General features: G+C 35.4%; 4 protein-coding genes across 4 annotated transcripts in view; 2 read left to right on the top strand and 2 right to left on the bottom strand.

The window, feature by feature from the left end:
- LOC128983958 (uncharacterized) overlaps positions 1–9086 on the top strand; it is a 44207-nt gene extending 35121 nt beyond the window's left edge. Inside the window, exon 11 of the mRNA XM_054403237.1 lies at positions 8130–9086. Coding sequence (XP_054259212.1) covers positions 8130–8495 — 366 coding nt within the window. The 3' untranslated portion in view covers positions 8496–9086. The remainder of the gene's footprint in view (positions 1–8129) is intronic.
- A 4588-nt stretch (positions 9087–13674) lies between these two features.
- On the bottom strand, positions 13675–42246 carry LOC128985534 (uncharacterized). The gene is made up of 3 exons (XM_054405122.1): positions 42099–42246; positions 37816–37908; positions 13675–20628 (listed from the first exon to the last, which is right to left on the bottom strand). The coding sequence occupies exons 2-3, from the start codon at positions 37891–37893 to the stop codon at positions 19117–19119; spliced, it is 1590 nt and encodes a 529-aa protein (XP_054261097.1). The 5' UTR covers positions 37894–37908; positions 42099–42246; the 3' UTR covers positions 13675–19116.
- A 6487-nt stretch (positions 42247–48733) lies between these two features.
- LOC128983957 (transmembrane emp24 domain-containing protein eca-like) lies at positions 48734–80648 on the bottom strand. Its single transcript, XM_054403236.1, has 6 exons — positions 80561–80648; positions 75787–76068; positions 55196–55311; positions 51709–51813; positions 49640–49786; positions 48734–49077 (listed from the first exon to the last, which is right to left on the bottom strand). Exons 1-6 carry the CDS (start codon positions 80646–80648, stop codon positions 48928–48930), a joined length of 888 nt encoding a protein of 295 aa, XP_054259211.1. The 3' UTR covers positions 48734–48927.
- A 6175-nt stretch (positions 80649–86823) lies between these two features.
- LOC128985535 (V-type proton ATPase subunit e 2-like) lies at positions 86824–136844 on the top strand. The gene is made up of 4 exons (XM_054405123.1): positions 86824–87137; positions 97801–97848; positions 123502–123589; positions 136449–136844. Exons 1-4 carry the CDS (start codon positions 87040–87042, stop codon positions 136464–136466), a joined length of 252 nt encoding a protein of 83 aa, XP_054261098.1. The 5' UTR covers positions 86824–87039; the 3' UTR covers positions 136467–136844.
- The last annotated feature ends 7335 nt before the right edge of the window (positions 136845–144179 follow it).

The following is a 144179-nucleotide window of genomic DNA, read 5'->3' as shown; positions in this document are numbered from 1 at the left end:
TTTTTGGAGGTAGATTTTTGGCTATATTTTCACGTATATTCGTTCCAGGTCCACAGTACCGATATGATGGTATGTGAAGTGGGAATGGAAGGTTATTTATAAGAGTATTCAATAACCCTCGACCCCTGTAAGGCTTTAGGAATAAACCTTTGCCCTTTTTACATGTTTTCTTATTATCATTTTTTACCATTTTTATTATATAAAAAATGTCTTTTATTCAACAAAAACATAAATTTAAAATAGTACATACTAAGGAAAATATACCAAAGAAGTTGGGTCTATTTCCTACCAATATTCGATGTGTTATTTGTGGTCCAAGTGGAAGTGGGAAGACGGTTGTAATTTATAACTTAATTGTAAGAAAGGAAGGATTAAAATTTACAAACTTATATTTAATATCTAAATCTTTAGAACAAGAAAAATATAAAAAAATAATTGAAATATTTAGTTTGTGTGATGAAGTGAAATTACACACGTTTACTGACTGTGAAATCACACCAAATGATGTAAAATCACAGTCAGTTGTTGTATTTGATGACATAAATAGTCAAAATATTACAAAATTTTTCTCAATGGGTCGACATAAAAATATTAACTGTTTTTACTTGTGTCAATCTTACAGCAAAGTACACAAACATTTACGTGATAATGTAAATTTCCTTATATTATTTAAACAAGATGATTTAAATTTAAAACATGTATATAACAATCATGTTGGTAATGACTTTTCATTTAACCAATTTAAAAATCTCTGTCATCAATGTTGGGATAAAACTAAATATGGCTTTTTCGTAATAGACAAAGAAAGATCAAAGAATAATGGCAAATATAGATTTATGTTTGACCAATTCTATCAAGAGGGTGGTAAGGGTAAATAAATGAAAGACTTTTATCTATGAAAGTTTTTTAACATTTGCATTTATTTTATATCTACACATACAATTTATGTTTGATCAATTTTATAATGACCAAGAGCAAGAGTATTGATGCCATCTTCCAGAATAAACCTCTTGTCATCGTCAAATGATAGTACTTTCTTGTTCATGGTCAAGGTTTGAAGATGATGATTTGTAGATTTAATTCTCGTCACATTCTCGTAGTAATCTTGCCCAGTTGCAAGACAGTTCAAATAATGTTGATGTCTGAGGAGATGTTTTACTGTAGCACCATCAGCTCCCTTAGCTTTCTTCACCTCTAAAGCTTGCTTGTCTTCTTCATATAACCATTTTAGAGGAATGTAAGAGTATAACTTTGGTCTTAAACCACAATATTCATACATAATATGACCATCCAATTCGTCTTTAAACTTTCCAGTGACTTTTTTATTTTTATCAGAGTATAAGAAATGGTCTTTACTATATCCAGAGGTATCAAAATAGTGCAAGTCACATTCTATTTCCTTGTAAAAGTCCTCTGTAACTATAGCATACATTAAAGAATCTGTATCTGTCATTAGAAATCTTTTATTCTTAAATTTTGACATATAATTATAGTGGAAATCATACATTATTACTTTACTAATATCCAAAATGGTCATTCCCAAATATATTGGTTTATTAAACTTTACAACTAATTTATTTAAATGTATAGCATGTAAATTGTTATCAAACTTTTTGCTACAATCAAACCTTGGATTAGTGACATATTTTGTTAATAGTGACTCATCCTTGAGATATATATCACGAAACTTTCGTTGATTCATAATTGTTCGACCAAAGAGACTATTATTTAACAATTTGTAAAAGTCTTTTTCAAAATCATTTTTAGCACTTTTTCGTTTTTCAATATTAAAATTAATATAGGGTGCAAGCCATTTAGATTGTCTAAATTTTAAAATTCTATGGTAATTTGTAACAGTCAAACCCAATTCCTCATATTTTTGTAATGCTTTATAATGTAAAATATATTTAGTTTTGTCATTTAAATTAGGTATTAATTTGCCATTCATTTTCTCTGGTGCTAATGGATAGTCATTATGTAAATCATGTAAGCTTTTATCATATTTTAAATCAACTTCTAAAATGTATCCAAACTCATCATTTTGATTATATTTGTAGTCTATCTCATTAGTCCAACGGAATTCATCCACAGGCAGTGGCTCGCACATAGCTGTGGAGTATAGCGAGTTACAATCTAAATATATTAAATACACACTCTCTTGATTGGGATCATAATGTTCGCCCATATATCTATTATTGGCTTTAGCGTAACGTGTAGAAATCATACTGACTCCTCCTCTGATTGCACTTTCTATGAACAAATGCATGTCAATATCTTGAAATAATTGTAATTTTATACCAGTCATTCTAAGACAGGCCTCCCATGTTAGTCCTGGAAGTGAATACATGTGTACGGGGTCAAGTTTATAATCCTTTAAACACAGGTCTCTAAATGTCTCAAACACATCGGCCAACAGCAATACATCTGTTTTAAGATATAAATCATGATATTCTTGTAAATTGTTTATATTAAAATGGGTCCAGACATGTTTTGCATGTTCATATTCGATGGGGGAGATATGTTCTTTAGTTAGAGTACTATAGAATGCTTCAATGGGGGGTAGAGACTCTGCAAACTTATCTGGTCCCGTCATATATTCATAGGGAAATACGCCTTTACGTTGTAATAGTGGATTGTCTATGAATCTAAATGTATTTAAATTGGAAGCTAATTTGTATAATGGAAGGGACAGAAAGTTATAGGAATCAAAAAATACTAAATCATCAACTGAAAATGAAATGTACTTTTCCATATCCTTGGCTATGCAATTTAATGTACGATTATATTTTCCCAAGTGTTGCATTATTAAATGACCATCATAATTTTTTAAGTTATGGAAGAATACTGGGATTTTCTTTGTTACTTTATAGTTTAAATTACAATCATTGTGCGCAGCTCCACGATATTGGCCATTTGAATGACAATGATCTCTCACCCTATCAAAATATAGGGGCTTTTCACAAATGTGACAATGCATTGAGTTTTGGAAAGATACCTCTTGCTCAGGAGTCATTACAAGAGGAATATATATCGCCATTTGACTTTTAATAAAATCATAGGTCTCAAACAACCTTTTGAAAAACACATCCATAACATTTGCACCACTATATAACTCTTCAGAAATAATCTTAGAATCTCTCACTACAACAAATGCAAATCCAGATGGAGTATGGTTGTTTGAGTTTATAAAGCACTCAAAATCTGCATAAATTACAAAAGGGGCTTTAAGTTGATATTTATAATTTTTAAATTGTAATGTATCTTGTTTAGACATTTCCACTCGTTGGGCATCAAAGTTTTTACAATATGTTATATGACGCTCCAATTTATCATTAGTATAAAAATGTTGCAAACACAACTTGCAAAAATGCTTCTTACAATTGTATTTTGTAGAGTGGAACATTAACTTATTAAAATCACGAATTAAACAATAATGTGATTTACGACCTTCTTGTAATAATAATAAATCTACGTGAGTATTGCTATTCAGTTTAGTTGTTCTTAATGGATATATACATTTATCATCTTCAACCCCAAATACATTAACACTTATATTATTTTGTCTTTCAAATTTATCTATATCAGATATTTTCACAGGATACTTTATGTTTGTCATATTCAGCTGACCTATGTAGGGTGCATAGCTGGAGACTCTATTAGCATTTTCATTAGAGTTCCTTGGATATAAAGCTGCTAATACCGACCAAAGAAAGCATCTATTGTCAGGATTCTTTATATTTAAAACAGCATGTTTTGATTTAATACTCTCTGGTGTGGGAATATATGACTTTGGAGTTAAGGGCTTATACTTGTAAACGTGCAACTGCCAATACTTAGTATGGTCATATATCCATCCACTACCTTGGGCTTGGTATTTGTGCATAGATGCATCAATCTTTAAAAGTGCATTTTCAATTTGAGGCTTTAAATCTCTCTTCTCAATAGTTAAGGTGGTAAGGCTTCTAAAATCTGCAATACATTCTTTTTCATTAACTAATTGCCCATTTTGATCCATTGAATATTTTATAAATTTAATTCTCCTTACTAAAGTCCATTTTATTGGCAGAGGACAAGACTGAAGAGTATTTTTAAGTTCAGTTCTAATCGATTCACCAACAAATTCAATCATTGTATATGGACAATTATTACAAGAATTGACATGTCTTTTAAAATGACCAACCACATTTTTCTTACAAAAATTACAATGCTTATGACTTTGTAATATATGCGATTTTAGAACCACATTATCATCACAGATTAAATCACATACCTTGCACAGTTTCACCTTCATTTGATGTACTAGCTTGTAGTGGCGGACCAAATTGCTCTTCTTGGACAGCGAGGCGGAGCAGTGTTGACAGGTCGGCATCACGCTCGAGAATGAAATATCACCCGGATGCCACTTCTATATATAGGCTCGTCCCCGGTGACGTCACCACCTGAGGATTCCCCAGTCTCGTGACCGCTTCACTTGGCCCTTGTGACAGTGCCCGTAAAACTATCTAAAAACGCTTATATCTCGAAAACGGCTTGAGATACGGCAAAACGGTTGAAATTCTGGCAAACGTAGTGGGTGTCAACTTTTGATTATAAACAATATTACAACATAAAAAAATCAAAAAGTAAGAAAAAAATTTAACATTATTTTATATGGGTACAAATAAAATTTACCATGAAAAATCGTCTAAGTCCGTAAAACTATCTAAAAACGCTTATATCTCGAAAACGGCTTGAGATACGGCAAAACGGTTGAAATTCTGGTAAACGTAGTGGGTGTCAACTTTTGATTATAAACAATATTACAACATAAAAAAATCAAAAAGTAAGAAAAAAATTTAACATTATTTTATATGGGTACAAATAAAATTTACCATGAAAAATCGTCTAAGTCCATAAAACTATCTAAAAACGCTTATATCTCGAAAACGGCTTGAGATACGGCAAAACGGTTGAAATTCTGGTAAACGTAGTGGGTGTCAACTTTTGATTATAAACAATATTACAACATAAAAAAATCAAAAAGTAAGAAAAAAATTTAACATTATTTTATATGGGTAGCATGCATTTTATATGGGGGAGCGCGTCCAAGTTCGCGTACAAAGCTTGCACTGTCAAGTTAATGATTTTGAGAATGGATGTGGATTTGAAATAGTAATGGAGTTGTACATTGGTATTGAACATTTATATAGGCTTGTATAGGCCGAGAGCTGGATTTTTAAAAAAGTGGTCAAAAAAAGCTCACCATGTTATTCTTATGGGGAAAACGTGCCTAAAGTGATGTTAAACCCCTATATTGCCTCTACTCACGTCGTTTGTAAAAATCTGTCCATTATTAACGGAGGAGTAGTGTTTCGTAGAAATCGCCTTTGTCATCAATATATCTATAAGTATAAAAGAGGATGTTTGTATATATATTTGTTTGTTTGTTTGTTTGGCAGGGCTAAACTCGGTCACCGCTCGACAGATTGTAATGAAACTTTCAGGCATTATTAAGCATTATTCAAGGAAGGTTTGTGTGAAGTTTGGTGCTGATTCGTCAAAAGGGCTCCGCCCCAGTGGCTCTGGAGTTTCCCATGTTAACCTTATGAGAAATGGAATTAAAGAATCTTAACAGCTGTTTCAATTAAACAAGTTGGTTCTGTTCTATGATGTTCGATAGCATTAAAGTTACAAGGATTACCAAGAGGGTGCAGCACTATTATTTCTTTTACATTTATGACAACAGCTAATTTGCAACCAAAAGGTGAGTGAGCGTAGCGAACGAACTTCAACCTGGAGGCGAGTTAGCGTAGCGAACGAGCTAACCTGAAGGCAAGTGAGCGTAGCGAACGAGCTAACCTGAAGGCAAGTGAGCGCAGCGAACGAGCTCCAACCTAAAGGTGAGTGAGCGTAGCGAACGAGCTCCAACCTAAAGGTGAGTGAGCGTAGCGAACGAACGTCAACCAGGACGTGATTGAGCCATGCGAACGAGATCATCTTGAAAATTAAACGTAACGGTACTTAAATTATAAATAGTCAAAGGCAAGACAACGTCTGCCGGGTTCAGCTAGTTGTATATACAATATATTGTGTTGTATAATATATTGATATTATCATCAAAATCTGACCATAGATTTAGTTTGTAGCTCTGTACACATGCACACACACATAGACATCCCTTGAAAACCCACTTTTTCGAGATCAGGGACCCAAAATGGATATATCCACCCAAAACTCAAACTCATAATAATGTTTCCCCAATCAAAATATTGCCAACACAAAACTCCCCCCCACCTTTCTGCTGGATGTAGTGTATCGTGTTATTTAGTCCAGGCGCTGAGGGGATTTGAGCATGCATAAAAGTGTAACGAAATTTAACTCTTGATTGCTGCTATGGGTACCTAGTAGATGAAGAAAACCGATGTTGTCACATTCCTAGATGGTTAATAACATAGGGGGGGGAGGGGGTGAAGTTAAAGGGGCCGCCACGCACAAAATAGCTTATATTCCGAGAACCAAAAATCATATGAATACGTTAGACATGTCAAACTGTGCAGAAAAATGCATTCTAAAAAGGTTATGAAGTATAGGAACTTGGGGCAAGAGTGCACACTTACAGTTTAACCCCCCAAAAAATAGGTCAAACTATTAACAATTGAAACAAAACTAATAGTAAGCAATCGTATGTTAGTTGATAACCAAACTACATTTTACTTTTACAATTATCATTAATCATTTATAAAATAATAATATTATAAAAAGTTACATTTGTGAACTCTTGCCCCGTGGGTGGGGCAAGAGTTCCTACGTAAAGGAGCAAATGGACGCACATTGTTTAAAAAAGCACGCAAGATATACTGAAACAGATTTTATTAGTACAAACACTCATTCACTTAAATACTACAAACAATTTAAGTTTAGCACGTTATTGGAGACAATTAGTTCTTTTTAGCAGTAATCACAAGTGAATTTGTTCCCATCCTCATAATTTGAACAAGAGTCATGAATTCTTTGCATGGAGTGCATTGAATCCAGTCCGTCTTTGGCGGTTCCTCAGGACAGATAATTTTGGTACTTGATGTCCTAGGTTGTTGAATTGTTCTTGTACCTTTGGATTTCTTCAACGAGGTGTGAACACTGAAATAACATGTTTGGGGCATGCGAGCTCTTGCCCCAATGGCAATGTGAGCTCTTACCCCACATTCAAAGTTTTTACATGTAAAACTTTTGTAAAAGTTGAGCTGCTGCTTGCTGTGGCCATTAATGGAGCTTAACTAACATGGATATAAACGATATAGAATTGAAACGGTTGAATTAATTATTGGAATATCATATACTAATTCCCAAATTCTTGAATATTAAATCAGAAATAACGGTAAAATGTTCTTATCTCATTGTGAGACGAATAAGCGGAGAGGAACCATCAAACTACAGAGGAATGACGAGGGTACTTTTTTGCACCGGATGAGACTTAGTAAAACCAACTAGCTCAAGCGCAAAGTAAAAATTCCCGCTCTGCGTACTCTTACCCCGTGCACACTCTTACCCCGAGTTACTCTATAGTTTGATGAAAAAGGATAAAAAGTTAGTGAAAATTAAATATTTTGAATTTACGATAAGTTTAATCAGGAATATTATGATTTTTGTTGCTGTTTAGAACCACCGATTATTTAAATAACAACTTTGAAGAGTAGTGTACAATATGGAACTATTATTCCGTAGAATTAATCTTTTTTAATTTAAAAAAGAATCTTTTTTAGAATTAATTTTTCTGCACAGTTTGAAACGTCTAACGTATTCATATGACTTTGGGTTCTCGAGATATAAGCTATTTTATGCGCGGCGCCCCCCCCCCAATTTAACCCCCTCCCCCATGCTATTAACCACCTAGGAATGCGACAACATTGATTTTCTTCATCTACTAGGTACCCATAGCAACAACCAAAAGTCAAATTCTGTTACACTTTATGCATGCTCAAACCCCCTCAGCGCCTCGACTAATTGGCATGTGGAGGAAAAAGTAAAAATGTTTGACAATATTTTTCTTTATTTTGTAAAAATGGTTTTAAAACTTTGGCCCCTCAGTGGTTACCATTGTATTGTTTAACATCATCAATGTCTGTTAATACCAAGGACTTGTTTATCTATAGGTAAAAGAAGATTATGTAGTAACTACTGGAACTTTTGGAGTAATGGAGGAAGATGACAGCAGGGGCTCATCCAAGAAAATATATCTGGATCCGTCTCAGGAATTGATTCCTGTCCCAAAGTTGTTTTGGAAAATATTAGCAAATCCTAATAAAAACTCGTGTATCGTTTTCCTTGTTCATAATAATCCCTTTCTGAACAAGAAACCATCTACAATTTGTAATAATATTTGTCAACAGTATGGGTGGCCGACTGACATGGAAAGTGTAGCAAAAGGTTTTACCTACTGTTGCACTTTTGCAGATTTTAAGAAAGTTGTTAACTATGCTCCTGAGTTGAGCTGTAAGAATGTCCTTGATAGTTTTTAACAAATTTTGTATTGTTTAGTGATACAATGTTAGTAACACAGTGACAGATTTACTTATAGCTGTGCCGATGTCAATATGTAATAGGTAGGTATTGTCCGTTGCTCTTTTGTGATTAAAAAAAGGGAATAGATATACAATAGACAATATTCTTTATTCATCCAAGTACATTGTACAATTGAATAGGGTCAGCAATCAATTATTATTCTAATGATACATGTTTTAATATTGGTTTGTTTAAGAGGTAGGTTAACAAAGTCATCCAGCGAGTAAATAACTTTGTTAATTAAATGTATTCTTTTTTAATATTTTCTGGGATTTTTTAAAAAGCTTTTTCACCAGCATATGTTGGTTTTTTTAGTCTGTATTGATTTCTCCTTATAGAGTTCTATTTTATAGTGTTATAATAATGATATATAGGCTCGTGGGGGACATCATTAGGAATTTTGTTTTTTGCACATAAAATGACGTCAGGAACATATTAACCATAATCCGTTAGTATTTTTAACTGTCTGAAATGATCTCTGGCCGAATAATCTATATTCAATTTCAGCATTAATCTTATATACCCCTTTTGGGGTCTTAACATACAATCCAAAAATTTGTTTTTTTTTTTTTTTTTTTTTTTTTTTTTTTTTTTTGCTCCAAATACAGTAGAACCCCTCATATCCGGCCTTGGTTTTACCGGTCCTCTGTTTATCCGGCCCCTTCCAGGAAGCCAATAAGAAAATGTTTTTCTCGCATCTTACAGACATTTAGATGCAAGCACTAGTCTTTGCGTTTACTCAAGTCATAAAATGAATTGTTCTCACTATTTATCTGTTTGTTTATAATTTATTTACTGTGTCACTATACTCAGTTGAGCTAGTAGGCCTAACCTCTGAACAGTTGGTTGATTATTTTCCAAAGTGGGGTTAGTACAGTACAGTACCGTACCGGTACATTAATTTTTGTATTTCACTAAGTGGATAAGAAAGTTGAGTAACTTATAAATGCATGTACCATTTAAGTCCTAATGATCTTCAAGTCCAATTCATTGTCATTTAACCTCCATTATTGTTTAATATTTTTTGTAGGCCTACCTGGAATCATAGTATTTGTACTATCATTACTTAACGACTTTAGCTTACAAATAATTTTTTTTCAGTTATAAACATGTTTATTCTTCTAAAAATAATCCCAGAACAGACTTGAATGATACTTTTGACTGCATATATTGATTAGATAATATTATTAGATCAATGGTCATTTTCATAGTAGGTTGGTTTATCCGGCCAAATCGTTAACCGGCCAGGGGCTTGGTCCCGTGGTGGTTGGATATGAGGGGTTCTACTGTAAACAAATGACAAAATAAATATTAGAATGTAAGTAAGCAAAATAATATTTTTAATGTTGTTAAATTACAAAAAAAAAGACATTTTTGAAAGTGAATGAATTCCAGAGTTAATTTTTATTAAGATCTTCTTTACATGTTCTTCAATAAAGGTGTGTTTATTGATAGTCAGGCCAAGAAAATTTGTACTTGACTTTGGATCAATTATGTGGGAATCAAACACTATCATTACCTAGTTCTGTTTGACCCCTATTTTGTGGAGTTTTAAATGTTATAAAATTGGGGTTTTTCATGATTTATTGTTAAATTTTGATACATTAAGTAATATCCAAGGTTTCCAAGTTCTATGAAAGCAGCCATTTCCGTTTGTTCAATTTTAGGTGTTTAAATGAGTAAGTTTATATCTTCAGCATACAGACATAGTTCACTGATAAAGGTTTACAGGAAAGTGCTTTGTCCATGTCCTTCACATAGCACAGGAATAGTTATTGTAAAGTCAAAAAGGTAAGTTTTTATTTTGCAAATCTTAAAAATCTGTTCCAACAAAAGACACAATTAAATCAATGCTTTTGCCTTTTAGGTAGAAACCTACAGACTTCAAAATCTAACTTACTTACTTACTTACTTACTTTTTTAGTATATGAGTTTAAATTTGGAAGAATAAGAAACCACCATTGAAAAATATAGTTACAGGCAAAATGATTCCCAACAAAACTTTCCAATACAGAAGAAGATCTTGTCTGAGTCACCCATTTTTTATAGATCCATGGACCTTTTCTATATACTTACCTTCACAGCATTTGAAAAGTACATTTCATTTCATGACAATCTTATTAGTTCTTTTGCATACAGCACTAAAATTAAGATAACAACCTTTCAACTAATTATGTTTTTTTTATGAATAAGACTATAAAGAAACTTTTAATGTCCCAAATTTTAAAAAGTTTTTAGTATTACGGTATACTCAAAGCTCATGATTTATAAAAAGTCACATGTAAATAAAAACAGTACCTTCTACAAATTCAGCCAGGCAGAAGATATATATATATATATATATTTTAATTGCTATATTGGGGGGAAAAATTTGCTATACTACTGTAAATCACCTTTTCATTATATGTTTATCACCTCCAAAAATTTTACATTACATTTTTTACTACAAAAAAAAATGTCTACTATGCAATTGGTAGTATATTTCATAACAAGAGTAGAAAGTGAGTCATTACATATTTGAGACCATGTTTAAAGTGCAAGATTTATCGAGCACTTTAAATGGTCGAAAATTTGTATAGACTCACTTTCACTCGTGTTTTGAACGTTACTTTTCGCTACACTACAAAGAATAACTATTTTCTTCATTACAAAATTCATAGACATTTTTAGGTTATGCTTTCAATTTAAAATTAATGTTCCCCTTAGTTGTTGAAAATTGAAACAGTTGATAAAACAATAACAAATATTTGTTTGTTTACGTCGGCAAAATCCAAAAGATAGTAAACATTACTTTCGCATAGTAAACATTCTTTTGCTGTAGTAAACCATGTTATGATAGATTTTCGTAGGTGATAAACATGCAACAAAAACATGTCATTTCACAGTAGTGTAGCAAAAAAGTTTTTTTTAACATGTATTTTATTTACAATCTGTTCTATAATAGAACAATAAGTAAAATGTCATAACAATTTAACATGAGTTAATTTCACTCCAACGAGTGCACTAACATGCAAAACCAAACATTTTATAAACAAATTAAACTAGAACCATGCAAAAGTAATGTTGACTATCTGTTTTGAGCATACCGACATAAACAATCAACATTTGTTATTGTTTCATCAACTTTTTAAATTTACAACTCCAACTGTACACTCGATGTAAATTTGAACTTTAAATAATATTCTATTAGTTTTGAAATGTTCCTAACTGTAATAAAGAAATATTCCAATATCTAGTTTTAGGTTAAGAATAATTAGTCTTTGTTGTGTGTAGCGAAATTAACGTTCAAAACACGAGTGAAAGAGGTCATTACATATTCTCAACCATAATTAAAGTGCTCGATAAATCTAAAACTTCAAACATAGTGGACTCACTTTCAACCCTTTTTATGAATTATACTATTCAGATATGCAACAAGATTGATCATTAAATTTGAAACTAAGGGTTTGTACAGTTATTACTACTTATTACTCAAATGATATGGTTCAAATTGCATAGTTTTAGCTACTTGTTCAATGTACAAATACAGTTATGTATAACAAAAAGTTATTATTATATTATGTATGTGTGGAAAGGCACTAATAAATATATTAAGTTACTGAGAAAATGTATTATAGTTGTTATCATGAGTCACTTTCCTTCCTGAAATATCTTTCTTTTTTTTTGTCTTAGGACACTAGGCACGAGCCCGAGATTGTTTTCACATTACTTCAGGCTAGACCTAGGGGTTGTGGCATTATCACTTAGATCAAATCCATTGGTGATTTTGCGGGATTTGAACCCAGGACCTCTTGGACCGAAGTCCCGCGCTCTAACCACTAGACAAGCTCGCTAACCCATTTAAAGATAGTATAAACAGCCCAACCACCATGGGGGAGTAACTGTGATGTTTTCTGGTAACTTTAGAGGATACTCTGCCTGTTGTGGTGCGGGTAGGAGGGCCGACGAGATCCATGCATCTCTGAAGCGGTCCACTTTGAGGCCAACCATAGAACGCCTCTCACTCACATTAAATATGAGTGCTGTTTGCATTGATTGACAAGGAACTGAGGAATTCCCAGAGATTCTAATGAAGGATGGAGACGAAACATTAGAAAATATAAATAGGATAATAACCAGTCCTCCTTCACTTGGTGTTGGTGTTGTCAGATCACAAGAAAAACTGATAACCAGTGTCTTTCTAGAAGTTCATGAACTACTTAACATGGATAGTGCCTGGCTCTGTGATTGTGCAATTCTGACATTTAAAATTATCAAGCAACCCAGATAAACATTTAGGCGATGGCTCTCTTCCATGTTAAAGAACGTACGTACAAATCAGTGAACACTGTCCGGTGAGAAGACGATTAAACTACCCGGCAGAGTTTTTTTTTAACTCAGTATCAGCAACCGATCATTGAAGCAAAGATTCTCATGGGTTTTGGTGCTGGGGAGTTGGTATTTATTCCAATAATTCCATTAATTCCTATCAACTACCCGTTTGAGTTTAAGCGGCTACAGTTCCCCGTCACAGTTTGCTTCGCTATGACAATTAATAAATCACAAGACCAGACGTTGTCCACAGCCGTGGTGGAACTGAGCAGATCAGCATGTTTCCCACACGGGCAGTTGTAAGTTGCGTGTTCTAGAGTGAGATCCAGCAAAAGCCTCTCCACTCATGCTCCGGGCGGCCAAACTGCAAACGTAGTGTATGAGGAGGCACTCAGATAAACCACACACATCCTCATTGTCAATGAAAGAAACCTTGGGTGAACGAAGGGGAAGATCTTCTAAATATCATATTTTAAACCACTTCTCATTTAAATGTTTTATTGTAATCTTTTGTAAAAAAATCCATATTATTATCCTTATGTTTAATAGTTTAACTGTCATTATTTACATACTTCTTTTTGATACACCATACTTACTATTGTGTTAGTTAACTCCTTTTTTTATTATTACTGTAAATTAAATTCTTGAATTTATACTTGACATAACAAGATTCCTCATTGTATTTTTTGTACCTACTGTATATTTTATTCAACCCTTACGTACACACACACACACACACACAGCTAGTAACATAATAAAATGAGACCCTGGCATACAGCATCAAATGCACAATATTCATTCACAAGTATTCACAATTCAATTCAATTCAATTCAAAGATACTTTATTCACATATATACAAAAGTATACATGAATGGCGTTCAGAACAATACATCATACATTATATCGCCTAATAACTAGATAGAAAATAGATACATTATACATATATTTAAAATAAATATTCATTTAAATAACCTTAAACCATAGACTAACCAACACAAGTAGACTTCTCATCCCATTGTAAATTTTGAAGCACGTTTTTCGTGTCTAGTTCATGTACGGTGACACTGGGCGCTAGTGTCGCCGAAATTTTGTTTCTATTATTTTAGGGTTAATTTCTTGATTTGTGCTTTACTGTTTGGTTATATAACTAGGGGACAAGTTATTGTTTATGATTAGATCTTATTATGTGGTTAAGAGTGAAAATTTAAAAACGTACGTTTTCATGTCCCTGGCCTTTTACTTCGTAGATACTGGATTTGTAGTTTATTATTGTGTTTTTATATTTTTTGGGACGGGGCAACATGTTACACACATTTATTTAGTTTTAAATAGGTTCTAGGTATTTTTTTTGTATTTTTTAAGTCTCGAAATTCACGACCATGTCCCTAGGGTACATTTTCCAACTTTCACGCTGTTTTTAGACTAATTATTCATGCCGAAATATATAAAGCCATATATATTTTTATGTCATCAATGGTTATTAAAAGGAGCATATTATAATTTTATTGTCATTGCAAACTGACTACCATGACAAAATAAGTCTGTCCCTCAATTTGGCGTCACGACCATTTGGGAATAATTTTCAACTTTGGAGCACGACAGTGGCAAGCCAGTCGATGTAGTCAGTTGGTTTTAGAGACTAGTTCGGGGTGTACGTCAGGATTGTAGTGCCGGTCGTTTCAAGTTGAAAGGAGGAATTGCAAGATTAATAAAGGAAAGATAGTGTTTTTTGTAATTTTGGTGTGTCCATGACCGTACGTAGTCATTCGATGAAGTAGACATGGTGTTAATTTTTGTTTATAAGATATTTCAATTGCTATATTAACCTAGAAGTCCACTTTGTATCCTCGAACATGAGGTGCAGGGCTACCGCCAGAACAGAGCCAAATAACACGTAATTTCACGACCATCGCGGGTTTTTTCACGACTAATCCAGCCTTATGGATTAAAGTGTGTTTGGTCGTGACAATAACTTTAATATAATTGTAAATTGAACAGTTTAGTTCAATTGAAACACATATTTTTATTATAACTAACAGTATAATTGAAGGATTGTTTAGAAAGATTTAGATTACCTATTTCAGACAATTCACGACCGTACCGCTTGTCCCTGACCATCACGTTTATGATTTCTATCATAAAAATTTCAAAAATTAAAATATCGTCATATTTCAATGTTTTATACACAAAAGAAGCACACCTCTTTACAAACATAACGATTTTTTGGATCTCAGGTAAGTTTTTTCGGAGTTATACAAACTTAAAAAGATTTTATTGGCTTTTTTTCAATTTTTTGAGTTTTTTTATAGAAAGACCAAATACACCAAAAGCTCAGTGACCTTTTTATTGTCTAATGGTCAAAAAAGTAAGTTAGTTTGTCTGTGAGAACGAGGTAGAAACCTCAGAACACTTATGGCTGGACTGTCCAGCGTTGGCCCATAGAAGGCTTACATCTCTGGGGAGGTTATTCCTGGAACCAACAGAGATAAGGAAGCTGGGTGTCTTTCAGCTCCTGGGCTACTTGAGAAGCCTAGGGCTGTCAGAATGAATTAAAGGGTGCTACAAAAGGTCTCCAGGCCGAAGTAGCTAGGGGTATGCCATTACCCCAGCCCCCACAAAAAAAAAATAAAGTTAGTTTATAGCAAAACATAGTTATAAAAATAATATTGACTATTTTTAATATTCATTTAAACGTCCGTTATGGTCGTGACACGATTTTGTGTTTTTCCACTAAAGATGCTCTTTAAAAAAAAAAACTACCAAAGATATTGTGTTACCATGGACATTTTATGAAACTTCAAATGTTAATGAAATAAAAAAACTGATAAAAGTTTTGAAAAAAGGGGAAAAAGTTTTGCAAAGTGCTTTTCCTGAAAACGTACGTTTTAAATTTTCACTCTTAAATGAGGTTTTAAATTACTGTAAACAAATTGTAAACAAAACACGACCTCCTACATAAACCGTACAGAACTAACAATAAAATTGTCTTCAGCTGATCCATAAGGATGAGAAATCTACTGAGGGAGAATGTTTTATCTATGCTTAAACACAAAAAAATTCCTTAAAACTGACACCACTGATTTCTTGCGCTTTGGCCGCAAGAAATCTTTTTAATTTTTTTTCAAAGCATTTCAAACTCTTTTCAGATTTTATGATTTCAGGAAGGTAGTTATAGTATTTTATCCCAGAAACAGTTGGATTTTTGTTTGAAATTGCTTTTTTAGAAATATTAATTTGAAAATTTTCCCGATTTCTTGTATTATATGTGTGAACTATTCGTTGTCTTGGCAAAGTCTCTTCATTATTTTTTACATGTAATACTGTTCTATAATTATAAAGACTAAAGACAGTCATAATTTTCAGATTACGAAATTGATCTCTACAACGATCCTCATCAGGAAGCTTAAGCGTAGTCCTAATTACAATTTTTTGAAAATGTAAGATTCTTTGTAGATTGCATAATAATTGATGTTGCACCATAAAGCTCTATACCATAAAGAATGTGTGAGTGAATTAACGAATAATAAACTGATTTCAATGAGTCCAAATTACAAAAAGGGGCCAGTCTTCTCAATGCAAAATTGCCTGAATTAATTTAAAAACATACTTTCTCAACATGTTTTGTCCAGTTAAGAGTGTGATCTAATTGTAGGCCCAAAAAAGTAGTATTATCAGAAAGTTGAAGCTGCGCACTATCCAAATGATTTAATTTAGAAATATCTTTACACTTAAAATTAATTATCGTGGTTTTATTTTTATTCAATAGTAAGTTAAGATTACATAGTTCATCATTAACTTGATCAATTTCTTGTTGAGACTCTGCCAAGACACTATACCAACTTTTTCCACTGATAGTAAAGATTAATATCATCTGCAAATAAACAAAAATGATTATGATTATTTAAACTCAAAGTAGAAAGAGATTTTGGCAAACCACTCAAATAGCATAAAAATAGTACAGGGCCCAAAACAGACCAGACAACAGTCTGTATATGTACTAAATGAACCTCAGAATCTAAAATATGTTCTATATAATGCGGCAAATTCATATACAGCAACCATAATATACGTAAATTGTTTTCATTGTTGCGGCCCGTAAAAAAGCCAGAGTCCTGTGAAATTTTACTGTATACAGTACTGAAATTTTACAACTTACTGTACTGTCTATATTAAGCACTATACGGGAACAAACTGTTACTAACTATATATCATTTTTAAGCTTAGATTGTGTACTACAACTTTTTACCTGAAACATTTTGTTGTGCGACCTCATTTAAAAAATCTAAGGAAAGGTTTCATCAAATTTTACTAATATTATAAATCTGAAAGTTTGTGAGTTTGTGTGTGTGTTTGTGTGTGTGTTGCTCAATCACGCATAAACTACTGGACGGATTGGGCTGAAATTTGGCATGATGATAGCTCACATTCCTGATTAACATTAAAGCATATTCTTATCTCAAAAATCCTTTTGGGCTCCACCCCAGTGGCTCTGGGGTTTCCCATGTTAACCTTATGAGTACTCATATTTAAATGGAATTAATGACCTTAACAGCTGTTTCAATTAAACAAGTTGGTTCTGTTCTATGATGTTCAATAGCATCAAAGTTACAAGGATTACCAATAGGGTGCAGCACTATTATTTTTTTTATTTATGACAACAGCTAATTTCCAACCAAAAGGTGAGTGAGCGTAGCGAACGAACTTCAACCTGGAGGCGAGTTAGCGTAGCGAACGAGCTAACCTGAAGTCAAGTGAGCGCAGCAAACGAGCTCCAACCTAAAGGTGAGTGAGCGTAGCGAACAAACTTCAACCAGGACGTGAATGAGCCATGCGAATACTTATGAAGTTAAACGGGGCAAAGCCCGCGGGTACAGCTAGTTAAACAATAAAAATAAAATGTTTATGTTTATGTTATTTTTTTGCGATATATGAATATTTAGGCTAACATGGTAAATACACTTTTTGTAGAAAATCTTATCGCAAAAAGGATTAACAATAGATTGCATTGCTATCCTTACCTGTCTTGAAGTTATAGCTCATTTTCTAAGAGACTGTAAATGTATCTAAAAAGTGGGGTTGAGAAGAAAGCACAAGGGGGAGAAGCGGGGACTTTTGGGAAAATGAAAATACACATCTCAACAAGGTCTAAACAGCATAGAAAAATCCAGCTTTCCCAGAATTACTTCCGGCATCTGCCTTATTTATACCATTGACTGGGCTATTGTTTTGAACTGCTCTCCTAAGGTTGCCAGTTTCACAGTACCGATCAGAGTTTATTGTTGCACCACGTCCAAGAAAGCACCTTGCCTGTTCCTAAAAACCGTCGCCGTAATCTTCCTTTCTGACAATATTTGCAAACATTTTCTTGTTTTTTTTTGGGGGGGGGTGCATGTGTGCCCCCACTCCATGGACTGTAATTTTGTTTCGCAATTAACCTTTTTACCCATGTCTCATCACGATGCGATCTAGTAGTGAATCACCATGTCTGTCGTAGGAATCCAGAAATGTCAAAGCTGCCCCGAGTCGCTGACCTTTATGGTGGTCAGTGAGCATTTTTGGCACTCATATTGCACAAAATTTGTGTTAGCTTAACCTTTGTGTGACAATTTCAAATAACAAGTCCGTGAAACTTGTGGGAAACAAAGCAAAAGCTCCGTTATTGTGAAACGCCGGTTTTTGCAAACCTTTTCATCAACTTTAGCAATAGTTCATCAGTCACAATGCTCGGGCGTCCGCTCTTCGCTTTGTCATGAACGAACGTCATGAAACTGAATGCACCATTTTCGCACAAAACTTTCATTCATTACATTGATTCCGTAAACTTCCCACACTTGGTGATACATGTCTATCATCGGCACTGACCGCACCGCACAACTGGCGGGATTTTCAATCACAGCGCACATCTTCAGTTGAAATTGCAAAAAAAACTGGCAGTGCGGAGATGTTCCCGTTGTCACGGCTGGACACCAACTGAGTTGCCGAGTGTTTGGTGCGCACCACCAAAATGTACAAGCAGCGTTAGAAGAAACTTTCCTTGCTTTCCGAATAGCCCTCGCAATAAAATAATTTTACTATTTTATATACACATAAATAAATGAATGAAAAATAGATGAAGCTTATTGTCAACTCCTCAATATAAAAACTCTGAAAATTTAAACAGTATGATTGTTTTTTAATAATATTTGTTGCCATAGTTAGCATCATATTCTAGTTTTGAATAACAAAATTTTGTAAATTTAAAAAGGAAAACTTAAAGGTTTGACCTTTTACCAAAAGTTAAGAACAGCCAAGGTTCCCTTTCCGACAACTATTAGCTTGGTGAATGACTGATTAACAAAAACTGAGTCTTTTGTATATGGGCTTGTGAAAACATAAGTCAATTGTAAACATTTTCGTCTGTTCTTGATGTCCCATACTTCCTTCCTTTTAGTTTTTGACACAGATATCAAAGACTTTGGAGTAGTTATTATTAAGCTACCGTCAAACACATTAAGTAACTCTATTTTACCACAGTCAAATTTGAATGAAAGAACAGTGTCGAGTGTTAGAAGGTCAACAAGGTACACACAAAAAGCAGTAGCCAATAAGAGTTGATTGTTCACAACTTTAGATTGTTTGTGGCAGACTAACTCTGGAAAAGTTTTCTCTCCAATTATTACACCCCACTTATAGTCATACAGAACTATTACAGTCTTAGGTAATGATGGATCTTCTATGAAATAGTTGTGCAAACGACAAAATAATATAATGAGGTCTCTATGTAGAACAGCATGAAAAGGGACATATGTAGTAGAAGAACCTTTTGTATTGGTCCAAAAAGTTCTGAAAAAATCTCTTGAAAAACTATAAGTCAAAACCTCATAAACTGTACCTAAAGCATTGTATTGCCTTTGTGGATCATTAATTTCCAAACAGAGTGTCAAATCATTTCCGTTCCTTGCAGCACATAGGACATCAAAATCATTCCCAGCTTTTGGAGGTTCTAAAGCAACTATCTTTTTCCCCGTTTGTGTATCCCAAATGTGAATTACAGGCTTGCCGACCTTGTGGCTGTAAATTTTTGTTTCTATGATTTTGTGGTAGCAAACAGTATACATTTCTTCGGGAGTGGTGAATTCTGGAATCTTGTGCATCGGTTCACACTGGTCAAACAAAATGATATAGACCAAAGGTAAATTCTTATCGGGGAGATTAATGCCATACATCTGAATAAGCTTCCCTACTTCTACAATGACAAGCTTGTCTCCAGCTACTTGATAGTGTAATCCCTCATAGAAGTAGTTATGGTAAAGTAATCGAACACTAGTGTGTCGAAATGGAATGTCTTCAATATTCCAAACAACTATCCTATGTCCATAAAAATCGTATAGAAATAAATACACATTTTCATAAATAATAGGGGTCCCACTTTTCAAACACATGTAGTAAAGCCCTGTCGATGAATTAACTTTATGTTCCACAAACCTTCCATTCTTCCAGTTATTTAACAGTTGGTTTTGGTGCATATAGTTGGTTCGCTCATTACACATTGGGTCCAAGTCATGTCTTATATAAGATATTCCATAAGATGTATCAACTTTTGGCTTTGATTTTGTTATGCACTTTGTTATATTATTTTTACAAAACCTCCGCCAGATGAGATCATCGTTCAGTACTGTTCTGAGTCTAGAACAGGCTGCTGAGCATGCCAACAAATCTTTTGCTGTTAAGAATTGAGCAATTAAGTGTAGAATTTCTGCAGGTAAGCACTCTAATGCAGACATTTCTCTTTTGTTTTCCTGAAAAAAAAAACAAACAGGTTTATAGCTAAACAGAAATTCTTGAACTAAATAGTTACTACAGTACACCATAGTCGTTCTGAACTTCTTGATCAGCAAAATACGTACCATATTGTTAATTTTACCGAATGAAAATAAAAATATGTCTTATACTCTGTTGACTCACAGGAGGGTAAAGAGGGCAGGTGGTGAAAAATTTGGATTGGACACTCCTAATCATCATCAGAGACCAAATAGGCAAATGGAATTGATTGACCTTTCTGTACTCCATCAATATAAAACTAATTACGGTACGGTACCTATAGCCTGGATAAATTAATTTTTACATGAGAGAATACCGTCCAGTGGTGTAGTGGGACAGGAAAACGTGGGTACAGCATTTTTTAGTAAGGGCCAGTTGTGCGTATAGCTTCTTAGTTTGTATGTTTGCCGCAATGAGGCTCCTCGTGGCTTATTGGCTTTAATTGGTGAACAAAACGGCACCATTTGTAGCTCTTTAGCTGACGATTACATTTTGACGTGTGTCTAGAAAATTTTAAATGGTTGAATCCCCACCATATGTGAGAAAAGGTCAGTGATATGTTTTTGAACTGTAAGAAACGTATAGGCTTTTATTGCAGCTGACTAAAGTGTATGGCCTTAATACATTGAGTGAGGGTAAAGTGTAGAAACGAGTTAGGGAATTTTAAAATAGCCGTGAAAATATCCATTTTGGAAGGAATTTTTTGTGAGTACCCATATTTTTTATAGAAGACCACAAAGGAAAATTATTTTACGGCCATTTTTACGCCCCCTAACCCATTTCCGCACCTTAGCCTCTTTCTCTGCATTAGGGCCATATCATTCAGTCATACAGGGTGAGTTTCTACTAAGTGCGTTAATTTTTACCAGTTATTCTACTCACTAAAAGGAACACAAATTTTCCAACCCTACCCGTTAGGCTGTAAGGGCCGATTATATGAATTTTTTAAATTACCTGGAGTAGCTTTAATAAAACGAGCATAGAAATCAAACCATTACATGTACATCATTATAACTTATACCAATGAAAAGAACGTTAAATTTCCTACAAAACCATTGCAACATCTTTAACAAACGACCATATTTTCATCGTTGTATGTCTCACATAAGATAAATAAAGAAGTTTGTAAATTACTTCTTTACAAATTCAAAGTGGTGTTACAACCATTAACACTAATGTGATGTTTTGTCAAATTACGTAAAAAACTTTCGCATTTCATGCCCTTTAAAATGATGTAACCCATAAGGTGATTGCTGTATTTAAAAATCGAAAAATTAGATCAAAACTGCGTCAAGGTCAGTGTTTTCGGAATCAAAACATTGAACCCAATGTAATACAGTATCTGTTAATGTCTTTACCATCTTTTAATCAGCTGAGATCTGATGAGCTGGGTGTTAAAACTTTGTTTACAAAACCATCTGATTTCAATTGTTGGCTTGTAAACATTCAAATTATTAACTATTTCATTATTTTATAATTCTATGACAAAAATTCAGAATAAATTTGATAAAAATCGAGGTATAATACATTTTTACATATAAACAAAATAAATCCTGTAGAGTCTGGTTTTTGGGTTTTTAATCAAAGTAAATTTTCAAAATGCCCATCATTTTTGCTCTAATACATGTGCACATTCTTTTCCAAAAGTTTCTTACTGTTGCCTTTAATTTTAGCTCCTCTTGAAGAAGGTTGTAAGCTTCAGTCCGATTTCTTAGCTCATCCGCTGTTTGAACTGGTGTTCGGTAATTTCCATGTTTGAGGTAACCTCAAGCGTAGAAGTCCATTGGAGTCTGGTGACTGTGGTGGCCAAGCAATTGATCCACCCCTTCTAATCCACATGTAACGAAACTATTTCCAATGTAAATTGGCACACCATTATCGGAGTGGGAGGTGCACCGGTGCACCATATGCTTGTTATAAACTATTTGCTGACGCACATCCAACGGGACGTTTTCAATGAGCCTTGGTAGAGTATCAGCATAGATTAAAGGAGTATACTCCTTTAATCTATGGTATCAGTAAAGACGTTGAGATACTGACAGCAGTTAAATGAATATGGAAGATCAATGAAAGGGCCAAATAAATGGTTTTAGAGTAATCTATCCCATACATTCAGTTTAAACCTTGTTTGGTTTTTACACTGGTGTATAACATGTGGGTTTTCTGTGGCATAATTATGTCCATTATGGATGTTGTAAATACCATCCCATATCTTAGACTCGTCCGTCCAGAAAATCTTCTTGAAGAAGTCACGATGATAAAGTCAACTAACAGAGCGACATAACTGAAGTCTCTGTAGACAACCTATTGGTTCAATGATCTGTTGTACTCGTGTGAAATGGTAGGAATGCAATTTTCCTTTCTCAATAGCTGAGAAATACCTAGGTCACGAGAAACTGTCCTTGTTCTTGTCCGTGGATCGTCCTCAAACCACCCCAACACATCAGACACAGCTTCTTAAACAAACACACACACATCTTGTATCACGTTCCCAACAGAACGATGTTTAGTGTTCATGGAAACTTGTATGGACACTGGTGAATCTTCATTCATTTGAAAGTCACCTATCAGCAAACTGACGACTGTATTCAGGACAAATTATAGCCGCATTTGAGAGCAGAACCCATAAAATAAAACCATATCGAGATACATACTTCTTGATAATTTGAATGTTTACAAGCCAACAATTGAAATCAGATGGTTTTATAAACAAAGTGTAACACCCAGCTGATCAGATCTCAGCTGATTAAAAGATGGTAAAGACATTAACTGATACTGTATTACATTGGGTTCAATGTTTTGATTCCGAAAACACTGACCTTGACGCAGTTTTGATCTAATTTTTCGATTTTTAAATACAGCAATCACCTTATGGGTTACATCATTTTAAAGGGCATGAAATGCGAAAGTTTTTTACGTCATTTGACAAAACATCACATTAGTGTTAATAGTTGTAACACCACTTTGAAGTTGTAAAGAAGTAATTTACAAACTTCTTTATTTATGTTATGTGAGACATACAACGGTAAAAATATTGTTGTATGTTAAAGATGTTGCAATGGTTTTATAGGAAATTTAATGCTCTTTTAATTGGTTTATGTTATAATGATGTACGTGTATTGGTTTGATTTCTATGCTGGTTTTAGTGAAGCTACTACAGGTAATTTTAAAAATTCACATATTCGGCCATTACAGTCTAACGGGTGAGGTTGGAAAATTTTTGTTTGGCATTTTTTGTTCCTTTTAGTGAGTAGAATAACTGGTAAAAATTAACGCACTTAGTAGAAACTCACCCTGTATACAGTAGCGATGGATGTCGGCATCAGATATCTATATAATTAATACGCTACATGAAACTTTGTCGGTTGAACTCCTCCGCCATTTCTTAACCGATTTTATCCATTGACGTCTCATTGGAAAGAGCGTGTCGCGTAGATTTGCAAACTGGCCTTACATTTTTGAAAAAATCCCTTGGGCTCTGCCCCAGTGGCTTTGAAAGTTCCCATGTTATCCTTATGAAGAACATAATTGTTTACATTTTGATCAGCTGTATAATTTAATTGCTGTTATTTTTTTTAATTCAATGAAATGCGTTGAGTACATTTATTTACTATTTGAGTTTGTGTAAACATAACCCCCAAGACGGATCGTGTTAGTATGGTTGTATCTTAAATTTGTGTATTTATCGTTGTTTTGTGTCGCTATGACGGATCGTGTTAGCATGATTGTAATTAAAATTTGTGCATTCATCGTTGTTTTGTGTAGCTATAATTTGTTTATTTGTTGTTTTTTTATGCCTCCGACGCGACGACAACGAAACATAAACAGGAGGCGTAATCGTGATAACGACCGCAGCTACAGAAACATAACAGTGTGGTGCGTAATAGGCTTAACTCATCACAGTCAGCACCTGACCCTGGACAAACTCAACTATTAGGTTAAGGTTACAAATGCGCCCTTTAACACTACCCCAAAACGACTTTTCGTTCTCAATTAGTTCTCTATCATGACCTGTGTTGCCTGTACAGCGAGGCATTTTAAGAATGAGAAAACTGGCCGGAATGCTTTAGGTTTATCAATAACGAAGATAAACATGGTTTGAGTTACAGTACACACCGGTAATCTTATTGAGTTGAGTTTTTTAAACACATTGTAAATATGACTGTTATTCGTTTTGAAATAATTCCTGTAATACTTTGCAATTGCTCGAATTCGAGCAACATGTACACTAGTACCTATTTATTTTGGTACACGCGGACAACGGAGCTATACGCAAAAACAGCCCTTGTACATAATAAGAATCCCTTGTGGAATAAAACAACATCTTCAGAACAGTCTAATTTAAAATACCCCCGCCGCAGCAAACCTGCAGACTAAGCGAATTTCCATATGTCTGATTGGATTTACACTAAAATGTCTACTTAAAAATTTAACATTTATTTCCTATTTAAATAGAATTATTTTAACAGGTTCTTAGGTTTGCTGCATCAGGGAGGGTAAAACTTTTTTTTGTAAAATGTTAATAGTTAGTAAGAAATAAAAACATTTTCCAAATTTGATCAAAATATGTTCATAAACAAGCAAACTACAACAGTTTACTCATTCTCCATAAGAATAACATGGGAATTTAAAATTTACATTTTTTTGGAATTTTCTTCGTAACCATTAGGCGCATACTAACACTTCAATATACTAAATTATTTGTTTTTTTAAGCTCTACAAAATGGTTTGAAAAGATTTTGCAAAATTTTATTTTTTTTGGGTCAAAAATGGGAAAAACCTATTTTTACCCCATAAAACCCCCCGTAAACCCCCGTTCCCATAGTCCGATCATGCTGGTTCGCGAACTCGTTCGAGTTTATCCCGCCTTACACCTTCAAACCAAATTTTATCAAAATCGGACAAAAATTACTCAAGTTATCGTGCGGATGGACACATATATATATATATATATATATATATATATATATATATCTCTATATATAGATATATAAAAATTTGAACGAATGGTGTTTTTGGCCTCTGGGGACATCAAAATGAAAAAGTAAATCGGTCCCGGGCCTAGGTCTTACCATGAGACCTACGGTAATAGCTACTTCCCTATAGGGAAATTCGCTAAAATATATATTTATTTGAGAAAAATGAAAGGATGTTGTTTCTAGGTTTTTTACCTTTAAGTTGGTACGTTATTGTAGTATTGCTTGGTATTGCATTCAGTTTAAAGATATTGATCTGAAATTATATCAATTATATTAAGAGATGATATTAAGAGTTTATGTGATATTCCTATATTCAAGAACAAATTATTAATTATGTTGTAATTAACATACCTTTTGATTGCCAGGTTCTTGATGAATTAAGAAGTTTACACTCTATGTACATTTTGCCACAAGTGTGGCATCATCAGGAGCTGTTTCTTGTTTCTTGTCACATCACTTAGTCACTAAAAAAACACACTGTCCTATTTTTATTTACACTTATTTACATTCGCGGACGATTCATGGCGCGAGTGTGGAATTCCAAGCGTGACCGGGGGGCTACATATGTCACTGTCCGAATGCCCAGCTATTGTCCTTGTACTGGCTTCTTGAGGTGTTGGTAGGTCAGGGGATGGGGGTGAGTTTATGATACTGGAGCTTTCTCTTCTAAGACTACGATGTAGCCAAGTCTCTGCGGCGTTGTCATATTGTTCTTCTAGCTGGTTTATGAGTTTGAAAATTATTGAATTGTTGTAATCTTCTTTTTTGTTTAGAAGGGTATCTAGGTTTGAACTATGGAAATGTTTTCTGTACATCATCTTCTTTAATATGACAACGCCGCAGAGAGACTTGGCAACATCAAAGTCTTAGAAGAGAAAGCTCTAGTATCATAAACTCACCCCCATCCCCTGACCTACCAACACCTCAAGAAGCCAGTACAAGGACAATAGCTGGGCATTCGGACAGTGACATATGTAGCCCCCCCGGTCACGCTTGGAATTCCACACACTCGCGCCATGAATCGTCCGCGAATGTAAATAAGTGTAAATAAAAATAGGACAGTGTGTTTTTTTAGTGACTAAGTGATGTGACAAGAAACAAGAAACAGCTCCTGATGATGCCACACTTGTGGCAAAATGTACATAGAGCGTAAACTTCTTAATTCATCAAGAACCTGGCAATCAAAAGGTAAACGATATTAAGCGGTTATCTATTGTAAAGTAAGGCCTCTATTGACCTCCTGTTCTGTTGTCCAAGATATTTCCATAATTTTGACGATGTTTTACACAATGTAGCCGGTCGTGGTAGTCGAAAAAATACTTCATTACCCTCCCTGTTGCAGCAAACCTAAGTACTTGTTAAACTAATGCTATTTAAATAGGGAATAAATGTGATATTTTTATGGAGACATTTTAATGTAAATCCAATCAGGCAAATGGAAATTCGCTTAGTCTGCAAGTTTGCTGTGGCAAGGGTATTTTATAAAGCTATAGAACTTTGAAATTTTGTTATGAAAAAGGGTAATTTTGAGAAAAACTATTTTAAAAATTTCAAATACGCATAAAAAGAGTTTTTTTCTGTATTTAAGAAACGATTTTGGTATCAAAAGAAAGCTTATAATGTCCTCTTTGGAGGCAATACCCATTTTTGTCTTAACTCACAATAGTTTTCATTTGAATAATTGTTTTATCGAAGCATGTTGTAAAAATCGCATTTCAGAAAAGGGACCTCTTGTCGGCCCTATGTTATTTCTCCATAAAACAAAACATTAGCGTTCTCAGCCGAATTAGATTAACCAGGAGTTTTCATTCTGAATTTTTTTGACATTTTTATCATACATTTTTTTACTGTTTGTAGAAGAATAATATCACCGCCGCAGCAAACCTGCAGACTAAGCGAATTTCTATTTGCCTGATTGGATTTGTACTAAAATGCCTCCTGAAAAATATCACATTTATTCCCTATTTAAATAGAATTAGTTTAACGAGTACTTAGGTTTGCTGCGACAGGGAGGGTAAAAAGGTGTTTTTGTTGTAAAATGTTAATATTTTAGTAAGAAATGAATGTATTTTACATATTCTATCGAAATATGTTCATAAACAAGCAAACTACAACAGTTGATTTATTCTCTATAAGAATAACATGGGAATTTTAAATTTACAATTTTTTGGAATTTTCTCCGTAACCATTAGGCGCACAATAACGCTTCAATATACTAAATTATTTGTTTTTTTAAGCTCTACAAAATGATTTGGAAAGAAATTGTGAAATTTTGTGTTTTTAGGGTCAAAAATGGGAAAAAACCTATTTTTACCCCATAAAACCCCCCATAAACCCCCGTTCCCATAGTCCGATCATGCTGGTTAGCGAACTCGTTCGAATAAATGTAGGTTTACTTGTTTATACAAAATTTCATCAAAATCGGATCATTTTTGCTCGAGTTATCGTGCTAACGGACACACACATATATATATATATATATATAGAATGAGGTTATGGTAAAAATGACTTGACAATGGACTTAGTTCCGAAACATGTCGTCATGAAAAATAAAATAATTACTAAAAGGGTACTTTGTTATATATGTTTTAATTTTATTATATTAGTAGCCCTAAAAATGCAAGAAAATAATATATATATATATATATATGAATTTGAACGGATGGTGTTTTTGGCCTCTAGGGACCTCAAAACGAAAAAAGTAAATCGGTCCCGGGTCCAGATCTTACCATGAGTACTACGGTAATAGCTTATTCCCTATATGGGAAATTCGCTAAAAAGGTACCTCTTGTCGGGACCGCAAAATTTGTGAGATATTTTGTTCTCCGTAAACTGAACTTTGTTGTAGTTCTCTACGTGTCCCCTAGAATGCTGGAAAATTCTTTTTTTGCACTAAAGTCTGTTTATAAAGTGAATATTACTCTTGTCATTATGGCGAAATAACATTGAGCGACAAGAGATGCCTTTTCTCAGACCGTGCAGAGGCTAACAAAATGATTTATTTCGACCTTTTACATCTTCCTTTTGATATTTTAACCGATGCTGTCCTGTTCTATGTAAAATGAGGTATAACAGTCGATAAAAAACCGAATTTAGATATTTTTGACCCTAATTACTTATATCGGCCGTACCTACTTAAAATTTTGCGTCGTCGACAAGAGGCCCTTTTTGCTTTCCACATCACATATATTTATATTTTAGCGAAATACCCATATTTCCCATGTTTAAGGGAATAAGCTATTACCATAGGAGGTACCCATAAAAACCCCATAAAATAACAAAAAATAGGATTTTAGACAAAAATCCGGTATTGATTGATGTGTTATAATGTTATATTCACATATTATCATATGTTAAATGTATCATATGGTAGTTGGAGGTAAACAATATCAGTCATGTTTATGTTTCAGTCTTGAGTTGAATTGTAAATAAACTTCTGAACTTTAAATGTTAAAGCTTCTAATTTTATTTATATTTTCTGATGTTATGGTCCTTACAATTTTGATAGTTTTTAGCGAATTTCCCTATAGGGAAGTAGCTATTACCGTAGGTGGCATGGTAAGACCTAAGCCCGGGAGCGATTTACTTTTTCATTTTGATGTCCCCAGAGGCCAAAAACACCATTCGTTCAAATTTTTATATATGTATATGTATATATATATATATGTGTGTGTGTCCGTGAACGCGATAACTTGAGTAATTTTTGTCCGATTTTGATGCAATTTGGTTTAAAGGTGTAAAGCGGGATAAACTTGAATGAGTTCGCGAACCAGCATGATCGGACCATGGGAACAGGGCTTTACGGGGGGTTTTATAGGGTAAAAATTGGTTTTTCTCACTTTTGACCCTCAAAACACAAGGTTTCCCAATTAATCTTTATACCTTTTTAAAGAGCTTAAAAAAACAAATAATTTAGTATATAAAAGTATTTTTGTACGGTTATTGGTAACAGAGAAAATTTAAAAAATTGTAAATTTAAAATTCCCATGTTATTAGCGAATTTCCCTATAGGGAAGTAGCTATTACCGTAGGTGGCATGGTAAGATCTAAGCCCGGGAGCGATTTACTTTTTCATTTTGATGTCCCCAGAGGCCAAAAACACCATTCGTTAAAATTTTTATATATGTATATATATATATATATATGTGTCCGTGAACGCGATAACTTGAGTAATTTTTGTCCGATTTTGATGCAATTTGGTTTAAAGGTGTAAAGCGGGATAAACTTGAATGAGTTCGCGAACCAGCATGATCGGACCATGGGAACAGGGCTTTACGGGGGGTTTTATGGGGTAAAAATTGGTTTTTCTCACTTTTGACCCTCAAAACACAAGGTTTCCCAATTTATCTTTATACCTTTTTAAAGAGCTTAAAAAAACAAATAATTTAGTATATAAAAGTATTTTTGTACGGTTATTGGTAACAGAGAAAATTTAAAAAATTGTAAATTTAAAATTCCCATGTTATTCTTATGGAGAATATTGTAAAATGTTGTAGTTTGGTTGTTTATGGATATACAGGGTGAATTTTAAATGAGTTCCCCCCCTACTTTTTTCTACATTTCTTAAGATATCATCTCCGGACCACGTCAGATCATTGTTGAGTAGTAAGTACTTCATTTTGACTAGGTATACATTTCTGGCCGCCATCTTGGATCCGCCATATTGGATACAAAGTTTTTTTTTTCAAACGTAAAGGTAGGGTTGTGACCCATTATTTCAAACTAGAATTTTACGCTGATTACAATGCCGCAATTAGTTTTTAAAAATCTTGATTCGTTCTAAAGTTATGAGGACTTTTTATAACTTTATTTTTAGCCCATTTTAACATTGTGTATTAACAAACTAAGACCATAATCTCAAAATAGTGCTAGATAAAGATAAGTATACACCACCATTCATTGTCGACATATTTTCATTTGGTTATGACGGATGTAGTTTTTTCAGCCGCCATCTTGGAGCCGCCATTTTGAAATGTGATCAATTAATTTAAATATGAAGGTGGTGTTGTGACCCATCATTTTGAACTACTTTTTTATACTGGACTCAATGCTGCAATCCGTTTTTGGTTATCAAGCTTTCTTGATGAAATATTAAAATGCTCTTATTTAAAATTTCAATATTTCAAAATCCAAAGATGCAAATGAAAAACAGATTGCGGCATTGAGTTCAGCATAAAAAAGTAACTCAAAATGATGGGTCACAACACCACCTTCATATTTAAATTAATTGATCACATTTCAAAATGGCGGATCCAAGATGGCGGCTGAAAAAACTACATCCGTCATAACCAAGTGAAAATATGTCAACAATGAATGGTGGTGTATACTTATCTTTATCTAGCACTATTTTGAGATTATGGTCTTAGTTTGTAAATGCACAATGTTAAAATGCGCTAAAAATAAAGTTATAAAAAGTCCTCATAACTTTAGAACAAATCAAGATTTTTAAAAACTAATTGCGGCATTGTAATTAGCGTAAAATTTTAGTTTGAAATAATGGGTCACAACCCTACCTTTACATTTGAAAAAAAAACTTTGTATCCAATATGGCGGATCCAAGATGGCGGCCAAAAATGTATACCCAGTCAAAATGAAGTACTTACTACTAAACAATGATCTGACGTGGTCCGGAGATGATATCTTAAGAAATGTAGAAAAAAGTAGGGGGGGAACTCATTTAAAATTCACCCTGTATTTTGATCAAACTTGGCAAACTTATTTATTTTGTACTAAGCTATTAATATTTTACTAAAAAACACACTTTATTAGTTTCCTTGTAGCAGCAAACCTAGGTACTCGACCTATAATGTTATTTAAATATATTTAATTAAAAATCAATTCAGACAAATGGAAATTCGCTTAGTTGTCAGGTTTGCTGCAAAATTTTTAATATTTTTGAAATTTTGATTTTTAATGGGGATTTTCCTATAAAACCCCATAAAATAGCGGAAAAATATTACTTTCCCAAAAATGACCCAAATGATTTTGATAAAAATGTAGTATGTTATAGTCATTTATATTATGAACAAAATGGTACAAATCCCATTTCTTTTTAAAATTACGGTTCAAAAGTTATGGTAAATTATGTTATTTTCCCATAAAAACCCCATAAAATAACAAAAAATAGGATTTTACACAAAAATCCGGTTTTGATTTAACATAGTACGAGGTGTTAGCCCGTCCTACGTACGGGAGTAGTCAGTTAAAACTGTATAAATCAGAACAGCTAGCATACACGTATAAAGACAAATTTTATAGCAGCCTACAGTAGAAAGAGTAATTATCAATTTAGAAATTGTATAGGCCTAGTCAACGATATCACCTTTCAATTCCATCGCATACCTGCCTCTTTCATAATCAATATCAACACAATACAATTACTCATACTATACACAATTTCCAGTACCATAGAAACTCCCTCAAATAAAACAAAAACATCCAATAAAATGCACAGTACACATAATTATAACGTTGGTGAACCGACATCATTAAACGAATCGTCCACACATCCTTTATATCAATTTCACTGCATCAATTGCTAATAAAAGTGTAAACAAAGAAAAGTAAAAACAACAACATATAGTCTGTTTTGGTAAACAGCTGACTCAAAAATAAAATAATATTCATTTGAACAAAAGAACTGGTCACATGTTGAAGGAATTTAAAACGTAAAACACGCTAGTAAAGCTAGTGACGTAATTAATTGTCTATGTTTATTATCCATTCCGTTATCAGTTCTAATATCCTTAATAATAAAAAAACCACCCTCATTGAATCAATGTACACCGTAATTCCCCATATTCATTTATTTAAACTATAAAATATTCAGCGCCCCCAAACCTAACCACAACTAAACACACGCCAAACAACTTTTTAGATTTCATAAAAGGATGGTTAGTCTAATTGCAGTGTCCTAGGTCAATGATGACGTTGTGCTCAATCTATGTCATATCTGTATATCTGTCATTCATATCTGTATATCTTTGGATAAAACCATTGATAAAACCATCAATGATAAAACCCGCCTGGGTTGTGGTGGTAATTTAAAATTGTATTCCTGAGGATTCTTGATCTCCTTCTTTATGACATCAATATTTCCGGGCCTAATCCCAACAAAGTTTAATCATTCAAAAACATTGATTGTAAACAAACCAAGATGAATTAAAACGTGTAAAAAATGGATTTTCCTACCCTTTCCTAAAAAAGTTGAGCAGTATAATAGTTTGCATATCCTTTTTTTAAGACTCGTGTACAGAGCCTCGACATGTACATCGATGGTGTTACTTTTCTCGGTGGTCTACTAATCTTACTTATTTCCTAAAAATCAATGACAAATCAGAGTAAATAAAATAACCTCATAGTTCTACAAAGCATTTTTATATTTAACCAGCTGTTAGTTAAAAGAAAATTATATTGCACTAAAACAAACCGAAGATTACAAAGATTTATTTAAAAAATCCTTTGAACATCCTAGTATTTTACCTATGTATATTTAAATAATCTGTCATCCTCTTATCGAAGGATTGAACGTATCAATGATTAGCATAACACATAGTATAAATAAGTCAACCCTTAGTATGTCTTTTAATTTTATCCAAATGCTGAATTTGTGTTACAAACGCTGAATGTTTACAGTTGTTATGTTAAACAAATTATATAACACCATAAGCTAGTTTAGAATCTTAACGTCGGCTGCTAGACTTTTCAAAAATTAAAACTTAATTTCTAAATAACTGGGACCCTAAACTAAAATTATGGCTTCGACATTCCCTAGTTCTCAAAATTATCCTTCTTTCAACACAAAAATCATGAAAATCCGTTGAGTGGTTGATTTAGAATCGTGAAATAAAAAAACCCTGTTTCGTTTTAATATTATAGATGTTATGGTACTTACAATTTTGATAGTTTTTTTCATTTTTTAGAAATGTTTATTTTTAATGGGGATTTTTCCATAAAACCCCATAAAATAACAGAAAAATAGGATTTTCCCAAAAATGGCCCGAACGATTTTGATAAATTTTAGTATGTTATAGTCCTTTTTATTCTAAACAAAATGGTACAAATCCCATTTCTGTAAAAATTACGGTTTAAAAGTTATTGTAAATTATGTTATTTTCCCATAAAAACCCTATAAAATAACGGAAAATCAGATTTTCCAAAATTAGCTCGAACGATTTTGATAAAAATTTAGTATGTTATAGTCCTTTATATTCTGAACAAAATGGTACAAATCCCATTTCTGTAAAAATTACGGTTCAAAAGTTATTGTAAATTATGTTATTTTCCCATAAAAACCCTATAAAATAACGGAAAATCAGATTTTCCAAAATTAGCTCGAACGATTTTGATAAAAATTTAGTATGTTATAGTCCTTTATATTCTGAACAAAATGGTACAAATCCCATTTCTGTAAAAATTACGGTTCAAAAATTATTGTAAATTATGTTATTTTCCCATAAAAACCCCATAAAATAACAAAAAATAGGATTTTACACAAAAATCCGGTTTTGATTTAACATAGTATGTTATGGTACTTACAATTTTGATAGTTTTTTTTTCATTTTTTAGAAATTTTTATTTTTAATGGGGATTTTTCCATAAAACCCCATAAAATACGGTAACGGAAAAATAGGATTTTCCCAAAAATGGCCCGAACGATTTTGATACAAATTTAGTATGTTATAGTCCTTTATATTCTAAACAAAATGGTACAAATCCCATTTCTGTAAAAATTACGGTTCAAAAGTTACTGTATATTATGTTATTTTCCCATAAAAACCCCATAAAATAATGGAAAATCAGATTTTCCCAAAATTGGCTCGAACGATTTTGATAAAAATTTAGTATGTTATAGTCATTTATATTCTGAACAAAATGGTACAAATCCCATTTCTGTAAAAATTACGGTTCAAAAGTTATTGTAAATTATGTTATTTTCCCATAAAACCCCATAAAATAACGGAAAATCAGATTTTCCCAAAATTGGCACAAACAATTTTGAAAAAAATTTTGTATTTTATAGTCCTTTATATTCTGAACAAAATGGTACAAATCCCATTTCTGTAAAAATTACGGTTCAAAAGTTATGGTAAATTATGTTATTTTCCCATAAAAACCCCAAAAATAACAAAAAATAGGATTTTACACAAAAATCCGGTTTTGATTTAACATACAGTAGTATGTTATGGTACTTACAATTTTGATAGTTTTTTTTCCTTTTTTTGGAAATTTTTATTTTTAATGGGGATTTTTCCATAAAACCCCATAAAATAACGGAAAAATAGGATTTTCCCAAAAATGGCCTGAACGATTTTGATACAAATTTAGTATGTTATAGTCCTTTATATTCTGAACAAAATGGTACAAATCCCATTTCTGTAAAAATTACGGTTCAAAAGTTATTGTACATTATGTTATTTTCCCATAAAAAACCCATAAAATAACGGAAAATCAGATTTTCCCAAAATTGGCTCGAACGATTTTGATAAAAATTTAGTATGTTATAGTCCTTTAAATTCTGAAGAAAATTGTACAAATCCCATTTCAGTATAGTCACTCTGACCTCTTACACATGATAAAGGTTGTTGACAAACTTATGGGAGAAAGTATGTGACAGAATGCTGATACCATTTATTTACTTTCTCCCCCTATAACATAGTATAGGCCTATGGGGAAAGTATTGTTTTCGTCAAAATTTTTGAGTTTGAGTTTTGAGTGGATATATTTGTTTTGGGTCCCTCTGGACCCAAAAAAGTGGATTGCGAAGTGATGTCTGTGTGTGTGCGTGTGTGTGTGTGTCTGTGTGTCTATATGTCTGGATGTGTACAGAGCTAGGGACTACACTTGTGGTCTGATTTCGATGAAATTTGGTACGGTATGTAGGTTCTAATCCATGGTATCTCCAGGCGTTTTTTTCATTTTTAAAAATTTTGATTTTTAATGGGTATTTTCCCATAAAAACCCATAAAATAACGGAAAAAAGGATTTTCCCTAAAATGACCCAAACGATTTTGATAAAAATTTAGTATGTTATTGTCCTTTATATTCTGAACAAAATGGTACAAATCCTATTTTTGAAAAAATTACCGGTCAAAAGTTATTGTAAATTATGTTATTTTCCCATAAAACCCCCATAAAATAACGGAAAATTCGGATTTTCCCAAAGATGGCCCAAACGATTTTGATAAAAATTTAGTATGTTATAGTCCTTTAAATTCTAAACAAAATTGTACAAATCCCATTTCCGTATATTTACTCTCACCGCTTACACATGATAAAGGTTGTTGACAAACTAATGGGAGAAAGTATGTGTCAGAATGCTGATACCGTTTATTTTGCATTTATGAAAACAGCTAATTTGAACTAAGCAGCAACAAAAAACTGTGATTCGCAATGAGAACTGTCAAAGTAGGATTGTTTACAGTTATGTTTATGTTTTTCATTTCATGAATAATTTGTGATATTTTGCGAATTGTTGATAATTTTTTTTCTCTATTGTTTAGGTGAAGTGGTAGAACATTATGGCTATGGTAGATGTGTAATACTATAAAATACTGTAAATTTAAAAAAGCAAATTTGATTAAACTGTGTCCTCCCTTATTGCAAACGCAAAGCTTGAGTATAACTGCAATAAGAATTTTATCTTATATTCCAACCCCGTACAAAGGACAGGTACTCTACTAGTAGGGAATGAATGTGATATTTTTAAGGAGGCATTTTAGTGAGAATCCAATCAGGCAAATGGAAATTTGCTTAGTCTGCAGGTTTGCTGTGGCAGGGGTATTTATATTAACCCTTTGAGTGCCAACGTCCGGGGAACCGGACGTTTTTAAAACGAGCCAAAAGTGCCGACGTCCGGCCGACCGGACGTTTTTAGAACGAACCAAAAGTGCCAACGTCCGGCTGACCGGACGTTTCGTAATGATCGAACAGTTGTCATAACAACCGAATGGATACTCGGATTCTTTTAACCCATATATTAACATTGAGTCGAAAGTTACTAGATGCAATACATCGATTTTCGTTGGTCGAAATATCGAAAATTCGATTTTTACGAAATTTTAACCTAAAAATCACTAGATCGCGCTCGGCATTTTTAGCGCGACCTTCGGGAAAAATCATCGGCATTTTTTGAGCGTTACTTTTATTTCTCGCCTGGCACTCTAAGGGTTAAGCTGTGTTTATGTTTATTTTTGTGTGATCTAAATAAAAGGTGTGGATTCCTTTGCCAATTTATGACTAACAAAAGCTGTAAAAATAAACAAATAATTTAGTATGTGTGTTTTATGGTTATTAGTTACAGAGAAAATTCAAAAATTGTAAATTTAAAATTCCCATGTTATTTTTATAGAGAGTAATCTGTTGTAGTTTGCTTGTTTATGGATACATTTTCATCAAACTTGGCAATTTCTTTTTTATTTTAAACTAAGCTATTAATATTTTAAAAGAAAACTTATTACCCTTTTATCCTCTCTGTAGCAGTAAACCTAGGTACTCATTAATCCTAATGGTATTGAAATAGATTTAATTCAAAATCAAATCAGGCAAATGGAAATTCGCTTAGTCTGCAGGTTTGCTGTGGCGGGCGTATATTTATGTGTCCGTAAGCACGATAACCCGAGCAAAAATGATCCGATTTTGATGAAATTTTGTATAGACGTGTATACCTACATTTATTTGAACCAGTTTGCAAATCAGCATGATCGGACTATAGAAACGGGAGTTTTATGGGGTATTTGTCGAGTAAAAATGGGTTTTTCCCATTTTTGACCCTAAAAACATAAAAACTTACAATTTCTTTCCAAACCGTTTTGTAGAGCTCAAAATAGGAAAATTGAAGCGTTGTCATGCAATGAGAAGAAAAAAAACTGTTCATTTAAAATTCCCATGTTGTTCATGGAGATTTAGTATACTGTTGTAGTTTGCTTATAAAAATATATTTTGATCAATTTAAAAAATGTATTTATTTCATATTATGCTACATTTAACTACAAAAACAATTTATTTAGTTACTATAACAAGACCTCTAACTAGCAAAGGACAAGGCTTTTGGTATGGTTTAATTGGGCTATCGCGCTAGGTCAGGAAAGGAGCTCAATGGAGATTTTAATTTACGGTTAATTCTTGTATAATGTACTTTCATACGCTAACTTAAAGTATATCTAAGAGTTCATAATTTGTACTGACCAGGATATGGTCTTCCTCCCATTTGTTGAAGAGCTGACTTTGTGCCTGTACATTACTATATAACTTGGATGGCCACATCGCTGTACAGACCTCCTGAAACCCAGAACCCATACTTTATTCAATAAAGTCTTGATCAATCTTAAGTCTTTAATCAATCAAACTTGTCTTTACTACAAAAAAAACAAAAACAAAAAAAACATGGAACTGGATACCTAGGAAGACAAGACATCAAATTAAAAATGTTCTTCTATAAACTCCCAGCTAGAATAAAATGCAGATTGGATTATTTCCTCTATATTGTTAATATGGCTAATACGAGGGCTATCCAGAATATAGAAAGTTTCCATCTGAAGGCGCTGATTGTGCACCTTCAAGTAGAAACGTGTTCGCCTCTTCCAGCTGTCGCAGTAGAAGTGTTGTAATATTCAAGAATAATGTGTTCTTTAATTGCAAATCCAGCTGTGAAGTGCGGTCTGTAATATGGTTTTTGGTGAGCAAAAACTAAAAACGTATTAGGAATCAAAATGTATTTTCAGGCGTGTAAAGTATACAGAAACAATGTAATAAATTGATGTTCTGTTTAGAAATGGTACATTAAGTTTAAAAATTACCAATCTAAAATTTGACTATGCTTAGTGGCCCAGGATCACTTATTGAATAAAAGGGTTTATATTACCTGTCCGTCAGTGATCCTATTGTTGTCGTCTTATGCGACCGGTTTCAGGATTAAAATCCCATCACTTTTTTACATTTTTAACAGCCTGATGATGGGATTTTAATCCTGAAACCGGTCGCATAAGACGACAACAATAGGATCACTGACGGACAGGCAATATAAACAATTTGATAAAATTTGACGCCCAAAATTTGGTTTTTATAGCATGACAATGTCTGATCTCACACAACAAATCGCACACAAGATCTCCTTCGTTCATTCAAATGGGAGATTTTCCCTCGACCACCCTACAGTTTTGCTCCGAGTGACTTTCACTTGTTTTTGAGAAATGAAAACTTGGTTAGCAGCACAGCACTTTGATGACAACAAGAAACTACGTTTGACCAAGTGGCTGAGGTCGTACTCGTAGGTGGCAGAATTCTACAAGAAAATTACAATGTTGTGTACTTATACTGTAAATGAAACACTTATAGTCAAACCTTGGTACATAGAACAAAGCTAAAACATTACATGTTAATACTGATAAATTTAAACCTGCTTAAACTGGTGCACGAGTAAATAATACCAATACCTTTATTTTACGGATCACTTTATATAACTTCTAATACTCTAATTCTGTGGTAAAAAATAATTATTAGGCAAAAATTAGAGGGTTTTCAGTGGACTGGACATAAGTTTGGTTGACTGTTAATGTTGATGTAGTTAATCCTAACTTTACAGCTTGAATTAATTATTAATGATTTTAGAAGAGCCAGCTTCTTCCTTTTTAAACACAATTTTTTATATTGACCTAACCTGCAATAATCTATATACAGGGTGAGTTTTAATTGTCCCCCCCCCAACTTTTTTCTACATCTTTTCAAATATCAATCCCAGACCACTTTCAAACATTGTTGGGTAGTAAGTACTTCATTTTGACAAGGTGGTCATTTCCGGCCGCCATCTTGGATCCGCCATATTGGATGCACATTTTTTTTTCAAATGTAAAGGTGGGGTTGTGACCCATTATTTCGAACTAGATTTTTACCCTGATTACAATGCCGCAAACTGTTTTTAAAAATCTTGATTCATTCTAAAGTTATGAGGGTTTTTTAAAACTTTATTTTTAGCCCATTTTAACATTGTGCATTTACAAACTAAGACCATAATCTCAAAATAGTGCTAGATAAAGATAAGTATACACTACCAGTAATTGTCGACCTATTTTCACTTGGTTATGACTGATGTATTTTTTTCGGCCGCCATCTTGGATCCGCCATTTTGAAATGTGATAAATTATTTTAAATATGAAAGGGGTGTTGTGACCCATCATTTCTAACTACTTTTTTAAGCTGAACTTAATTCCATGATCCGTTTTTCATTTTCATTTTTTGATTTTTAAATATTGACATTTTTTAACAAAAAAATTGCAATATTTCATAAATAAAACTTGATAACAAAAAATGGATTGCGGCAATGAGTTTAGCTTAAAAAAGTAGTTCGAAATGATGGGTCACAACACCCCCTTCATATTTAAAATAATTTATCACATTTCAAAATGGCAGCCGAAAAAAATACATCAGTCATAACCAAGTGAAAATAGGTCAACAATTACTGGTAGTGTATACTTATCTTTACCTAGCACTATTTTGAGATTATGGTCTTAGTTTTTAAATGCACAATGTTAAAATGGGCTAAAAATAAAGTTTTAAAAAGCCCTCATAACTTAAGAATAAATCAAGATTTTTAAAAACAGTTTGCGGCATTGTAATCAGGGTAAAAATCTAGTTCGGAATAATGGGTCACAACCCCACCTTTACATTTGAAAAAAAAATTTTGCATCCAATATGGCGGATCCAAGATGGCGGCCGGAAATGACCACCTTGTCAAAATGAAGTACTTACTACCCAACAATGTTTGGAAGTGGTTTGGGATTGATATTTGAAAAAATGTAGAAAAAAGTTGGGGGGGGACAATTAAAACTCACCCTGTATATCAAATCTAATGTATGTTTGTTTGTTTGTTTGTCCTTCATGGACTCTGAAACCGCTCGACAGATTATAATGAAACTTTCAGGCATTATTAAACATTATTCAAGGATGGTCTGTGTGAAGTTTGATGCAGATCCATCAAAAGGGTTCCGCCCCAGTGGCTCTGGAGTTTCCCATGTTAACCTTATGAGTACTCATATTTAAATGCAATTAAAGAATCTTAACAGTTGGTTCAACTAAACAATTTGATTCTGTGATATTCAATAGCATTAAAAAGTTAATAGGTTTACCAACAGGGTGCAGCACTATTATTTTTTTAAATTTATGACAACAGCTAATTTGCAACCAAAAAGTGAGTGAGCGTAGCGAACAAACTTCAACCTGTAGGCGAGTTAGAGTAGCGAATGAACTAACCTAAAGGCAAGTGAGCGCAGCGAACGAGCTCCAACCTAAAGGTGAGTGAGCGTAGCAAACGAACTTCGACCAGGACGTGATTGAGTCATGCGAACGAGCTCATCTTGAAAATGAACGAGCATTTGACATAAAACCACATAGGACAGGACGATGTCTGTCGGGCCAGCTAGTAATATAATATATTACTTTATATTAACAAGCTTATGTCAATATATCAAGCCTGAAGTAGCTATAATTGATGAAGTGTAGCCCAAAACTAGGTGACGACTGGGTTCTACATTCATTATTCAGGCCTTGGAATCATTCATATTCTTCAAGTTTAGTTTACTAGTCTTTAACAGAATTTCGCATATAGGGAATAAGCTATTACCATAGTACTCACGGTAAGACCTGGACCCGGGACGGATTTACTTTTTCATTTTGAGGTCCCTAGAGGCCAAAAACATCATCCGTTCAAATTCATTTATATATATATGTGTGTGTGTGTGTGTGTGTCCGTTAGCACAATAACTCAAGCAAAAATGATCCGATTTTGGTGAAATTTAGTACAAACGTGTAAACCTACAATTATTCGAACAAGTTGACGAACTAGCATGAACAGACTATGGGAACGAGGGTTTATGGTAGGTTTTGTGTGGTAAAAATTGGTTTTTCCCATTTTTTGTCCCTAAAAACAACAGTTTGCAATTTATTTCCAAACCATTTTGTAGAGCTAAAAAAAAATAATAGCCTATAATGAAGCGTTGTTATGCGCCTAATAGTTACGGAGAAAATTCCCAAAAATTATAAATTTAAAACTCCAAGTTCCAATGCTATTCTAATGGAGAATAAGTAAACTGTTGTAGTTTGCTCGTTTATGAACATATTTTGATAAAATTTGGAATATGCATTTATTTTGCTAAAATTATTCACATTTTTCAATAAGCACTTTTATACCCTCCCTGTTGCAGCAAACCTAAGTACTCGTTAAACTAATGCTATTTAAATAGGGAATAATAATAAAAGGATTTTTAAAGATGTGATATTTTAAAGGAGATATTTTAGTGTAAATCCAATCAGGTACCTAAATGGAAATTCGCTTAGCCTGCAGGTTTGCTGCGGCGGGGGTAGTTTTGGTCTTGCTATAATTTTTTAATGGAAATTCTCCATTATTTTATTGTTGATCAGTTTGAAAGTTAGGTTAAATAAAATGAAAATGGTGGATGTAACATTTGTATACTCACATGTCAATTACCAGAGCTAATGAGAGACACCTGAGGCCAGTGACAGCTTTGTGGCATCAGTTTGGAATGGCATCACTGCAATTAACACTGAACACTGATGATTGATACATAAGAGTTAGTCACAGATTGCACATATTGAATTTGTAATGTCTTCTTTTGGCTTTGGCCACTTTCCAACCTGAGCGTGATACAACAATACTTGCATTCAACTCATTCAAGGTTTCTTCTAAAAATAGAATTGGGACTCCTACTTCTAACTAAAAACTGACTCAAATTGACATTCAGGTTGTATTTTAAGGAAAAGCCCTAAAGGCTGTGGAAGGATTATTTATATTTTTGGTTCAAATTGTTTTGGCACCTTTATATTGTTTAAACATTCTACTCAGCAAATACAAAGAATCACATTATTATGGTTACCTATCTAAATAAATGGTTGATTAGAAATTCAGGAATCTAATCACAGTTTGTTATGTTACAGTACTTATAATATTAATGGTCTGGGTAGCCGAGTGGTTATACTATGCTTGCCTTCAAATCTGAAGGTCTTCTGAATTGGAAAGTATTCTTTAGATCCTTACTAGACCCATATATTATTTGTCATTTGGCTAAGGTTGACGTTAGCCACAACGGGGTCATGATGCAGAAGAGACAATTTTGGTTCCTTAAAAATGCCGTAAAATGGTTGATTCGACCTCCATTTAATTTCAAAACAAAATTCCACTACACCACTTAACTTGATAACAGTCCATTTTTGTTAACTCAGAGACTATGAACACTTATTTAGGCTACCTAAGATGGTTTAAGAGTGGTGCCGATGCACTCATGAAATTATTATACCTGTCTTTATGATTTTATGTTTTAAAAATATGCTTAATAATAAGTGTATTTACTTTCAAACAAACATTTTGGAAATCAATTGTTAGGTCAAACGAATCCTAAATGTTCAGTACAGTTCTGTAAATAGGGTAATTAGTAGTCTCATCATTATTCCTTAATTTTATTGACATTTAATTAACAGTGTACATAGGGTTTAATATTTAGTTGTATATTAGTTACTTATTTTAATTCTGTAAAATGTACTCTACTCTACTCACACACACACACACCACGGCAATTCCCCTCCCCCACATTCTCCTTAAAATCATACGATGCCTACGTCATATGGCGTGATCTATCTCTGTCTCTTTCCCTCTCATGGAAAATTCAAATTTCCCCACCATGATTTTATTCAGTTAGCGTCTAAAACCTTCCTCGTTCGGACGTATGTGCCGCGCCGCGCCGTTTTTCTGGCAATCTCTCGGTCTTTTGACCACCTCGTGGTGGAAGTGTCCCCACATTCAAACCTCTATATCTTATTAGTGAAAAATAATACTAAATTCTCCCTTTCGAGTGTGTGCAGTGCATCAGAACCTCCAGATCTTCTTGTGTGTCCCTCAGCGTGGTGAGCTCACCCAATCCCCGTTCCCCCTGCTACCTTCCTGTGTTGGATTTTCTTATTGAAAGGTATGTGACACTGTTTTTTATAATCTCTATTAACTCTCATATTGAACACTAAAGCTAATGGTAATGTGGTGTATAAACAATCATTGATTGTTATAAATGTCACATAAAAAAGATACAAAAAACCAATAGCTTCATTATGGGAAGGCCTCTTTCCTTTGAAGCTAATTAAGTATATTTTACACTAAGAGAAAAGAAAAATTATAATATTTGCCATTGCCCTCTTTAGTTTATCAAATATATCCTTCTTGTTAATTACTACACAATTTGTAAATATTTTATTGACAAAGAGCTGGTTAAAATTGGCAAATCTTATAGCAAGTAAGTGTCACTGCCCGTTCCAAAATTCAAAACCCTTAAATTTACACCCAAAAGTGTGACGGGGGATGACTCCGGCCACCACCAGGATGACAGGTCCGGACACTGTTCGGTAGGTAGTTGCTATCCTGAGTGCTGCCTTGCGCTGCACTTGGGCAAGCCGCATCCTGTAAAGCTCCTTATTGATTGCGTCTGCCCACATCTCTGCACCGTACAGAAGTACGGACTGGACCGCAAACATTGGCCATTAGTTGACTAAGGGAAGAAACCACTTTAGCGGCTTTGTCCGCTGTACAGAAGATCTGGTCCCGCCAGCTAAGCTTGCTGTCCACCATGACCTAGGTGCTTGGTGGCACAGACGTTTTGGACTTCAACGTTCCCCACCCTCAATGGCACAATGGTGTCAATCCTCTGTTCAGTCAGGATCACAATCTCAGTTTTGCTCAAAGCGAGCAAGAAACCGTTGTCTACCATCCATGCATTAATGGTGCACATGACTCAATTCAGTATCAGCTGGGCAATCTCAACGCTATGTGCAGCTATTAAAGCCGCAACGTCTTCTACGTACCCAACTAAAACAGTGTCCTCAGGCATCTCAGACCTCAGGTGGCTGTTGTAGATTATAAAAATAAATACTAACACTTTTTCCAACGATTTGAGAAACAAGAGTCAACTGCAAGCAGCTTAGTTTTAAAATATCGCTGTGAAACTGAACATTGTATTTATTTGTTCTAACTGGCAATACTTTAAAAGTGGCCAGTCAATTTCCAAATACAGTACTGTCAATGCATGTAATAAGTTTGTACTCAATGGAAATAAATTCATTTATTCATTTATTAATTTTAAGGGCCTATGACCTATGCCCTAGGTTTAATTTAGTATGCAGGACAAATTACACTTCAATAAAAATTAAATTTCCCAAAACATTTTTTTTTAATTTAGCCAAATTTCCATATAGGGAATAATTTATTACCGAAGGTCTCATGGTAAGACCTGGACCCGAGACCGATTTATTATTTTGTGTTGAGGTCCCCAGAGGGCAAAAACGCCATCCGTCCAAATTCATATATATAAATAATATATGTGTCCGTTAGCACGATAACTCTACACTGAAATGCATGCCAGAGTGAGGCAGAACCAGGGTTGAACCAGTCAACCGCACTAATAGTCTTATCCCTTGAGTCTATTGTGCGTTGTTGGAGCTGCTCGGGCAGCCGGTGACCTGGCCAGTGAGTCATACTTCTAGCTCTACTATCTCTGAGCAATATTTATTAATTGAAGAAAATATACAAATCTGATGGTATTAATAGATGTATTTTAATCTACTGATCATTTTGATACCAAATTTGATGTGAGTATATGATGTTTTATGACCTTATAAAATAAGGCACAATGGCACAATATTAGATAATAACAAAAAATAGCTTCAAATTTGGTATCAAAATGATCAGTAGATTAAAATACATCCATTCATACCATCAGATTTGTATATTTTCTTCAATTAAGAAATATTGCTCAGAGATAGTAGAGCTAGAAGTATGACTCACTGGCCAGGTCACCGGCTGCCGGAGCAGCTCCAACAACGCACAATAGACTCAAGGGATAAGACTATTAGGGGCGGTTCACGAGCTCGGGACTATCGTAGTTCGAGCCCAGAATCCGGAAATAACCGGTATTTGGGCCGCGACTTTAAAAATCGGGTTCACGAGCTCGAGACTATATAAGCCGCGGACCAAACTGATAGGCGGCACACAATTAGTGCAGGGATAAAACCCGGTTTTAAAAGTTGGGTTCACGAGTCCAATTACAGATAGTCCCGGCTCTGATCATTAGTCCCGGTGGGTTCACGAGTCAAGTCCGAGCCCAGATGAGATAGTTCGGGCCCAAAAGAACAATGGTGTTTGGTCTCCAACTCAGACCTGGTAGGAGGCAGGTTTAAGGTGACATGATGCGGGTTTTACCTAATTAGCTCCTTTATTTTTATTATTTGTTAAAAACTTATGTTTAAATATAGTTCCTCATTAAATTCTGAACAATTTCATTACCCACAACACCATATTAAAAAATATGTAAAAATGGTAAAAAGGCTCATAAAACATGAAAAAACATCAAACAACTTAAAACGGGATAAATTATGCACGTAACAAAGTAGTATCATAAGAAAAATATATTTTACTGATATACCCCCAATTATTACAATTTTAACGACAAAATTATGCGTAGAATATAAATATAACTAATCAGCCACAGTTAAACCATCGTTATCCAACATAATTATCAGAAATAGTTTTTTGCTGTGGGAAACATCAAGCAAACCGTCAGTCGTTGAGTATGGTTTCGCGGTGGTATCACCGTCTTGTGTTGTACCACAGGGTTGTACTCCAGGTTGTAATCACTGGTCGCCGTGTGTATTGAATATGACTATGAAATATCTATACTGTATTATGTTAACAATTATGTACCATCACTCCACTACCTCGCATAGGACCAGCTCGTTATTATGACTAAAACCCTTTTATGACTTGATGAATTTAAAGATAGATTAAAATGTTCCAAAGATGCCGTCAATGAGTCATTTGAGGCGTTCACTCCAAGGCACGGATTTCCCGACAACAAAATCCATTAAAGTATTCTAAATTGGGAAAAAAAACGTTAGTTGCACTAATATTTTTGGCTGATGGCACTTTTCATCAAGAAACTGGTGATTTATTGGATGTTAGTAAAGCTTGGATGGTAGCTATTTGTTTGGTAATAAAAGCAGAACAAATCAAATTTTCAGTTCGAAACTATGCCCAAAGAAAAAAAACAATGTTTTCCTAAATATAAACGTAAATTAAAGAAGTTTTTGTAAATTAAAAACCATAGCTGTTAACATAAATAATTTTACGAGCTAACTGCAGAATATTATTTTCAACATTATAAAGTTAGATTATTAAAGAGTGTAAGAATAACGGAATGAATATTCTTAGGTTACAGCCACGATTAAATCCAGCACACACATACGATTTTTATATCTAATAATCAGTACCTCTAAATACATTTTAGTTTCAATAATTGTACCATTTAAATAAGTTTAGTTAAAATTATCCTTATCAAAAATCACCATCCTAAATTATCGGGCATTTATGCAAAATAGGCATTCATCCGGTTATAAATATCCGGTTATTTTATGTCATGCATCTTAATTGAATTATAATAATGCACACAGAAAAATATATTTCACTAAAGACTTCATTATCTGATTCCATACGAACGTGGATTGTTGTGTTTATAAATCAATAAACGTAGATAGATTATCATAGGCGAGCATTGGGACAATGAAATACGAGAAAACTAATCGTTTTGGATGTTTTGGTTCAGCCTTTTTCACGATCATCCTATTGTATGGAAGTGCGTATGTCAGCAGCAGTGGCTCCACATGTGTTGGTCGTCGCTTATATAGTCTGGGACCAACGTCTGGTCGCGGACTATGAAGTCCCGAGCTTGTGAACCGCCCCTTAGTGCGGTTGACTGGTTCACCCCTGGTTCTGCCTCACTCTGGCATGCATTTCAGTATATACAAAAAATGATCCGATTTTGATGAAATTCGGTACAAACATGTAAGACTACATTTTTCGAATGAGTTCGCGAACCAGCATGATCCGACCATGGGAACCGGGGTTTATGGGCTAAAATTGGGTTTTTTTTTCATTTTTGACCCTGAAAACAAAACATTTTGCAATTTATTTCCAAACCATTTTGTAGAGCTTAAAAAAGTAAATAATTTAGTATAATGAAGCGCTTTTGTATGCCTAACGGTTACAGAGAAAGTTAAAAAAAAGTTCAATTTAAAATTTCCATGTTACTCTTATGGAGAAACTGAAAACTGTTGTAGTTTACTTGTTTATGCATATCATATATATTGATAAAATTTGGCAAATTTATTTATTTCATCCTATACTATTGACGTATGGTCAAAAAACACTTTTTACCTTCCCCTTAGGAGCAAGCTTTAACACTCGTTAAATCTAATGTTATTTAATTCGGGAATAAATATGTTTTATATATGGAAATATTTGAGTAAAAATGTAATCAGACAAGTTGACATTCGCTTAGTCTGCAGATTTGCTGCAGCAGGGGTATTTTTTTACAATTTTGTTTTTTGAAGCCGACACGTGATAGGATTGCGAAACGGCCGATGTCAACTCATGGCCGAAACGAGAGTGGTAAGGGTTAAATAGGTTTCTTTAATTGATAGAGTTTTAGCCTAATTGTGGTAGGTAAACTAATTAGTTTTTATGGTGTGGATCTATAGTAGGGGGACACATTTTAAATATTGTAAATTAGTAATGTTTTAAATCTAATCCTTGTCTTGAACAAACGTTCATATTATTGTAATTTTCATACGGTCAATTTTTTTCTGAATGTTCAGCTTTAAAGTAGTTAAGGAAGGATATTGCATTGTTTGTTGTGCCTAGAACACACATTAAGTCTTACTGAAATGTACAGAATAAGGGCTGTTTAAAAGGCGTTCAGTAACACGGCATTTTCAATAATCCGGCACCACCAATGTCCCAAATGAAATTGATTAGCAAGTGTCTTGGGTACATGGAATTTTTTTAATCAAGGCAAGTATTTTTGATTCGGGTTTGGATTTTTTTTAGTTTCAGTATCGAGTTATGAAAATGTATGATTTTGACCATCTTTATTAGACGGAAAGTATAAACTGCACGCTGACTGTGGTTACCTTGGAACTTTGACTTTCATGTTAAGTCTATCTTAAACAATATTGATTGATAGGAAATATAGTCAGGATACATAAACAAACATACTAAGAATTTCAAAAAACCACGCATATATTTTTGATAATTTGACATACACACATAACTTTGTTTTTTATTTACATCCAAAATTTACATAAAGGGGTGAAACTTAAAGTACAATACCTGCATTAACTTGTATAAATTAAAATAAAAAACTTATTCAGAACACAATTACACCGATTCCAACCTGCAGACAACTTGTCAACAAGTTAAACAAGTTTCTTGGCCTCAAAGAAACTCTTGAGATGCCTCATTTGCCAGACACCCATTACGAGCAGGATACAAAGCTGCGACAGCGACCACCAAAACACTCTTTGGTTTGTGCTCTCGCTTGTCAATCGGAATCTTTCCTCTCGATACTAAAACAAAATTTTAAACACATCAATGTGATTTTCAATTACTTTGCCTATACAGTAAATATTTCATAACACATTGCATGGCTATGAACTTGAGGATTTATACATGGCAAATATGTTACCTTGAGACGATAGAGCCGCTTTATTGTTCACTTAGAACAATTAACTGAATAATAATAATTTGGAATATTTTGCAACAAATTTAACCTTAATTTCAAAACAGAGAGATGTTAAAGAAAACACAAGTTTATCCGTACAAAATTTCTAAAAGAATCATTTAAAGCAATGTGACAAAAATGTTTCTTAATTTGCAAAGCATTTTCAAACTGAATACATTGAAAATAAAAGAAAACAAATTGAAACATTGAAATGCTTTTGTTTTGAGTAAAACCTGATCATAAACAGGAAAAATTGCCCTTTTAAGTAAACTATAACACAGCAATTTTTGGCAGGAAATGTCAAAACAAAACAATTGAATATTATAGGTTATCTAATCAATAATTTTAATGAACAAAAATAAACCATATAGACCAGCTTTGAAGATAAAATATTTGTTATAGCTTACCCTCTGATAGCTCTGCTCTTTGGTAATTTGATCGACCTGATCCAGCAACTGCCTCACCCTGAGTTGCAGTTCAGTAAGCTTGTCCTTCTGAGCTACAGTTGCATAGTCAATGGCATGTTCACCAACCTGGATGTCTAAGTGTACTCTCTGTAACACATAGCAAACCTAACTGACACTTTGTATCCTACTTTTTTCTGCTTATAATATTCTAGTTTATTTTTTATAAAGTAACTTCTTAGAAAAAAACATGCGTATAAAATGAGAATTTTTCCCTCCCTATTTTTGCTCTAAGCACAGAAAACATACTACTATAACCCAGAATGCCAACCGCATGGTAAAAAGCATTAAGTGTTTTGAGAGAGCTTTGCCTGTCAGAACAAAGCAAGGCAGCGTCACCAGCATGGCAACGCTGGTGGCGTTGCCTACGAATTGACAGGCAAAGCTCTCTCAAAACACTTAATGCTTTTTACCATGCGGTTGGCATTCTGGGTTATAGTAGTATGTTTTTTGTGCTCTAAGTGAGATATGGTAGGGACTAAGATATTGAAAACATATCTAGTCTCAAAGTATCTGAATTATAATAACATTTATCATATCCCTCCAACGAATCTGTAGTATCTGCCTAGCCTTTCCCACCAATAAAAATAATTTTGTTGCAATTAAAGCAATGCGTTGTTTCATATTCCAACGATACCAATTTAAATGTTCTTGCACTTAAACTGTATATACAATGATTTGAGTTTTATTTCAAAATATGTTACAATTATAGGGCCAGATTATTCTAAAATAAACGGTATCAGCATTCTGACACATACTTTCTCCCATAAGTTTGTCAACAACCTTTATCATGTGTAAGCGGGGAGAGTAAATATACGGAAATGGGAATCGTACAATTTTGTTCAGAATTTAAAGGACTATAACATACTAAATTTTTATCAAAATCGTTCGGGCAATTTTTGGAAAAGTCCTATTTTTCCGTTATTTTATGGGAAAATCCCCATTAAAAATCAAAATTACTAAAAAATGAAAAACTATCAAAATTGTAAGGACCATAACATACTACGTTAAATCAAAACCGGATTTTTTTTTAAATCCTATTTTTTGTCTTTTATGGGGTTTTATGGGAAAATAACATAATTTACAATAACTTTTGAACCGTAATTTTTACAGAAATGGGATTTGTACCATTTTGTTCAGAATTTAAAGGGCTACAACATACTAAATTTTTATCAAAATCGTTCGGGCCATTTTTGAGAAAATCCGATTCTTCCGGTTTTTATGGAAAAATCCCCATCAAAAATAAAAATTTTGAAAAAATGAAAAAAACACCTGGAGATACCATGGATTAGAACCTACATACCAAATTTCATCGAAATCGGACCACAGGTGTAGTCCCTAGCTCTGTACACATCCAGACACACAGACATCACTTCCTAAAACCACTACGAATATATCCACTCACAAACTCTAACTCGAAAATTTTGACGAAAACAATACTTTCTCCGTATACTATGGTATAGGGGGAGAAAGTAAAAAGGATTTTCAATTAAACTAATTATTCAAGATGGGGACGCCACTATGTGCGTAACCCAAATATTAACCCAAATATTAGTGTAGGATGAGTGGCACGATCTTGTAGTCTTGTTAATGACTAAGGCCGACATGTTCCAGTTCCTTAGACACAGCTGTTAATTAATAGGAGCCCATACAGCCAATGGCAACTAAGGGACCTACAGTTTATGTTGGAATCCGAACCACATTTTTGCCTTGGTATTAACGAATTGGTCTAATTATCAGGATAGTACTGCGGATAGTCGTAGTACTCACTAGTGCGGACGTTAATCCACACCAGGGAGTATCACATCCACAGTGCATGCCTATAAATATCCACAATATGTGACCTCCTAGTAGCTGGATTACAGGACGACGCCACCGTCCCAGTCCTGACAAGACTGAGCTCAATCTCTTCAACACTCATGTCTGAGTCTTTTAGTGAAAAAACTGATGATTACCTAAAGAATAGCATTTAAAGCTTTTTATTTGGAAATAGGACAAAGAATGAAGCATACCAATTGTGTGCCTCCGATCCACTTGGTGCTGTTTGAGTACAAACATAAGCCGTGTTCACCAGGAGTATGTGAAGTGAAGGAAATTCTCCCCTCATAACTGTAGACCTGTGAGAATAAAACAATTATTTTACAACAAAAGATCATTACACCCATACAATTTTGCATTGTAGTTCTGAAGGTTTATTCACACAAACAAATTCTATTTTCATCACTCTGTATAAAACATAAAACAAAAAAACAATTAGCTTATTTATCTGCAAGCCTCATCCTTTTATAAAATAAAAACCTAACAGAAATATTTAAACAAGGTTATTAAACAAACATTAGACACCCCTATTGATAAAATTATTTAGGCCCAACTTTTTAACACTAGTAAATTTATTGGCCTTAAATATTTTTACAAAAGTTAAATAAAACCCACAAATCAATTAATAATAAAAAAACTAAATCTTCTGACTGTAAGATGGAGGAAGAGAGGGGGTGATATCGTGTTCGTCAGTGGTGTGTGTTGGTGGCACGATAGCACCAGTGGGTTTCTGTCAGGTTCTATCACAGCTATCACAGATCTGTCTATCACAGATATATTTAGGTTTTTTAATAAATCAAGATTTGAATATATTGTGTGAGTAATCACTAATCAGGCATGTATTTCATGTAGGCCTATTTTATTTTATGTACATAACTATATTTTATTTTCAAACAAAACATTAATTCATACGAGGGTTGCTATTTAAGTTTCTAGCCTATTAAAGGAAACACAATCATATATAAATAAAATCAGTTTTATTGTTTTTCAAAATATTCCCCATTAAGACTTGTACATTTTTTCATGCATATAAACCAGTTTCCAAAGCACTTTTTCCATTCTGAACTTGGTAGCTCCAAAACAAGCAATTTGAATGCTTCGACAGCTTCTTTGGGTGTCAACAATCATTGTCCTCGTAGTTTGTTTTTGATAGTTGGGAATAAAAGTAGTCATTAGGGGCCAAATCAGGGCTGTATGGGAGTGACATTAATTCAACTTTTTGACTAGTCAAAATGCCAATTTTGGAGCCGCCGTGTGGGAGCTGGTGTTTGTTGTCATAAGGGTGAAGGATGATTCGCTCTTCTTTGATTTTTTCAGATTTCTTAAAAAACTTGTGGCAAACAAATGGATGTGTACTACGTTGTATTGATAGTCAAAGGTACTACTCAGAATTTACTATCTTTCGATTCCTCTAATGCCACTGTAGCCACATGCCCAGCAATACCGAAGAAACAGGCAACCATCTATTTCAATGTGCTCTTTTCATGAACTACTTTGGTTGGATTAGGTTCATCTTGAAAGACCCACACAGTGGATTGCTGTTTGCTTTTGGGATCATATGCATATATCCACGATTCATCATCTGTGCAGATGTTGCATACAGCCTTTGAAGCACCTCCTGCAAATCTTTTCTTGAGCATTGCCTTACTGTTACACCAATTGACTCGAGCCTCCTTTTGAGCAATTGTCAGGTTATGATCCATTTAGAACAAATCTTTTTACGCCCAAGTGATCGTGTAATATTTTATTAATACTAGTCATACTAATGCCTCACGGTATGTCACTCGACGACCTTGCATTATCAGTTCCTGCACAGCATCGATGTTTTCTTGCACAAGACCAATTTTGGAAATTGTATGACCTTCACGCTGTTTGTCCTGGAGCGAACATCCACCACGATTAAACTCATTATTAGTACCAGTTTTTCACGGTGCTGAAAGAAGGCGCAAATTCAAAGCATATAAGGCACTAAGTTCATCGGCGCACCCTTGATCCTCGTAATAATCCACGACGAAAGATGTGAAAAATAATTGCACGGTAATGTTCACGTGTTAATTGAATTTTTCACCGTGTAGATAAACTTTTAAAATCACTGTAAAAACACTAATAGTGACAGATTACAATAAGTCATGTTTGAGGTTATGTTCAACAATGCAAGGTTTCCGCCGGAAACATTAGCTGGCGCCTAGCACTAATCAGTGTTGCCAAGGCCAGAAACTTAAATAGCAACCATCGTATGTTAGGACAACCATCCTGAGATTTGAGGCAGGAAGTCATGCATTGAGTAGTTTAATAGCCACACATTCAGATATAATAAAGTTGTACAGTAGGCCTAGCTTTAAGAGTGTTAATCACCCCTCTAAAAAAGGGCAAAACGTGTCTTTTTATTTAGCTGCTTCTGATACGATTTGTCAAGACTGAATAACGTCGGCCGAAACAGCCAAATAATAAACCATGTTTTGACTTAAAGCGTGTGGCTGTTGCGTACTACTAGCCGTTAGCAAAATGTCCAGCTGTTGTTTACGTCTTGTCATTGACAATGACACACTCCAGCCCCTTCTTTCTAGTCATCGATTGGCATGTTTGTATGTAATCAAATTAAATGCCCTTTAATGTAATTGTGATCAAGGTCTAAAAGTATAATCCACCTGAATCACAACATTTTCGAGACCTAGACAATCATGCAAAACACTATTTAAAGAACTAAAATGATTAACTTTACCAATGAAAATTATAATCATAATTACTTGACTAGGAAGAGATGATTTACAATTGCCGATTCACAGGCCTACTGCACTTGAAAATTTTCCACAGTATTTGGGGAAAAAATGTATAGTAAATTTCCATGACAAATCAAAGCTGTTAAACAATAGACAAATTCAAAAATAGGGTATATTACAATGTAATAATAACTCTTTTATAAATGATGTGTTGACTTAATTTTAGTAATTTTATGTGGTCTTTTTAGTCTTAGTCTTAGTTTTGTTTTTATTTTTAGTACCGTACTGTACTTTATGACAATTGGTATGTCAGCTTTGCTGAATTTTTTAATGTAACGTAATGTGAAAATAAAGGATTAATTAGCCTATTGACTATTGAAGGTGGAGGATTAACATGTAACAATGCACCAACAGAATATTTATAAGAATGGGAAATAATGTACGTATGAAGTTTGGGCATATAAAGGCTACAGATAAATGTGATTGGCCATAGTTGTTTTGTTAGGCTGAAACGCTCTGGTTTACTCTCAAAGACAAAAAACATTCTAAATAGGAAGTGCAGTAATTCCAGTGATATAAGATCGCTATGTGTGGCTCGATGTCCAAAGGTAGAGAAGTTTGCCCCTATGCGGAGTCGCGTCTCTAGTACTTTCCGTCTCTAGTAGTCACATATTTACGATGTTTTCAGAATGGCGAGCAAAATGACCCGGCTCTATTTACCTGTCCACACAGCCTTCCCCAAGGCCATACCCCCAAAATACAACTACCCTACTGGTGATGAATCAAAGTCTCCCCTCATATCAAACCAACACCTTGATATACCCAGCCAGACAAGTCTCTTGAGACTTAATTTCATGTCTTTGTTTTTTTTTTCATAGGCTAGGCCTAATTAATTTATATTTTAAATATGATGGATAGGATTTATATTTGCCTTACCTCTAATGATTTGAATCAAACTTACCCTAGACAGTATGACTTTTGCATCAGGATCTTTTACTTCAACATGCATTCCGATCCCGGGGCTTGAAGGCATGAACCCTCCACTACGAGGATCATACAGCTCAACTTTGTAGTTAACTAAAAAAGGTTTGTTCAATAGTTTATTGTAGTTCTTTCCAATTACAGTAATTTGAAAATAGATCAATTAAAGTTATGCCCCTAAAATATTCATCTGTAAACTAAACACTTCTTTGTCTGTTATTGCCCCTTTTGGAGCCCCGGGGCTCGGGCCCCCCTGCCAGCCCTCTAGCCGGCCCTGGTATAGGCGTATGTGGTTGTATCGGGAGGAGGCTGAGTAGGACTCATGTCCACAAATCAAACTCCAAATGACCAAGTGTTTAGGACGATAGCTAGATTTCTTCGATAGTCAACAACCTTTTAGTCTTGAAATATCACATCCAACATTGAACGCCCAGAGTTAGCCTACACTAAAAAATACCCCCTCACAGCAAACCTGCAGACTAAGCATATTTCCATTTGCCTGAATTGATTTGAAATTAAATCTATTTAAATAATATTACCGGTAACTAAGGTTTAAATAGTAGGCCTAGCCTATCTAGGTTTGGTGCTATATAAATAAAAATTAAAATCATTATGATATTAAGCTATTATCGAACCGGATAAAAATCTATACATTTCGATATATATCGTTATTCATTCGATAGTATATCATAGGTTCTCTGCGGAAGTGTACCCATAAATAAATTCATAGGCCATATAACATTTTGAACGGTTGGCGTTTTTGGCCTCTGGAGATATCAAAATGAAAAAGAAAATCTGCCCCGGGCCTAGGTCTTACCGTGCCACCATGGTCGGATTTCCCAATAGGCCCTGGCCTATGGGTGCAAGCCCCCAGGGGGCGCATGGCGAAGGAGAAAAAGTTTTTTTTATGTCTACAAATACAAATAAATAGCCATAACTTAACTTAATTTACGGACTCATTTTTAGCGAATTTCCCATATAGGGAATAAGCTATTACCGTAGTACTCATGGTAAGACCTGGACGCGGGACCGATTTTTTTTTCGTTTTGAGGTCCCTAGAGGCCAAAAACACCATCCGTTCAAATTCATATATATATATATATATTTATATATTTATATATTTATATATTTATATATTTATATATATATATAATATATATGTGTCCGTCAGCACGATAACTCGAGCAAAAATGATCCGATTTTGATGAAATTTGGTACAAACGTGTAAACCTACGTTTATTCGAACGAGTTCGCGATCCAGCATGATCGGACCATGGGAACGGGTGTTTACGGGGGGTTTTATGGGGTAAAAATAGGTTTTTCCCATTTTTGACCCAAAAAACATAAAATTTAGCAATTTATTTCCAAACCATTTTGTAGAGCTTCAAAAAACAAATAATTTAGTATATTGAAGCGTTATTATGCGCCTAATGGTTACGGAGAAAATTCCAAAAAATTGTAAATTTAAAATTCCCATGTTATTCTTATGGAGAATGAGTAAACTGTTGTAGTTTGCTTGTTTATGAACATATTTTGATCAAATTTGGAAAATGTTTTTATTTCTTACTAACTATTAACATTTTACAAAAACAGTTTTACCCTCCCTGATGCAGCAAACCTAAGTACTTGTTAAACTAATTCTATTTAAATCGGGAATAAATGTTATATTTTTAAGTAGACATTTCAGTGTAAATCCAATCAGTCAAATGGAAATTCGCTTAGTCTGCAGGTTTGCTGCGGCGGGGGTATTTAAATAATCTGGCTATTAAAGCATTCTAATTTTTAAGTTTATTGCAAGAAATAATTGTTGGTAAAATTAAACAATGTTTCAACATTAGCATCAACTTCTTTACAACATGGTCTTAAACACGGGAAAAGGCTGTAGGTTTGTTGGCGGTACGCATCGTATTGCCACTGCCACTGCCAGTTGGCTCAGCGCTACTGCTCAGAGGGGTAGGCGCTCATGCGCGTGTCAATGTTTGGTAACCAATGTTAAGACACTGTTACCACCCTCACCTCGCAAAACAAAAGTTACCAACCAATCATTTGATTTGCTTACAACAACCTGCAGGATCAAGTTAAAATGTATCATTCAATAAACTATGACTTCCTCTTTGAATTTAGGCTAACAAAAAAATCTGAGTTTGCAATAGGTTAAAAAAATGCAATACCTACTCTCCAAAGCACCATTTATATTGCTTTGTTTCGCCTTGCGAATATAATTTACTTTAAATTCCATGTTGATGGCCTCCGGATTACTATATATGACTAATAATAATTATGAGTAATATATAATTTAGATGCAGTATCAGACTTACCAACACAAGTAGACTTCTAATCACATGTAAAATATAAAAAAAAGGTTTTTCATGTCTAGTTCATGGCAGTGACACTGGGTGCTAGTGATGACGAAATTTTGTTGATTTTGTTTAAGGGTTAATTCTATGATTTGTGTTTTATTTTCTTGTAATAAAACCAGGGGACAAGCTATTGTTTATTATTATATCGTTTTATTTGGTTAAACGAGGTTTTAAATAACTGGAATAAAAAGAATTGTCTTCAGCTGATCCATAAGGATAGCAAATCTACATAGGGAGTTTGTTTAATCTATGGTATCATGTAGTGTAGTGGCTTCAAATTTCAGGCCCAAAAACTTAAACTCCGTACAGGAGTTACAGGAGTTTAAGTTTTTGGGCCTAAAATTTGAAGCCACTATGGCACCAGCAAAGGCCTTGCTTTGCTGCAGGAATGTTCTGCTGGTTAGATTGATTTGTTTCAGTCCCACAAACGCGAGCTCTCTAGGCTACTTATTTCATAAACTTACTAAAAGTGTTGATGGCATTCGTTAGGGCCAGAACCAAGTAAATTATTCAAAAAACTAGCAATAATACTACATTGTTGAGTGGTGTTTAAGCAATTATGGTATAGGTCTGGTATAGTTTTTAACAAAGGTAGTAAGAAAGTAACTTCAACTAGACTAGGGGGCAGCAAAATTATTGATATGGTGCCAAAATGCTAAATCCGGCTAACTTAGGGTACAGTTTCTTAACTGGGTATTTGTTAACTTTAGGGGCTTCTAACAAATTTCAAAAAAAATATTTTTTTTCATTATTTGGCCTATTTTAAATAATTATTACATTTGGCACTTTTGGGGCAAACGCCTATTTCACCCTGAAAATCGCGTTTGAAAATGGCAAAAAGTTCTAAAAATCTATTTTTCTGTAGGCTACTTTCAATGTGTTTTTACTATTATTTAGGACATTTTAAACACCCCCTGGCACTTTTTCGTCAACTACTGTTTTTGCCCAGAAAATCAGGTTCCCGTTTGAAAAATCATAAAAACTGCAAAGTGCCAAAAAATGCCCGGCCCAATCCTCTGCCAAACTAAATATAAGTTAACTAGCTGTTTGCCCGTTCTACGTACGGGAATCTTGTAGTAAGTTGATACCTTATATTCAGAACAGGAGTTGGTTTGCATATTTAGTGTGCATTTTTCCATATATGCTGCCAAAACTACTACTGTATAGGAATACATATAAACTTTCGCGAATACAATATCTGACAGTTTCAAAGCCAAAACGAATCCTTCGCAATTAAATGTCACCCGATCGTGTTAGTCCATATTTTTTATCTAATGATAAAAGGACTTGCTTTTTAGATATATGAGGCACCATAGTTATTATAATCTCGTACTTAGTTTTATTTTTTTTTAAGTTTTTGAAAATCAAAGTTATTTCCCATTAATAGCATTATTTGTAATTAACTTTAAATGTTAACATATTAATGACAGTTTGAAGAAACCACCTTTATCCAAACAAAGGTTTCTTATAAAATATTACGTAATCTCTAATCGATAATCGATACTTATATCTAGCAAACATTTGGAGGAAATGTGACAAAAAACTCACAAATCTGGGGTTTTGGACGTTTGTAGTTTTACTTCCTAAGTAGAAAAAATGTACCGATATCGTTGTCGAAATGTAAGTAAGTAGAAACAAAAAATGACACTTTGGAAAAGCGAGTTTAGCTACATCTGTAAGTTAAACCTCTGTTACGATCACAGTGAAATCAGAAAGTTCTTCCAAGATCGCAGCAACATCCACGATCACCCACTGCAGTTGTGATTTTTTACTTTGCACTTTACACAACTGTCCTTGAAGGGCCATAAATGAGTGCGGAAACCTTTTTGTAAGCATTAGTGACTGACGATTAAAAAAATGTAAGTTTCCCAGCACTAATACAACACTGATTCACGGTATTTTCCCCGGTTATAAAAACTCAAGAACACTCGTTGCACTTGCAATTAATTAAACAGGTTAAGTAAGGCACAACGTTTCTAATCTCACTTGGTTTGGATGTGCTAACAAAACTTGATCGGAAATGGTTGCGGTATTTGTAAACAACTTTTAATGTAAACATATCAGTGACAGCTAGAAGTGAGAACTAATCCAAACAGCTGATCGTTATTTCATAAAATGTAATAGGAAACATTGGGAGAAAATTTGACAAAAATCAAACAAAATTGGGTTTTTGATTGTTCGTTATTTTGTTTTCAAAGAAGCGAGGCCATGTTTTTATAGCCCAAGACACTCTCACCAATCCAGTAAATACAGAAAAATGATTAGAACCTTGATCGGTACTCTAGTCTTCTAGAAGTAGGCCGCGTAAAATGACAATTTGGCGTCACAGACGGAGTCACAGAATGGACAGACAAACAGACAAACAGATATACAGACAGAAATTGAGATAAGACTCGTTTCGGCTTTCTTAGGCTATGAAACGTAAAAATAACCAAAAACTGCATGATTCTAAGCAATGTACATACAAAACTGTAATTTTATTTATATAGATATCAATCAATCAATCAATAAATCTTTATTCAATACATACAACAAGTGTACATGAATGTGTCATCAACCTAAAACTACTTCACATGATTTCACCTACTTCCATACTTGCTTAGCCATACAGTTTTTTTGTTACAGTGTTCAAAACTTTCCAAACTATAAAATTCGCTATAAATTAAAAACCCCTTAAGTTTATTTTTGAATTTATTTACGCTACTTTCGTTTCTAATACTGCTGGGGAGGGAATGCATGAATTTGATTCCAATATAATTAGGACTCTCCTTAAATTTTTCTTTTTTATGTTTTTTAGTTATGAAGTTTAGTTTGTTTCTAGTGTTATAATTATGTACGTCTTTCTGTCTTTGAAGTTCTGATTCATGATTTTTAACATACATTATCGTCTTATAAATATAGAGACTGAAAACAGTAAAGAACTCTAATTCTTTAAAATGATTTTTACAGGATTCGTTTATATCGAGATTAAGGATACACCTAATGGCTTCTTTTTGTAAATGTAAAATTTTGTTTAAATTTAATTTACTTGTTCCTCCATAAATTTCTATATCGTAAGAAATATGTGAGTGAATAGTAGCAAAGTAAACCTTTCTTAAGATTTCTCTGTTGCATAATGGATATAAGCGTCTAATAGCAAAAATACTTGAGCTGATTTTATTACATAAGTTGTCAACATGTGAGGTCCAATTAAGTGTGCTATTTAAGGTTAGGCCTAAAAATTTAGTTTCATAAACAAAATTGTTAAACAGTTCTTTTCTAGATTTTTTAGATTCAAACTCAATGAACGTTGTTTTATTTTCATTTAGTAAAAGATTTTTTTCATTCAAGTAATCTTTAATTATTGTGAGTGAATCATTAGTTTTATTTATAAGAAGCTCCATATTCTTATCATGTATCGACATACTTATGTCATCTGCATACAAGCACAGAGTATTATTTTCTACATGTTCAAATAAATGTTTTGGCATCCCTCCCAAGTAGCACAAGAACAAGAATGGGCCCAACACTGATCCTTGTGGCACTGAGTATTTTACTGTCCTAACCTCAGATTTAATATGGTACATTTTATTCCCACTTAAATGAACAATGTTAACAAACTGTTGGCGTCCCTCCAGATAAGATTCAATCCAGCTTAACTCTTTGCCACCAATTCCATACATTTTAAGTTTATTTAGTAACTTTAAATGGTGCACGCTGTCAAATGCCTTGGACATATCCAAAAAGGCACCAATTACTTTGTTGTCCTCATCCAACTTTTCCAACACATTTTCAATATAAGATATAAGTGCTGTAGTGGTGGATTTGTTTTTTCTATAACCATGCTGCTCTTTATCTAATAAGTTATTAATTTCAAAATAATCCACTAGCTGAAAAAGAAAGCATTTTTCAAATAATTTTGAAAGAGCTGGTTGAATTGCCAATGGTCGATAGTTATTTGGATCTTTTTTGTCTCCTTTTTTATATACCGGGATAATTTTTGAAATTTTCAGCTTATCAGGATAAACACCTGTTATAAGTGAAGTATTAATGACGTGTAAAAGTGGCTTTAATAAAACAGATTTAGATTCTTTTATTATTCTAATCGGAATTTCATCATAACCTGATGACCATTTAGGTTTTAATTGGTCTATTATGGATATTAAAATTGGTTCATCAATTGTTTTGCACTTAAACTTAGTGTTTGAAGCAAAATTTTCAGAACTAGTTTGGGTTTTATTCAGATTTGGTAAAACATGATGTTCCACCATATCAGCAAAATTATTATTTAATATATTTGAAACAGCATATGGGTCCTCTATTTCGGCACCATTCTGCATTAGTATAACATTATTATGCACCTTATCTTTTTTACTTTTAGTTTCAGAGTTCACAATCTGCCAAACAGTTTTGTTAACATTGGTCGAGTTCCTAATTTTATTGTTAAAATGATTTTTTTTCTTAAGCTTTATAATTTTTCTATATCTTTTTTTACGTTCTTTAATACAATTCTTTAACTTAATGTTACTTCTATCATTCCTGTACAATTGGTGCTCTGCAATTAATTGACGGTGCTCATTGATAATTTCATCATCGATCCAGCTGTTATTTACATTACTCGTGACTATTTTAGTTTTTGGAAAATGTAAATCAAAATAATATTTAAGTGTGTTATAGAAGTAAGTAAATTTGTCATCAACATTACAGTTATAAAGCTTTGTCCAATCCTCCTTAGAGAGATCATGAATGAAGAGTTTAATGTTTTCAGGTTTAAATCTTCTTTCAAATTTATGTATTTTAGAATTTATATTGTTTTTACTTTTTAAATTTAAAATTTTGAAGAGTTGTCCATCATGGTCTGACAAAGCTGTGATTAAACTTTCTACTTTAAAACATTTGTCATCTATGTTGGTGATAAAATTATCAATAGCTGATTCATTATGTTCAGTAACTCTAGTTGGTATTTTAATAGTATATTGAAAACCATGCATTTGTATTATATTCACAAAACTTTTTTTCTTTTTGTCTTCCTTCAAAACATCAATATTAAAATCGCCCCCCAGTAGAATGTTACGGTTAATTTTATTAAAAATTCGCAACAGTTCATTTAATTTGTCTAGATAGATTTCAGCATTTTCAGATGGGGTTCTGTAAAGACCCACAACTAAAAATTTTTCCTTCCCAATTTTAATTTCAGTTATACAAGATTCAAATATTTTATCTTGATTAAGTGATGTCAAAGAATTAAATATAATCTAACCTAACCCAACCTAACCTGATTTAACCTAACCTAACCTTGGTTTAACAAAAAATCAGTCATTTTCGGCATATTGCTAACCTAAGCATGGGTTAGGTCGGGTTAGATTAGGTTAGATTATATTTAGTTTGGTAGAGGAGTGTAGTTACCAAACAAAATTTTATAAATAGGTAGATATAATCTAACCTAACCTAACATAACCTAACTTGACCTGATCTAAACTAACCTATAACCATACCTAACCCATGCTTAGGTTAGCAATATGCCAAAAGTGACTGATTTAAAGAAGAAAAATAACGCAAACTTTTAGCAATTTTTACAACTTTCAAACGTCATTTTCAGGGTGAAATAGGCGTTTGCCCCAAAAGTGCCAGGTGTAAAAAGTGTTCAAAATATTACAAATAATAAAAAAAAACACAATTTTTTCAAAATTCGTTAGAAGCCCCTAAAGTTATTGTCGTGAAACTGGCAATAGATCAGCAATAACTCCGCCCCCTTCTAGTACCGCCCCTCCGACTATCACTTGTCACAGTAAAACATCATGTACCTCAATCAGACTACATCATCACTAGGATGACATAAAGTAATCAGGGGTGGGAAATTTTTTTCTTCTAAACGCGGTCAAAATGTCGTTTGGCGGTACCCGCATAGCGTTGAGTATACTAGCTCTCTAATATATAGGCTATGTATAAAACTGCATAAATGAATTAATTCCTTGTTGTTTGTATATGTTAGTCACATAGTAAAACACAAGATATATATATCCTTATAAGGGCCACCCCGATCATAACTTACTATATAAGAAACATATTTAGGCAAAAAAATCAAAAATTAAACGATCAATTTTTCTGAACGCCAGCAATAGATTCATTTTAAGTGATTTTCTATCATGTGACCAATGTTGGGCTTCATAGCTCAGTTATGATAGATATGACCCATATGAAAGTATATACCTAGTCCTTATTTAGGCAATAAAATTCAAAATTAAACGATCATTTTTTTCTGAAATGGCCAGCAATAGATTCATTTATGTGATTTTCTATCATGTAACCAATGTTGGGCTTTATAGCACAGTTATGATCGATATGACCCATATGAAAGTAAGCTATATATGTCTAGTCCCTTACTATGTAAGGAACGCATTTAGGCAATAAAATCCAAAATTAAACAATCAATTTTTCTGAAATTGCCAGCAATAGATTCATTTTTAGTGATTTTCTATCATGTGATTAATGTTGGGCTTCATTGCTCAGTTATGATCAATATGGCGCATATGAGGTTATATAAACCTAGTCCTTTACTATATAAAGAACATATTTAGGCAATAAAATCCTAAATTGAATGATAAATCTTTCTGAAAAATGCCAGGTATAAGTTAGATTCATTTTAGGCAATTTTCTACCATTGGACCATCATTTCTATACAGGGTGGCCGTTAAGTCCTAGGACGACTTTATAAGTTTTAAACTACAAACGATATCACAACCACATTTGGTATACCGTTACTGGAAATTGTAAGCTACTTTTCTGTATACATGGTGGTCGGATATCACCTTTGGGGGACGGCCCGTCGGGGGTCAGAAGAAAATCTTTAATGACAGCCTATGTTGAGTTGTACATCATTTTAAAGGTCTACTTCAACTGAAAACAATGCCGCAAACTGCACTTCAAAAGGTTGATCCATAACTTCATAACTTAAAATGCTATGGAAACACCCATAGTAAACCTTCATCAGAACATCTAATTCCACCACATTTCTCAGTCTACGAGCCAGGCAGCAGACCACGGTCAGTCTCTCTATTATATTGTCAATATGGTCATTCCATCTCAAATTATCACAAATGTTAATGCCGAGATATTTAAAACTATCTTGAGGTTTGATATTAACTTGGTCCATTTTAATTAAAAGGCTGTAGTCTGGTTTGTTTCTGTTCTAAAAATGTAGAAATCCATTTTTTCCTTGATTTAATACCAACTTATTATTATGGCACCAATTAGCCACGCTATTTACACCGGACTGAGTCTTCTTAATTGATTCAGATGGATTTGAGTCGGACACCATATGACAGACGTCATCAGCATAAAGCCATACCTCACCCTGCTGCACAACCTCCGGTAGATCATTAACAAATAGTAAGAAAATAACAGGACCCAAGTTAGAACCCTGCGGAACGCCGGTATTCACATCATGTTGTATCTCTGACTTGTATCTTCTTATTACATGATCCTCACCAAGGTGTTTGACTACTACCACTTGTGACCTGTCCCTCAGAAATAACATGATCCAATCTAATGGTTGGTTCTTATTACCAAACCTTGACAATTTATTTTTTAGTAGGCTATATATGATTAATGCAATCAAAAGCTTTAGTCATGTCGTAAAACAAAGCAAACACATCTTCCATGCAATCAATCTTGTCATGAACTGAGGTCAATAAAGAGAATATAGCATCTGTAGTCGATTTTTTTCCGGAATCCAAATTGATTTTACAGTAAAATTTTGTTTTGGTAAGGTAAGGCAGTAGTCTATTTAGAAAGGCCACTTCAATTATTTTAGAAAAGACTGACTGAACCGCAACTGGTCTATAATTACTTATTACATCTTTCCCGTTCTTTTTGTGAATCGGGATTATTTTGGAAGTTTTGATTCTGTCCGGGAATTTCCCTTCCTTGAAAGATTTATTTATTATTGACATGAGGGGTTTAGCCACCAAGTGAGCACAAGACTTCACGATTATACATGGAATGTCATCTATACCAGAACTAGGTTTACTACATGTTGATTCAATAATCTCCAAGATTTCTTTCTCATCGATAGGCCAAAGACTCATCAAGTTGAAATTTGTCTCCTCCACCGTAACATCTTCCTGTGAAACATGTGAAAATGTTATGGCCACCACCTACAACATTAATAACCTCATAAAAGAATTTATTAAAAGTATTGGCAATCTTCACCGGATCATCAAGGGACCTATCACTTACTTTTATCCAGATATTTTCATTGACAAAAGTATCTTTAGTAAGGCTATGTACAACTCTCCATGATTCCTTACCAACATTCTTGGATATAATAATTTTATTGCCAAAATAATTCTTCTTACAAGAGCTAACCAATTGAGAATGCTGTTTCTTTGCTTCAATGTATCTCGCCTTTACCTCCGTGCTATCCGAGCGCCTAGTCATCCAGTAAAGATCAGTCAGTCTTGCACGAGATCCTCTCACCTCTTTGTTTTTCCAGTTTACATCACAATTACTATTTATTTTAATCAAATATTTAGGGACCCTATATACAGCAAAATAATAGGTAAAAGTATCATAAAAAAACATCAAATAAATCATCAGTGCCTCTACTATCACCGTCTAAAGGCCAACACTCGTGACTCAAATAATAATGAAATTCCTCCATTCCAGTTTTTAAAATTCTTGGTTTCTCAATCTTATATCCTAACATAACAGATCATCTCCCACACTAAATCAATGTGCAACCGGCTATGATCAGACATTGGAGTGACCATATTTATACAATTTATGAACTGAATATCATCGCTAACAAATATATAGTCTATTAAGGTAGCTGTGTTCTGTGTTACCCTAGTATTCTTCTTGACTGTATTAACTAATTTATGGGACATAATAACATCCATAAAGCATCTCCTATGCAAGGTATCTTCGTTGTTGTTGATATTGAAATCCCCGCAAATAATGATGGGAAGATTAAGATCCTTTATTTGATTTAAAATGTCTTCAAAAATCTCAATAAACTGATAGAAGTTAAGATCATATGGAGGTCTGTATGTAACAAGCAAAATAAACTTAAACTTATCGGAAGTAGTAATCACACAAGCACTACTTTCACAGACATCTTCAACCATGATATTTGTAATATTTTCATTTAGTGAGTAGGACTTTATATTAGTATTATCTTTTTTCAATATGGACACCCCTCCACCATTTCCATCCTATCTACATACACTGAATACTTTATTGTAACCATTTATTTTAAAAGATTGATTTTTTACATCATTTAACCATGTCTCGCAAAACATAAGATATCAGGAGAGCTATCATCTATTTCTACTTCAATCTCCTCAACCTTGTTAAAAATTGACCTTATATTTAAAAAACTAATTCTTAATGATGGACTACAGTATTCACATTATGTACAAAAGACTCCATCTCCATTTCTTGATGGATGTCTAAACCAAGTTTTTTTTAGACAAGCTTATGTCTGTTTGACTAGGCAAAGGCCTAGGCCTAACAGTTCTGTATGATCAATTCTGACACCAGACCAGTTTCTATTAGTTAGCCTAGATGGTACATATCTACATAGCAAAATTCCTTAAGGGGATTCATCTTCATTAAGTATTCCATTAAAATAATCAGAGCTGCAACCTACCTTGAAAGATGCATAACTGTCATACTTGGTTCTCAGTTTTTCACAAATCACCTCACATCCGTCTCCACATAGGCTCCTAACATGCAATTTTACTGATTCAGCATCAACTGTGGGTTTTAGTCTTGATATGAATAACCATGAATGCTTAGACGCTACTTCGAGTCCCTCACTAGGTTTCTGTTTCCCAAAAATAGGTTTATTCAACTTAGGCCTATTGTGTGATCCACTTTGAACCTTGCCTTTTCCATCTGTATTTCCCCGCTTATACTCTTCAGTGTTGCTATTACTACGTCTAGACCTTTTGCTTTGGTACACTTTCCATGTCTTGCTGTCACTTAAACTTGGATAATCCTCATCATAATTTGCACATAAATCATTGGGATTGTTAGTTTGAATTGGACTTTTGCTGTAATTTACACTGCCAGGACTAAGTTTGAAACTAAGATTTTCTTGTCTAGATTTGTCAGTTTCCCCCACTCTTGCTACAAGATTCTCATTTGTAGGTTTCTCAACCGTCATTGTATGATTGGAGTTATTTTTCATCTCACGATTGCCACTATGTAGGCCTATACCATTTGTACTCCTTTTACCATTTCCATTACTTGTCTTGTTTTTCTTATTAACTTCACTCAATTGAACTGAGTTTGTCATCTGCAACTTCTCAGCCCTAGTCTGTGAATTGATAGGCCTAGTCTTAACCAAACTTTCAACATTGTCAATTCGACAATTAGTCAAATCATTATCTTTAGCAAGTTTAGTAACCATTGTCAATAATTTACTTACTGAATCGTGCAGTAAAAATATACTCATCAATATCACCTGCCTTATTCACCAATTTATCAACTCTAATGGAGCATTCCTCACAATACCACTTGACATGCTTGGATACCATAGTAATACCGTTGTAATATCGTTATAGTAATATATAGTAATATCGTATATATAGTAGTTATATATAGTAATATCGTTGGGTGTTACTTTCGTGGCGGATCTTACCTTCGACAACCACATTGACGAATATGTAGCAGAGTAAACTGGCTTCTGGGATTTCTCTTTCGATCGACCCGTGGACTGAGCAACACTTGGGCGCTTAGGACTCTGTTCTGCTCTCTTGTTCGCCAGCTGCTCGAATATGCCTGCCCAGTTTGGTCTCCTCATTTAATCGGCCAGATAAGCCAGCTTGAGAGCATCCAGAGGAAGTTTTTGAGATTGGTTGGAGGTCGCCAGGGTCTACAGTATCAGGATGTGCCTGTGGATCAAATGCAAGAAAACCTAAATCTCCAGGATCTTCGGGCGAGGCGCTGTGCATCTGATATGGTCTTCCTCTCCTAGCTCGTAACCGGGTTGATTGATTGTCCTGCCTTGCTGTCTGAAGTGGACATTCGTGTTCCATCTGGTACAAGATCCCAGGACCTATTCGGAAGGAGGCACTATGCACGTGGATACCTGTACCATGGACCCCTTGCAAGGATGCTTCGGAATGGGAATGTCTTCTGTGCCACTTTCGACATCTTCACAGACAGCCAAAAAACAATCCGGAAGAGGGTACTGGCTGACTTCCACCGCTCATCATAGTTACCACCCAAAATTGCTCTTAAATTTTATTTGTTTCATACCAATGAATGTTTCTCTCTTCTTACAAATCTTGTTTTCTTTGTATTGTTGAAATTATATTTACTGTTATCGTTGAAATTCATATATTATTGTTATTTTAAAACTCATATATTTATTGTTATTGTTGAAACTCATTTATTTATTGTTTGTCGTTCATTTATTTTTTCACTTAGGCCTACTATTCTTATTTGTTGTTCTTGTTCATCGGTTGTTATTTAAAGTTCTGCTTTGTGTACGTCTATTTCGATACTGCTCAAATCAAATTGTATTTACTTACTGCATGTCATTGTCAAAAATTATTTTGTATGTTTATGTTTAAGTCAGATTAAGTCATCTATACAACATATTGTAAATTGGTTCTTGACCGTTGGAAGGTAAAATAAATAAATAAATAATAAATAAATACCATTATAAATGTCCAGATCAATTTTTATGCAATTTGGGTGATAGGCCTACCATTGTCCACAAAAACCTTCACAAAACAATCCACAACCATCTCCAGGTATAACTGATTCACAAACCGCACACGGTGCACATGACTAATCATTCTCGTTGATGACTGCACCTCTTTCGGGAGCGAGCTGGCGTAGTGGTTAGAGCGCGGGACTTCAGTCCCTGAGGTCCCGGGTTCGATCCCCACCAAGTCACCAATGGATTTTATCTAAGTGATAATGCCGCAACCCCTAGGTCTAGCCTGAAGTAATGAGAAAAACGATCCCAGGCTCGTGCCTAGCGTCCTAGGACAAAAAAAAACCACTTTCGGTCTCCGTTTCTTGCATCATAATGGTTTCGTTCTAGTTTTTTTTATTCTTCCGCTTTTCAGTTTTGCATTTTTTTGATTTGATTTCAATAGTTTTCCAACTACGCAATGACTAAAAATACTTTAATTCGTACTTTTTCCCTACCGCACATTAAGAAAAGTTTAGTCAATGCGCCATCTTGAATCCACTAATAGCCTACCTATGTAATTAACAAAGAGCCTATAAATAATAAAATCGAAATAAAATTGGTAGGGATTTAAGAAATGGCCAGCATAAGATTTATTTTATGTAATTTTTCTATCATTGGATCTCTTTCAAGCTAAGTTAGGCACTCCCTATGTTATAATCGAGGTGAGAGAGAGAGAGAGAGAAAAATTCTTTATTTACAACAATTATTTTGCAGCATTACATAAAGAAAATAAAAAATATCACATGGGTCACAATGACCTGTGCGTGATAGAGTCCTTATTTGGCTGCTTAAAATCAAAATAAAAGTTCACCACACTTCACATAATAAAATAAAAAACAAATCGAACAATATCTTAGTTAAATAAGCGTAACAATTAATTTACTATACAATTATAATTATAAAAAACTGCGAAACCTAAAAAACCATATACAAATGTAACTCAATAGTAGGGAGCTCATTGCTTGCATTAAATCCAATGCACAACTTTTTCCCTTCAATTCCCAATTTAACTGATTTAACTGAGGCGTGGATTCCTTCAAGTAAGAGTGCTGTATAAAGTAATATAGATAGTCCAGTTATCAGTTGGTTAAGTCTAAACGAGATATTCTGGGCTGATAAGCGACTCTGTATTGTCGAGGCCTATCTCCATCAGCCAATTAGCGATAACCCTCTTATATACACTCAGTGACACTCGCAGGTCCCTAATTTCTGGAGGAATATTACGCAGCAAGCAATTAGCAATGTAAAATGAATTTGTTAAATTGATTGATTTGAGAACTCTTGGGACCCGTAATCCAATCATCACTGAGTTTCTGGTATGATAATTATGAACTACGGGCGATGCGATGAGGTCTAAATGAATGTATGAATAAGCTAATAAATCTTTAACATATAGCTGCCTTATTGATAAAAACTTAGATTCGTTAAACAGATGATCAGTAGAATAACGTCTCGGTTTTCTTAAAGCAGCTTTAATTATTGATTTTTGAATTACGAACAAAGGTTCAATTACCGATGAATAAGCCCCTCCCCAAGCTATTAAACCATACTGCAGATGAGATTGAACGTATGCGTAATAAATTCTTTTAATTTCTTCATGTCTTAAAATTTGACCCAATTGGTGAAAAACCAAAATCATTTTTCTAAGTTTTGTTTTTAAAAAATTTATATGACTTTCCCATTTTAATTTAGAATCCATTATAATGCCCAGGTATTTATAATGCGACACAGTTTCAATAATTTGGCAGTTGCAATCGCTGCCTGCGGTGCCACATGAGTGCAAGGCTAGTCTGAGTTCGGCGGGCGGCTCGCTAGCGGGACGAAGTGCGATAGGTAAACATTTTGTTTTACTGACATTCATTGTTAAAATGTTTTCTGAGAACCATCTTTTTAAAATTTGTAATTCTGATGATGCAATATTAAAAACCTCTTCCCACGTACGTGCCCTAAAGATTACCGCTGTGTCATCTGCAAACAAGAATATTTCTCCAGAAATATCAATTTTATCTATGTTATTTATGTAAATTAAAAATAGTAAAGGCCCCATAGTAGAACCTTGAATAATTCCAAAATCTACATTCATTTGATCACTAATAACGTTATTAATTGATACTACTTGAGTTCTATTGCTTAAATAACTTTTAAACCATGCCAGGGCTAAACCCCTTAAACCCAAATATTCTAATTTTTTGAAAAGAATTTTCCTATCAATGGAATCAAACGCTTTAGCAAGATCTATGAATGCAATTAGTATTTTTTCATTTCTATTCACTGACTCGATTAAAGTTTTATTGATAAGAAATAGTGCATCAGTAGTATTTTTACCTTTTCTAAACCCAAACTGTTGGTCTGATAAAATTCCATGTTCATCCAGATAATTTTGAAGTTGAATTTTGACACATTTCTCTAACACTTTAGATAATACACTTAACAATGAGATTGGTCTATAATTATTTTTGTAATTTTTTTGCCCGGACTTATAAAGAGGAATTACCTTAGCTATTTTAAATTTGTTTGGAAAAATGCCTGAAGTAATACTCAAGTTAATAAGATGTTTGAGTGGTAGTAAAATGTCTTGCAGATGATTTTTTAATATTTTTTTTAATAAGGTGGCCCTTATAATGATATATATATATAGGCCTACCTTGTATTTTTCTATGTGACTAACATAATAGAAGCAGCAAGGCAATAATTTATTTTTGCAGTTTTACACATAGGCCTATATATTGGTTAGAGAGCCTATATATAGTTCTCTAACCAATATATAGGCCTATGTGTAAAACTGCATAAATGAATTATTGCCTTGCTGCTTATATATATATATATATCTGAGAGTATACAGAGAGTATTATACTCAACGCTGTGCAGGAACCGCCAAATGACATTTTGGCCGCGTTTAGAAGAAACAAATTTCCTGCCACTGATTATTTTGAGGTCATATCAACCTAGTTATGACGTTTTACTGTGACGTGTGATCGTCGGAGGGGCGGTATGAGATGGGGGCAGAATTATTGCTGATCTATTGCCAGTTTCACGACGATCCTAAAGGGTCAATCCATATCAAGTGGTCCAGAAATAAATTAATTCGTTGCTTCAAGATTTTTAATTTTTTTCATATTTTTATCCTTGAAAGTGTATGTTATTAGAAGTACAAAAATACATTTATTTTATTTTTATTTTATTTTTCTACTGTATGGCGGCCATTTTTTTTTACTCAAACGGCCGTTTTCAGCGATTTCAGAGCTCTGCGTAAAATTTAATATCTCTGGTTCTACTAATCCTAGAACATTAAAATAAAAACCAATCTCTTCAGAAATATCTGAACTTTAATATGGTAATATATTGATGCACTTAAAACTAAATATATAGGTCTAATTACCTGTTTAAAGTTTAACGCAACAATGTTACGAATACTGATTTTAAACAATTTATTTTTATATAAAGGCAATTGACTATGTGTTTGTTATTTTTTTATCTGATAGTTATAGGTGTGTACTCCAAATTCTCAAAGTTTCAAGCTGTGGACTTGCATAAGGTTTTAAATAAAAATTGTCAAAATCTTAAAATTTCAAAAGTTTGATGCTTAATATTTTTGTTGGGCATGAAAATAAAAATTTCAAATTTGGCTCAGATATAGTACTAAGTAAGAGTATTATGCTGTAATAATTTTACTTTGTGGACTCAACTGGTTTTAAAGTTATGAAACATTGAAAAGTACTAAATAAGCATTATAGTCGTAATAGTGTAGGAAGCATAATGTTATATTATAACTCACTATCAATGTATTTTTAACACTGTTATTTTAATCATATATTTTAAGCATTCTGATGTTTTAAAACACTCTTTGTTTTCTGCCACAGGTACAAATCTGTGAGAGGATTGTGTTCAGGGAATTGGTAGACGTCTATTGAGTCGAAATTTAAGTTCAAATTTAATTTTTTTGCTAATTTGTTGCTGTCTACATAAAAGTATTGAATACCTTTAAGGGTTTGTTTTAACAAAAGTTAAACATATCCTTATCATTCAAAATTTGGTTGTCTATGGTACATTACTAATTACATTCACTAATTAGTGAATTTGCTCTTGGTAGTGCCTCCCTACACCATTGCAGGAATTTTTTCCTTGCGCAGTAGCAAAAAATGCCTCGCAGCTGGTATTGTAGTACCTGTGACTGAATATTTCTGTAAGAAATCATTTTATGATACTGTATAGCCACAGCCACCTTTAACTCCAGGCCGCATAGAGTTTGCAACGTCGCAAGTAGGGTTGTTTAGTGCCAGACGTCCCATAAGATAACATGTCAGACATGTATAAGATATGTATAAGACATGTAAAAGATAACATGTACAGTATTATTAATTCAAATTTAGATTTATGAACATATACAAAAAGGATTGAAAATAAAACACATAGCATTGAAAACCAATACAATATTAATATAAAATCCATTTCTATACGGTACATTTAAAGTGGAGTCAATATTTTCCGACGGTGTAGGAGGCACTACAAAGAGCGATGTCACTAATAGAGTCTAAAATGTACCATAGACAACCAAATTTTGAATTCTAAGGATATGTTTAACTTTTGTTAAAACAAGCCCTTAAAGGAATTCAATACTTTTATGTAGACAGCAAAGAATTAGCAAAAAAATTAAATTAGAACTTCAATTACGACTCAAAGGACGTCTACCAATTCCCTGAACACAATCCTCTCACAGATTTGTACCTGTGGCAGACAACAAAGATTGTTTTAAAACATCAAAATGCTTAAAATATATAATTAAAATATAACATTGTTAAAAAATACATTGATAGTGAGTTATAATAAATAATAAAATAGGCTAATATAACATTATGCTTCCTACGCTATTACGGCCATAATGCTTATTTAGTATTTTTCAGTGTTTCATAACTTTGAAACCAGTTGAGTCCACAAAATAAAATTCTTACAGCATAATACTCTTACTTAGTACTATATTTGAGCCAAATTTGAAATTTTTATTTTCATGCCCAACAAAAATATTGAGCATCAAACTTTTGAAATTTTGAAAATTTTAAGATTTTGACAATTTTTATATAAGCCCCTATGCAAGTCCACTACTTGAAACTGAGAATTTGGAGTACACACCTATAACCATCAGATAAAAAAATAACAAACACATAGTCAATTGCCTTTATATAAAAATAAATTGTTTAAAATCAGTATTTGTAACATCGTTGCGTTAAATTTAAACTGGTAATTAGACCTATATATTTAGTTTTAAGTGCATCAATATATTACCATATTAAAGTTCAGATCTTTCTGATGAGATTGGTTTTTATTTTAATGTTCTAGGAATAGTAGAACCAGAGATATTTAATTTTACGTAGAGCTCTGAAATCGCTGAAAACGGCCGTTCGAGTAACAAAAAAATGGCCGCCATACAGTAGAAAAATAAAATAAAAATAAAATAATTGTATTTTTGTACTTTCATATATACTTTCAAGGATAAAAATATGAAAAAAATTAAAAATCTTGAAGCAACCACCTCTGGACCACTTGAAATGGATTGACCCTAAAGTTAACAGGTTTAACTTACCCTTAACCCTTTGAGTGCCAACGTCCGGGGAACCGGACGTTTTTAAAACGAGCCAAAAGTGCCGACGTCCGGCCGACCGGACGTTTTTAAAACGAGCCAAAAGTGCCAACGTCCGGCTGACCGGACGTTTCGTAATGATCGAACAGTTGTCATAACAACCGAATGGATACTCGGATTCTTTTAACCCATATATTAACATTGAGTCGAAAGTTACTAGATGCGATACATCGATTTTCGTTGGTCGAAATATCGAAAATTCGATTTTTACGAAATTTTAACCTAAAAATCGCCAGATCGCGCTCGGCATTTTTAGCCCGACCTTCGGGAAAAATCATCGGCATTTTTTGAGCGTTACTTTTATTTCTCGCCTGGCACTCTAAGGGTTAACTGGGCTACACTAATATCAATTGAAAATATCAATTCGATTAGTAACTTAACTTATAAACTTAACTTACCTTCGTTTGATTTTTTTTATGAAACTTAACTTATAACCCAACCTATCCTGTTAACCAAACTAGCTGATAGTGAAATAAACAGATGTTACCACTCAAAGTGATATTTTCAATCAATATTAGCTAAGCTCAGTTAAGAAACTGTACCCCTAACTTATAGGTAAATTCGCTAGCCTAATAGACTAAAATCAGAAAATTGTGCTCATTTTTAAAGCTAACTTATATGTTAGTTTAATTTGTAACTTATAGGCCTTACTAGCCTAGCTAGTATTTACTTGACCAATGGTAGGCCTACTGACCATCGGAGCAATCGGTAACCCCTCAGAAAGGGCTAAACGTAAGCCTAAGCGTAATCGTAGGCTATAGCCTACTGTAGGGTGGGACTAATACCTGACCATCGGTGCATACGGGCGACTCCCTACTGGTTACTGGCTAAAACAAAAAATGTAAAAGTGGCACAGACCAAGTAGGCCTACCTATCCTTACCCAGAACAGTTGTTTCATCCGGAATTTCTTCAATGAAACATTTCCTTTCAGTCTCACCTATGTGAAAATACAAGGCAAGCGTCGATCTTAAAGTGAAAGTAAATAATACTAACAAAACAGATATCAGTGCACTTAAGTTATTCATATTTAAAAAATATTTTATAGAATCCTCATTCACTTGAAAGAGGTTAGCGTTATTTTTAAGATAGACAAGCAGAAATGTTTCTACTACACCCGGACCCCGTGTTTCTGTTTCAGTTAACACGAGCTTCAGTTCAGTTCAGTTCAGCACCAAACCAAATTTACTACAGACGTCAGACGATGCCAAGCCAATCCAATCCAAAAACTACTACACAGTGACAGTTAGTAGAGACAGTACACGTTAGCATTAGCACTCTCAGACTCAGCCCAGTGCTTCTTTAACAGATCTCCATCATGATCCGTAAATGGTAAACTATTTTACTTCAACCCAGTCCAAAGATAAATTTACACCAGTGAAAACGACCGTCTGACAGGGACGAAGAGCGTAAACCTCAAAATAATAATAAATTTCAAGTAGGAAACGTAAGAAGGTACACGTCAGAAGCATGATGTTTTGACTGGTGCCATAGAGGTGTAATTGGTAAATACAACATAGTATAAATAAATTGCTACCATAGATTAATATGATAGTACAGTTGTAGTACTCATTTATATTGTAAACTAGCAGTCATAACCGTGCTTCGGGAAGAGGACGCTAAAGAGAATAATCATTTTCCATAGATTTCCTGTAAGTAGATAAACTTTTAGTGATCCACTAAAAGTATTAACTGGCTGGTTTCCCAAACATCATTTTTTTGGGAAATAACCATACAAACACAATAGGATGTTTAGTTTGTTAACAAATAGGAAAAAAGAAAGTCAATAACTATGCACTTAAAAAATTAAATGCCTTATTCCCACAATAGGCCTATCAAAATTTATTTATAAATTAAAAACATAAACATGATTCTGTAAAAATCCTACTTTGACAGTTCTCATTTTGTATCACAGCTTTTTGTTGCTGCTTGGTTCAAATTAGCTGTGGTCATCAATTTAAACTATTAATTGTTTTTTCCTTCCACCATGCTATTAATAGTACTGCACCCTGTTGGTAAACCTTATAACTTGTTAATGTTATTTAATATCATAGAACTAACTTGTGTAGTTGAAACAGCTGACAGTTGACAATAGTTATTTGTGCAACAAGTGAGAAAAGTGAGCAATTGACTCACTCGAGAGAAATCCTTACTCACGAGCCCTAGGCGAGTGAGGAATGGTTTCTCGAGTGAGGCAATTGTGAACTCGAGTTGCACATTATACTTTTCCTACAGTTACCATAAAACAAATAAATTGGTGAAGAAATATAACCTATTTTTCCACAGAAGTGAACTTTTAATATAACATTTAATGTGAAGTGACAAATACAAGAGTACAAAAGCTGACCAGCTGATTTACAGCCAGTGCTGCCAACGTATTTCGCGCGCATACGACGTTGCCTACATGTTACGCGTTCACTATTTCGTGCCTTCACGTTGCAGATCTGGAGTGAGACAAAGTAATTAGAGTGAGACAATGTTAACATTGTCTCACTGATGAGCGAATTGGCCACTTTGCTTTCTCAAATCAGTGAGAGAACATGTACATTGTTAGGTAACTGTAGGAAAAATTCGTTTATTCCTTCTAAATATGATTACTCATAAGGTTAATATGGGAAACTCCAGAGCCACTGGGGCGGAGCCCGAAAGGACTTTATAGATAAGAATGCAATATGTTAATCGGAAATGTGAGCTATCATCACACCTAATTTCAGCCCAACCCGACCAGTATTTTTTGTGTTTACTTGTCACAAACATATGTCACAGCAGCCTCTCTTCTAGTCTTCGTAGCGGTTGGGAGCAGGAAGAACGAATATTAAAACAAGCGAATAGGGATCAGCTAACACTTTATTACTTAAAAAAATTAATCTTTAACAATTTCATCGATTACAAATAACACATTACAATTTACAAAACAAATCGCGACTAACCGAATAAAATACGAATTACAATAATGAATTTAAAAACGTACACGGATTTACAGAAGAAAGGAGTAAGAGTAAAAGAAAGGGGAGACCGCCCGCGCGGACCCTACCGACGTTCGCTACATTCCGGCACGATCTGAGGCTTCAGCATCGCCCAAGCGGAAGCGTCAGCGTGGTCACATGACCGTCATCGGCCAATCAGCACACGCTGAGCGCTCAGCCCATAATTTACTCGCCCGTCTGGTGCTGCAGCCAAACGATCACAACTGTCATTAATGAAACTAACTGAAGCGAGGAACCGAGTCTAGAAGTGTAACATTGTTTATCGCGGCACACGTGCATGCAGATTCAGCACATTCCAAGGCATATCCGGCCAAGCCACGACGTCTGGTTAGGATTATTGTAGGGTTACAAAGTAATGAAATGAATTGGAGTATGAGTTTCAAGGTTCACGTGGAGACTTATATGAAGTTAAATAAAATTCAATATTGCTAAATACGGTTGACACATCAACCTAGCAAATATTCGGTGATAGCCAGAGGGCCAGGTTTAGGGAGTAAGGCCAATCAGCTTAAGCTCAGAGTTAACAAATTACAACAAAATGAGGCAAATATGCCAGGCCGTCACACTCCCCCCACCTCAAGTTCATGCCGTCCTCGGCATGCAGTCTGCCCTTCCAACTGGGCCCTCTGCCGCAGCTTCAATCTACTGAAGTACATTGTACAAATTCTGTCGACGTAGCTTTCTCTGTCTCCAAGTTATGTCAAGATTTGGAAAGGTTTTTGGAAGGTATCTGTCATGTGGCTTGGGCGGATTTAAATTTTATCTATTCCCAAAAGTTTAAACCCCCCTCGAATTTTGATAATACGTCTCTTACTCTTTTCTTCGAATACAATAACAAAAGTTACTAAACAATTTTCCAACACATTACGATTAATAGTCCTTCCGAATTTACAAAGATTACTTAAGTAAATTACTACAAAAAAACTTAACTACATGGTCCACTTGACCATCAATCAGAACAATAACGATAACCAAAAAAAAACACTTACTGCACTAAATACAAAACAAAACTAAATACAAAACAAAACACCCGGAGTGTTTGTGTGTGTACACAAAATTACCGTATTAAACAAAAAGAATCCACAGTAAAAATTTGCAAGATACAACAACATAAAAGGTAATATAACTTAATAAAACTTAACCCCTCATACTAAGTTTTAACAAAAAAACATTTCACGCAAATTCATTATGTCTCATTAAATTTATGTCTCTACATTAAACAACCTAACGCCTATTAATCCCAACGGTGATACAACATGTATCCCTAACACCTAACATACACCTAAAATGTATCCTTATCAAACACTTAACCCCAGCACACAGCATCAGTAAATCGAATTGGATTAATGCCCAATTCACAAATAAAAAAAATAAATTAACAACAACAACAAAAAATTACGGTTGCATTTTCCACTTTCGTAATGATTTAATTACACATCGCGGACCAGCAGACTGTCAACAAATTTTAAACTCATGATTTTAATTTTACTATATCATTCATAGGTAAGGCGTACCGAACGCTATCATTTATGTCCACTTAGTCACAAGCATAATGTGTCTGCTCAGCGCATTGGTTTAAATTTTGAACGCTACTCACTCGCTCTGGAGAAGCCGCACGAGCTTTCACTTGGGGTCGATCCATTACTCAGTCACCCCTGTGCATGACCAGTCTACTTGCCCCCTTTTTACATTAACCTTTATCCAACTCATTAACATAAGAGTAAACACAACTACACAAACAACCCACGACACAACATTTTAACCCAACTACCGCTGTAGTTACTTAGACCAGAAAACTTAATGTTTCTAGGAGTGCTCACCAGCCAGGGTTATAGAGCCGGCTATTCTCTAAACAAGGCCTTTCCAGGCTTATGCCAGTTAAATTCTTTAACATATTACTGATTATTTGCAATTTTAACTTTCAAAACTAACTGGTATGGACGAGTCTACGATCCAGCCTATTTATTAGGTTGGGTTAGGAAAAGGGTATAGGGAAGTTAGTGGGAAACAGCGCTGTTTGAACCTTCTCGTAGTTCCTCCATTCCAGCTCTACAGGTGGAAATATCCATTAATTTCAGGTATTTAATTAAATACCAGACGCACGGGTCAAGAACTAAAGATTTTTTTTTTTTTTTTTTACCTAAAAGTTGAGCACTCTTTTCAACAAACAATATAGGAGCCTAGTATTCCGCGATAACCCTACAACCGCCTAGGTCCTTCGTCATTGAAACACCCAATGACCTAACAAAAATAACCACCACACATAACCGATAGCATAATAACATAAGAACAAATCGACAGTCACAACACTTATCAACTACCTAGATCAACCTAAGTAAAGTTGTCCATAGGAGATCTCCTGTCAATAAGTAACATACTAGCGTTAGACAAGTTTTCAAATTTGTTACACCGAATTACTTCATGGCCCTGAAACTTCTTCCACGAATTCACGCTCCTGCAGGCGCACCATTCCGTTTTAGTGTCTTGCTTTCCGTATAAAAGTCTTCCCGCCACGTTTACCGATAACTTGATGTCGAGCTCGTTCGAAACATGGTACCATTTACCTTCAGGGTTCGGTGATCACCTCAGTCTATCCTCAATAGCGCTATTCACTCCAACAGTGACTCTATTCACTCCAACAGTGACTCGTGACTGGTTTATAGTTGAAACCTGCCACTGGAACCTCCTGGTCTCCACCAGACGTTTCCGTTGTTGTCAGCCCCCTCACATGAGTAGTGGCCCTGTCTGCGTAGGCCATGGTTGCAGCTCGCTACCCTCCAGGCCGTCATGGAGCAGGTCACGTACTCGTTCTCTCCACCCTAACCACGGCCAGTTAAAGGCGACCGTGCCCTAACAGAAGACAGACAACAATCGTCACTAATTCCACGCTCGAATTCACCAGAGAACGCTGCTGATAAATCAGGCAGGCATTCTACAACTGTCAGTAACCAAACTACCCATGGTTCTGACTTGAGATCTCGCAATTCACATCAACATGACACGTGTCACTTTCTCCAGGGGAAGCTCTCACCACTCTCCCCTACAGCTCAAGTACAACTGGCAGCTGCCAGCAAGTTAGGCCAGGCAGGCGTACGCAGGTACGAGCAAGATTACTCTCACATTCACAGCACTAAACACATTAGGCTCAAGGGACGCTCTCTTATCACTCCCCTCCACGCTCAAGTACAACTGGTAGCTGCTAGCAAGTTAGGCCAGGCAAGCGTACGCAGGTACGAGCAAAAACACTCTTACACTCACAGCACTAAACACATTAGGCTCAGGGGACGCTCTCTTTCCACTCCCCTCCACGCTCAAGTACAACTGGTAGCTGCTAGCAAGTTAGGCTAGGCAAGCGTACGCAGGTACGAGCAAAAACACTCTTACACCTGAGTTACAGGGGGACCACCGGCAGAAAGATTTCTCGCCAACATTTATAAAAAAACACCATCCGTACCAGGACTCTCAGGGTCCCACACGAGTTAATTGCTGCCAATGAACAGGCCTAACTCAACAGTACAAATTTGCAGAGTCTTTAATGGAGCTCATGCTTACTTTGTGACTTCGACTTAATAAACGGTCCCCCACCCAAAAAAAACACAACACTTACACGACACCTGGACCTAGTCCACAGGGAATTTAGCATGTTGCCGTGCCTAATGTAATACAGCGCGGCAAACAAGGCAATCCCAAACGTGGTCAAACACCTAAGGCCCTGTACACATGAGGGCGGCAGCCGCCGCGGTGGCCGCAGCGGCGGCCGCCTAGGACCGTACACATGGCAGCGGTTGGAGCCGCGGTTACGCTGCGGTTGCGGTGTGAATTGACCGTCGCTCGACAGCCAGTACTGTATTTACCCAATTATTTTTCTTTTAAACGCGTAACGCTTGATAATTCTTTTAAGCAAAAAACTCAACTTACTCTTGCCACGAAATCTTTTTTAGTTTATGTCCTAAACGTAACTTAATTTTGTATTTCTTTACTGAACAGTTCAGTGTCAAAGTTTTCTGGTTCCACAGCACCACGCATGGCCATTGTAAACTTACACAACGAGCACTACATCAACTCCAGCCACAACTACACACTATCTTCACCAACACAGAGAACGATGTCCACAGGGCAAGCGCGCAGATGTCTGTGATCCTATAGTAGCAACTGCAGTCAACCGCGGCGGCTACCGCCCTCATGTGTATGCTCTCATGCCAACTCTAGTAACTTCAACCGCACGGGAGCCGCGGCGGTCGAAGGGAAATCTACGACCGCCGCGGTTTGTTGCGGTTGATTGGAAGTGGGCGGTTGCATGTGAACGGTCCCATTTGCTCCTTTGTACTTTCAACCGCCGCGGTTCCCGCGCAATGGCAACCGCGGCGGCTGCCGCCCTCATGTGTACAGGGCCTAAGGCTCAGACCACACCTCTACCTCGCTGACCACTCACCATTAAACGATGCCCATATCCGAATGGGGCATCCTCCAATGCACAAATTTTTTCAGGCTATGCGCCAATCCACTAACCCACGGTCAGCCAAAACTACACCAGAAATATACTTGATATACTTCCTTTCAAAATAAAATTTTCCTAACTGCTTCATCATTTTTCACATTTTCGAAATAATTTTCCCCCGCAAGTTACATTTTTTTTTTATATATACTTTTGCAACTAGGCTAAAGCGAGCATAATTTGACAACCCCAACTCAGTTCAGGGCCAATTACAGGTACTAATTTGGGTTATTTTACTGACTTATACACTAATCAAACCAGATCCATCGGCAGGGACAGTGTCGAGCTACTGCTCCACCAGCAATCCGCAGCAAGGAGTTTCCATGTGTCCCAGTCAACAAGAACAGCAAGGCCTGACTTACACTCCTATATAAAACTGTTCTGTATAACAAACAAAAACAATTATCCAGTGCACATCTATATGAATAAATTTACATATAATTATCACAAACTATTAACCAGTTTATCAAAATAATAAGAATTAATTCCTTTTAATAACATCAGCTTGACCGTTTATTTTTAACCAATCAAGGGTTCCTCCAATTTTTCACGCCAGCTTCCTCTGGCGAGGGATTAGCCACGTCTCAATCACAATTGTTGCACGGATTAAGGTAAAGCCCTGTCAAAAGCAGGGGCAAAAGAAAATACTTCCCCCATCTCGAAAAAACATTGCAAGCAAAATCGTGACATTTCCCTCGGCCCATTAGAAACTCAACCTTTTGCAAAACTAACGTTTATTCTATGGATAATGCAATTTATCTATAGAAAAATTAATTTATTCATTTTTTTTATATAATGAACGTATATAATGAACACGCCCTACATGGACAAAACAAATTGACATGTCACTTAATTCCTGTTTACACTACACAACGTCTTAGCCCCGCTTTGTTCACTAAACTTATAATTTAAAAACCAAATAAAATATTCCCACTTCACGGTTGTACATCCCCACGTCTATCAGAGGGTCTTGGACCCCTACCGGGTCCGAAGGAGCACCTGCTTGATCACGTATCACATTATCCCTGGGTTAGGTGCATTGGCCTACCGCGGCCCCAACACGCTACCCAGTAGGCTGTCTAAAAATATATATATATTTCCTACCTCGCCACTTATTGTCTACATTAATGTTAGTGGCTCAAATCACGTTTCGAATCCTAAAATTATCCTAAAATTCGTGTCCCTAGGGTACATTTTCCAACTTTCACGCTGTTTTTAGACTAATTATTCATGCCAAAATATATAAAGCCATATTTTTATGTCATCAATGGTTATTAAACTTACAAAAAAGGAGCATATTATAATTTTATTGTCATTACAAACTGACTACCATGACAAAATAAGTCTGTCCCTCGATTTGGCGTCACGACCATTTGGGAAAAATTTTCAACTTTGGAGCACGACAGTGGCAAGCCTGGCGTCGATGGAGTCAGTTGGTTTTAGAGACTAGTTCGGGGTGTACGTCAGGATTGTAGTGGCGGTCGTTTCGAGTTGAAAGGAGGAATTACAAGATTAATAAAGGAAAGATTGTTTTTTTTTTGTAATTTTGGCGTGTCCATGACCGTACGTAGTCATTCGATGAAGTAGACATGGTGTTAATTTTTGTTTATAAGATATTTCAATTGCTAGATTAACCTAGAAGTCCACTTTGTATCCTCGAACATGAGGTGCAGGGCTACCACCAGAACAGAGCCAAATAACTCGTAATTTCACGACCAAAGTTTCACGACCATCGCGGGTTTTTTCACGACCAATCCAGCCTTATGGATTATAGAGTGTTTGGTCGTGACAATAACCTTAATATAATTGTAAATTAAACAGTTTAGTGCAATTGAAACACATAGTTTTATTATAACTAACAGGTTAATTGAAGGATTGTTTAGAAAGATTTAGATTATTCCAGACAATTCACGACCGTACCGCTTGTCCCTGACCATCACGTTTATGATTTCTATCATAAAAATTTCAAAAATTAAAATATCGTCATATTTCAATGTTTTATACACAAAAGAAGCACACCTCTATACAAACATGACGATTTTTTGGGTCTCGGGTAGGTTTTTTCGGAGTTATACAAACTTAAAAAGATTTTATTGGCTTTTTTTTCAATTTTTTGAGTTTTTATTTTTTTCTAGAAAGACCAAATATACCAAAAGCTCAGTGACCTTTTTATTGTTTAATGGTCATAAAAGTAAATTAGTTTATAGCAAAACATAGTTATAAAAATAATATTAACTATTTTTAATATTCATTTAAACGTCCGTTATGGTCGTGACAGGATTTTGTGTTTTTCCACTAAAGATGCTCTTTTAAAAAGAAACTACCAAACATATTGCGTTACCATGGACATTTTATGAAACTTCAAATGTTAATGAAATAAAAAAAATAATAAAAGTTTTGAAAAAAGGGGGAAAAAATTTGCAAAGTGCTTTTCCTGAAAACGTACGTTTTTAAATTTTCACTCAGCTATTACCGTAGGTCTCATGGTAAGACCTAAGCCCGGGACCGATTTACTTTTTCATTTTGATGTCCCCAGAGGCCAAAAATACCATTCGTTCAAATTTTTATATATCTATATATATATATGTGTGTGTCCATACGCACGATAACTTGAGTAATTTTTGTCCGATTTTGATAAAATTTGGTTTGAAGGTGTAAGGCGGGATAAACTTGAATGAGTTCGCGAACCAGCATGATCGGACTATGGGAACGGGGGTTTATGGGGGGTTTTATGGGGTAAAAATAGGTTTTTTCCCATTTTTGACCCTAAAAACATATAATTTCACAATTTCTTTTAAAACCATTTTGTAGAGCTTAAAAAAACAAATAATTTAGTATATTGAAGCGTTATTATGCGCCTAATTGTTACGGAGAAAATTCAAAAAAATTGTAATTTTAAAATTCCCATGTTATTCTTATGGAGAATAAGTCAACTTTTGTAGTTTGCTTGTTTATGAACATATTTTGATCGATTTTGGAAAATACTTTTATTTCTTACTAAACTATTATCATTTTATAAAAAAAATCGTTTTTACCCTCCCTGTTGCAGCAAACCTAAGTACTCGTTAAACTAATTCTATTTAAATAGGTGATAAATGTGCTATTTTTATGGAGGCATTTTAGTGTTAATCCAATTAGGTTAATGGAAATTCGCTTAGTCTGCAGGTTTGCTGCGGCGGGGGTATTTTAATATTCTCCGTAACCACTAGACATACAACAATGCTTCAATATACTAAATTATTTCTTTTCTAAGCTCTACAAAATAGTTGGGGAAGAAATTCCAAAATTTTATATTTTAGGGTAAAAAATGGGAAAAACTCATTTATACCCCATAAAACCCCCCATAAACCCCATGGTTCCCATGGTCCGATCATGCTGGTTCGCGAACTCGTTAGAATAAACGTAGGTTTACACGTTTATACTAAATTTCATCAAAATCGGATCAATTGTGTTCTAGTTATCGTGCTAACGGACACATATATATAGTATATATATATATAAATAAATATATATATATATATATATATATATATATGAATTTGAACGGATGGTGTTTTTGGCCTCTGGGGACCTCAAAATGAAAAATTAAATCGGCCCCGGGTCCTACCATGAGACATACGGTGATAGCTTATTCCCTATATGGGAAATTTGCTTAATCCGGACAGAACTAACAATAAAATTGGCTTCAGCTGTTCCATAAGGATGGAAAATCTACTAATGGAGTATGTTTGGGAGTATGTTTTATCTAAGCCAAAGCCAAACACAAAAAACATTTTTAGGCCCGGTTTCCCCAACTCATTTAAACTTAGTTTTAAGTTAAACGGCGATTTAAACTTAGTTTAACTTTGATTTGTGTTTCCCCAAATTTAAACTAGGTATTAATCTAAGTTCAAACTAAACCACCTCTCGACTTGGTTTAACTACTGGGGATAAAATAAACTGAGTTCAAATTAAGTGTGGCCTTGCTACGGCTAATTAAATAGCTTATCTTAGTTATTGACAAAGCTTCAAGGATCATCACGATCATACTTCATTCTACATTCATCCAGCTTCAAGGATCATCACGATCATACTTCATTCTACATTCATCCTTCACTCATATTTGAGTTAAAATACGCACCTAGTTGGCATCCCCATCTTAAATGGTAATATATTAAAACATTTCTACGATAATGTTCAACAACAAACTCGTGATAGTATTTAATAATATACATAAGTTTACCGGTAGTGAAACTACAAACCCACAAATTACGTAAGTTTAACTACATAAGAAATAAAATAAACGTATTTAATGATAATGATAAAAAATTTATTATACAGTTCAGAGGGGTACAATTAGGCAACAAACTACTGTTTTTGATTTAAAATGTTGGCAGCGCGGTCCCGGTCATGTGATTCTGATGTCAGCTGACTAGTTTTTTCCTTAGCTTCTGCCTGACGAGACGACATTCATGTCTATTGTCTCCTGTCCTGACAGTGACAAGACTAGTGAAGTGACTTCCAGAGTTATCATTTATCTAATGTTATATTATTAACATCGAGTACGAGAAGTTGAAAACGACAACAATTATTGTGTTTTTGCATAATATCTTTATTTAGTCAAGAACTACAAATTTTAATCCAACAAGTTTATTTTTTGACACTTGTATCTGAAATGGGAGCTTCAGCATTTCCTGTTATAATCATGTCACTTTTCTGGGGTGGTGTGGGAATCGTACTGCCGTTCTTGGTTCCCAAAGGCCCTAACAGAGGGTAAGATAAAGAAATAGTATTTTTCATTATAGGCCTACTTTCTGGACTTTAGGTCTTAAGAAGTAAAATAGCCTGAAGTAACCAGCCTTTAGGTATAGTGATAACAGTAGTTTAAAATACAAAATACATACATTTCTGATACATTTAAAATGTGAATCATTAAAAAATATGCCAGCACCACCCATAGCCACTGGGAGACAAAATCTCATCCCTGGGTGACACTTGTATCGCCTTAACCAGGGTTAAGTATGTCCCTAGGGTTGGCGGCGCCCGGAGCAAACGTGGTCGGGGTGCCCCCTCCCCCCCAGCAGTAATAGTCTCATTCGCATATTTTAATACTATGTTAATACAAATAGCTGGGTCGATGTTCCCCTTCTTAGGGTCCTAAGCAAGCTTACTCTGTTTAGGCCTTCTAAAAAGGTCGCCTCTGACCTCTTGAGACTAGACAGACGAAGAATTAAATTAACTGTTGAACTGATAACTGGTCATGGGAGATTCAGGAAACATCTACAACGGATGGGCTTATATGATGGTGAACCGATCTGTAGGTAGGCCTACTGTGATGGGTCAGAAGAGACAGCTGATCACGTACTCTTTGATTGTAACGAGCTCTCTGACGCTAGATTGATAACTCTTGGAAATATGGCTAGAGGTAGATATCGGGTACAGTTTCTTAACTGGGCTTTGCTAATATCGATTAAAACTATCGAATTGAAAATATTGATTAATAATCAATATTTTTAAATATATCTATTATAAAATTAAACTATCATAACCTAACCTAACCAACCAAACTTGCTGATGGTGAAAAAATCGCATGAAGGTTTACTAATCGAATTGATAGTTTCAATCGATATTAGCATAGCCCAGTTAAGAAACTGTACCCTAGATATCTTCCTGAGGATGAACTAATTGGGAAGCTAGAGGCATTCATTGGGCGCCTTAACTTGTAGGTGAACAAGAAAGCAATTGTCTGGGGTGCGCAATAATTCGATTTCGGACGAAGTGCTTTTAAGGTCTCGTCCTGCCCCTGTTAGATAAGATAAGATAAGACAAATAGCCGCTGCGCGGCGCCCCCTCAGCCACGGCGCTCCCCCCTTCGGACGGCCCTTGCCTTAACATGTTATTTTATGCCCTGCGCAATAATGTAAAACTTCCCTTTGTATTCATGATCATAGATTTTATATTATAATCATGAATATAAAATCATAAAACATAGCAACAGTCAATCGTTATAAAAGTGGTTTTGTAGATAGGCTCATCACAAAACATAAAAACAAACAAGGTGTGAAGATTGACAGCTCAGAGAAAAAAAAATATGTTTGCCTAGAATATAGTCACACTATCCAACACGCATTAAAGAAAGAACTTGCAAAATAAGGCATTGAACTAGCCTTCAGAACTACAAACCGTAGCCTACTAGAAATGTTTTGACAAATAAAATTGAGATACCGGTAGGTGACAAAATTGATAAAACCGGCCGGCGTGTATAGGATATCTTGTACAGATTGCACAAGTAAGTAGGCCTACATAGGGCAAACAGGTTGTGCTTTCCAAACCCGATGTAAAGAACACCAACCAGATCCTAAACACCATAAAAAAATCTATGTTTGCTCAACACCTTGTAGATTGTAATCACTCAATGAGTGATATTAAGACCGACTTGGAAGTTTTACATTATTGCGGGAAAGGTAATGAATTGGACACACATGAGGAGTATGAAATATATAAAATGAACATAAACAAAGAACGCAAAGAATACATCCTCAACAAGGCCTATAAAGTCATTTCCTACTGCAACGCGTTAAAAAGTAAACTGGGGATGTCCAGACTTTTCCCTAACCCTGTATTACCGGCACTACATACTTGAGCTGAAAGTGCATGGCCGTCCCATAAGAAAATTTCCTCTGTACCGGTATTTTACATCTCAATGATTATACTGCTTTTGAGATTAATCTGTTAAGTATTTCACTTCTTCTTAAGTCAAATCATCTTTATTTCTTTTCTAATTCTTGTTTTCTACTTGAATTGACTTTCTTTCCTCACCTTCCATACGATTGCTTGCAATTTCGGATTTATTTATTGCTTATATAGTGTTACTAGCAGAGTACCCGTCCTACGTACATGGTCGGCATATAAGTTAAAAATGCTTATTGCAGTTATACTCAAGCTTTGCAATTGCGATGGGGGAGGACAAAGTTTGATCAAATTTGCTTCTTTAAATTGACAGTATGTATGGTATTACACATCTACCATAGCCATAATGTTATACCACTTCACTTAAACAATAAAGAAAAATCTATATATATAAAAGAGGATGTTTGTATATATATTTGTTTGTTTGTTTGTTTGGGGGTGATAAACTCGGACACCGCTGAACCGATTGCCACGAAACTTGGTACATACGTGTAGAATGTCATGGAATAGGTTTATACACCATCAATTTCGTGATCCGTCCAATAGGCTCCGCCCCAGTGGCTCTGGAGTTTCCCATGTTAACCTTATGAGAAATGGAATTAATGAATCTTAACAGCTGTTTCAATTAAACAAGTTGGTTCTGTTCTATGATGTTCAATAGCATTAAAGTTACAAGGATTACCAACAGGGTGCAGCACTATTATTTCTTTTACATTTATGACAACAGCTAATTTGCAACCAAAAAGGTGAGTGAGCGTAGCGAACGAGCTAACCTGAAGGCAAGTGAGCGTAGCGAACGAGATAACCTGAAGGCAAGTGAGCGCAGCGAACGAGCTCCAACCTAAAGGTGAGTGAGCGTAGCGAACGAGCTCCAACCTAAAGGTGAGTGAGCGTAGCGAACGAACTTCAACCAGGACGTGATTGAGCCATGCGAACGAACTTCAACCAGGACGTGATTGAGCCATGCGAACGAGATCATCTTGAAAATTAAGAAGTTAAACGGGGCAAAGCCCGCGGGATAAAGCTAGTAAATTATTATAAATTCGCAAAAGATCACAAATTATTCATGACATTAAAAACATAAACATAACTGTAAACAATCCTATTTAGACAGTTCTCATTGCGTATCACAGTTTTTTGTCGCTGTTTAGTTCAAATTAGCTGTTTACATAAGTGCAAGAAAAATTATAGTGCTGCACCCTGTTTGGTAAATCTTATAACTTTTTAATACAGTATATTATAGAACCGACTTTTTAGTTGAAACAGCTGACTAAAGTCTTTAATCCTATATTCTAATATGAGCAACTAGCAGAGTACCCGTCCTTCGTAACTAGCAGAGTACCCGTCCTTCGTACGAGGTTGGAATATAAGTATAAAATGTTTATTGCAGTTATACTCAAGCTTTGCGTTTGCAATAAGGGCGGACACAGTTTGATAAATTTGCTTTTTTAAATTTACAGTATTCTATAGTAAACACATCTACCATAGCCATAATGTTCTACCACTTCACCTAAACAATAGACAAAAATAAATTATCAACAATTCGCAAAATATCACAAATTATTTATGAAATTAAAAACATAAACATAACTGTAAACAATCCTACTTTGACAGTTCTCATTGCGAATCACAGTTTTTTTTTGCTGCTTAGTTCAAATTAGCTGTTTTCATAAATGCAAAAAAAATATAGTGCTGCACCCTCCCTGTTGGTAAATCTTATAACTTTTTAATGCTTTTCCATATCATAGAACCAACTTTTTTAGTCGAAACAGCTGACTAAATTCTTTAATTCCCTTTAAATATGAACTAGTGTACTTGTTGTTCGAATTCGAGCAATTGCGAAGCATTACAGGCGACTCACGAAGATTATGAAAATACTCACGATCTACACAACAGTTAGATATAGGCCTAATCAAAATCTTTTGTAAATATCTTATCTTTTCTCAAAAAGCTGATCTTGTTTTTTTAGTGTTTCTACAAATCTTAAAAAAAAAAACATTATTTCTTTTCTTCTACTTGGTTGTGTTCTATGACTTTTTCTATGTTTCCATTGTTTGCAAATCGATTATTTCAATGATTGCTCAAGAAATGTAGCATATTGTTAATTCAGTTTTGTTTTTAGCCTATATCAAATTGTCCAGGATTTCTCGCGTTTTTCCATTGTAATAATTTCACCAACCCAAGTTTCGTCTACAGATGCAATACGCCAAATAATACCACCTACGTACAATCTCCAAGAAGTGGTAAAAAAAGGCAGAAACCAAGCTATACAATAGATATAAGTTAACTCCATAAGAAATAATTTTAAGAGTTACTGTGATATTAGGATTTTCCACTGATTTGGCAATAGAACATTATATTGCAAAACATGACACGATGCAGAATAAAATTGATTTTAAAATCAGAAAAACCCATTGCAAATACTGTACTTCATTTTGAAAATTCAATAAATCACAATTTAAATATTAACAGCTGTTTCATTAAAAAGTAGTGTAGACTTATGCATATGGTAAACAAATTTGAAGAGGCAACTTTAAAGGCTTCTGGGGCAGAGCCCCAAGGGAATTTACCTCGTTCCTCTTTTGATGGCTCATCTATAGACCAAGACCTTTCTTTAGAGATCCCTACCAAGTTTTTACGCCCAGCCGTTCCCTGAAATTAGCTGGGACAAAAACCCAGTTTTTCCTCCATAAGAATAACATGGGATGGGAATTCAAAGGCCACTGGGGCAGAGCCCCAAGGGAATTTACCACGTTTCTCTTTTGATGGCTCATCTACAGACCAAGACCTTTCTTTAGACACCTCTACCGAGTTTCTACGCCCAGCCGTTCTCTCAATTTAGCTATGACAAAGAAAAACAGTTTCAAATTAATATTATATAGATACTCATAAGGTTAACATGGGGAATTACAGAGCCACTGGGGCGGAGCCCGAAAGGAATTTTGAGATAAGAATATGCCTATATGTTAATCGGGAATGTAAGCTATCATCATGCCAAATTTCAGCCCAATCCGTCCAGTGGTTTATGCGTGATTGAACTTCAATCACACAAACAAACAAACAAACAAACAAACAAACACACAAACACACAAAATTTCACATTTATAATATTATATAGTAAGATGTTTGCTTGTAGGCTATGTATGTATGCTTGCACCATGATCTCGAAAACGGCTCCGACAATTTTCTTCAAATGTTGTAAATAGTTTATACATGGCCTGAAAACGAGTTTACTGCAGTTAGAACTGCCAACAAAAATCAAATTACGTAGAAAAATGAAACTGAAAGTAACATATTTTAACATTAGTCTTATGGGTTGCCAAGTAACCATCTTGGCTGAATTAAATAACAAGGAAGTAGTCTATCCACAGTATACTAGCAATACAAAATACAGTACAAAAGGAAAAACATCAGTTGTTACTATTGAGCAAAGATTATACTGAAGATTACTCGATACATCGTAGCGGGACTTTTTTTATTATCTATGATTGTAGTAAAGGCTAGCAGTCCGGAGTGTGGTAACTGTTTATGACGAGTACCTGGGGACCGAGCTTTGAACGGGGAACATCATTAGTTGACTCTGAAAGCAGTCTTAGTATTGCAGATACATGAATCCATTCCCCACACTCCGCACTGCTACCCTTTACTAATTCTTTCACCATTCCCTGTGTCGTGGACATGTTTCCATCCCTTCGCATAGCATATCAGTATTGCAGATACATTATTCTAACTGCTACAAACTGTTTTCAGTTCCCACACTCCACACTGCTGTTTCCCACCCTTCCCCAACATTTTTGGATTGCAGATACCTTAATCGAATCGTCATAAACAGATCCCACACTCCACACTGCTACACTCAACTACAATGTATCAAGTAAGCTTCAGTATAATCTTTGCTCAAAAGTAACAACTGATGTTATTCCTTTTGTACTGTATTAGCGAATTTCCCATATAGGGAATAAGCTATTACCGTAGTACTCATGGTGAGACCTGGACCCGGGACCGATTTTTTTTTTCGTTTTGAGGTCCCTAGAGGCCAAAAACACCATCCGTTCAAATTCATATATATATATTTATATATATATATATATTTATATATATATATTTATATATATATATTTATATATATATATTTTTATATATATATTTATATATATTTTTATATATATATTTATATATATATTTATATATATATTTATATATATATATATTTATATATATATTTATATATATATATATATTTATATATATATATTTATATATATATATTTATATATGTGTCCGTTAGCGCGATAACTTGAGCAAAAATGATCCGATTTTGATGAAATTTGGTACAAACGTGTAAACCTACGTTTATTCGAACGAGTTCGCGAACCAGCATGATCGGACCATGGGAACGGGGGCTTATGGGGGCTTTTATGGGGTAAAAATGGGTTTTTCCCATTTTTGACCCAAAAAACATAGAATTTAGCAATTCTTTCCAGACTATTTTGTAGAGCTTAAAAAAACAAATAATTTAGTATATTGAAGCGTTATAATGCGCCTAATGGTTATGGAGAAAATTCCAAAAAATTGTAAATTTAAAATTCCTATGTTATTCTTATGGAGAATAAGTAAACTGTTGTAGTTTGCTTGTTTATTAACATATTTTGCCCAAATTTGGAAAATGTTTTTATTTCTTACTAACTATTAACATTTTACATTAAAAAAAAACACTTTTACCCTCCCTGTTGCAGCAAAACTAAGTATGTGTTTTAACTAATTCTATTTAAATAGGGAATAAATGTGATATTTTTAAGGAGACATTGTAGTGTAAATCCAATCAGGCAAATGGAAATTCGCTTAGTCTGCAGGTTTGCTGTGGCGGGGGTATTTTTAATTTGCTATTATACTGTTGATAGACAACTTACAAGTCTTCTGTTTACTTTTTCGTTGTTATTTAATTCAGCCAAGATGGTTACTTAGCAACCCATAAGACTAATGTTAAAATAATGTGACTTTCAGTTTCATTTATCTACGTAATTAGATTTTTGTTGACTGTTCTAACTGCAGTTAACTCGTTTTTAGGCCAGGAATAAACTATTTACAACATTTGAAGAAAATCGTCGGAGCCGTTTTCGAGATCTTGTTGCAAGCATACATACATAGCCTACATACATACATACATACAAGCAAACATTGCTCATATTAGAATATAGGATTAGATTAAGGTATCTGCAATCCTAAAATGCTAAGGGAAGGGAGGGAAACAGGTCCGCGACGTAGGAAGTGGTGAAGGAAGTAGGGAGTAAATGCGAGCAGTCTGGAGTGTGGGAACTGTTTATGACGATTAAATTAAGGTATCTGCAAACCTAAAATGCTATGGGAAGAGAGGGAAACAGGTCCGCGACGTAGGCAGTGGTGAAGGAACTAGTAAAGGCAAGCAGTCCGGAGTGTGGGAACTGTTACTGACGATTAGATTAAGGAAAATGCCGTGGGAAGGGAGGGAAACAAGTCCGCGACGTAGGAAGGGGTAAAGGAAGTAGTAAAGATGAGCAGTCCGGAGTGTGGGAACTGTTTATGACGATTAGATTAAGGTACGGTATCCGCAATCTTAAAATGCAATGGGAAGGGAGGGAAACAGGCCCGGGACAGAGGAAGTGGTGAAGGAAGTAGTAAATTCAAGTACGGTAGTCTGGAGTGTGGGAACTATTTATGACTATTAGATTAAGGTATCTACAATCCTAAAATGCTATGGGAAGGGAGGGAAACAGGTCCGCGATGTAGGAAGTGGTGAAGGAAGTAGTAAAGGCAAGCAGTCCGGAGTGTGGGAACTGTTAATGACGATTAGATTAAGGTATTTACAATCCTAAAATGCTATGAGAAGGGAGGAAAACAGGTCCACGACGTAGGAAATGGTAAAGGAAGTAGTAAGGCTAGCAGTGCAGAGTGTGGGAACTGTCTGTGGCATTTATGTATCTGCAATTCTAAAATGGTATAGGGAAGGAGGGCAAACAGGTCCACGACGTAGAGAGTGGTGAAGGAAGTAGTGAAGGTGAGCAGTGTGGAGTTTGGGAGTGGATTAATGTACCTGCAATACTAAACTGCTTTCAGAGTAAACTAATGATTTTCCGCGAGCAAAGCTCGGTCCCCAGGTACTTCCCTTTAAATGTGATTACTCATAAGGTTAACATCTATATAAATAAAATTAGAGTTTTGTCTGTACATTGCTCAGAATCATAAATTTTTAGGTTATTTTTACGTTTTATACATTAAAGAAGCCGAAAAAAGTCTCATGTAAATTTCTGTTTGTCTGTCTTTCTGTAACACTCAAGATGGCGTTTTACGCAATCTTCTCCGGGAAAACGAGAATACCTATCTAGATCCAAGTCATTTTAATGTATTCACTGGATTGGTGAGAGTGTCTTTAGCCATAAAAATATGGCCTCACTAATTTGTAAATAAAATTAAGGACGTTCAAAAATGCAGTTTTGTGCGTTTTTTTTCATGTTTTCGTCCTATTTTTATCACATAATCATCTATAAAATAACGAACAGCTGTTCGGATCAAGATTATTTCTTCTAACTGTCACTGATATGTTTACAAATACCGCAACCATTTCCGATCACGTTTTGAAGGCAAGTCCCATCCAAGTGAGATTAAAAACCTGTTTCTTACATAAAGGATTTAATTAACCGCAAGTGGAATAATATAGTGTAACCGTAAATTAAATAACTAGGCATCATCCAGGTCAGGAACCAGAGATTCTTTGTGTATAAAATTGTTCTTGAGTTTTGATAACCAGAAAGAAGACTTAAATTTAATAATGATCGTCGCCAATAGCTTAGAAACAATGTTTCCACTCATTGACGGTGCTTCAATGGCGGTTGTGTAAAGTGTAAAGTAAAAATTACAACTGCAGTGGGTGATTGAAACAGAGGTTTACGGATGATGCTAAACTCGATTTTCCAATGTGTCACTTTCTGTTCCTACCATGGACTATATACATATATAGTCAATAGTTCCTACTCACCGTGTGATGCAATCGCTGGACCATACAGCCAATAGGCCCGTAGCCCATCTCTTGGGTACGTACGCCTACCCAATTAGAACAACCTTTTTCGTCGACGATTTTTGTTACCGGTACTTTTCCTTAGAATACACGGCCTACCTAGGCCTACTTAAGAAATAAAATTACAAACTTCCAAAACACCAACGTTGTGTGATTTTAATCACATTTCCGTAATCATTGTTTAGGGAATACGTAGGCCTAATCTATTAAATAACAAAAAGTTGTTGTATAAGATTGTTTTTTTTTTTTTTAACTGACACAGATAAGTTTACATTAAAAGTTGTTTACAAATAAAGCAATTAATGGGAAATAACTTTGATTGCCGATAACTTTTTACGAGAAAATCCAAAACCAAGAGATCAATAACCTTTATTAACGCATATAATTGGTCGGATGTACAATAGTTCTTAACCGTAAACGTTGGTTTTTGGTACTGGTTCTTTTCCTTTGAACCGGTAGTAGCAGCAAGAATCATTTTTACGTACCAACACATTACTGTAATTTACAAATTAGTTATCGTTGGTGTTGCACCTTATTTATTACAGGCATATTCAATTTAATTGATGTCTTAACTGTATAAGTTTTGCTTTTTCTGTCTGGATTCCAAAATGTTAGTTTATGCTAAGAAAACGATAACGCATTTTAGTAAAACAATTATTCAGCAAACCATCATGAAATGTTAATACGCTTTAAACGTTGTTTATGTATCAATAGTTCGTGGCCTATTTTGGTAATTTTTATTATAAATTACCAATCTAAATCGTCTATAGTACTTAATTTCATATAGCAAGCCGATTCATGTAGCATTTCAACAGCATTTCGGGTCATCTTCGGTCTAAGTAAATATAAAAAATTTATAACATTAACAAAGAATTCAAATAATAATTGTATATGTACTTTGTTATGCTTAAAGCATAGCAAATTCCCTAATTAAGTTCTGTATTTGTTTGTGTATGTCTGTTGGTAATGCATTAATGATCTAATTTCTCAGTGTTTCACGGAAAGGACAATACCACCTTGATAATGAAAATGTCAACACAAATAAAGTGTTAAACTGTGAGGTTGAGGTAGTACCTTAAATACTTTTAACCATTGTGGAAAGTAAATTTCAATTATAGGTCTACCTCAGGGCTATGCCTCATAGATATTTAAAGCATTTTTTAGTTTAGGCCTAATCATTGGATTTAACATATGGACCAACAAGATCCGGGTGACATTTAATTGCAAAGCATTATTTTTGGCCTGAAACTGTCAGATACTGTATTTGCGAAGGTTTATATAATAGTTTAGTTTTGTCAGCATATCTGAAAGTATGCAAACCAACTGCTGTGCTTAATATAAGAAGGTTTTAACTGACTACGATAAGATCCCCGTGCGTAGAACGGGCACACAACTAGTGGGGAACTACAGAGCCACTGGGGCGGAGCCCGAAAGGATTTTTGATAAAAGAATATGCCTATACGTTAATCGGGAATGTGAGCTATCATAATCATCATGCCAGATTTCAGCCCCATCCGTCCAGTGGTTTATGCGTGATTGAACTTGAAACAAACAAACACACAAACTTTTACATTTATAATATTAGTAAGATAAATATAGTATTATGTCTTCCTTTCACCGTTAAGTCACTGTACTTTTTAGGTTATTCATACAATCTGCATAACTTAGTAATAATGTTCTGCATTATTATTTCAGGATAATCCAGTGTGTACTGATGCTCACAGGAGCCTGCTGTTGGTTATTGTAAGTATATTCATATTAAAGTACCTGGGGACTGGGGGTAGAAAAAAAAATAATTAGTACCTATACTCTGAGGGCATTCTTTGGTCAGTGTAGGCCTAATTGATCTAAATCTTCATTTGTAGTATAGGCCTATCTGCTAAAATTGCCAATTGTAGTTGATACTTGATAAGCACAATAATAAATATAAGAATAAGAATTGTTTATTGCCGTTATACATGTACATGCAATAAGCAAAGTCACATTTAAAATATCTTAGCCCGCTTAAAAATAAACAGATATATAGGCCTAGATCTGAACACAGAATGATAACATTGAATTGTTGAAAGTCTTTTTCAGGAACTCGTTGACACTATACTTAGGGTTTTCCACTAACCAATCTGACAAAACTTTCTTAAATTTACTATTACTAACTTCTTTTGTGCTATGAGGCAGTTTGTTAAACAAATTAATACTAAAAACATTGAAAGACTTGAGGGTTTTACTTAACCTACAATGTTGCCTATAAACATGATGACTAGATCTTGTGAAATGGTTGTGGATTTGGTTTGACAAAGTGAGGTTATCTACATTTTTCTTTAACATAACATAAACACTCAAAAATATATACATTTATCACATTTAAATATGGGCTCGTTTGAACAAGGGCCTACAGTGCTCATCAGGGTCTACATTAGATAAAATCCTCACAGCCTTTTTCTGAATCACTAAAACTTCACTTATTTTTTAACTATTGCCCCAGTACAAAATAGCATAGAGCAAAATACTATGAAAAAAAAAACAAAATAACAAGATCTTAAGTAATAACTAGGTATGCTAAACCTAAGGCGACGCAACATGTGAACAACTTTGGAAAGCTTTGAACAAACCTTAGTAACATGAGTATCCCAAACTAACTTAGGATCAAGATGGAAACCTAAAAGTTTAACGCCACTGTAATCATCTGCCACTTTCGGTGCTCTTACGTCTAGAGAGAAAGTTATATTCTGTGTCTTATTCAAGTTGAGGATAAATTTGTTAGCTGCATACCATTCACCTGCCTCTTTAAGAACTACTTCATTCATAAAAAAGGTCGAATCATCAGCAAACATGACAGTCTCAGCAGAGATATTATCAGGCAAGTCGTTAACCATAACCAAAAATAGGAATGGGCCCAGGACCGAGCCCTGCGGTATACTTAACTCAACCTGGGTAGCGACTGACATTGAACCCAACACTAACTTTTTGTTGCCTATTTGTTAGATAGGCCTAGGATTCAAAAATTTTGATCAAAGGTTTTTTCCAACTTTTTTGAAAAAAAGTTTTTTCCCATAGTATGTCCCGGTCAACGCAGTCGAAGGCCTTGCTCAAGTCACATAACGAAGCTCGAGTGGCTAAGCCTTGCTCAAAACCCTCAATTACTGAGGAAGCAAGGGCCCCGACCGCGTCGGCCGTTGACATACCAGGCCTAATGCCAAACTGATCAGATCAGAAGAAATTAAACCATTGGATTCAAAGTAGTCACTAACCTGAGTTTTCATTACCACTTCCACAACCTTGGCAATGACGGGAACCACAGATATCAGCCTGTAACTGGCTGCCTCGTTTACATCCTTAGATTTATGATTTATAGATAGGTATGAGTTTTGATAACTTCAATTCGTCTGGGAAGATTCCTTCGCTCTAACAAGAATTAACAAGCAAAGTAAGGGTCAAAATGATAAAATCTGCAACATATTTCAAGAGATGATTGGACATCTAAATAACTATACAGCCCGATGTGTAACTCACGGGTGATACAAATTCTAGACCACTTCTAGAGGTGCTAGAGAGTTGAAATTTGGCACGCTTGTTGGTCTAGTGCCCAAACCCCTGGGAAAATTCTAAAAAGTGACATTTTTAAATTTTAACCCCCCTGTAATCTGGAATTTCCCCCCCCATGTTATTCTTATGGGAAATAGCATTGAAAATTGCCGATTTTGGTAAGCTCATCTGAACAACTTAGAAACGTGCTAGAGACTTCAAATTTGCGTAGTATTGTAGTAAGAGATCTTACATTACCGGTGGAATATGCAAAAGTCCCATTTTCTAATTTTAACCCACCCAAAAATACAAATGGGCGGAACACTGAAAACTAAAAAAACACTTTTTTTTCAACCGGATGTAGCTCGAAAACGGTAAGAGCTAGAAAAGATTTGAAAGCATATCCAGGAACAGGAATTAAATTTTATACAAAACCCTCTTAGGCGTTTTCCAAAAATCGCACTCCTTCAGCTTCAAAAAACGCCCTACTTTCAAAATTTTGTAAATTTTTATTACATTTTTACCAATTTTCGCCATGTTTTCATACTTAAATAATTTTTTTTTCAAAAACTATTATTGCTTTGTATTCTCCTTACTTTACTTTAAATTTTACTCATTACATGTTTTTTCGTAACTTTACTCCTTGATCCCCAAAACTTAATTTTAATCTCCAAATTTGAAGGTTTTTTGCCACTTTTACGAGCCCCATGTTATTCTTATGGAGAATAAGATTGAAATTTAATGACTTTGGTATGGTCATGTGAAGTGTTTAGAAACGTGATAGAGACTTGGAATTTGGTAGTATTGTAGTAAGGGATCATAAGCTAAGGGTGAAATTTTCAAAAGTCCCATTTTCAAATTTTTAACCACCCTAAAAATCCAAAATGGCGGACCTCTAAAAACGACAAAACACATTTTTTTTCAACCGGATGTAGCTCGAAAACGGTAAGAGCTAGCAAAGATTTGAAAGTATATCCAGGAACAGGAATTAAATTTTATACATAGCCCTTTTAGGCGTTTTCCGAAAATCTCACTCCTTCAGCTTCAAAAAACGCCCTACTTTCAAAATTTGTTAAATTTTTTTCAAATTTTTACCGGTTTTTGCCATTTTTTCATACTTAAATATTTTTTTTTTTTCAAAAATTATTGTTGCTTTGTATTTTCCTTACATTACTTTAAATTTTACTCATTACATGTTTTTTCGTAACTTTACTCCTTGACCCCCAAAACTTAGGTTATAAGTCAAAAACTACTGTTACGAATTGGTGATTTGGTTCTCGCTCATATTTCTGCGTTCTTATTTGACTACCTAGTTGAATTTCAGTTGCCTCTCTTAACTCTAATTTCTTCGGATTTCTTCGTGTTATTTGAGTATTGGTTACCTATTATGGATTTTACGTGCGTTGCTGTCGGATCCTTTCACCAAGGAGATCCAAGGTTCACTGACAGTAACAACTCTCAGTGCATGGCTAATGCAGCCTGTGCCCTCGCCTGGCAAGTGTTCTGCGGGGGGTTCAGTACCAATGCTATTGACGATATACTCATGGCGGGCGATCGCTTGTACACACAATCTCGCCGTGAGTATAGCATCAGTAACAGGTATCTGTACCCTGAGGACCTTTCCAGGGACTTTGTGGTTGCAGAACGTTCTGTAACCATAGAGGAAATTTCACATGTTGGGGATGGGTTGTATCCTCGTTCCTACGCCGAATTGGATGAGGTGGTCCGATCCTTATCATTATTGTTGGAAACAGCCATGCCCGAGGACTCTGTTGATGGCGGCTTTTTGTTTACCGGACAATTGGTAGCAGTAGCTTTTTGGCGTCACCAAGAGCGACTCTACCTCTTTGATTCACACGCGGTGAACGAAGGCCGTCGTCGAGACATTGATGAGACCAAAAATAAGGCTAGGCTGTTTGTTTGTTACAATTTTCCCTCCCTGGCCTCCCTTCTATTGGCAAATACAGTGTTCGTCGGTGGACAGTACTCAGTTACGAATCTTAAATTTTCCATCAATCAAACTGTCCACCCGAGCGCATGCCCAGACTCTGTATTATCACAATTATCTGAATCTGCTTCTGAGGCAGTCGTTAAGACATCTAAAGGTCCTGGTAGACCCAAAAAAATAAAACGTGGTCGTCCAAAACTTCTGGACACGACACGCGAAGAGCAAGCTGACGCGGCAAAGAAAAAGTATAGGGAGTCGCACCCTGATCTTATCAGACAGAAAAAGACTCAGTACTCGCAAGACAATCCGGAGGTTAACAGAGCGGCTGTTGAGCGGTACACCCAAACGCACCCTGAAGTCCACAGGGAGGCTGTACATCGCTATAGCCAAACTCACCCTGAGGTCAACAGGGAGGCGGTTGGTCGATACAGCCAACGAAATCCCGATGCCTCTCGTCAAAGGGTGCAGATTTTCCGGCTACGTAATCCTTTGTTTTCCGATCTTCGTCACTTGCCAGCTTCACTTGCTCGAAGCATTTCTGATAACGGTCCAATGGGGTCTTGGAAGGGGGAGCTGTTGAATGATATTCCAGCTTTTAGTCTTAAAAAAGTTAGTCTTTGGGACAATGATATTTTTAAGTGTATGCACTGTGGCGCTCCACTTTTTGAGGAGGAAAAGGGTAGGAAGAAGTGGTGTTGTGGACAAGGGGCATACAACGTCCTTGATCTAAGTCCCCTTGACGAAGTCTTCTATTCTGATCGTCGTTTCCTCGATAGGGCTCGTGCCTACAACGACCTGTTTGCGTTCTGTGCTTTGGAGGTATCTGGTGGGTACAGGCACCCCAGCGGTCTGTCTTTCTTCAAAATCGAGGGGAGAATGTACCACCAGGTCTACAATCTGTCCGACCCCGGTCAAAAGTTTACCACTAAGGCTGGGGACGTTCAGTTTGTGAACCGGTCCCGTCTTTACATCGACGACGGTGAAGAACGGCGGAACATTGCCTTGGGTAGATCACTTGACGGTGACGTTGCTGACTCTATCAATCGATACCTGTCACAGCAGAATCCATACGTCGCTCACTATCGGCGTTTGGGTAGTGAGCCAGCTGTGAACGCTCACTTGGATTTCCAAGTGACAAGTAGATCTACCCATGGTCCCGTTCTAGGCGACAGGCAAACAGGCGTTGTGGTGCACGCTGTCATAAGCATCGACGAGACAGTTTACGAGCCCCGCAAGCTATCCGTATGGAAAGTTGGATCCGGAAGACCCACTTCTATCAACCTTTTCAGTCCCCTCATGGAACCCTTCCAGTACCCTCTGCTTTATCCTCAAGGCACTTTGGGCTGGCATATTGGTCGCCGCGACAATTTTAACAACAAATTGTCCCAGTATGATTATTCCCGTTGCCTTCTGCTGTCTGAGCCTCGTTTCTCACACTTCGGCCGACTGTCTCAAGCTTGGCAGGTCGAAATGTATGCCAGATACGAGGACGAGAAGCTCAACTACATCAAGTTCACGCAGACGAAGGCAACTGAAAATGCCATGAGGATAGGGCCGTTGGATGAGATTGAAGCGGCGAATCGTGGTGGACGTCAGGTCCTCAACGACATTAACAATGACGAGACAGTTCAGGGGGAGGGTGGGGTACAGGCTGGAAAGGTTTACCTCCCAAGTTCGTTTACCGGGGGGCCGAGATACATGAAACTTCGATACGAGAATGCTATGGCATTGGTCTCACGTCTCGGCTTCCCCACATTTTTTCTCACATTCACGTATAGTGCGACTTGGGAGGAGAACAAAAAAGCCTGTCCTCGAAATAGCGGTCGCAGTGATCCCAGCACGGCCTGCAGAGTTTTCTATATCAAACTGCTGGTACTCCTCCGCGATCTGCGCAGCGGAGCTATGTTCGGTCGGTCTGTCTACATAGTCCACGTCATCGAGATGCAGATGCGGGGCCTTCCACATGCCCACATCGTGTTTAAAATCGAAGGCGATGGACCTGTGCAGGCTTCCGACATAGACTCCCTCATCCGCGCTGACATTCCATCTCCGGAGGAGGCAGGAGGCCGATTAAGGGCGTTGGTTCTGCGTCACATGATCCACGGACCTTGTGGTACGGATCACAGGACCGACTTCCCTTGCTGGGACACTGCCAAAGGCAGCTGTTCTAAATTTTTCCCCAAACCTCCCTGTGAATCAACCCATGTAGACGAGAGGGGCTTTGTAAAATATCGACGTGATTATTGTAACGAGGGGAGTATAACTTCAAGAAACAAATCGATTCCTGTACATGACGGCTGGGTCGTGCCGTACAACTCGGCATTACTACTTAAATACGAGGCACACATCAACTTGGAGGTAGCTTCCACTCGTCGGGTGATCAAGTATCTGTTTAAATACCTCATGAAGGGTGGCTCGCTTCAGAACGTCAAAGTTACTCCTCTTAGTAAACAAGACGATGAAGTTGAGCACTACGTCACGAAGCGTATGGTGGGAGCCAGCGATGCATGCTGGCGTCTCTTGGACTTTCCCATCTCAAAGTCTGAGCCCACAGTCGATTGTCTCCCTGTCCACCTAGAGGGAAAACAGACTGTGTGCTTCCGCCCTAACAACTTGACACACGCCACTTCGGGAGCTACCTCTGACCTGCTCTTGTATTTCAATAGGCCTCTTGACTCGGTATTCGACGATTTGACCTACCAGTCTTTTTTCGAGCAGTACGTTATTCATAACAAACGCCCTAGTAATGCTGAGGTGTACGACCATCCAGACGGCAAGCATTTCCTTACCTCAAGAAAGCGTGGTCAAAAGATCTGTCGTCTCTTCTGGGTCTCGCCAAACAGAAGCGAGCAGTACTTTCTTAGGCTCCTTTTGATGGTCATTCCGTGCCGGGGATACGCCGACCTGCTTGCTCGTGGTGGTGATGGTTGCAAGACATATCAACAGGTTGCGCGCACCCTCGGTTTGGTTGAGGACGAGGACGAGTACCACCAAGCCCTCAAGGAAGCGGCTCGTTTCATGGTCGGCCCGAGGCTCCGCTCTTTCTTTGTCCTTCTGTGCAACATGGGAGCTCCTGCGGCCCTCTTGTGGGATGCTTTCCGTGACGCATTGTGCGAAGACCATTTGGAGCGGAATCCTCTTGATCACGAGGTTGCGTACAAGCTGGCTCTGATTGAGATCGATCGAAGCCTTCGACGTCAGGGATCCTGCTTGGCCGATCACGGTCTCCCTACTGTAGACGACGACACGACCGAACTGGGGAGGGAACTTCTCATCTACGGTGAAAATCGACAGAGATCACTTGTAGATGAGTGGGAACCTAAACTTTCCCGCGACCAGAGGGCGGTCTTCGATTATGTTCGGTCTATACTGCAGGGCCAAGTCTACAGCCGGTCTAAAAAACTGATCTTTCTTGACGGACCCGGAGGCTACGGCAAGACCTGTCTAATACATGTTATTCTTGCATACGTCCGTAGTCGTAACCAGGTCGCTATTGCTGTCGCTAGCTCCGGCATTGCCGCTGGTAATCTGCCAGGTGGCACGACAGCACACAGCATGTTTCGGCTACCACTTGATCTCGGCGATGGCACTGGATATTGGAACTTGACAAACGGGTCTCAGCGAGCAGAACTCATCAGAGCAGCACAGCTCACTGTTTTTGATGAGGCCCCGATGGCTCACCGGTACATTTTTGAAATCATCGACAGATCTCTGCGTGACCTCATGAATTCACCTGAGCCATTCGGGAATAAGATCTTTATCTGCTGCGGGGATTTCCGTCAGATCGCACCAGTTGTTGCAAAGGCTCGTACTCCGGCCGACATTGCCTGTGTATCACTGCGTGCGTCATCTCTTTGGTCAAGTTTCCAAATCTTTTCTCTGTCCACCCCTCACCGGACTTCTGGGTCCACTGCCTACTCTGACTTCCTCCTTCAAGTAGGCAATGGAACAATTTCATCTGTTCCATTTGGGGAAGGCCGTGACTCTGTTGGCCTGATCCCACTGTCCGGTCTGAAATACGTGACATCCCTTCCCGACTTGATCGATTTTGTGTTTCCTGCTTGTGACCTACACCACACTGACAGAATTGCTGGCAGGTCCATTCTTTCAACCATGAACGCCAATGTCCAGCAGATCAACAACACCGTTCTCAACCTGATGGACGGCGTCGTTCATGAGTTGAGGAGTGCGGATTCCGTCGACAAGGAGAACGACGATGGTATGGATGTAGACGTTCACTTGTTGAACCAAGCTACTGGCAAGGGTGTACCAGACCATGTCCTGCGACTCAAGATTGGCTCCGTGTGTCTCGTCATGAGGAACTTGAACATTGACAGCGGACTCGTAAACGGCACTAAAGTGATCGTGACGGCAATAAGACCTCGTCTGATCACAGTGCAACTCCCTGGACAACATGATCCGATTTGTATTCCCCGGATTCAATTTGTTTTCCCGTTCGTCGAGGGGTCACCGCTTCGTGTCCGCCGTCTTCAGTTTCCTCTCATGCTGGCATATTCCATGACTGGCCACAAAAGCCAGGGCCAGACGATTGATCGCGTCGGAGTCGATCTTCGCAGTGACTGTTTCACTCATGGTCAGTTGTACGTCCTGCTCAGTAGAGTCAGGCATCCAGACCATATAGTCGTCCTTGTCCGTCCCGACCGTGTCCAAGGTGGAATCGCATACGCGAAGAATATCGTGTATGACGATCTCCTCCTCTAACCCTGACTTGACTTTCCCTGACTTGACTTTAGCTGTAGGTTGTTGTATATATTTTCTTTTGGTTTTTACTTTAGAAATAAGTCGTTTTTCGTGTATTTTTAGTATTTTAGTTTGGCAGTACGATAGGGGGCCTGCCTTATCAAAAGTCCCCGTTGTTGTATATATTTTTTTCTTCTTTTTATTAGTTAGTTCAGTTTTTGTTTATATTTCTTTAGGTACCTAGTTAGTAACGTTTACTAACTTGTACATTTGTAAATAATTGTAAATATGGTTCCGACGTTTCCTGGCCTCCTCGTGGCGGAACTGGATATGCCATAAAGTTTATGGCTAACCGACAGGGAAACAAACATTACTTGATCTATTTTCATAAATATATATACATGAATATCTACTATAATCTTTTTTGTTAATATAACACTTTACTATTATCTTTGCTATTATCAACTTATTCACTTATCAATCTACTTATCTTATACAAAATTTTACTAACTTGTACATTTGTAAATAATTGTAAATATGGTTCCGACGTTTCCTGGCCTCCTCGTGGCGGAACTGGATATGCCATAAAGTTTATGGCTAACCGACAGGGAAACAAACATTACTTGATCTATTTTCATAAATATATACATGAATATCTACTATAATCTATTTTATTAATATAACACTTTACTATTATCAACTTATTCACTTATCAATCTACTTATCTTATACAAAATTTTACTGACTTGTACATGTGTTAATAATTGTAAATATGGTTCCGACGTTTCCTGGCCTCCTCGTGGCGGAACTGGATATGCCTTGCAGTTTATGGCTAACCGACAGGGAAACAAACATTACTTGATCTATTTTCATTAATAAATTTATAAATATTTACTAACATCTCTTTACTTGAAATACTATAACTGTTAATATAAATAATTGTAAATTAATATGGTTCCTACGTTTCCTGGCCTCCCCGTGGCGGAACTGGATATGCCTTACAGTTTGTGGCTAACTGACAGGGAAACAAAAATAACTTAATCTATTTTCATAAACATATACATGAATATTTACGATGAACTATTTACTTAATATAATACTTTACTATTCTCTACTTATCAATCTACTCGAATATTTTGTGAAATGGTTATTACTTCAATACCGATTTTCGCTATTACAACCCCACAAAGAATTTAGAGATGCGGAGAGTGCTTTCTAGACCACTTCTAGGTGTGCTACGGCTTGAAATTTCTCCGGCTTCTTGGTGATGGCCTCTCACCCCTTCCTCAATTTCTGAATGACGACTAACAGCTAGGGGGTCTGGGGGCGGAGCCTCCAGCGAGCCAAAGGCGAGTATCATATATATCCTTGGTTTTGGATAACTTCAAGATGGTTAACACTTTCAACACTGCACTAGGCTCAACATTTTGCCACACAAAGCTCTGCTTTACACTTAGCACTTTATTTCTCAGAAGATCTTCAGCCGTTGTGGTTACTGGAGGGATGGCATTACGTATCTGGGGGATGACCTCCATGAGAAACCTGCTGTAAACCTCTGCAGTAGGTTGACCTCTTTCCCTCGGAGCAGCATGAAGTTCATCTCTCACCACTTGCCATGCATTTTGAATGGCTTGCTTATACAAGTTTCTCGCTGCTACGTAAGCCCTTCGATCAGTCTCGGTATGTGCTATTATGTACAGGGACATAACATAGTTCTTCTGTGCTTCAAGCTGGGGGGTATACCAGATGCCTGATTTACTCTTAGGAGCAGATAAGTGATTTGTCGACCTCCTGGGGAAACACCAGCTCATAATACCAATTAATACATTAAAAATTGTAGTACCAATTGTATTGGTATTTTTGCCATAGAGTTGGCTCTCCCAGTTAATAAGGGCTAACTGTTCTTTGAAAAGTTCCATTTTGTTATAGGTTATAGGTCTCACAATAACATTAGGGCGAGTTTTTTTTGCTTGTCAACTACACTGGAAAAGAGCATATCAGTAAGAATGACATGATGATCTGACAAAGGAAGCTTAACAACATTCGCCAAAAGCATACACTGTTTCACATTTGTTACAACATTAACCCTAGTTAATGTTAAGTAGTTAATGGCAAGCAGGTCCTCGAGTTGGTTCCCAGACCGTGCATCGACAACCGACTAATTGAAGCTTATTATGAAGAAGTGAACAATTAATGTCGTTCTTAAGCACATCTATGTTGAAGTCACCACACATTACAACTTCAAACTGGCTTCAAACTTAGTGAAATAACTCAGTGTAGCCTCAAGTTGTTGCAGGAAAATTTTCTTGTCACCAGCAGGAGATCTATATAGGAATAATACTATGATCTTAGATTCAATTCAATTCAATTCAAACTTCTTTATTCATTATTTTGTACAATATATAGCCTACATCGAATAGTGTCAGGTTGTACAACTCAAACTAGCCTAAGTGACAATCTCATCCACTCTATGCAGGAGACTGAAAAAGTATTAATGTATTCATTATGACTGAGATGGGTGGAAAAAATTGTCAAAAGAATACAATAAAGTTGATTAGCTTCACATCACATATTTCAAAGTGAAGTTCCAATACAGAAGTAGCATGTATCCAAAACTTCAAAGTCCGTAGCATTGGAGATATAAATTGCCACACCACCGTGGATAATGCTTGAGCGACAAAAGATGCTCCCCAGGCTATAACCTTTAAGGTCATAAATATCGTAGTTGCTGCTATTAAGCCAATGTTCACTAAAGCACAATACTGAAAAATGTTGCACCTTGAACAGCATGTCCAATTCGTCTTGGTTAAACTTTGAATATTACTATAAAATATTGATAAGTTGTTTAAATTAGCCTGCTGACCCTCTAGACTAGGGCTCGACTGTAATGCTAAAGCTGAAGCTAGGCCTACCCCTTCGGACTGGGAAACCCTAAAAAAACCGACTGGTCCTTGCCTTCAGTACTAACATTATGAAAACTTTCACTATGTTCAGCTTTACCAGCTGGAGTCTTGTATCTCTTGCTCACAAATTTTGAAACAAAAACATCGCTTGGCCAAAAATTTGGAGTAAAGATATCGTTAATTAGTTTGTAGGGCACTCCCACTTTGTGACAAGTACTTATCAGAATATCTAGAGTTAAGTTTTTCTACGGTGAACTCCTCTTCTTGGTAACTTAGTCCGTTAAGTCACTTGGTCAAGTTTGAAGGACTCAGCCTAGAAACAAAAAGAGCTACACTTCTCTCCACAGATTTGAGGTTATGAATTTTATCAGAAGTTTGCAGGCTCCCTGTAATAAACTTATTACAACCACGTACGGATCTGTTGTGTTGAATGTTGCTATGCTTGTCAACAGACTTTTGACCCAATCTTGATTTATTTTTTTGGTTTAAGCTCTGATTCATTGGGCTTAGGCTTAAACCCACCAGACTGAAGCCTAGGCCTATTTATGTTGCTACTCTCCTGAGCAGCCGTTTTTTGGATGGGTTTTTCATTGTGATTTTGTAACTTGGGACATAATTTTTAGAGTCAGTAATACCCACGTTATCGTTTACAACATTGATGATAACCGATTGAGTAGATTTTTTAACATCTTGAGGTTGGGATGGCTGATTTAGGTTATGTTGTGAAAGTTTAGATGGAAGTTTAACATGGTTCTTTAAAACTAAGTCCAATTTACTTGTAATTGTCAAATTAGTAGTCACTAAACCATTCACTACATTGAAGAGTTTTCTTAGCAGAGTCTTGTCCTTGTCAGCAGTTGAATCTTTGTTCCTCGTTTCACTCATGTCAAGGCGGCACTCTTCACAGTACCAGAAAACACTACTTGAGAGTTTATTTATCACATCAAACTCTTTAACGAGTAAGTTGGCACATTTAAAATGAAATTTTAATCCACAAATTCCACCGCATCGCAGTGATCTGTCATTACTTTTAATTAATATTTGGCAGCTGCCACAATCCAAGTCTTCACTCCCCGCCATCTTGCAGACGGAATGTATAACAGGCCAAGACCATTTTGAACCTTATTCTTAACACAAAAGTAAATCCTTGTTTAAATTACAATTTATGCATACTCTAAATTGATAAATTAAGAGTGTGTGTCAACAATCAATATAAGTAATTTTACTCTATCCCAGAGGCCAGAATCGTTAAAAGTATTATATTACCAATGGAGATGGGAACGCCACCTTGGTGCGTATTTGTACCTAGGCCTATATTTGATCAATGGATGAGAGTAGAAGTGAGATGCCTTTTGTAGCTTTAATAAATCTTAATAATAATAATAATACATTTCGTAATCTTGATGTTCTTGAAGAACAGGTATATTTGTCTGATTCTACTGATGTTGACTGGTATTATAGGTCTCTTTCCAATGGCACCAAGTAGAGAGTCCTTAAAATGTTGCAACTAGTGATTGTGCACAATCTATAATATTAAAACGTAACAGAGTTTTTTTATTTCACGATTCTGAATCAACCACTTAACGGATTTTCATGATTTTTGTGTTGAAAGAAAGATCATTTTGAGAACTAGGGAATGTCGAAGCCATAATTTTAGTTTAGGGTTTCAGTTTTTTAGAAATTAAGTTTTAATTTTCAAAAGGTCTAGCAGCCGAGGGACGATTTAAAGTCGTTTTAGTGGTAGTTTAATTAACAGCTGGTTTCTAACTGTCATTGAAATGTTTATGTTTCAAGTTGTTTGTATACAATAATATTGATCGTCAGAGTTTGCCCACACACTACTTCACTTTAAAATGTAGTTTCTTTCCTACCGTAAAAGATCTATGTTATCAGGATATGGTGTAATTTTGAACTAAACATTTTAAACGTATAATCAAGTTTTGTCATAAATGCAATCCCTCTAAGTATAAGTGCTTAATACTTTAAGATATAAGTGGTTTACGTGTTGATACATCTTTTTCTAGATGTTTGAATATAAGTATGACTGCATACAGTACACATTTTATTCGTAATGAAAATGTCTTAACCGGTATATTAGGTCTCCAGAAAACTGACCAGTAAGCTGCAGGGTGTCATTAGAAACCAAAATAGATTCATACCATATCATAACTATCCCAGTAGTACTGTATGATTCAAAAACTTGATAAAGGGGTGCATTCCAAAAGTAGACCAAAAGGTTCGGATCTCGGATGGGCTGGACAGGCTTTGCATGGCGGAGAGAAGATACTTCAACTTTTAAAAGTGTATTCCATGTAAATAGGACACCGTATCGCTTTTCATGTCTTCGGCCAACAGTCACTTCAATTGGGCCAAAATAGTCAACACCAGTGTAAAAGAAAGGATACTGTGCCTTGACTACTCGTGACATTGGCAGGGGTGCCATTTGAGGTGGACTTGGTTTGGCGTTGTCAATCCTACAACGCATACAGCTTCTTTGCACTTTCTTCACTGTTGTGCGAAGATTAAGTATCCAAAACCATTCTCTTGTCATGTTCATTACGGTTTCTATTCCTTGGTGGAAGCATTTTTCATGGAAGTTCTTCACAATAAGTCTTGCTACATGACATTTTCCATCTAAAATAATTGGGTATCTTCGGTCAGTGCTGACCTCAGGAGAATTTCGTATTCTTGTAGACATCCTGATGAGGTCTTTCTCGTCAACGAAAGGATCCAATGTGAATATTTTACTTGACTTCGGTAGTGACTTGTTATTTCTTAATAAGGTCTTTTCTTCTCTAAAACTTTTGTCTTGGGAATTCAACACTAAGATGTGTTCAGCCTGAAGAATTTCATCTGGTTGAAGTTCCAGTATCAATCTGGGGTTATAGTTCTTCTTCAGTCTGTCTTTGTCATTTCTATTAATCCTGGATTGCAATATACCAATGTATCTCATAACCCATGCAGTTACTAGTGTTACCTTATTCCAGGAAGAAAATGTTGCCATCTTCCCTTCAATGTGTTTTAGTCTTTTAAGAGCTTTATCGTAACTCGAGGGATATTTAAAATCATCTGATTTCCACAACAGGCCAGATTCATAATGTTCTCCGATTTTCCTCAGTTTTTTCCAAGATTGACATTGCATCGTCTTCTACCGATTTGATTGATTTGTTTACTACTGGAGATGCACCTTAGTTGTCAATTTCAAAGGAACCTTTCACCAAATCATGTAATCTGTCGTGATCAAAGGACAATAAGGTGAAATCGTCAACGAAAATTCCGGACACTTGCCATGCATTGACCACCCTAGGTAGCTCCATGACAGTACGGGAGCATTTGGCGGGCCTTCGATAACTTTACATAACAAGTCACAGTTATCTTGATCTATCAAAATGGTAGGTTTGGCATGAGATGTTGGTAAAGGTTGATCCATTGACTTTATATGAGGCCATCTCTCACGAAGCTTTACTGAATCAGTCGACTGTTGGGGTAAATCTAGAGGTGATTGAGTTCTTACGTTATTTAATGTGAAAACTTCTCCTTCGTAGAGCCCTTTTATTTTAAGTTTAACTCGTCTGGACGTTGGGTCAAAATGTTAAGTTGCATTTGACCAACAAGTGGTAAGGGGTTCAATGCAACCACTGATGCCTAATTTATCGGCTGTAGTAGAATCTAGCAGAGATATGGTTGAACCGTCATCTAAAAGTGCATATGTGTCGATCTGACAGCTTGGACCATATAACGTTACTGGACATGTCCTTAGTAAAACACGGTTATTTACCGAGTGATTGCTTATAATTTCTTCTTTCGATATACTTTCCTGCCTGAAAGTGTTCTGTACTCTGTCCAACCTGATCTCTTGGGCATTTCTAGAGGCACTGTCAGTATGCAGAATGCGATGGTGGGATAGTTTACACCCATTGATTCCACAAGGTTTCTTTAACTTACAAAATTTGATGTGGTGACGACGGAAGCAAAAGAAACACAGTTTTTTCTCAATTATCATCATCTTCCACCGCTGCGCGACCTCTGCTTTTCTGAAAAGCTTACAATTATCGGTTTCATGACTCTCCGAGCAAAACATGCAAACGTTTTCATTGGGTGAATTAGTCAAAACTGGTTAGGGGTCACTTCTCTTCCGCGCTGTCTCCTCAGGTGGACGGAAATAAATACTCATAATGGAACATTGATTTTCAAGCCAGTTACAGAATACTTTCAGGTCAGTAGGTTTTTCTAAATGCATGATATTTACATGTTCAGCCCACCTGTACTTCAGAGTATAGGGAAGCTTGCTTAAAAGTTCATTCAACAAAAGAGGATTTATTAAGTACATATTCAAATCCAACGACTCCGCGGTAGAGGTCAGGTTTAAAAGAGTTGTTGAAAAATCAATAAAGCTGACAGCGTCATCCTCCTTGACTGGTTGGAGCATGCGCGCCTTCTTCAACATCGACTCGACTATAAACTCTGGACGTCCAAAACGCATTTGTAAAGTTTTCATTGCTGTACTCAAATTTTTACCTGATATAAATAGAGGTTTTACCATTTTAAAGGCATCTCCCTCCAGACAATTTCTTATTCTGTCAAGGTTTTCATCGTCATTAAAAAGGTGTTTAGTCTTATTGTAACAGGAATAGAACATGGGCCATTCGTCTGGTTTCCCGCTGAAGGATGGAAGACGCTGTCGGCAAGAGACAGGTTGGTTGGGGTTAGATGAATTGATAGCTTTTGTAAAGGAGTCAGCTAGTTTACCAATAGCTGTGGACACGATGGCTGACAATGTCAAAGGAACTGACGGTTCCTCATTTAGCTACCTCTCGACTTTGACATTAGAGTCCTCCTCAACTGTAGCAACATTGAAGCTTACCTTGTCAGGGTCTTCATTTTCTTCCAAATGACGACTGCCCAAGACTGAGGCGGACTGATTACTTCCCAAAACCGAAGCAGACTCAAGTTCGGTCCTTACTCTCAGCAGACGCTTCTGTCGTTCTAATTCTCTTGCTTCAGCTTGACGTAGTAGTTCCATTTACCTCTCCTCTCTTTACCTTTGTTGTTCCTGCATTTGACGCTTTATCTCTTGTCTCTGTCGCTCCATCTCCTTTTCTTCAAATTCTTTCAGCCGTTGCAACTCCCTTTCTTCGTGTATTTTCTCTAGTCTGTTCATTTCTTCAATTTCTTCCAGTTGTAATTGAAGTAACCGGAGCTTGCTGGAAGTTGAAGATGTGGTTTTTGACTTAGAAAGGGGTTTTAGAGGTTGACTATCTCCTTCTATTGATTCATCATTCTTGTCATTTGCATTTTCTGGGGAATATCTATTTGGAGGGTGTTCCTCTCTAACTGACTTTCGGATTGACATATTTTTTGACATGATTTATAAGTCTGGTTTTGGCACCAATGTTAAAATTTCAAAGACAAGACTTAAAGACAAAAATTAATAGACTTGACAAAAAAGATGTGTATTTAAATTGGATAATGTTTTCAAAATCATCATAATAATTAATAAAACATATGTTAGTTCAATTAAATAAGAAAGAAGGCAGGCGTGAATTATCACACGAGGCACTATCATGTGCTCTGAAATCTATATGGACTTTCCCCGTATTTGAAGACTTGATAGAAGCTCAGCTCATTTGATTTCTGAGTAAGTTTGAGGGTGGCCATGAACTGGGAAACCTGGGAAATGTGCGTAAATTTTAAATTTTTGCTGGGAAAACCTGATTAATTGTGAACATTTGCTGAGGACACTTCAAAATTGTGAATATCATCTGCCATATCGGACAAATCTTCTTTGTGTACAGTAAAATCCCCGAGATTATCTTCCGCAGTCATAGTGAAATTATGGGTATCTTCTACAGTCACTGTAAAATTGTAAACATTTTCTAAGGTTAAGGCATAAATCATGAACATCTTCCACGGTCATGGCGACATCATCGTTTCCTGTGATCCAGACGAAATCATCAATTTTCAACTGCTCATCTTTGAAAATGCATTTTGCCCGTGTTTTAGCAGTCACAATAATACACACTTGGCTCGACTCAACGTGAGCTTGGCCTGATAGTCATTTTCAGTACTTACTGATCCCTTGGTCCAACTGTTGGTCCAACCCGACCCAAAATAATTGGGGACCTGCAGACCCTTAGTAAAAACGTACACTTGGCGACCAGGAATCATGACCTTTAAAACTAGGTTTTGCTACTGGGAAAACTGGTATCATGAGTGAAATTTTTAGGAGTTTTGTGGCCATCTTTTATTACTTTTCTGTGTAAAGTAGGCCTACCTTTAATCTGTGTAAATTCAGGATGTCCAACAGACCCTGGAAACCAGGAAAACCAAGGATTGTACGTAAGTTTTGACAGGGGCCGGAAAATTAAAAAATTGTCATATTAGCCAAAAATTTGCTTGAAATCACTTTTTTTTTGTTTTGCGTGGTGAAAATTACGATTGCAGCAAACTATCTCAAATCAGGGAGGTTGTCGCAAGTATCACATAAAATGATCATGGCCATTGCCACGATCACGAGAAACCATCATGAGTTTCGCCGCTATTGCAAGATGATCACAGATGTGGCAGCGAAAAATGTCATGGGTGTTGAGATAATCGCAGGAGATGATTGCAGGTGTGGCTGCAATCACGTGAAATCATCACAAGTGTTATTGTGATCGAGGTATATAATCACACTTATTGCCGCGATCGTAAGAAATAATGAAAGGTGTTGACAGGATTGCCAGAAAGATAAATGGATGTTCTTGGGATCACTATAAATCATGTGTGTTGCTGTGAGTGTGAGAAATTATCACAGATTTTGCCGTAATTGTGTAAAGGCTTATAACTTATAAATGTGTGAGGCTTAAATTCTGGCGTTGCCACAATCGTAGTAAATGAACCTGGCCATTGCCGCGGCAACGGGAAATCTCTAAAAATGTTGCCATGATTGCAAGATGATCTCATATGTGGCGGCAATCGCAAAAAATAGTCATGATCGCGGTATATCATCACATTTATTGCTGCAATCTTGAGAAGTAATCTAAGATATGAGATGTAATGTGACATGATTGCTCGAAAGATAAATGGATCTTACTGGAGTCAAAAGATGTTTTCCTGAGTGTTGGTGGGATCGGGTGAAATTATCACATATTTTCGCATGATCGTAACTTGCAAGTAATAATCTATGGAATTGCTGCGATCATGGAAAATCATCACAAATTATATGGCCATCTTAAGTGATCACGGATCGTGAGAAATCTGTAAAAAAAATTATTTATTTTAGCGATGGAGCAGGCAGTCAATATAAGAATAAAAAAAACTTGTTGAATGTTTGCCATCATTCAAAAGACTTTGGTCTCTCAGCAGAATGGCATTTTTTTGCCACGTCCCATGGCAAGAATGCCTGTGACGGTATTGGAGGGTGTTGTACGAAAAGGGCTGTTTCTAAGGCAAGTTTGCGAAGACCATATACAGACCAGCTAACTTCGGCAGAAGAAATGTTTAGAGAAGAACATAAACTTGGAGGTGTTGCAATATATTCCAAGGAATCCCTTGCTGATACACTATCAGCTATTAACATATCAAACACATGCCAGGAGTTAATTTTCGAAGCAGCAATGATTCGCATGCAGACAACAAAGAAAAAGGATATCTACATTCTGGGAATCTATAGACCACCAGTCAAAAATGCAAGAATTGCCCTTGACCTCCTATCAGACACGCTAGAACTACAAGAAGTACACAAGAAAAACCTCATACTCATCGGTGACATAAATATCGACAGGCTCACCCAAGATTCCAAAAACACCATGCTGGAAGAAGAGTTAACCACACAAAACATCTGGAGATATCCTCTAGAGGCCACCAGAATAACCCATGACACAGCCACTTCAATAGACTGTATATGCTCAAACATACCATATGCGTATATTACTGGACAAGTTGTGCATACTGGTCTATCTGACCACACTGCGCAGCTGTGTCTGCTGAAAACACACCAAGAAGACACTTCCCAAAGATTTGTAATGAAAAGAAGCCTAAGCAACACAAACCTAAACAATCTGAAGGCTCACCTCCATTTACAAAACTGGGAACATGTTTACTCTTCACCCAATCTTGAAACCTCCTACAACAAATTTCATAATATTCTTCAAACAGCACTGGATTATACATGCCCATTAAAGAAAACTAAAATTAGTACAAACAAAAAACATATGAAGTACTACAATCCTGAAGCAAAATACCTTAAAGAGAACTTTTTGAAAGCTCTGCAAAAGTTTGAGTTAACGAACAGAAATGAAGACAAATTAGAAATGATTAGTAGAAAAAGGATATACGACATGAAACTAAGAAATCTAAAAATGTCCTCAACAGCTAGCTTCATAGAACAAGCTGACAACAAACCAAAAGCACTATGGCAAGTTATAAACAAGGAAAGGAAAGGAAAGGAAAATGTGAAGAGAAAACCTTTACAGAATTAGAAATAAATGGCAAACTCACAAACGACACAAAAGAAATGGCCGAACACTTCAACACATTCTTCTCAAATATAGCAGAAAATACCCTTGACCAAAACAGAGCAATCGTTATAGACCCTGAAACAGTGCTGAATGGAGAGGAACCAGTATGCCCAATACACCTTACCCTAACTTCAACATCCTATAAAGAAGTTAAAACGATAATAAACTCCCTAAAAGCAAAAACATCAAGTGGAATAGATGAGTTTTCCTCTAAGATGATAAAGCACTGCTCTCAAGAACTCATCTCTCCTCTGGTTTATCTTATAAATAAATCATTTAAAGAAGGCAAATTCCCATCCGCCATAAAAGTCAGTAAAATATACCCCAAACATAAAAAAGGACCAACTGTAAATGCTCAAAACTACAGGCCCATCTCTCTCATCTCCAGTTTCTCTAAAATCATAGAAAAAATTGCTCTGGCTAGATTAATGGCACATCTTAATCATAACAAACTCTTAACTGACAACCAACATGGCTTTCGGAAGAACAAATCTACATCCTCAGCTATAACAGTACTAATTGAGTACGTCCTAGACCAGATAGAAAACGAACAATACATTTCCGCCATCTTCCTTGATTACAGTAAGGATTTTGACTGCCTGGGCCACGACCTGATATGCAAGAAACTTGAAAGACTCGGTATAAGAAACTCTGCGCTAGAATGGTTCAAAAGCTACCTAGGGACGTTCACAAGTCGTGGAACTGAAAAACTCATCAAATGAAGTCACAGAAAGTTTGAAATCTTCAAAAAGCAAGCTGACGAGAGGAGTTCCACAAGGCTCTGTATTAGGCCCGATTCTATTCATCTTATTGATTAATGACTTCCGCAAACAAATTGAGAGTGAAAATGCTGTTGCAATAATGTATGCAGATGACACAGCCATTTTGATCAAGGACAACACAGCCCAAAGCCTTTACCTTAATTCAAAATCGATCTTAAATAAAGCTATCCTCTACTCAAAGAACAATGACTTAGCAATGAACCCCACAAAAACTACAACTCTGAATTTCAGTAAAAAAAAGACATAGTCCCTCAATTAGAGGATGTAACAATAGAAAACCACACACAATTTCTCGGTGTTATCCTTGATAACAAACTAACATGGAAAGAGCACATCAACCACCTAAGCAAAAAAATCAGTATTGGAATATATGTCGTCAGAAGAATAAACTACATAGGCGGACTCTCTGTGGCCAAAACAGCTTACTTCGCACTGGTAGAGTCGCATCTTAGATATGGCTTGATAGTGTGGGGAGGAGCTTCAACAAAAAATATGAATCGAATTCTTGTCCTTCAAAAGAAAGCCGTAAGAGCCCTCGCCAACCTTGTCCCACCACAGACTTGAAGATTAGCATTCGCAAACCTAGGAATCCTCACAGTGGTGTCTCTCTACATACTTGAAACCATAAAGTATGTGAATGAAATAAACCCCCCGAGAAACCAAGACCTGCACCACTACAACACCCGTCATGGCTCCAAATTTGCACTACCAGTTCACTGAACAACTCTTTGGGAGAAAAAACCTTCCTACACCGGCTGCAAGCTGAGGAACCATCTACCTGACTACCTGAGAGACCTGACTGGCAACAAGCTACACCAGGAGTTGAAGAAGTGGCTAATCGCAAGACCCTTCTACTCAATAAAGGAATTTTATGAAAATTATGGAAATTAACATGTGCAATTCACTATTGTATTGACACTATTGTAATTCTTAACGAATTAACAATAAAGAATATTGTATTGTATTTAAATTTTGTTCTGAAGAAATTAAAGGGATTTCCTACATATTAGTACCAAAAGAAGTAGAATCAAATGAAGCAAATCTGATTCAAAGATTTAAAATCTGTGAAAAGGTTCCAGAAACAAGGTCATATCACAAGTTTGTTCCACAGAATCCTAGCACTATACGGTGTTATATTCATTCAAGAAGTGACACCTACAGTGACCACAGAGTTTCTGTTTTGCCATATTTCAAAACAACATTTTTCAGAGAAGATGACATTGTAGTGTGTGTTTATGAGCATAACTGGTGGATTGGTGAAGTCAAAGATGTGAGTCTTGAAAACGCTGACTTGTTGATTCATTTCTTCTATCCCCATGGACCTCATACTTCATTTAAGATTTCTAAAGATGACAGAGTTTGGGTACCAGTGACAAAGATTTTGAGGAAGTTATTACCAATGGAATTTACAACTATGACAGGTCGAGGCTACAACATAAGCATCAAGTTATCTGAAGAAATATCGCGATTACACAACACAGTGCTGTATTTTGGACAGATGTAGCAAAGTTAGTTCCGCCAAAACTCTCCAGGAACTGTTATGCACACAAACCAAAAATATTTTGTAACTGTTACTTTAACATGTATTACACGAGTCAAGAAACATAAACAAAAATGTAAGTAGGCTAACACAGATCTAGTTTTCAACACACATTTTTTAAATATATTTTAGTCCTTATTGTTGGAATTTTTGAAACATTTCTACACGATTCTATTTATTTATTCATTTACATAAGTTAGTTAGGATACAATTTAGGCCTTTTAATATGCTGATAAAGGTATATAGGGCTTAAGTAATTATTTTTTTCTGTTCTACTCTTTTTAATGTGGCAATTCGGAAATCGCCATATCTGTAACATAGTATGATGATTGGCTTTTAAGAAAAAAAAAAAAATACTTATGCTCAAAACACAATGATGAATTTTTATATTTCACTTATTATCTATTAGAAGTATATTTTGATAAAATTTCAAATTTTTAAGTTTAGTCCTTTTTGAGATACAGCACTCCGAAAAACTGATATTTTTCTAAAACGACAATATTTTTTTAAGGCTCGTAAAACTTAAAGGATGGAAATGACAGATCTCAAATTTTTTCTAAGTGTAAGCACCTGTTACATCCTTGTGGGGAAAAATATTGAAGATGTGTTTTCATCCCTTCCATAGGAAATAAATTCATAGTTGGCAATTTGTTCTAATTGAAACCTAATTTTTCAGTCAAATTTTAGGTAGCCTAATTTGCTTACAAGATACAACAACTTTGGTCATAACATTAATTGTAGATGGTTTGATTTAGAATTAGATGATTTTTGTTTCAAGTTGATATCTTAATAAATAAAAAAGTTATTAGACTTATCGCTAACCCTTGAAAACGCGTGAAATGCGCAATCTTCTTACACAAAATGGCCGCTAGCAGACAAAGCATTGATGAAAAAATTTTGGAAAATATTTTCTTGTGCTCTCAGATATATATTGTACCGGTAACAGAAAATAAGCAAATAAAAATTAAATAAATTATGTCAGCAATAAAATATTTTTTTATTGGTTGATTTCATTCAGATTGACCCAACAACAAAGTCTTGGATAAATTGCCAGGTGAGCCCAAGGTGTACGAAAGCATTGATAGTTTGCTTGCAGATAATTTAAACGCCCATCTAGAATCCCCAACAGAGTTTTTAAACAATATAGAGGTCAGTGGATTGCCAAGACACAGATCTTAAACAAGGGGGCAGTGGTTTTATTGATGAGGAATATCTATACACCAGAGGGCCTCATTAATGGAACAAAAGTGAACAAAACGGTTAACAGTTTAATAGAATGAAAAGTCCTAACTGGAACAAGTGAGAGGAACATATTTTGTTTCCGATGATAAAAATGTGTCCGTCTGAAACAAACTTACCATTTAAAATGGGAAGATGCCAATTTCCATAAGCTTTGTCATTTGCAATGACAATCAATAAAGCACAAGAGCAATCACTTAAAAGAGTACCCTAGCAATGTTCTTACCCAGACCCAGTCCAGTTTTCAGTCATGGGCAACTATATGTTGCTTTAAGTAGGGCTACACATTTTGATGGTGTATGCATATTCATCACGGAAAATTCTGACCAGGTGATTTCAGGAATAAAAACTTAGTACCGTAGCCTAAGTTATTCAAGGAAGTTCTTTTGTACCTACATAAAGTAGATTTTTTGTGATTATTTTTAAAAGGGGTTTCTTCAAGAAACATTTTTATGTTCTTCAAATATGCTATATATTGGTTTTATTAAAATGTTTTATTAAATGTGTTTTGAAATCTTAAAATAACTATAAAACTAGTGTACCTGTTGCTCGAATTCGAGCAATTGCGAAGCATTACTGGCGTTATTTTAAAACGAATAACGGTCATAATTTCCGATGACTTTATTAAAGTCGACTCAAAGATTATGGAAATACTCACGATGTACACAATAGTTAGATATAATCAAAATTGTTTGTAAATATCTTATCTTTTTTCAAAAGCTGATCTTGTTTTTTTAGAGTTTTCTACAAATGTTTCCCACTCATAGCGGCGTTAGATTCTCTATAATAACGATTATAAATGAAGAAAAAAAACATTATTTCTATTTCTTCTACTTGGTTGTGTTCTATGACTTTCTTGTGTTTCCATTGTTTGCAAATCGGCTCTTTCAATGATTGCTCAAGAAATGTAGCACAGTGTTGATTCAGTTTTATTTTAGTAGGCCTGTATCAAACTGTCCAGGATTTCTCGCTTTTTCCATTGTAATAATAATTACACCAACCCAAGTATCGTCTACAGATGCAATACGCCAAAGAATATCATCTACGTGCAACACGCCTACGTACATCAGAATGATGACACTCTTCAGAGGCTGACTGTTATGACAATAAAGATATTCTTATTCTTACAATCTCGAAGAAGTGGTAAAAAAAGGCAGAAACCAACCCATACAATAGACATAAGTTAACTCCATAAGAAATAATTTTAAGAGTTACTGTGATATTAGGATTTTCCACTGATTTGGTAATAAAACATTATATTGCAATTTAACATGACATGATGCAGAAGAAAATCAATTTTAAAATCTGAAAAAAACCATTGCAAATACTTCATTTTGACAAATTCAGTGAATCACAATTTAAATATTAACAGCTGTTTCATTAAAAAGTAGTGTAAACTTTTACTTATGGTCATAATGTAAACAAATCTGCTGAGGGGACTTTAAAGGCCTCTAGGGCAGAGCCCCAAGGGAATTTACCTCGTTTCTCTTTTGATGGCTCATCTACAGACCAAGACCTTTCTTTAGAGACCCCTACCAAGTTTATACGCCCAGCTGTTCTCTGAAATTAGCTGTGACAAAAACCTGTTTTTCCCTCATAAGAATAACATGGGATGGAAATTTAAAGGCCACTGAGGCAGAGCCCCAAGGGAATTTACCACGTTTCTCTTTTGATGGCTCATCTACAGACCAAGTCCTTTCTTTAGACACCTCTACCGAGTTTCTACGCCCAGCCGTTCTCTCAAATTAGCTGTCACAAAGAAAAACAGTTTCAAATTAATATATAGATGCTTGATAACTTATTAATTTACTAAATATAAGACATATACAGCTAGAAAATGGATGGTCTGCTTTCCTGCTAAGGCTTCATTCATTACTGTATTTAACGACTTAAGAGTCAATGTATAACACGATGAATTTGTTTTCTAAATTCATATGTTTTTTTGTGGCGCATTGAGCCGCACGGGTTCACTAGTCAACCTTTAATTTTCTGTAGATGGGGCACAGGACATCCTGAAATCGTACCTTGTAACCTACCCTGTAAAAGTATACTATCTTACATGTAGGCCTATTTAATTTACTTTTTAATTGGTTTAACTGGGCTGGTAATTGATAGTAGATACACTAACGATGGCAATTATATTACTAGTTAAAGGTTCTGTGGAAATGTAAAATTATTGTTACTTAGCAACACTACACTATAAACTACAAACAGTAAAAGTGCAATTTGTTCTTACTAATAATTCTGTTTTCCAATTCAGCTGGCTGTGTTGCTACATGGCACAAATGAATCCATTGATTGGGCCCAAGATCGAGAACAAAACATTACTGTTGATGGCGAGAGAATGGGTAAGATAACACAACTCCCATTTAACTATGTTCTACTACATCTATATCTATCTATAGAGACATAAAATACCCGGGTATTTACTCAGGTATCAATTTTTCATAAATACCCGGGTATTTATAATAATTCAGCCACACGCTACAAACAAGGTAATTTAGTATTTTCCCATTAAATAGCATTGCAATGAGTTTATAATGTATATTTTACTTTAGTTATTCAAATTAATAGGAATTTAACACATATACCGGTAGTGCAAATTATGTGTATATTTATTGTTAAATTTTGATAATTTTAGTAGCCTACCTGAATTCCTCTAACTCGTACAGCAAACTAAAGAACTGTATCCATATATGATGATTCATAACTATAGGGTTTATTGTTTGGAGTAAGCTTATTTTTAACTAAAAATGTTTAATGATTGTATTAGAACATCCATACCATAGGTAAAACTAAAAGCCCATAATGTATCAATATTAAAACAGTATTGTGTACAAAACTATTCAGCAAAATTGTTGACAGTAATAGTGTTCATACATCGTCTAAGCATTAAGGACAATATTTCTGGATTAGATGTATACCTAGTACTAAGTGTTGCCCAAATTATATTTTTGTATTTGACTATTTATCATCCACCTTAATGATATTTGATCCAAACACTATAAAACACATTTTTAGGTAAGGTTAAATCAAATCCAAGCATGGACGAAATAAGAAACGCTGCAACAGCTGATCGTAGTATCTTAAGGGTTGCGAACTTTTTTTCAAGCATACACGTATTACAAACCTAATTAAAGCACACTATTTTGTGTTATTTGGTTGAAATTTTGGAATACTGGTGTGCTTAAAAAAAATAGTGCGGCAAAAGTAACTAAATGCAGCAATTAGCTAATTTGTGTGCTAAAATCAGTGCAAGGAAACCCACTTTTTCAGGTAACGTTAGGAAAAAATATATAAGTAGTATTTTGTATTTTTGAGATGATAATATCCTATGTAGCCTACCCTTTTACATTCAAACTTTTAAAACTATATAATGTTCACAAAAAAATTATTTATGTAACTAGTGAGCAAAGTGGCACTTTGCTGCACACGAGAGAAATGTTTCTCGAGTACAGCAAAGGCCATTTGGGCTTGTGTTAAACATTATATTTTTCCTACAGTCACTATAAAGCATAAATAATTAGTCTCAAACATTATACAATAAGTTTTTAGGTTAGGTTAAACCATAGACTAACCAACACAAGTAGACTTCTCATCCCATTGTAAATTTTGAAGCACGTTTTTCGTGTCTAGTTCATGTACGTGACACAAAGGCGCTAGTGTCGATGAAACTTTGTTTCCATTGTTTTAGGGTTAATTTCTTGATTTGTGCTTTACTGTTTGGTTATATAACTAGGGGACAAGTTATTGTTTATGATTAGATCGTATTATTTGGTTAAACGAGGTTTTAAATGGCTGTAATAACGGGAAACAAATTGTAAACAAAACACAACCTCTACATAAACCGTACATGAACTAACAATAAAATTGTCTTCAGCTGCTCTATAAGGATGAGAAATCTACTAAGGGAGTATGTTTTATCTATGGTTAAACCCAAGCCTCAAACAGAATGGGAAACACTACACCAGCTGATTGTAGGCGTAGTATCTTTAGGTGTTACTTATTTTCAAACCCTTATAAACAGTAATAATCAGTATAAACGGAATAAACAAGTAGTTTTATAACTTTCTTACTTACGCACCAAGAAGAAAACAGTTTGTATGCTCGTTAATACATCTTTCTTGATTTTTCAGTAAACATGTGTAATGAAACATATATTCTCAATCACTGATTTCATTATTCTCATACATGTTAGGCCCACTTATAATTATTCTTTCAAATACTACACTTTAGGTTATGTTCAAACCAATCAATGAAGGAAAATAGAATATAAACACGAAATGACAGGTTAAATCTTAGTATTAATAGTCAATCAGCTGATCATAGTAGCAGTATCTTTAAGTATTGCCAACCTAATTCCAAGTGTACACGGATTACGTGCATAATAAAAAACCACACTGTTTTGTGTTGTTTGGTTAGAATACTGGAATATATATTGAAGCGTTATTATGCGTCTAATGGTTACGGAGAAAATTCCAAAAAACTGTAAATTTAAAATTCCCATAGTATTCTTATGGAGAATAAGTAAACTGTTGTAGTTTGCTTGTTTATGATCATATTTTGATCAAATTTGGAAAATGTATTCAAACAAAAAACAAAACACACAAAACAATGGTTTATTTAAATCGTCTGTTTGTTTGGCACCTTGCTGTAAAATAACATATTTTAAAACTGTAACATGTAATTATTTAACTAGGTATACTTATATAAAAAAGTACATTTATAATTATTTTTAAATTTATGTAATACAGCTAGTAAAAAATCTAAAATAAAAGCAACATTAATTCATTTAAAAATGTGGTTCCAAGCGAGTCTCATGATTTTTAATTATAATTTAAGAGGAATAAAGAAAGAAAGAAATTTTAGCTATAAATATAGCTGGAAAATGTATTCATTTCATACTAAACTACTAACATAAAAAAAAACACCTTTTTACCGTCCCTGTTGCAGCAAACCTAAGTACTTGTTAAACTAATGTTATTTAAATAGGGAATAAATGTGATATTTTTAAGGAGACATTTTAGTGTAAATCCAATCTAGTCCAGGCGCTAAACGGGTTGAGTATGCACTGAAAGTCTGACAAAATTTGACTTTTGATTATTGTTGGGGACATCTAGTAGATGAAAAAAAATCGATGATGTCTAGGGTGGTCACAACTCGGGGGGAGGGGGGGAAGTTGCGCGCGTCGGTGGTTTACGTTTCCACGTATAACTCTCAAACGGTTAATGATAGAAAGGTGGTTTAGCTGTCTATCTACGCCTAAATATATTGTCCTTCAAAAAGGTTATTACAACCTTTCTTCTATCTCTTATGCTGTAGGCCCCAATCAACGCTTATTGCAAAAAGGAAAATTTGAAACTACCTTAAAATCAAATATCGGAAGTATTGTACGCGTTTAAGACATGTTACAGATGATTTATGGTTAGAAAAACTAACAAGTAGTACAACAACACCAAGTTTAAGGGAATCTGTGCAAAAACAACAGAGCTACGTTTAATTCTGTAAGAGTAAACGTGGAAAATTCGTAGTAGTATCGAGGCGCGCCATGGATAATACGGAGCCCACAGTCAATATAGGTTTGATGTTGTAAGTAATTATGGGAAAGCTGGATTTTTCTATGCTGTTAGACCATGTTGAGATACGTTATGGACTCCGAAACCGCTTGACAGATTGTATTGAAACTTTCAGGCATTATTAAGCATCTTTCGAGGATGGTTCGAGTGAAGTTTGGTGCAGATCTGTCAAAAGGGCTCTGCTCCAGAGGGTTTTAAGTGGGCCAATGTCAGACTTTTTGATCTACAATGTTTACAAATAAATATAATTTAAAAGCAGATGTTTACTTTCACCAACTGTTTTGTAGGTTTGAATAATCACAACATTCTGTATTAGCATTAGTCATGATTTGAAATAGTGTCACAGTGTTTCTACAGAGTGCAGCACAGAAAACTATTTTACTTTTGAATAAGTCCAAATGTATTAAACCCCAATCGCAGCACACCTGTGCACTCAACGTTTAAATTTTCCATCAGTTTTTTTCATTATCACTTATCAGTGGTAGGTTTAAGGGAGAAATGGTCTTAATCCAAAAAATACTGATGATTTCATCCGAATTACCCTCTGAATTTAAGCAACTACAATTCCCTTAGTGTATTGCTTTCATAATCACCATTATAAGGCACTAGGGCAATCCCTGACTATCGTCGGTTTAAATGTAGAGAAAACATGCTTTTCACACAGACAGATATATTTTGGTAGCGCAGCAACGCGCGCGCCGGGTAACTGCTAGTTCTGCTATAAAATGGTACACCGTTTCATCCCGGTTGAGATTACATAGTAAATATACATAAATTTGATTTTCCATATAGGTAGAGTTAACTTTTTATTAGACGATCCCCTTTATTAAAAAAAAAATGTTTTAAGGGATGGTTACGAATAAAACATATATATCCGCCATTTTCCAATATGGCCAACAACTTTGTTGTTTCTTATAGAATACGCTGTATTTTAGGATTGTTTTAGAATTTAAATGCCATTTAAAAACGTTTTTATTTGTGACATTTTTTCTCTAAGGTTACTCCTTTTAGGAGATACAGCGTGTTATATCTAAAAAAAGGCTTGTGGTGTACATTCGACATCCTGTAGCTCATAAACGAGTAAGTTAAGAGAGAGAGTGCAAACAATAAACAAGCCACATAATAAGTCTACATTCCAAAAAAATATATAAAATACGTTAATAATACTGATTCTGTCGTTTTAAAAATGGCCACCATTTTCAAAAATTGTAGCTTACTTTGATATTGGAACAATTTATTTTATGTTCTTTTTTGAATGTAGATGTGATTTGAAGACTTGTTTATTCTTTGTATTTTCTCTCTTAAACTTACTCGTTTATGAGCTACAGGATGCAGGATGTACTCACAAGCCATTTCTTCTTTGATGTAACATGATGTAACTCCTAAACAAGTAGCTTTAGAGAAAAATGTCAAGAATAAAAAGGTTTGAAAATTGTGCGTTTACATTCTAAAACAATCATAAAATACAGCGTATTCCATAGGATTAACAAAATTGTCAGCCATATTGGAAAATGGTGAACATATTTTTAAAATTTGAAACCACTCAAAAAACATTTTAAAAATAAAGGGTAGTGTCCCATAAGAAGTTAACTATATATCTCATAGTAAAAAAGTTATCTATTGGTTCACTTTAGGTGAGACACCCTGAATATTAAAATGAGGCTCTGGCGTACAGCAGCAAATGCACAATATTCATTCATATGTATTCACAACAGTCTGTATATGTACTGAATGACCTACAGAACGTTAATATAATCTATATAAAGCGGCAAATTCAAATACAAGAACCATAATATACGTAATTCTTTTCATTATTGCTGTGCACAAAAAAGCCAGAGTTCTGTAAAATCAATTTACTGTACTATCTATAACCACTATATGCAAACAAACTGTTAATAACTATATATAATTTTAAAGCGTAAACTATGCACCCCAAATTTTATACCAAACGTTTTGTCGTGCGACCTCGTATAAAAAATCAACAAGGAAAATTTTCATAAATTAATCCTTAAAAGTTAACAAAACATCAAACCTATATTGACTGTGCGCTCCGTACTATAGTTGTCAACAGGTCAACGCCGGGCAGAAACCATGGGCCCGTAAGTAAGTTGTCCCTATTCAGACGCCTCCTCGAGACGTAATCCTATTATTGCCGTTTCGCTGGGTGCGTGATGGACTGCATCGACAGTGCAGTATGCCAATTAGAAATTTGTTATTTTATTAATTTCATGAAAACAAATGAAATTAACGCATTGTGATGCGTCTTGAAATCCTGATAAAATTGATATAAAACTTATATAAATTGGCCAATATTTACTATAGTTTATAAGTAAAAAAAAACTTGTAGCATATAAGATTACCTTAAAGATAGGTCAGCACGTACATTATTTATGTTATGTGCGGACCTTATTTTCTCAGTTACTATGGTTACTATACTGTATGTATGAAAATGTTTAATTATATGTTTCTATTTTGTAAACAAGTCTAAAATTTAAATGGGTTAAGAATTGATTTTGCTATTGATCCATCACACTGTTCCCAGTTGTGCGCTATGTCACAACAGATTTTATTAGCTATGGAATGAAGATGACATAATGCTTTGAGTATTGAGTGATTAGTAACCATGCTAACTTTAGTAGGCTGTGATTTGGCAATGAGTAACTATGGCGACTTGTTGAATTTGCTGATGAAGAGAAGGATAACAACAACTAACAATAATCTTTGGACCCCCCCCCCCCATAACTTCAATGATAGCCCACCCCTGAATTGGCAAAAATCCCTAAAAACAACAAAAATTATAAAAAAGATTTTATACACGCCTTTAAATTGGTGAGTGATTTCAAAATAGGCAGTCCACAGCCTGGGAAAAGTGTGATGGAAATCAATACCAAATTTAATTCCTAACACATTTAAATTTTAGACCTGTTTACAAAACATAAACATATAAATAATCATTTTTATACATGTAGTAACTGAAAAATAAGGTCCGCACATAACATAAATAATATCCTGACCTAAGGTAATCTTATATGCTACAAGTTTTTTTTTTTTTTTTACTTATAAACTGTAGTAAATATTGGTCAATTTATATAAGTTTTATATCAATTTTATCAGGATTTCAAGACGCATCACAATATGACATTTGTTTTCATGATATTAATAAAACAAAAAATTTCAAATTGGCATACTGCACTGTCAATGCAGTCCATCACGCGCCCAGCGAAACGGCAATAATAGGATTAGGTCTTGAGGAGGTGTCTGAATAGGAACAAATTACTTTCGGGCCCATGGTTTCTGCCCAGCGTTGACCTGTCGACAACTATATCCATGGCGCGCCTCGATACTACTACGAATTTTCCACGTTTACTCTTACAGAATTAAACGTAGCTCTGTTGTTTTTGCACAGATTCCCTTAAACTAGGTGTTGTTGTACTACTTGTTAGTTTTTCTAACCATAAATCTTCTGTAACATGTCTTAAACGCGTACAACACTTCCGATATTTGATTTTAAAGTAGTTTCAAATTTTCCTTTTTGCAATAAACGTTGATGGGGCCTAAAGCATAAGAGATAGAAGAAAGGTTGTAATAACCTTTTTGAAGGACAATATATTTAGGCGTAGATAGACAGCTAAACCACCTTTCTATCATTAACCGTTTGAGAGTTATACATGGAAACGTAAACCACTGATGCGCGCAACTTCCCCCCTCCCCCCGGAGTTGTGACCACCCTAGAAATGTGACATCATCGATTTCTTTCATCTACTAGATGTCCCCAACAATAATCAAAAGTCAAATTTTGTCAGACTTTCAGTGCATACTCAACACGTTTGGCGCCCGGCCTAGGTAAATGGAAATTCGCTTAGTCTGCAGGTTTGCTGCGGCAGGGGTATTGTTTACATGTAAATCAGAATGATGACAATAAAAATAATCTGTATCAGCTGTTTTTGTTAACTTCAGCTACAAAAAGATATTGACGATAGCATGGGCACTTTCAAGGGCTGAAGGACGGAAATTGGATTTTTCCCAGTCTTGTAACCAACTCCAATAGATTTTTCGTGGCCAAATACCCCCTAGGCCTATAAAAGGAAAAAATATAAAAAATTCTCGGACAAAAAAAAGTTTGCCCATACATGGCGCTTGTTTTAGATTATAGGATTTTCCACTAAATAATTGTTTGGTTTGAAGAAAAAAACCCATTTCTTAAAACTTGCTCTTTATATTATAGGAAATGTTTTACTTTTATTGTATGTTATTTAACCCAGAAAATGAAACACTTGCGATTAGCATGTGGATACTTGTAGAAAATATTAAAGGCTGACAAGAATTTTAGACAAAAAAGATATGTATTTAAATTGGACATTATTTACAAATCATATTAGTAATAAAACATATGTTAGTTCAATTAAAATAAAGAAAGAAGGCAGGCATAAATTAAACATATTAAAGAACACAAATCAATGTGTCGATATGAAACATATTACATCTTTTCCCCTCCAACGGTAAGGACTGCAACTTTAGTCAGGGCCGGCGATGAGTTCCTTTTGATGTTACGATGTCTACTATTCGTACTTGGCCATCGTGACCTGGGTAGACAGCCGAGATTCGGCCAAGGGGCCATGTATTTCTTGGGCAGTTTTCCTCAATTATTATTGCAAGATCGTCAATCTTTGGTGGGTCCAATTTCTTGTGCCATTTGCACCGTCTTGAAAGGCATGGAAGGTACTCGTGCACCCATCTCTTCCAGAAGCTGTCTAGGAGTGATCTAACACGAGCTAATTGTCGTTTACACAGTTGGTCTTCGTTTAGGTTGAATTTGTAAGCTTCTCTTAGAAAATGGTTTGGTGTGATTGGTTCGGGGTCATTGGGATCCAGAGAAACATGTGTGAGTGGGCGAGAATTTATTATAAATTCAACGCGAACCATGAATGTCTTAAGCTCTTCGTCTTTTGGGTACTGGCAGCGCATAACACTCCTTAATGCGGTCTTTACAGACCTAACAAGTCTTTCCCAGCAGCCTCCCATATGTGGTGCTCGCGGGCAAATAAAATTCCACTTTATCCCGTAGTTCACCACGTCTTTTTGGATCTTTTCATGTTTGAGTGACTTACAGCGTTTCTAAGTTCCCTATCTGCAGCTACAAAGTTTGTGCCATTGTCGGAATATAATTCTGAGGGAACTGGTCTTCGGCTGATGAATCGTTGAATCGCCATTATACAACTCTCTGTGTTAAGAGAATGAGCCGTTTTGATATGAATTGCTCGAGTCGAAAAACAGGTAAATAGGACACCATATCTTTTCTCATGTCTGCGGCCAATAGTAACTTCGATAGATCCGAAATAATCCACTTTAGTGTAGAAGAATGGATATTGCACTTTTGAGGTCCTTAACTGTGGTAGTGCAGCCATCTGAGGAGGATAAGGTTTGGCATTGTCTATGCTACATCTCATGCAGCTCCTTTGAACTTTCTTGGCGACTGATTGTACGTTTAAGATCCAGAACTGTTGTCTAGTCATATTGATAACAGTCTCGATGCCCTGATGGAAACATTTCTCGTGAAACATTTTTACGATTAGTTTAGCTGTATGACTTTTGCCGTCTAAAATGATAGGAAGGATGCTTTTGTTCTTCGCTTATTTCTGGTGAACTATTTACTACTCGACATTCTTATTAGAGACTGATCAATGAAGGGATTTAAAGAGAATATTCTACTGGTTTTTGATAGTGGTTTGTTCTTCAGCAGTAAATTATTTTCTTCAATGAAGCTTGCCTTTTGAGACATTGATATCAATGTATGTTCAGCTTTTTGAATTTCCTCTGGTTGAAGTTCTGGTATATTTCCAAAATCTACGTTGACAGTTTTCAGTTTCTTTTTGGTGGTGGCGGTAGTATGGGGCCTTAGCATGCTAATAAATCTGTGTACCCATGCTAACACACGTGTCACTTTTTTCCAAGAAGAAAAGTTTTCAACTGTCAGAAGAGGGGGGTTTTCATCACTGTTCACAACTCCGACGAATTTCTTCTTTCTTTCTTCATTTTCCTTGACTTGTAGTGTGGACGGTTGTATTGACCAGTCACTCGATTCTCGCATTAGAAATGAGGGTCCGTGGATCCATTCAGAATGCATGGCTGAAGTAAATGTTTTGTTACTTCTAGTTGCAACATCTGCCGGATTCTGTTTCGATGGAACCCATCTCCATTCTTCGGGTTTAGACAAATCTTGAATTTCTCCAATTCTATTGGAAACATACTGTTTGAATTGTCTAGGGTAGGATTTCAGCCAATGCAAAACTGTTACAGAATCTGACCAAAATATCTGACGAGAAATAGTTAAGTCAATGTCTTTTATGATGCTACAAGCTATTCTGCATCCAAGAACAGCTGCTTGGAGTTCTAGTCGGGGAATGGTTGTTTGTTTGAGTGGTGCTACTTTGGCACGTGCCATAACAAGCATGGTCTTGTAAGTACCTCTGGCACATCCATGGCGTAGATATGAAACTGCTGCATAGGCCTCTTCACTAGCAACAACAAACGTATGGAGTTCAACTTTTTAAATTGTTTTGACGTTAAAATAGCATCGAGGTATGGTGAAGCTCTGCAGACATTTTACTTCTTGTAGCCAGTCTTGCCATTTTTTACCAAGTTCTATCGAAAGAACTTCGTCCCACGTTATGTTTGTTCGCCAAATGTCTTGAACAAGTATTCTCCCTTTTATAGTAGTAGGTACAACTAATCCCAATGGATCGAAAATGGACATAGCTCCTCTTAAAACTTCACGTTTGGTCGGATACCTTGTTTCAACTAACTGTACCTTTTCGGCGTTCATGTGAAATGAAAAGTGGTCAGTTTCAGCATCCCACCACATTCCGAGGATACGTTCTGTAGGTAGACGACTTTCAGGTTGCAGCTGTTTTGTAGAGTTTGCCTTCAAATCTCCCGGCATTTCAAGTTAAAATGTCTTTTGAATTTGACAACCAGTTACAGATATTAAAACCTCCGGACTTGTGAATTTCTGTTATCTGTTGTATTCTAAGTCTAGCTTCTTCTTCTGTATCAGTAGAGTCTAGTAGATCGTCCATGTATTCACTTGAGAGGATCGCTTTACTTGCTTCTGGGTAAATATGTAGAAACCTCTTGGCGTTGCTGTTTACTACATACAAGGCAGTACTCGGAGAACACGTTGATCCAAATATCATTGCTTCCATGATATAGGTATCTGGTTTGTTGTTCGGATCTTCTCTCCATAGAAACCTTTGCGAATCGACATCTTCTTTTCCGATACGTACTTGATGAAACATTTCTTGTATGTCACCTGTGATCACAAATTTTCTTAATCTGAATTTGAGAAGTACGGCTGGCAGAGGGTTCAAAAGGTTAGGACCACTAAGCAAACCATCATTGAATGATACACCATTTGCTTTAGCAGCTGTGTCAAATACTAACCTCGGTTTTTTTGGATTTATTACCCCAAAATGAGGCAGATAATAAGTCCGGTCATTTATTACATTAGCTTCGTCATCACGTAGTTTTCTGATGTAACCTTTTTCTTCATAGTCAGTGATCTTGGCCTTGTATTTGTTATGAAAGTTTTCGTCTCTTGCCATCTTTCTTTCAATACCCTTAAGTCTTTTCAACGCATTATCATAGCTCAGTGGATATTTAAAGTCTTCTCACTTCCATAGTAGGCCGGATTCATACCTATCCCCTACTTTTTTTGTCGTATCTTCAAAAATCTTAAGGGCTTTTTCGTCTTCAACTGATTTTACATTATCATCTTCTACTAGGGACACGCCATAATTCTCGATTTCAAAAGAATCTTTGATAATATCATGAAGTTTTTCACTTTCAAAAGACGTTAAAGTGAATTGACTATCTACTCGCCCAATGTGTTCATGACATTTACCGTGCAATGTCCAGCCTAAACGGCTCCAAGACAAGACTGGAGAGTTGGGAGGACCTTCAATTATTTTCCTTGCTAGAATAAGGTCACAGTTGTCTTGACCTATAAGGATTGTAGGTTTCAAATTTGCTGACAGTAAAGGTTGACCAATTGACCGTAAATGAGACCACTTCTTTTTCAGTTTGACAGTATCCACCATTTGTTTTGGTAAGTCCAATGGTGACTGGGTTCGTACATTGTTTAATGTAAACACTTCGTCCTCATATAACCCTTTAATTTTAACTTTCACAGTCATGGATGTTGGGTCAAAATGTTGGGTTGCATTGGACCAGCATGTCGTGAGGGGTTCAATACTTACCGTTGACGCCTAATTTATCGGCTGTAGCTGAATCCAACAAAGATACTGTTGACCCGTCATCTAAGAGTGCGTAAGTGTCAATCTGACAACTTGGGCCATATAATGTCACTGGACATACTCTTAGTAGAACACAGTTGTTAACAACATGACTGCTAATAATTTTTTTATTTTGCGGTTCGCTGTCCTGTTTGGGAAACCTCTCAATTTTGTCAGTATGGAGAAGACGATGGTGAAACAACCTGCACCCATTTATCCCACAAACCTTTTTTACTTTACATTTTAGGAGCTGAAAAATGAAATTAAATGAAATGAAATGAAAAATTCTTTATTTTACCAGGCAAAGTTAGGGCCACATGGCCCTCTCTTACACTTAACCTGACAAACTTAAGTATAAATAAATAAAAATACAATGAATTTTCCTAATCTAATATAAATATATATATTTAACACATCAAGAACACGTTAAACAAAAATTCAATTTAAAAAATAGTAATTATTATAAATAGAATATATACAAAAGAAAACACATTCACACTCTCACACGCACACACACCAGCAATCGCGCAAAGAAGCAGAAGCCCTAGGACACGCCAGCCGAGACCATTTGCTCAAAGTAGAGATTTTTTAGTGCCGCCACAAACTGGGAGCGTTTATCAAGGGATTTAATGTGTAGGGGGAGCTGGTGACGTCGAAAGCAGAAGAAACATAGTTTCTTTTCGACAATCATTTTCCATCTCTGTGATACATCTGCCTTCCTAAAAACTCCACAGTGGTCATTTTCGTGGCTGTCGAGACAAAACATACAGTTAAACTGTTTGTCTTCGGTAGAACTGGTATAAACCGGCTTTATGTCAGTTTTCTTCTGCCAGAGTTTCTCTTCTGTAGGACGAAAGTAAATACTCAGGATTGAGCATTGCTTTTCCAACCAAGTGGAAAACTCCTTCAAGTTGGGACTGCTTAGAGCATTATTACTTACATGCTCAGCCCACCTGTATTTTAAACTATAGGGAAGTTTGTTGAGACATTCATATAGTAAGTAAGGATTTAATACATAATTTTCTAGATGTAATAATGACTCTGCTGTAGCAGTAAAATTCAAAATATTTGTCGAAAACTCAACAAGATTTGTATTGTCGTCTTCCTTAACAGAAATAAAGAAAAATAAAGAAAATAAAGAAAGAATAAAGAAAAAAAATAAAGAAAGAAAAAATAAAGAAAAAAGAAAGAAGATTAAAATAAAGAAAGAAGGCAGGCATAAATTAAATATATTAAAGAACACAAATCAATGTGTCGATATGAAACATATTACAATACTTATTGGTCTATTATAAGTATTTTTTTTTTTACTATTTGATGGAAAGTTTTTTATGTTTTAGGGAAACCCTGTCGAGTAAGGATTTCATCTTTTCTTCAAAATCCATTCCAAAACATCTCACTTAACAAGGACGTATTCGTCAGTCGCAAAACCTTCAAGCCGATTAATTACCGATTAGTGTGGTTGTACATTGTTGTAGGTGATGGTAAAACAGTTTCATTTTAATGTAAATTTGTGTATATATTGCAACAGTCCTCTAATTTTAATTGTATTAGCTAAAAAATTTAAGTAATAATTTAATGCTCCATGAAAACAACTACTATTTAGAGTATCGATATGAAAATAAATTAATTTTTAATTAACTGTAATGGTAGTGTATTTAGAAATCCACAGTATTTTGTGTTTATTGTTAATAGGATTAGAATGAGCAAATATATATCCATCATTAATCAAATAATTTTGTTTTGTTTCCTACCTTATATAGAGTATTAAATGTTTTCAAACGACAGAAGAATCTCCCAACACAGTTTCAATCTGACATTTTAAGAGTAATTCACAATTATTCCCAAGTTAAAGTCACGACCATGTTTGTGACTGGAACTGATGACAAGACAGACTGACACCTGAGACTGATGGTGGTTGCAGATTGCATTGCTGAGAGATATTTTACAATTGGGATTACTATTATTCGAGGGGGATATTCAGAAAGTAAGGAACGTTTCTGTCTGACGCTGTCAGAAGTACGCCGATTGCGCACATTCTTGCACAGACGTGTTTGTGTACTCAGTGATTGCTCAGCCGACACAGAGCAGAAGTCTCGTTGTGGTGCCCCGTTGTTGCAATATTTAATTTTAAAAGTGTATTGCAATTGAAAATTCTACTAATTGTGAGGTACGGTAATAGTTTTTGATGGGTATCAACTGAAAACCTATAGAAATTCATCATCAAGTGTGTAAAGTGTTTGGAAACAACGTAATAAATGAAATTCTTGGTCGGAAATGGTTCATTCAGTTTCAAATTGGCCAAACTAAGGTTAACATCTAAATTTTGTTTTTGCATGACAGTGCCACAAATTCCACACACAAGGAATTTCTCATTCATTCATTCAAATGGGCCATTTTCGCTTAACTACAGTCCAAACCAAGATCACACTAAATAAACAGGCGGTAATGCCATTGACTATACACCTCTACAAATAGTAGAGGTGTATAGTCAATGGTAATGCTCCTCAGGCATGACGTCATCGTAGGCGACGGCAATGACGTAATTTTTGTTTTTTGTGATCAGCTGCTTATTTAATTTTTTCTTGGAAAACAAAAATATAACTAAAAGTATAACATTACATCATTACCGGTGCTTGTTCTAATCTTTTCTTAGAAAACAAAAATATAACTAAAAGAATAACATTACGTCATTGAGGTCATCTATGATGACGTCATGCCTGAGGAGCATTACGGCTTGTTTATTTAGTGTTGCCTTGGTCCAAACCTTGGTCAGAGTGACTTACACTTGATACAAAAAAATGAATGCGTAGTTAGCATTACAGAGCTTTGATTACGACAATGATCTCAATTATCATTCGGTGACTGCGCTCGCAGGCGACAAAACTTTACCAAAGCTAGTCTACTGCTGTGATAAGTGACTAAATAATTTGTTTGGTGACAATGGAGAAAAGTAGTATTTTAATTGTAATTCCAATTGTATATGATATAATTTTTTCTCATAGTATTTTAATTTTATTTCAAAACATTCATTACTTTCTGAATATCCCTTGTCATTCCAACCAATTATTCAGATTCTCTGTGTCCATCAAGTAAAAGAAGAAGTCTCTGCTTAGTACAAAATACATTTCCATCTATTAATATAAAAAATTGTTACATATTGTTAATGAGTACACCTTCATTTGGCTGCACTGTGTGCATACACTTGGATGTACTGTGTGAACTATCTTGATGCTGACAGTAATACCTGTTTTGTTAATGTCCTTCCCCTGTAATAAAAAAATTATTAAAAGTAAAGTAAAACGGATTATGTCCATGTCAAACTCATCTTGGCCAAAGCTGCCTAGGCAATTAAACAATAAAGTGAACTAGGCAGTTAAAAAGCTCAGGACAAAAGAAATGGGACAGAAAAAATGGTTGGTGTGTTAACATTTTTGTAGTTGTTAGCAAACTTGTTGAAGTAAGCTTTTGCAGAAAGGAATTTTCCTCCAAAATTTTGTAAGTCTGTTAAAAACTTGATTCGTATATGTGTTGTTTTTTTAAACAATTAGGAAAACCAAGTAGTTTTTACTCTGATCTGACTTTCAGGCTCCGCCCCAGTGGCTCTGGATTTTCCCATGTCAACCTTATGATTTTTTATATTTAAAAGTAGTTTAGTTTGTTAATTAATCTTATAGCCCAGTCAACAAAGCTCAAAATATGTCCCTCAGCGGGAAAAAATGGTGTAGTCCCGGATTTTTGCACAGTTGTAGGGGATACCCTTCTGAACAACATACTAAAAGTCCTGACTGATGGGGTGTGAGCTATGGGGGGGAGGGGGTGTAAATGTACAATTTTTCGGTTTTCTGTAAATATCTCAAAAACGGTGCCCTCTAGCGGTAAAATGTACATATACAAAATTGAAGAGCATTAAATTTCCAACAATAATGCTCATTACATCGTGTTCCTAAAATCAACACTTAACGAGATACATGGGTCATAAGAAAAAAAAAAACATTCAGAGTAACTAGTATTATTGTGGTAAAGTGATTGTTTTATACTACATCAAGTTATATAAACTGATAAAAATGTGCTAAATACTCGTCTATGCAGTACAGCTGTTGAAAAAATTGAGGGGAGAGGAAGTCGGGCCGGACTGGAAGCCGAGAGACCAAACAGTGGTAACCGTAATAACATACTGTAATATTAAAACTAAAATAAACTTGCAGAAAATTTTATTACACTTGTCTATTAACCCAGTAACCTAACACATTTTACCTTGCATGAAATGGGGTAGTAGGTTTCTTTTTTTTACGTTGTTTGTAATAGTACCGAGATGCTGAATCCAAATTTTCGACCTCGGCGACCTTCCGTATCACCTCCAAAAACCTTAAAAATCAGCGGAATTTCGCACTATTTTTACGTTTGTCCGATTTTGACCCTGAAGCATCACTTTTTCATAAAAAACTACCATAATCATTTTTAAAGTAAATTAGATTACCTATAATTTAAGACCAAAATGATTAATACAGACCTAATAGTTTTCAAGATATGGCACAGCAAATAATAGGCACCTAAATAAAATTAACAAATTTTGAACTTTTTTAAGTTCGGCTAACGTTAACCCTTAAGCATAACTTTCTCATTATTTTTCATTAAAACAACCATAATTACTTTAAAACTTCATTAAATTGCCCACAATTTAAGACCAGAATGGTGATTATAGGCCTCACACATTGAGAGTGGAATTGTTGGAGGGAAACTGTCAACTGTCATATGGCTAGAGATATTGGCAAGGAAGCGATGTTGAGAGTTTTATGAGGGAAATATGAATAAGTCAGATACAAAAGGAAGAATTAAGTAGTATCTCTTTCTTCCGAAGTTAATACTATGACTGTTGGCAATATAAAGGTGACTATTGACCCTCTCATACTGTTTCACAGGCCATGCGTTCTGAAGCAGTCGGATGAGGAACTAAAGCACTTCTTTACGCATGGATTTTCACCATTACCTCAATCTCAATCGTCATAATTGATGAATGAAAACTAAATTATAGTTCAAACATCCAAACGTCTCCAGTTAGTCAGACAAGTCAATCTTCAACTGATACCCCCCACAGGACGAGTCCATGTACAAAGGTACAAGGGTCATCTAATCACAGACGCCGTCACTCTCGGTGTTCTCCAACCGGCTCCCGCGACAATGCAATTAAATAAATACCTTTCGTCATAGGCCTGGGTTCTATCAATTACTATACAAGTCAATGGTTCTATCCACGAGAACCATTTATTGGAACAATGTACGTGTGTGTGTAGATAGATATGATAGATTGGTTTCCAATAATTTTTTTTTAAATAAAACTTACAATCTGTTGTTGAAATGAAAAAATTTGTTTATTTCTTTATATGGTTCTTTTATAAAATTTGACCTAATTGAATCGCTTGAAACTTAAAATACAAGTATTATTTACATTAAAGGTATTGCATTCTGGAAGAACTTCAAACAGTACCAAGGACGTCCCATAAGGATCTCTGGGGAGTATTTTTATTTTACAGGGCCCACTCAAATATTTTTTAACACCAAGCTTCCACTGCCATAGCTCTGTTTTATATTATTACTTTCGTGTCGTAAATGCAGCAAGAGATAGCTGGAGAGCTGAGTGTCTAGGCAGAGCGCGTACTTCAGCATCATTCTCAATACCTCGTCGTTGACTTTGACCTTGGCAACAATAGCTTCTTGGAAACTGGTTTAGACAACCGAACCATTTCTTGGATAATAAAATGTAGAGGAGAACTTATAGATCTCAACTATAAACCGTGGATTGTCGACAAAAACCACAAATGTTCCTTGTGTAATTTAAACGAGAATGAATCTGCTTTACACTTTGTGGCTAGTTGCCCGGTGTTCAATGACTTGCGACTCTTGTATTTTGGTAAACAAAAAATACAATATGAGGAGTTTGTGGATTATTTGAATGGGAAGGATTGGCGGGGCCTTGGAAGTTTTTTAAAAATTGCATGGAAACGTAGATGGGAGTTAGTTAGGGAATTTAATTTTTAAAATTTTGTATTACAATATGTTTAGAGTATACATATATGTGTATGTATGCATACATGTGTATGTGTATATATGTATGTATATGTGTTGCATTAAGAAGTGTTATTTTATTTTGTTTTAGTGCTTAGTATGTTGATTATGTGGAACAATTTTATTTCATTAATATTGAATGGACATTATGAGGACATTATGCCAACCCAGCAGACGGTCGTATGACCATTGTTGTATGTGCATGAATCAATTTATCGTACCCATTTCATGTAGCCTACTGTACATAATATGTATTTAATAAAGCACTTTCTATTCTATATTCTATTCTATTACTTTCCAAGTTCTTCCAACCTAGGGGCAACCAAGATTTGTAAAGAATTCACTTTGAGAGCATTGCAAGGAGTAAATATATTTAAATACAATATTTAAATATATAAGTCTATATTTTTTATTTTTCTTTACATTGGTTACACTGTAAACCTAAGCAAGAAGCTGCAAGGAAACGATTTAGATCTATCTTCTGCAATCACACATGCTGAAACGGTAGCCTACTTACAAGTTTGAAATCCATAAGAAAAAATGTGGATCAAGAATTTCGTTCATTGTTTGAAGAGGCTACCCAAATCGCAGACAACTTTGGATCTTCAATCTCGATGCCTCGAACAGTTGGCAGGCAGGTAAACAGAAGCAACACACCAGCAGAAACCCCTGAAGTGTACTACAAGAGATCTATTTTCATCCCTTGGGTCGACTCGAATTGTGGATATTTATAGGGATGCACTGTGGATGCGATGCTCACTGGTGTGGATAAACGTCCGCACTAGTGAGTACTACGACTATCCGCAGTACTATCCTGATAATTAGACCAATTCGTAAATTACAAGGAAAAATGTGGTTCGGATTCCACTATAAACTGTAGGTCCCTTAGTTGCCATTAGCTGTATGGGCTATTAATTAACAGCTGTGTCTAAGGAACATGTCGGCCTTAGTCACTAACAAGACTACAAGATCGCGCCACTCATCCTACACTCATCCTTCACTCATATTTGGGTTAAAATACGCACATAGTGGCGTCCCCATCTTAAATAATTGATATTGATATATTGACTCTTTAGTAGCTTCTTTGGAATCTCGATTCATCAAGCATAAAGACATATTAAAGGGTTTCGACTGCTTAATACCATCAGCCGATGGATCACATTCAAAGAAAGAAACACCTCAAGACGGAACAAAACGTAATTTTCTGCAGCTATGCAGCTTTATGAAAATGACATAAGTGAAAGCAGTGGAAACAACGAGAAACTTCTCACCGCTGAGTTTGAATTGTGGCACAACAGCTTCAAGACCCAGGCTAACATACCAAGAAATGCAATTGATTTGTTGAACTTATGTGACATGGACTTATTTCCCAATATCCACACTTTGCTGAGAATATTGTGTACCATCCCTGTGACTACAAGTACAGCTGAAAGATCATTCTCTACGTTACGTCGACTTAAGACCTATCTTAGAAACTCCATGAGCGCAAATAGACTGAGTGGACTTGCAGCTTTAAATATCCATAAAGAAATCAAAGTCACTAGTACGGAGGTAGTTTCCATCCTCAAAAGATCGTCTAGACGTCTGGATTTTGTTTTGTAAATCTGTAACTTTAACTTATATGTAATTTGTTCTAATTATATTTACACTGCTAAAATTATAATTGTATTATTTTATTTCCTAAATACCGGTAGGCCTACCAATATTGTTTTTTGTATAAAACTCAAAATCACATGTAAATTAATCAGATAGTTGGTTTTAGCTTACTAAATTACCTGACGGCAATGTAATATCCATTCCTTTATTCCAATATAGTAATACTACTAATACTAAAAACATCCAAAAATCCGATCAAAAAAATCTTTTATTTGTCCCTAAATAGCCTAAAAACGTGAGTTTAAAGGTATAATTTTCAAAATTTTTCAAATTTTTTAGGGGTAGTGGGGGTAGGTATACTTGCTATTTGAAAATTTTGAGCTACTCCCTACCCCCACTACCCCTAAGGGCAAAATTTTCAAAACTGACCATAATTATTGTAGCCCTTCATATCCAAACAAGTTGCCACAAACCGATTTCAAATATCTCAAATAGTTAAAAAGTTAAAGGGGCTGCAAGTAAATTTTCAGCCACCCTCATGGTTATTTGGATTTGAACTGTTTTAGAGCGCCATTTTGTTATTAGTGGGCCGATTTTGGTTTTCTTTATGTCAATTTTTATGTTTCCTCAAGACCTGTAAAATGATACCAAACTCGACTATACTTGTCATTTGAAAAGTTTGAGCTACCTCCTACCCCCACTACCCCTAAGGGCAAAATTTTCAAAATTGACCATAATTATTGTAGCCCCTCATATCTAAGAAGGTTGCCGCAAACAGATTTCAAATATCTCAAATGGTTGAAAAGTTAAGGGGGGTGCAAGTTACTTTTCAGCCATCCTGTATAATGCAAAGCCCTTTAATGACTGGCTCACTCATCACTAATTCTCCTTCTTCCCATTTACCTTGGAGGCTGAAATTTGGTAAATGGGACAAATACATATGCATGGTAAATACGCATACACTGATTCGTTAGCCATTAAATAGGAAAACTAAGTAGTTTTTTATTCTGATCAGACTTTCGGGATCCGCTCCAGTATGGCTCTGGAAGTCTGTACATTACATATTTTTGGTCAAGTTTTCGACCACTGGACGACCTCTAGTATTATTAAAGTAATACATTCCAATTTGTGTAAACGTTTAAGGCCTTTTAAAATCCAATGTATGTATGTTTGTTTGTTTGTTTGTCCTTTATGGACTCCAAAACCGCTCGACAGATTGTAATGAAACTTTCAGGCATTAATCAAGGATGGTTTGTGTGAAGTTTGGTGCAGATCGGTACAGATCAAAAAGGGCTCCGCCCCAGTGGCTCTGGAGATTCCCATGTTAACCTTATGAGTTCTCATATTTAAATGGAATTAAAATAATCTTAACAGCTGGTTCAACTAAAGAATTTGATTCTGTGATATTC

Source organism: Macrosteles quadrilineatus, unplaced genomic scaffold, assembly GCF_028750875.1.
Source record: "Macrosteles quadrilineatus isolate MER2022 unplaced genomic scaffold, UCM_ALF_1.0 Scaffold_2__2_contigs__length_208266976, whole genome shotgun sequence".
Lineage (NCBI taxonomy): Eukaryota > Metazoa > Arthropoda > Insecta > Hemiptera > Cicadellidae > Macrosteles > Macrosteles quadrilineatus.
Note: the sequence above shows the minus strand (reverse complement) of the source record. Positions and strands in the feature narration are given on the sequence as shown.

Bases quoted from the DNA above. Each gene is read 5' to 3' on its own strand.
- LOC128985534 (XM_054405122.1), bottom strand. From the start codon at position 37,893: ATGTGGCCATCCAAGTTATATAGTAATGTACAGGCACAAAGTCAGCTC. The intron at 20,629-37,815 runs GTCAGTACAAAT...TTTTTTTTTCAG, and splicing joins GGGAGGAAGACCATATCCTG to GAAAACAAAAGAGAAATGTC.
- LOC128985535 (XM_054405123.1), top strand. From the start codon at position 87,040: ATGGGAGCTTCAGCATTTCCTGTTATAATCATGTCACTTTTCTGGGGT. The intron at 87,138-97,800 runs GTAAGATAAAGA...TTATTATTTCAG, and splicing joins CCCAAAGGCCCTAACAGAGG to GATAATCCAGTGTGTACTGA. The intron at 97,849-123,501 runs GTAAGTATATTC...TTTCCAATTCAG, and splicing joins GGAGCCTGCTGTTGGTTATT to CTGGCTGTGTTGCTACATGG.
- LOC128983957 (XM_054403236.1), bottom strand. From the start codon at position 80,648: ATGGCCTACGCAGACAGGGCCACTACTCATGTGAGGGGGCTGACAACA. The intron at 55,312-75,786 runs GTAAGGATAGGT...AACCTTTTTTAG, and splicing joins GGATGAAACAACTGTTCTGG to TTAACTACAAAGTTGAGCTG. The intron at 51,814-55,195 runs GTAAGTTTGATT...TTATTCTCACAG, and splicing joins CAAAAGTCATACTGTCTAGG to GTCTACAGTTATGAGGGGAG.